General features: G+C 37.0%; 1 protein-coding gene across 1 annotated transcript; it reads left to right on the top strand.

Annotated features, from left to right (window-relative positions):
• The first annotated feature begins 1,915 nt into the window (after positions 1-1,915).
• nup210 (nucleoporin 210) lies at positions 1,916-49,843 on the top strand. The gene is made up of 40 exons (XM_084429140.1): positions 1,916-2,504; positions 4,169-4,305; positions 9,254-9,385; positions 10,802-10,898; positions 12,274-12,424; positions 12,556-12,688; positions 13,581-13,739; positions 13,864-13,932; positions 14,106-14,212; positions 15,940-16,080; positions 16,231-16,368; positions 16,510-16,665; positions 17,451-17,640; positions 19,356-19,501; positions 19,582-19,800; positions 21,767-21,940; positions 22,581-22,773; positions 23,582-23,688; positions 26,683-26,787; positions 26,875-26,976; positions 31,070-31,198; positions 31,357-31,484; positions 31,563-31,698; positions 32,258-32,320; positions 34,097-34,276; positions 34,732-34,812; positions 34,893-35,024; positions 36,104-36,262; positions 36,339-36,430; positions 38,535-38,709; positions 38,937-39,112; positions 42,377-42,597; positions 42,686-42,822; positions 42,993-43,101; positions 44,148-44,294; positions 44,393-44,640; positions 44,748-44,952; positions 45,863-45,979; positions 46,099-46,173; positions 48,711-49,843. The coding sequence occupies exons 1-40, from the start codon at positions 2,338-2,340 to the stop codon at positions 48,812-48,814; spliced, it is 5,637 nt and encodes a 1,878-aa protein (XP_084285266.1). The 5' UTR covers positions 1,916-2,337; the 3' UTR covers positions 48,815-49,843.
• Positions 49,844-144,179: the final 94,336 nt, after the last annotated feature.

Genomic DNA, 144,179 nt, shown 5'->3' on the forward strand with positions numbered 1-144,179 from the left:
AAAATTAAGGCCACCACAGTGTTTAATTAAATGATACAAATTATAATCAAGTACTTAACATGCTGGCCAACACATCAAAATAAGTGTACTTCTTTAAAGCACAACAACATATTTATTAAATATAATGATTTAAAATGTACTTTAAGGTAAAATTCTTAATTTGACGTTATTACAAAGTGTACTTTTTAAAAGTCTATTAAGAAACATGAAAGAGTTCTCTCTTCAAGTACACTTAAGTTGCCTTTAATTTCAGTAATGCAGCTTTTTTTTATATATACATTTACGGTTTGCATTATGTGCATTCAGTACAACTAGCACACTTCTTTTTCACAACACACAGTTAATCACTTGGATATCATGCTGCTGTCATCTGTTGTGTGTTAATGCAGAGCGGATTGAACTGAATGTGATGTGATTCAGACTCAAGCTGATCAGACGCCTTCAGAGGCTTCATCAGTTCCTCAGAGATGAAGAAGAATCTATGATCACTGCACTGAGAGAGGAAGAGGAGCAGAAGAATCAGATGATGAAGGACAGACTTGAGGAGATGAACAGACACATCTCAGCTCTTTCACACACAAACATCGAGACATCCAGGAAAGAATGAAAGCCAGTGACGTCTCGTTTCTAAAGTTAACACTCAAACTCTGTATCAAGGACTGCTTTGACAGCCATACACTTATTGAGATAATAATGTATTGTCCACACTGTTTCTCATCCTTCCCTCGGGTCATTTTTACATGAAACTCATTTTTAAAATAAAAATTAAATTTGAGTGTTCATCAGAGGGGTCCAAGACCCTAGGACTTTTGTCGCACTTGAACCACAAATACACACCAATTTTTTTTTTTTATGGATTCGAAGAGTTTTGTGGTTGAAATTTTTAAAAAGTAACAAATCCTTCCCTCACGGGTCAATTTGACCCCCTTAGGAATGAATGGAATGCGAGCAATGCGTCAGTTCACATAGAAAAACCTAAAAATGCTAAAGAATTACCAAAAAATATATTTCATAATGTCTGCATGTGTATCTGTATCTGAAAGCATACTGAAGATAAACTGACTTCAGGACCCAGTGGAACAGCTCATCTGCTCCATATAGAGCTATAAGGCCATCTAGTGGCAAGAGTCATGAAATATCATGATATATTATGATAGATTATTTTATTTCCACAAGAGGTCGGCAAAGACACCCAATGTAAGATATTTTGAGGTGAATTATATGGGTTATGTATGAAATGGTGAGGAAAGTGCTTAAATTACTATTTATTTATTGTTTATTGATCAAATCTAGTAATTCTATGGGAAATAGAAAAAGAAAAATAGAAAAAATATTATCAAAATGAAATAAAATTCATTTAAAAGAAAGTAAGTATAATTTTTGGACTTCGGGTCATTTTGACCCGTGAAAGAAAGAAAGAAAGAAAGAAAGAAAGAAAGAAAGAAAGAAAGAAAGAAAGAAAGAAAGAAAGAAAGAAAGAAAGAAAGAAAGAAAGAAAAACAAATACCACAATTCTGTTGGCATTCTATATGAACATATGCATATTAGGGGAATTCTGTAATAATCATGTGGTTAGTTCAAGATTGCTTTATTAATCATCTTTAGAGGTGCTGAATAAAACATGTTACGTCAGGAAATACACTTACATTACCCAACCAAAATTACATAAAATCTATAAAATCTACCCAGAAAAAAGGTACACTATACACCTTATTATATAAACATATTATGCAATGTCAAAAGTGAATGAAATGAAGCAGGAGAGTTGTGCCCCGTTCTTTAACATTTCTAATTAGCTACTCAAACTGCTGTAAAGCCACTTCACACCGGCAGAATGAAAGCATCACTACACTGTGCCTTTAAGGAAACTCGTCACTGTTTCAGAATGACGGAAGATCAAGTCCCAGCATGCATCACTCCACTTCGATAGTATAACCTGCGGCGGGTATTTCCATGCGACTATGGGTATTCAAACAGTATAATTTGTTGCATGCTTCGGTAAAGTTTTTGCCTATTTTACTGACTTATATTTTTGATATTCGCGTTTTTTGTTCTAATTTGAACACCTGAACCGCTGAGTTTAGAGAGAAGCAATAATGAAAGTAACAGCAGTGACTGTGCAGCTCGCGCGCCGTGAAGTGTGTGAAGTGGAGCGCGTGCTGTAGGATGAGACAGACACACTGACTGCACACCATCACTGCTGTCACATTAGTTCAGGGGTGTGTGTGTAAGGCATGTGGCGGGAGGCTACTGGAGAAACCGGCACACACTCACTCGGCATCTCACTACGAATAGTCTCATATAACTTGAATTATCTGTGTGAACAGAAGAGCTGTGATGATGGTGAACGCTCGTGCTCGCGCGGTGCTCGTGATCCTCACATCTGCGCTCATCTGCAGCTTCACCAACGCTGCCAAACTCAACATACCTAAAGTTTTATTACCTCTTGCCAGAAGCACAAAAATCAATTTTACACTGGAAGCAACTGAAGGATGTTATCGCTGGTAAGTTCATTAAATATAGCATTTGTAAAGTAATAAAGAAATACTGCTGCATTTCTAGTGTAACACTATTGAATACCTTGCCCGGTTGTGACATCAGACATGTTTTTGATATGTCAAATGATAAAGAACAATAGACCATATATTAGACTCTCTTTTTTTTAAAAAGAGGAACTATAACAATAAATGTACTGTGACTGTAATGAATGCAGAAAGCTCCAGCACGTGGTGCTGTTGTGATGTGTTTCTTATAGTTGCTCAAATCTCAATTTTTCAATTTGTGTACTTTGTAGATAAGAAAATATTTTAAATCAATGTGATAAATGTCACATGCTAAATACTAAGAGTTGCATTTTATTTTAACATTATTGCACTCTTTTTTTATGCACAGCTATCTCACTCACTCATTTGTATCAGTTCTTTAAATATTTCTAAGTTTTGTTTATTATTAATATCAGATTGTACGTTGCACTTTGCTTGCTAGGGAAACTCAACTACTGGTAAAATGGCGACACTTTCCAATAAGGTCAATGAGGTTTTACCTCCTCTTTAGTTTATATTCAACAAAATCATTTTCAAACAGGCGAGGAAAATGACTCTGGACCCTTTCATGCAGAATTCGAACCACTTCCATCCGGTCGACATTTCTCTACCTCAAGGTTTAGATGCAACCGCTATACAAAATCTTTTATTCCTTAGGCTACAAGACTGTTAAACTCTAGTGCGAATGACATGACTGTGTGATTGTTATTGGTGTGGCTATCTTGTTATGCAGCTTCATTTGTATTGCCCAAAACAAATTTCCCTTAAAAGGGACAAATAAAGTATTATCACGTCTCATTAGATAAGTTTAGCTAATGCATTAACTAACATTGTCTCACAATGAACAATATATTTGTTGTTACAGTATTAATTATTGTTAGTTAATAAAATTACAACTGTTCATTCAGTTCTTGTTAGCTCAGGTCCATTACATAATATTAACAGATACAACTTTTGATTTTAATAATGTATTGCTAAATGTTGAAATTAGCTAAGATAAGAAATGCTGAAGAAGTATTTTCATTGTAATTGAAACAATGTAGTAAACATGTAACCTTATTGTAAAGTGTTACCGGTGAAATGTGTGTTACATCCTGTCAAAATGCATGACAATATGCCGGTGTTAATGTGTGTGGTGTCCTCAGGTCCTCCAACCGGCCGGAGGTGGTGTATTATGCCGGTGTTAATGTGTGTTGTGTCCTCAGGTCCTCCAACCGGCCGGAGGTGGTGTATTATGCCTGTGTTAATGTGTGTTGTGTCCTCAGGTCCTCCAACCGGCCGGAGGTGGTGTATTATGCCTGTGTTAATGTGTGTTGTGTCCTCAGGTCCTCCAACCGGCCGGAGGTGGTGTATTATGCCGGTGTTAATGTGTGTTGTGTCCTCAGGTCCTCCAACCGGCCGGAGGTGGTGTATTATGCCTGTGTTAATGTGTGTTGTGTCCCCAGGTCCTCCAACCGGCCGGAGGTGGTGTATTATGCCTGTGTTAATGTGTGTTGTGTCCTCAGGTCCTCCAACCGGCCGGAGGTGGTGTATTATGCCGGTGTTAATGTGTGTGGTGTCCTCAGGTCCTCCAACCGGCCGGAGGTGGTGTATTATGCCGGTGTTAATGTGTGTTGTGTCCTCAGGTCCTCCAACCGGCCGGAGGTGGCCAGCGTGGAGGCGGTGGAGGTGGACGAGCGTCAGTGCTCTCAGAGGGCCGTCCTGCAGGCCCGCTCCACCCAGCCCTCCCGCCACACCAGCATCATCCTCGCTGAAGACGTCTGTGAGTCACACACACTGCCGTTCTTATTGTTGCTGTAGCTGTGTCATTCCTTGTAATTATCAATCATAAGATTACAAACTAACACACAATGTGCTATGCACTCTTATATCAGTTATTAACTCATCTCTCTCACACAATTACAGTGAACTGAGACTGGAGCTTTTGAGCTTCAGAAAAGATGCGTATAAGCACCGTAAATGTATAAAAGTAGTCCAAATGACCTGGGTGCTGTATTACAAGCCATCTAAAATGATGATATACACTGACCAGCCAAAAAAGTCACTGTTTGGAATGAATAGGCAAATGCTTAAGAGTCAAGGATTGGATCATTATTGCTGTGATTGTTTCTACCATGTTATACGTTTAGCAACAGTTCGTCTAACACTAATTGATTGGAGGGAGCATGAAGAATCACTTTCACACATGAATTGGATCCTCTGTAAAGATTTTCACTGAATTTAAGGTCTGGACTCAGAGTGCCGCACTCCTGCATTGTCCAAAACACAAGTTTTTGACCAAAAATGTATGTTCCTCTTGATGGCAATAATAACATCACAACGTTTTGGGTCTGGACTCGATGGGGAGCTGATTCATATGTGAAAATTATTCTTCATGCTCCTCACAATCATTCGTTCTCAACCTGAGCCTGATGAATCTTGACATTGTCATCCTGGAATATGGCCATGATGTGTTTCCTACATGGGGTTTAAGAAATGAAAAGCGACACACTCCTTCAATTAGGGTTAGAAGAACTGTTGCCAAACATGCCAGAAACATAATGAACACCGCAATAATGATAAGCTCTTGTCTATTTAAATCCAAACAGTCCGGGCAGTGTAACTTTGTGTGACGCAAATTAGAATAATTAATTATTGATAATCATCCACTGCTATTGGATCATTAGAACTGGATCATTTGTGAGCAACTCCTTCAGAGGTGCTTTTCCATCACAGGTTTGAGCAAAACTTTTGCGATATTTTCTAAATGTCGATAAAAAACTATTGCGAAATGATGGTGTTTCCATTAACCAATGTTATGCGATTAAAACATCATTTTTTTCCTCTCGCAATAAATCATCCCAAAAATCATGGAAAATTATGTTGGTATAGATATATATAGATAGAAGTGGCGCCCCCTAATTGTACAACTGACTACGCCACCCCTTGAGTTTAGCTGGTATTTAGTGTCAGAGCAAGGAGAACTCTGCCCCAATAAAAGGTACAAACACAGGTTTGTAGAAAAGTATAAAAATACAATCTTTATTAATAAATAGTTGAAGGTGTTGGTTGGCCTAAATGTAAACAAAAATAAATAAATCAAACAAAATAAATATAACTAGAAGTCAACAGATCAGCATGGGAGCCAGTAGAGTGGTTTGAGAAAGCACTAAGAGAAGGCTAAGTTCTCACTACCACCAGTGGACAGAGGCACAGAGCCTTATAAGTAGTACACACTAGAGCTCAACGTCTACACACCGCAAACTCACAGCACTAATAAGTATGGTTAAAAGACATTAAGGTTCACACTACACAGCACTGCAAATGTCTTAAAAAAAAAAAAAAAAAAAAAAGAAGAACCAAAACCCACTTTACAGTAAATAAACCCACTCTAGCCTGTGACATACAATTCATGCACTCACATACAATAACATATTGCCAAAAGGCTAGAGGAAAACAGCAAAAGAAATGTATAAGCAGCACCACACAATCAAATTACACAATATGGAGAACAGCAGCCAGCAACTCAGGTGTAGCTGTACAGGTCTGTCGTAGCATTAACAGTGAAATAGAAAGCACTAAATTGGATGTAAACATCCCACTGCAATCGTGGTATCCAGTCGACACTTGTTAAACACGGAAGTCGTTTGGCATTACTTTGCCATAGTTCGCTCGCCCATTCACGGTCTCACAGGGAAACAATGTTGCACCGTAGCTCAGTCAGCGTCGGCTCATCCGCTCACTGAACACTCAAACACAGCCCTTGAATCACTGGTTCACCACACCAGAGCCAGCAGTAAATTGACACGGTTCCAGTCTAAGGACCCCAGGTGTCTATATACAGGTGCTGGTCATAAAATTAGAATATCTTCAAAAAGTTGATTTATTTCAAGAATTCAACTTAACAGGTGAAACTAATATATTATATAGACTCATTACATGCAAACTGAGATATTTCAAGCCTTTATTTGTTATAATTTTGATGATTATGGCTTACAGCTTATGAAACCACGAAATCAAAATCTCAGAAAATTAGAATATTACTTAAGACCAATACAAAAAAAGGAGTTTTAGAAATGCTGGCCAACTGAAAAGTATGAACATGAAACGTATGAGCATGTACAGCACTCAATACTTAGTTGGGGCTCCTTTTGCCTGAATTACTGCAGAAATGCGGCGTGGCATGGAGTCGATCAGTCTGTGGCACTGCTCAGGTGTTATGAGAGCCCAGGTTGCTCTGATAGTGGCCTTCAGCTCTTCTGCATTGTTGGGTCTGGCGTATTGCATCTTCTTCTTCACAATACCCCATAGATTTGCTATACGGTTAAGGTCAGGCGAGTTTTCTGGCCAATTTAGAACAGGGATACCATGGTCCTTAAACCAGGTACTGGTAGCTTTGGCACTGTGTGCAGGTGCCAAGTCCTGTTGGAAAATGAAATCTGCATCTCCATAAAGTTGGTCAGCAGCAGGAAGCATGAAGAGCTCTAAAACTTCCTGGTATACGGCTGTGTTGACCTTGGACCTCAGAAAACACAGTGGACCATCACCAGCCGATGACACGGCTCCCCAAACCAACACTGACTGTGGAAACTTCACACTGGACTTCAAGCATCTTGGATTGTGTGCCTCCCCATTCTTCCTCCAGACTCTGGGACCTTGGTTTCCAAATGAGATGCAAAATTTGCTCTCATCAGAAAAGAGGACTTTGGTCCACTGTGCTTTATTCAATCCAGTCAACGCAGCCGTCTACCAGGACATGTTCAGAGCACTTCATGCTGACTTCATTTTGGAGCAGGATTTGCACCTGCCCACACTGCCAAAAGAACCAAAACCTGGTACAATAACCATGATATTATTGTGTAATTACTGTGTGATTTCATGTAATATTCTAATTTTCTGGGATTTTGATTTTGTGGTTTTCATAAGCTGTAAGCCATAATCATCAAAATTATAACAAATAAAGGCTTGAAATATCTCAGTTTGCATGTAATGAGTCTATATAATATATTAATTTCACCTGTTAAGTTGAATTCTTGAAATAAATCAACTTTTTGATGATATTCTAATTTTATGACCAGCACCTGTATAAGCCTGCTTCAATCACATTAAGTGGTTTACTAAATACCTACTCCACCCCCAAATTAGTGATGTAATTAAACATGAAAGTAAAGAGTCAGGGAAAGAGAGTGAACTAAAGGATCCCAATCCTAACCCAGCCCACAGGCTATATATATATATATATATATATATATATATCTATCTCAGCCACCGCACTAGCCATTATTATAATGGAAGGAGACGTAGGCGTGTTATCCAAGCATTAATGGCAAGGAAAGCCCCTTATACTGTGAGCGGCTCATTTGAGGCTCAGATCTGCTTTAAGCTCTTGATAAATTGTGGCATTTCTTTGTTGTTTAGAATCCAGTTTTCCCGTAATTCTTTTGTCTTTTATGAGTTTAATAAAGAACTCTGTCTCGTCTTCTGTCCAACACACCGCGCCTTCTACGTCAGGTGACCTGAGTTTTTGCCAAATTGACGTGTTTTCATAGTGCGTATTCAATTCGCAATTTCAATTTGCGCAATTTGAAGGGTATTGGAAACGTGGCCTAGTGTAACTTACTGATTAACTCTCATATACGACGCATCATTGGATAAAGTAACCAACAAGTCACGACTGTCTCCTGATAACTGTAGTAACATGGTCACACCTCACCAAATTAATGTGTGTGTGTGTGTATATGTATATATATATATATATATATATATATATATATATATATATATGTATGTATGTATGTGTATATATATATATATATATATATATATATATATATATATAATATTTAAATATAATGAGAGATATAGAGTGTACTGAATGTTAGCTGGATTATTGTGCCCAAGAGCATGACCTATTTAAGTCCTCATGTTATTGAACAAGAAACTATTCTTCTAAGCACAGCCTGAGAGCTGTAGTTCCAGCCATTAGTTTGCCTTGCTGTTTGCATTGGGACTATGGTTTTGGGAAAAGCCAAATAATTGAAATGTTGGTAACGACGGAACTTTCAACCATAATTGGTTAACAAATAAACGAGACGCTTATCTCATGAGAACGAGACGAGATGAGATTTTTGCACAATATTTTATAGAAATCCTCAATGACAAAATTCATGACTGGAAAAATAATCTGCAGGTGCATTTTGAAATGTTTTACCTTATAATCTTGTAATTAATGTAATTTGTGGCGGGAGGAGCAAACGACAGATGCAGTGGGTGTGGCGTCAGGCCTTGAGAGGGTTTATTAACATAAAAAAAACCATTAAATGTTCAATAAAGTGTCCAGATAAATGGGGAATCTGGTGTCCTCGCTGTGCTGGGGCGCGTGAAGGAAAGGGAGTATTAAGACGGGATGGTCCAGGTAAAGGGTCCTGGCAGCCGCACGCGTTCGCCTCTCCCGCCCGAGTGGAGTGCAAACAATAAGTGCACCATAATCAAAGTAGTCTCTATATATTAAAAAAGTACAAACAGAGACCAAAACAACAAACAAAAACTCCTCCGATCGGGTTACTCTGAATGGAAATGAGCTGATATCATTTATAGTGCCTAAATAAGAGTTTGTTTCCCTATTACATATTTCTGTTGTTTGACCATATTATTAGCGACTGTAGTTTCAGGGTGATTGTCCTCATGTGTAGAATGGCTGAGGCTCAGTTCTCCTGTTGATCTGTGTTCAGTGACAGGACAGGTGCTGCGCTGTGATGCTATAGTGGATGTGATCAGTGAGATCCAGATCGAGTCCACCACGCGAGAGCTTCACCTGGAGGATTCTCCACTGGAGCTGAAGATCCATGCGCTCGATTCAGAGGGTGAGTCTTCATGCACACCGGCTCACTGCTGTTCTTCTTTAGCTTGTATCGCCAAGCAAAAACAACACTGTCTGTTTTATAATAAGGTAATTGAAACTTAACTTTATAAGGATTTAATTTTGTTGCGCTATACCATTCCTGTTTCACTTTCGAATGAAAGATAAGATATATGTAAAGTTATCATAAAATGAAACCTTCTATTAAAGTCCCCCTGTAGTCAAAAATGTTTTTTAAATGTCATTTTGGTGATCAAAGATGAGTTTAAGGATTCATGCCTTAAAATATCTTGAATGTAACTCGACACCCTTGCCTCATTTAGTATTCGTGGTTCTTTGAATATGCAAATGAGCCCCGCCTCCACTCACTCACTCACTCAGCTCAGAGATCCACTGGTTGACGATCACACGTTGATCTGATTGGTTACAAGGTAGTTTGTGACGTCAGAAACACCAGCGATTTCAAAGCGTGTTTTTGAGACTGTCTTTGGTTCACTGCAGTTTTAAGGAGAAAATACTCAGCAATGGTGTCGACTTATGAATTTGCACATGGTTTGCCTTAAAGCATATTAAAAACACCACATAGACACAAAAACAACATTTAAAAGCTTGATTTTCACCACAGGGGGACTTTAAAATCAAGTGTGCATTGTAATAATACATCTGTCTGGATCTGATGAATGATTTTGTTGCTTTCAAATTGTTGGAGGATTTAAGATTTCACAGACCAAACCTTTTTCCAAACCGACCCAGGTCAAACCTCAAGCTTTCCAAGCTGTACATTTACTTATCATTTGTATTCATCCAATTTAAGCTAAAGATGTGAACAAGTTGATTACAAAACGAACAAGCCATTCAAGATGTGTTTTTTTTTCTGTATGTAAATTAAGGTGCAATCTACAGTAGCTGAAACAAGATGATTAAGTCTAACATACGAATTATATAAATATTTAAGACTAATTGTGATACACTTACAGTATCATAATGTTTTTGGCATGACTCGTTTATTTAAAAATACTTGTATATGTAATTTATACATATAATGATTGGAATATACCTATTCTATGGCTAGCATGCTTAATATTTCTTAAATTAAAATTCATTTTGATGTAATTTTTTGGACAGGGTGATGCACCTGTTTTGATATCATAATGGAAAAGAGCTTTATTATAAGAATAAAATATCTGAAAACAAAATCTTACATAGTTTGGTATAATATGTGGTTAGTATTTCATGGAAATCATAATAGCACTCTAATTCGTCATTGACCACTGTACTACACTTACCTCATGCATCGTCGTTAACTACCGCAAACATAAAAAACTATTTGAAGCTTCCAGGATGACTCGTGACAGTGAAGGAGTGTCCTCGTGTCATTCATGTGCAGTCTGGGTAAAAGTGTTCCTCGTTCTGTCTTCAGGAAACACCTTCAGTACTCTAGCCAGCCTGTTGTTCGACTGGACTATCGTGAAGGACGCTGAAATGGCAGGTTTCCCTGATTCCTACAACACCCTACAGTAAGAGCTCACGTCTTTACTTCGCAGTGCTGTTTTATCCCATTTCCTCATGTTGGAATATTTAAAATTGAATTTTCTTAAGCATAACAAAACAAAAACATGAATTTCATTATAAGCTCTGAAGAGTGTTTTAATCCCTTAGCACAAGTAGTCTAGATGGAAATAGGGGTCCACGCGCACCCCCCGGCTTTTTTTATGCCACCTGATTTTTTAAAATCTTTAAAGTGTCTATTTTCAGAATCTGCCAGGTGCCAAGCTGAAATAATGTCCCAAAGGCTTCATTTTTAACCCTTTGCTGCACCCGACCGGAACCCAAAAAAGCTAAAAATTATATAGAAAGTGGCATAACATTTGAAGTAAACAACATACAGAGACAAATTAACATATTTTCCCATACAATTCTGACCCCAGGAATTGAATGGAATGGTTATTTTTGACATTTGAAAACATATTGACCCTATTTCTGGACAAAAATAGCAAAAAATGGCCAAAAATGTGTAGAGGATCAACTATATTTTCATTTTCTCAAGCGCATAGGGTGATTTTTTTTTTTCACAAACTGTTATTTCTTTATCATTCAGGTGTCTATTTTAAAATTAAATTGGGTACCAAGCTGAAATAATGTCCAAAATGCTTTATTTTTAAACCTTTGCACCAAACCCGAAAAATCTAATGTGATATAAAGTGCCATAACTTTTGATGTAAACAACTCACAGAGACAATTGGACATTATTTCAGCTTGGCACCTGGCAGATTCTGAAAATAGACACTTTAAAGATTTTAAAAAATCAGGTGGCATAAAAAAAGCCGGGGGGTGCGCGTGGACCCCTATTTCCATCTAGACTAAAGGGTAAACGCAATATTTATATGGGTAGTTCACCCAAAAATAAAAAAATTTAATTTACTCACCCTCAACCGAAGCACACAAGAAGATATTTTAAAGAGTGTGTGAACTGTTTTTGGAATTTATTGGGGACTTCATTAACACTGTATTGTATAGACAAAAAAACACCAAAATATATGTTTTTTTTTTTTTCTTTTCTTTTATGGAACAAAGAAGGTCATAAAGGTTTGGTACGACACGAGGGTGGGGAAATTATGAATGATCAATTCTTGGTGAACTATCCTTTTAATTATATGTGAATGAAAACAGCCAGTTCTGTCTGGATTGTAATCTTCTTACAGATATATCTTTAAAAAAAACATTCCTTGTGACAAATCATCAGACAACCCTAAGATAGCACCATTTATTGAAGTGAAGGATCTATCCTTCACATCCTCATTTTACATTCATTAAAATGTTATATGTCATCTTCCACGATTGCGCTCTGTTCAAGCTTGCCTGCGCGTGTCATGTTGCCGTGTGTGTGTGCAGGGTCCTGAGGTTCGCGGAGTCAGCGTACACTCCTCCAGCGTACATCTCTGAGATGGAGCGAGTGGGACATCAGGGCGATATCATCCTCGTTTCAGGAATCAAAACCGGCCACGCCAAACTCAAAGCCAAAATACAAGAGACAATCTATAAGGTCCATGTCATTTTATACTTCATATGAATAGATTTGGGAATAAAGATGTTACGGCATAGATATGAATAGTCCTGTTGTCCGCATGAGTGTGTTCTTCTGATGGTGGCACACTTCTGGCTGACTGTTCTCAGGATGTTGGTGCTGCCGAGGTCAGATTGCTGATTCTGGAAAACATTCTCTTGAGTCCTGCGTATGATGTTTATCTGCTGGCTGGCACCTCCATCACATACAAAGTCCAGAAAATCCGTCAAGGAAAGATTACAGGTAAGCTTTTATTACTTTATCAATAAATTATTTTGTCTTTGGTAGGGATGAAACACTGGCCTCATGTCACGATTCGATACATATCACGATATTGAACTCACAGTACAATATTATTGCGATACTCCATGACACATGATAAAAGGTAAACAAAAAATGGACTGTTGATTAAAATGCTAAATATGGTATTACATTGAGTGTGTAAATGAACAGGCTTGGACTTGATGCTGGAAACCCAAAGCACAGGACAATAGAGACGCCAGAATTACAATATTCATGATTCTGAAGCTGAAAATACAGGATTATTGTAGATGAATATGCTTTACTCTGTCACTGACTAGATATATTAAAAATAATGTAGGCACTTTTTACTGGTAACATTCAGATATTTGACATTATCAGGACCCACAAATATTCCCCCATTGCATTATTATACATTATATTCAACATTATATATAGCAGTTTAATGTAGTGCTGACACTAAAACAAAGTAACTTTATTTTGGGGGGACTATACACAATACATGGTCACTATCCACGAATTGTTGCATTTTTGTATTACGATATATTGTGACATGTTATATTGTTACACCCCTACTCTTTGGTTATTACAGTGTGTTTGCGATTTTTGGCCAAAAATAAACTAATCAGGCTATAATCAATTACCAATGTCTAATAATGTAAGTTAAAGCTGCACTAGGCCTCTGTATTGCCATCTAAACCCTGTAGGAAGGCATTACACAGGCTCTCTCTCTAATTATCAGTACATTGATAATCACTATAGTTTTACCTTAAATATTGGGAAAGAATCTAATGGACCCAAAATGTCCATATGGGTTGTCCATGTTGGGTTTTACACCAGTGTGTGTGGCTGAGTGTGTCCTCCTCCCTTCCAGAGCTGTCCATGCCCTGTGATCAGTATGAGCTTCAGCTCCAGAACGGTGTGGTCACCCCTAATGGAAACCCTGAGGCTCCTGTCGCATACCTGGACCAGAGCAGCTCCACAGTCTTCGCCCTTCAGCACGGACACACCAACATCGTGCTGGACCACAAGAGTATCCTTCACACTGACCAGAACACAGGAATCTGATGCATGTCATGTTTAGAGATGATGCATTGTGTTTGCAGCAGTTGATTTGATCAGTTTACTCTGAGGTTTCCTTGATTCTGGACGCCAAGGTCTCGGGATGCAGGGCGTTTCCCGACTTCCCAACAGCACCATCTATGTTGTGGAGCCTGGATACTTGGGTTTGTCCCTTCATTAGCTTTGCATGGAGAAAAATGTCAGGAATTTTGACTACTTGTAATCTCATTAGGTTGATAAATTGATAAGTAATATAATGTTTTAGTATAGTTGATTGACTATGATTGACTATAATTGATTGAAACTTTTTTTTTTTTTTTATCGTCTTCTCTGCTAGCATTCAAGATTCATCCTGATGATCGCTGGGTCCTTGAGACAGGGAGGCAATATGAGATCTTCATTGAAGTGTTCGATAAGTCAGGCCACAAGATTTATCTGTCTGACGTAAGTTGAGTTTGGACTTTTTAAAATATGTCTTGTTTTTAATTCTTTTCAATATCAGTAAATGCATCTTCTGCTCATTATGAGGAGAGGGATATCTGAAAAGTTCATAAACAATTACTAAATTACTACACTCGCTAAAAGGGTTAGTTACCCAGAAATAAAAGCATGGTTCTCACCTGACACATAAGCACGTTCGAGCTTCTGTTTGCCGTATTTGATGTGCTCTAAGTACATTTGCTTATCAGTGTTTATATGATAATAAAAGCCTGAATTACATCTCTTCATCATATGAAGTTATCAGAAGACTTTTCAATGTTTTTTTGTACTTTTTAATGCATGAAAGTTTTGGTTGCGTTGATTTGTGGGTTTGGAACGACTTTAGGGTGAATGACAGAATACAAATTTAGGTAAACTACTCCTTTAAGGCGAGACACGGCAGGCAAAAACATCGTTTTTTTTTTTTTTTTTACTGGTCAATTTTGAGATTTGTCTTCAATAACATGTCTTCTTTCAGACTTGTGGTGAAAAAAAGTCCGAAATACACATTTAGGTCTTTATTTTACTACACTTTGTCTGTTTGCGTCTGTAGATTTCTCATTTATCACTGTCTGCTCCCTATCATCACACGCACCGCTGAAAAGCTCTCTCTCTCCTGTACAATGCTGTCGGATCCAAATATGGTCATTTCCTTTTTACCAGCAACCAATCGTGAAAGTAAAAGGGCTGAATGCGCAATCTCATTGGCTGATGATAAATCTTTAAAGCCTGTTTTCTCAAAATGACTTTTCTCTCATACTCCAAGTCCGAAATCTCCACTTCAGTAGCACCTCTATATACACCAAACTTTCCAGTCTTATACCTAGTTATATTATGAAGACATTAACAGAGGGATTTGTAAATATATTATTCCTAGCCTGATTTATATAACATTTTATTCCAAAAAACATGGCAAATAATTTTTTTTAAGGCTATTGACAGTATATTCTGATTTACAGGATCACAAAAGTAGATATCCATAAATCCCTCTGTAATTTTTAATCTAATCTAATATGTGAACACAATGAAAAAATAGTTTTTAACCTGGCTTTATCCAATACTCAGATTTAGTTTTTTAAAATATATGCAAATTAGCACATATTTAATTAGATATTGCCTAATTTGCATATTTAAACATTAAATTACAGAAAACTTGTAATACATTTTTTTTTCTCATCTTAATGTAGGTAATCAACTGGGAAAGTTTCATGGTGATATCTGCTAGTTAAAAATTTTACCCTATTCACCTGTAGTGTCTCGCCTTAAGGTGGATCAATGTTTTATTTATTATTAAAAGATGCACATAAACTTTGAAAACACAACTACAGAATAAAGTACTTGCTGCGCATTAAAAAGCTCATTTGACTTTGACTCAAGTCAGTGGACTAATTAACTCAGATGATTGGCTGCTATGATCTACTAGTGAAGTCATGGTTTATGGTGTACTCAGTGGTTTTTGAATGTGCAATCTAAACCACATAAGTAATTTATGAAATTTAATAAAATAAAAAAACAACAACAGTGGTTTCCTCAAAGGCTATAAATGTGAAGTGATGCTTCTGTTCTTTTGAACATATGAGATGGAAATGTTTCTTTATTAACCAATTGGTTTTACAATATTTTTCTATCATAAATTAAATTCGAAATATTTTATAAAAAAAATTTTTTTATGAAAACTCCTATTTTCACAGAATATCCGTATAGAAACCACATTCCCTAGCGAGTACTTTGTGGTTCTGGAATCGTCTGTGAATGGATCTTACCACCACGTGAAAGCTTTGAAACGAGGTCAGACCGGCATCGACGGCACACTGAAAGCAGTCGTTGATCAAGTAGGTTTTTGTCTTGTCACAAGGTGAACATTTGTTTTTTTAAGCATTTAAAATTTGTATAATTTAGCCCAGTTACAAGGATCTTCCCAGTGTTCTGTGTTGGTTTGTCGACGCTATTCTCGTTTGTTGTACCCTCGTGTGTGTCTTCAGGCAGGAAGTGTCCGCGCTCTCTCTGTTCCTGTGCGTAATGAGCAGGACGTGGAGATCTACGACCCCATCGTCCTCAATCCCGCCATCCTCACATTCCCATGGCAGCCTAAAGAGGGAGCGTACCAGTATACCATCCAGGTGTCTCATGACTCTCTTTTCTTTTGTCAGACATTAATCATTTAGCATTGTAAACTTCAAAAACGCATAAGAGGAAATACAGTTTGAATCTATTCTTGTGTGTGTGGTCTGTGCATTAATGTGATGTTGTGTCTGTTTCAGGCGACTGGAGGGAGTGGGAACTTCAGCTGGTCGTCCACTAACTCGGCGGTCGCCACGGTTACAGTGAAAGGAGTGATGACCACGGTCAGGGACGTCGGGGTCAGTGCGATTTACGCCCATGACGTGAGAAATCCTCTGCACTACGGAGACATGAAGGTGAGGCCAACGCTCATGCTCGTACAAATCAAGATGTGTTTTAATCTCTCTTCTAGATTTATCATTCTTGGATTTTTTTTTTTTTTTTTTTATTCTTTTTAAAGCATGAGCATAGAAATTTTGAGCTTTTCTCTTAGAAAATCTGCTTTATGTAAATTAAATGATTGTAAACAATGTATCAAAGTAATATTGTAATCATAATTATTTGTAAAAATTGAAATACTGTTGATTGCCATGATATAGCCTTCGCTGCTGATATGGCATTAAATCATTAATTAGTGACAACGATTAATCGCATCCAAAATAAAAGTTTGTTTACGTAACGTGTGTACTGGGTATAATTATTTTGTATATATAAATACACACACACATGCATGTATATATTTAAGAAAAATGTTTTATTTACATATAAAATATTTATATTTATTTATAATATAAATTGTTTAAATGTATAAACAGCATATACATGCAAATATATCTTAAATAAATACATGCATGTGTGTGTATTTATTTATTTATTTATTTATTTATTTATATTTATATATACAAAATAATTATACACAGCACACACACATATATATTAAGTCATCAGGTCATCTTCATTTATATAGCTCTTTTAACAATGTAGATTGTTCCAACAGTGTAGATTATATAAACACAAACTTTACATAATTATAACACAAACTTTACATATTATGTAAACACAAACTTTTATTTTGGATGCGATTAATCGTTGCCCAGCCCTGTAATAAATGAATAATGGATCTGCTGTGTTGTTCCTGCAGGTGTACGTGATCGAGCCGGTGGGCATGGAGTTCAGCCCGTGTGCAGTGGAGGCCCGTGTGGGCTTAAACCTGGACCTGCCGCTGCGAATCTTCGGTCAGCTGGCCGAAGAGAGAGTGACGCTCAGTGACTGCTCACACTTCGACATGCAGGTGGACATGGAGAGTCACGGCGTCTTTCAGCTGCTGGAGGGTGAGTTGAGTTCATGCTAAAAGAACCGGATCGTTAACTTCACCCACAAATGAATCTATTACTCTCCCAAACCTGTATGAATTTCTTTCTTCTTCTGAACACAAAAGTTGAAGAATATGGGTAACCAAACAGCCACTGTTTACTTTCACTTATGACATATACAACTGTTTACGAGGATATTTTGACATAATTTTGTGTATCTGTCCATTCAAGCGCAAGAAGACATGAAAGAGAATCTATAAAACATAGATTTCTCGATTTTAATCGATTCTCATTTTTACGAACCGATATCGATTCTTAAATCCCAAGAATCGATTAGTCATCCTGTTTGCAGTTGATGAATGAATGGAACATTGTTTCGAGCATCCCATCCAATAAATCGCAATAATCTTTGTGCTTTGTTATTATTGATATAAAACAAAGTCTCAGATTTCAAGTTACGTCCATTTTCTTACGAAATTCAAAACCATAAATACCGTTTTGTCGCTGTGGCGTGAGATCGCTCTGGCTCAGCTCTAGAGAAGCACATGATCTTCTCTTCCGCCTTTATAACACCAGTTACAGCGCGAAATAAACATGAATGAGCATCTGAAAGTGTGTTAAAAGGTAGAGTACAACTTATCGAAGTCCGTATCATGTCACATGGAATCGCTCAGTGTTTCAACTGTGGAAAGAGGTCAGTAAATCAGCTTGTAAACAATGTCATGTAACGTCACATTTACCTCAGAAAAACCACATCCAGTACCATAAACTCGTTAGTCAGCTAGAAAAATTAACTCTAGAGAGGAGCAGTTTGCTAAATATATGCACCATATTACATAATCACTATCATTTTTAATGTTCTTCAATCTTTAATGCATGTTTGAATAAATCTGGCAGGTTTTTATGACAGCCACCATTTAAATGTTATTTATTTTTATAATAATAAAGTTATATAAAATATAAAGTAAATTTTAAGTGTTTGTATACAAATCAGTTAATTTTTACCTTCAATATTATAGTGGGCTAATGAAGCCTATAGGCTACAACTGACTCCCATAGTTTACAGCATTAGTGAAGAGATTTGTTTTCCTTGAGAAAATTTGCCATGTATTGTACCTGATATCCAAAATAATCAATATTGAATCGAAATCGAATCGAATCGAATTGCAAGCTTGTGAATCGAAATCGAATCGTGAAATTTGTGCCAATACCCAGCCCTACTAGTATCTGCTTCCTGACCATAAGGATCTGATTCCGGCTTATTGCACTTAATTACTTGTTTTAATCATGTACATCCCGCTCTTTATTTTCTCATTCTTGCATTTTTTTCGATTTATCACACTGAAGTGTCAATGATACTGTGCCTATGTGGCTATATTTGCATACCACGGTATAATATATATATCATCATAACTCCCAGCTCTACCTGAAATACAAAGGTACATTTTTTTTAAACAAAAAAAGACACACAATTTATGCATACTAATGAGAACATTTTTCACAGCAGGTGATTTGAAGTCCTGCATTAATGGTCTTCAAATGCAAAAATTTCAAATAATGTCTTGATACTCCGTTTCTGTTATTTAAGAGATACAAATAAGATTTCGTTGTATTAATACTGGCAGATTTAACAGAAGCAAGCAAAGTGTTATGCAAGTAATCCAAGTGTGTGTACAGTTGTACTCTTGCAGTATTTTTTGAGTGTGTGTGTGTATGTGTGTGTGTGTCTTCAGGTAGACTTGCTCCAGGTCAGGGCCACTGCAGCGGGGTTCGCGTTAAAGCCTTGGCCCCTGGTTACACCAACCTGTTGGTCAGCTATACCCATAGTAATGTTCATCTCAGTGCAAAGATCACCATCGCTGCCTACCCGCCTCTCAAGGTAAGATGTGTGAATATGCTTTTAAAGATGGAGGAGTGAGCAGTGAACTGTAGATGACCGTGCCTCGTCGTGTTCGGCAGCCGGTCGACCCTGTGGCTGTGGCTGTGGTGACGCTGGGCTCCTCTAAAGACATGTTGTTTGAAGGAGGCCCGAGGCCCTGGGTGCTAGAGCCATCCAAGTTCTTCCGAAACCTGACGGCTGAGGACCACAGCAGCGTTGCGCTGTCTCTGCAGGGCCCCGCCTCGCGATCCTACTCCAGACATCTGGTCAGAGCCACATGCAGAGCTCTGGGAGAACAGGTACAGGTCCCTATAATCTCATGTCCTGCAGGGGTATTCAAATACAGGTCCAAGGGCTCCGGTCTCTATATCTCCTTCACAGCGGAGGTGAAAACCTTAACACTCAAAATAGTCATCGAAGATGAGAGTCTTGGGCCCAGAGAGACAAAAGAGTGACTTTCTTTTTACCAAAGATTTACCCAAAAAAGTAAATGTATTTCTCCCAACTGGATATGAATATAAAAAGGTTAGCTCAGATGTATGCTATTTTCATTTATTTATTTATTTATTTTACATTTAGACACCTACACTACCGTTCAAAAGTTTGGGGTCAGTAAGATTTTTTTAATGTTTTTAAAAGAAGTATCTTCTGCTCACCAAGGCTTCATTTATTTGATAAAAAAAAAAACTGTAATATTGTGAAATATTAATTTAAAATGACTATTTTCTATTTTAATTTATTTTAAAGTGTAATTTATTCCTGTGATCAAAGCTGAATTTTCAGCATCATTACTCCAGTCTTCAGTGTCACATGATCCTTCAGAAATCATTCTAATATGATGATTTGATGCTCAAGAAACATTCATTATTATTATTAATGTTGAAAACAGTTGTGTACAAATTTTTTTCAAAATTCTTTGATGAATAGAGAGTTTAAAAGAACAGCATTTATTTAAAATAGAATATTATATTATATTATAAATGTCTTTACTGTCACTTTTGATCAGTTTAACTCATCCTTGATGAATAAAAGTATTGATTTATTTTATTTCTTTCACCAAAAAATAAAATCAAAACTCTTACTGACCCCAGACTTTTGAACGGTCGTGTTTAATGTTACAAAAGCTGTAGATTTCAGATAAATGCTGTTCTTTTAACTTTCTATTCATCATAGCATCATGAAATAAAAATGTAAATAACTGTTTTCAACATTGATAATAATCATAAATGAGCATTCTTGAGCATCAAATCATCATATTAGAATGATTTCTGAAGGATCATGTGACACTGAAGTAATGATGCTGAAAATTCAGCTTTGATCACAGGAATAAATTACACGCAACTGTATATTCACATAGAAAACAGCTGATTTAAATTGGAATAATATTTCACAATATTACTGTTTTTGTTTGTATTTTTAATCAAATAAATGAAGCCTTGGTGAGCAGAAGAGACTTCTTTTAAAAACATTAAAAATCTTACTGACCCCAAACTTTTGAACGGTAGTGTAGGTGTATGGCACACAGAGAAAACATATTGGGGGTGCAGGGTTTACCTCTTAAGAAAAGAATGGGCCATTTTTATATGTTATTCAAAGCAATAAACTATTAGATTACGTACATTGTTTGTTTTTAGTAATCAAAACTCTTATCATGAGGACAAAACAAAGTTAACTAGTAATTTATAAGTTTTTTTTGTAAATAAATTTAAAATAGAAAAAAAAATCTCTAAATCATTTTCCAAATTCTAACATTGTTTATTATGAAATGCTGATTAATAATGATAAATGTATTTAAAAAAAAATTTAAAGACGCCACATCAACTTGTTAAACCTTGTTTAGTTGAATGGTCAGAGTAATCTGTGTGACAGATAAAGTTTTCTGCAGTGTTTTAGAGAAAGTCTCTATTTTGCTGCTCGCCGTGTTTCTGCTACTGTTGTTAAAATAACCGTGTCGCTGCAGCTCTTAATGTGGCGCTTTGTTTTAAGCGAGGGAAAGAGAGAAGCAATGTGCACAGAGCGGAGAGGGCTTGAATCAAGCACTTTTGGCTCTAGATAAAAATATTATAGATAAAGCTCCGAAAGATCATGACCATAAACAACCGAGTGATTGTGGTGTGAACCGCTCCAATGTTTTGACGCGCTGCTCACTTTAATCTGTAGAAACAGTAAAATGGCGCAATTATGTCCCGCAGTCCGTCATTTTGAACAACACTGGTCTAGACTTTCCACTAGGAATGTGGATTGATATGTTTGAAATGTTCGCAGATCTTAGCAGTGACTGTTGGAAACCAGCCCACCATGACGAACCCCTTCCCTGCTGTGGAACCAGCTGTTGTGAAGTTCGTGTGTGCTCCTCCATCACGCCTCACACTGACCCCCATTTACATGAGCCCACAGCTGGACGTGTCCTGTCCTCTGCTGCAGCAGAACAAACAAGTGGTGAGCAGTCCAGCGCTCAAGTGTGTATAGTCTTAAAGGGCTCCTATAATGCCCTTTTCACAAGATGTCAAATAAGCCTCTGAAGTCCCCAGAGTGTGTATGTGAAGTTTTAGCTCAAAATACCCCACAGATATTTCTATAGCATGTGAAAATTGGGTTAGGGTTAAAAAATTGTTGAAAATTTCTAATATTTTAGCCTTTTATGTTCAAACCAGAGTCGGACAATGATGGAGAGAATTTAAAACGCAACAGGACATTTCTGAATTGTTAGTTGATGAATTTATGTATCTGATGTGGAGTTAACTATCTTCTAGTCATTGATTAGCATATTCTGTCATGATAATCTATAAATCGTGTTCTGGGGTTTATGTAAATTATAGGGTTTGTGATGTCACTAACTCGTGAAGAAGCTCATTGTAGTCCCGACCAGCCGTTTGTTGTAGTCCTTAAAAAACTATTTCTGTAAAAGAAAATACTCCCTTTGCTTTGAACGTTGAGCGTCGTGACTTTGCCGATGTTGTTTATGTTCAAACAGCAACATTACACACTAACTAAAGTTAGAAAAGTGAAATCATAATCAAGCTCCCCTTTAACATGACAGGAAGTTCAGTTGTGTGTGTGCTTGTTCTGCAATCTGCAGGTGCCAGTTTCAAACTATCACAACCCGGAGCTGGACGTGTCAGCGTTCGACCAGCAGGGCCGGAGGTTTGATAACTTCAGCTCTTTGAGTATGATCTGGGAGTCCTCCAGAGTTTCCCTGGCCAGCATCGAACCGACCATGCCCATGAAACTACACGTGCACGAGGACGACAGCAAGCAGAAAAAACTTCACGGTACCTTATAACGAATGCTGAGATCATTGATGATTATGAGGTACAAATATGTATTAGGGAAGGATGGTATGGCAAAAATCCACACTGAGTAATTTTATAAATGCATATATTATATAGCATATATCACAATGAATCAATTTAAACATTAAAACATGAGCATAAGATTACAGCTGAAACAAATAGTTGATAATATTAAAAAAATAGCCAGAAAGCCCAAAATGTCAAGTCGCCTTTATTTATATAGCACTTTTTACAGTACAGATTGTTTCAAAGCAGCTTTACAGAGATAACAGGAAAAGTGTGTTTCAGCAGAGCTAGAAGGAAATGCAGTCCTTGCAATGCAGAATTGGTCAGTGATGGTTCATTTTTGTTGTAAAAAAGTTATTAATTATATATATATATATAATTGAGTTAATTTCTATATATATATATATATAGCCGCTCTGGAGAAAACCGTGATGCCATCGTTCAGTTCAGTTCTCATATAATGGTGTCAATGCAGGCAGAGCAATATTATTGTTGAGTATTAAGTGTCACCAACTAAGCAAGACAAAAGCCAATGGTGACATGATAGCAGTACAAGTATCAAAGTATGAGAAAAAGCATAATTGCGTACATAAAGTATACATTTTGACATGCCTATATAGCACATAACCATTATAAAAACAGTGGTACTGAATTCTATTTTTCTACATATTTAATCTACTGGTTCACACACTTCTACTGTCACTATACCGTATACCGCTCAGCCCTAATGTGTATGCTGCATATATGTAATGTACATGTGTGTGTGGTGTGTTTCCCGCAGGTCATCAGACGGTGCTGGTGCATCATGAGTCGGGTGTGGCGGCGATCACTGTGAGCGCGGTCGGCTATCAGACGCCTCACCTGGAGCACGCCGCGGTTCCCAGTGGAGTGAGTTCCTCTGTGCTCTTCTTTCATATGAGCCTCAACCAAATCCACAATAAATCGACTCCATTTACTTCAGATCAAAGCATGGTCAGGAATACAATACAAGATTGCAGTCGATTTGCACGGTTATTCTTTTATCTTTGTTTTTGTTCACACAGAACGCTTTTTTTGTGGAATGACTCGTTTTTAAAAAGTTGAACTTCTTTTTACTTGAGCGCCAGGTTTTTAAAATGCTGTGTCATGGCGTAGACGTGAACGCAGCGGTCAAACATCCGTCTGGCTGATGTAACGAGAAAAGCTAACAACTTCTTTAATGAATTTATCTAATTGTAACTGTCAGATTCAGGGCACTGAGCGCCCATCGTCATCTCTTGTATTAGTATTAACTAATACACACAATGATGCTGGCTTGTGTTTATTCTTGTTGCCAAGTTTTTTTTTTTTTTTTTTTAGGATAACTATTGCTAACCAAATTAATATTTATTGTATTAATATTACATGGATTAAATTGCAAAGCTGGCACAGAGGTGTATAATTACAATGTAAAGTTACTAGGGCTGCAAAAGCAACGCAGCTTAACCCAAAACACAAGCTCAGGCATGCACTTCTGTCCACACACACTCCGCTGTTCTGCGCTCGAGCCAGAGAATACTCCTGTTGCAGGAACACTTAAGTAGGCCAAGAAGCAGCAAATATATATTAAGTATAACGAGGTTGGGTTCCTTCAACTGTCCATCCTATTAAAAATGGCTATAGGCTATATAAGATCATTGTAAAAAAGAGTATTGTATTTCGTCAGATTTTATAGTGTTGAACATATTCAGGCGCGAATGAGAACCATTTCGAGGGGGATGCCAGGTGTGTAAAAAAAATAAAAATCAAATGTTCTAATCGAATACCAACCCACCAAAACCGAATATTCGGGTCCAGCCCTAAAAGTTACTGTGGCTGTCTTGCTTTTTTAGTTTGTTTTAAGTAAGCATGAAAGTAGGATAAAAGTATGTGACTGCGATGTTATTTCTGCTCCAGATCTCTGATGCACAGTAATATGTCAGTGTCATTTCGTTCACTTCTGGTGGATATAGTCAGCAACGAGAGTCCATTCCTGAGCTAGAGCCGACCCTGAGCTGCCAGCGCCGTGTGGCGGCAGGGGGACGTGGGTTTGGTGGATCTCTGGTTTATATTGAGCGATCAGGATCAGAGACAATACAATACAATTCAATTTTATTTGTATAGCGCGTTTAAAAACAACTGGTGTTGACCAAAGTGCTTTACAAGGCCAAGAAGACAAACATTAAGATAGACAACATATAAAGCAGTAAAAAAAAAAAATCCAGTTATATTAAAAGCTATTGAAAAAAATGCGTTGATTTTAAAAGTTGATTTAAAAATTGACAAAGTTTGTGCGGATCTGATGTAAGCCGGTGGGCTATTCCATAGCTTAGGGCCGATGACTGCAAATCACCCCTGTTATTAAGTCTAGTTCTAGGGACAGATCGTAAATTAGAGTCCCCCGATCTGAGTGATCTTGACAGTGTGGATGTAGTAGTTCAGATAGGTACTGTTGAGCCTGGCTCTGCAAAGACTTAAAAACAAATAACAAAACTTTAAAATCAATTCTATATTTAACCGGTAGCCAATGAAGCGAGATCAAAACCGGTGTAATGTGTTCACATTTACGCTTCCCTTTGAGAAGCCGTGCAGCAGCATTTTGAACTAATAAAGAGTTACAATAGTCTAATCGGGAAGTTACAAAAGCATGCATAGCAATCTCAAAGTGCTTTGCAGACAAGAATGGCTTAACCTTGGCTAAAAGATAGCACTTATCTGTTTATCATTTCATATATCATATCATATCATATCATATCAAACCAAACCCCCAGATTACGAACACAGGTGGTACTGTAAGGTAACAACGTTTGGAGATCAAAATCATGAGTACTGCACTTCTGGAGATCATGAGCCGCCTCGTTTCCTCAGCAGGAAATGACCAGCTCTCTCTAACCACACGCATCACCCAACAGCATCACCACAGTTACCGTTGCCAACAACAGAGCTAACAGCACAGGAAGCTGAAACTGCACACGCTAGCTCTGTGCTAACGCCTAGCCAGCAGTTTACAGCGACTGGCAGATGCTTGCTAACTGAAGAGGAGCTTCAGCTTCATTTCAAAGGCTCTTAGCAATAGTCACACATTAACGCCACACATAGTGTTGATTCTATTCCTATCACGATTCTCCTAGCATGTTGCTAAGATAACGATAAGGAAAAGTCCTCTTACTGGTGGTCCACCAAAATATCACCAAGACGATATATCGGCTCATTTTTGGTTTTGGCAAGTTTTTCTGTTTGGGCGATTAAATGTTGTGAGCTGGACTTTTATTTTGACAGTATTGAGAACCAAGACACCAATTCTGTCTTCATTAGTTTGCCATCTTTGTTTAACAGATTTGGCTAATAATAGATAAGCAAACTTTTTATATATACCGTAGCCATTCAGAAAATCAGCATTTATATAATTTAAAGAAGTTTAAATACCTGTTAAACATGTAATTTCACAGAGAGCTCATTGTAACCCGTTTACAAACGCATGTTCCCTGTCCGTGTGATTGGCTGAACCTGTGTGAATCAGATGTGCACAGGAGAGACCGGCTCGCACTGGACACGCACTTCTTCATTTTTAAAAATGCCATAGTAAGATTACAGAATCAAGTAGTTGCTATCTAAAGTATAAATCAGAAATCTCAGATTGATACATTTTCAAATTCACATTAAGTAGAATAAATCTAAACATAATTGCAATGCTTATTTACTATTGTTAAAATCAAGCTTTTAATGTTGTTTAAGTGTCTATGTGGTGTTTTTTAGATGCTTTAATTGACATCAGCCAGCAAAAAAATCCATATCTGTGGACGACTGCCTTTTTACTTCTGTTTTGAACTTCCGTGTAAATTGGAGCTCTGATTCATGTGTGTTTTGTTTGCATGTGTGTGTTAGTTTGATCCTCTGAGCCCCGTCTCGGCCACGCTTGACCTTCTGTTGGTAGAGGACGTGAGGGTGACCCCTGACACCATCACCATATACAACCATCCCGATGTGACGGTGAGATCTCTCACACACACACACACACGCACGCTCTGCTGTGCCTGAATGAGCTTGTCCAGTGTGCTGACACACCCCTCTCTGCAGGCGGATCTGACTCTTCAGCAGGGCTCCGGGTATTTCTACATCAATGCGAGCGTCGGTGGGATCGCAGAGGTCACGTTTCAGGAGTCCCAGGGAATTGCTCAGGTAACATTTTACAGGACCGTTCCAGAGGGTTGTTCCATAAAACAAGATTAGAAAACAAGCCAGGCTTATTTTGGTTAGTCAGACTTATTGTCGGTGGATTCTGTTTCATAAAGCAAACTTAAAATAGTTCAAACTCAGTTACCCTGGCAACTTATGCTGGGAAACTAGCCTGGTCCAGGGCAGGCTAACTGTCAGGCTAAGCCTCAGCTGTTACACAGATCCTCTAACACTGACCTACAAGAACACAATGATATTACCACTGACACTCTAGCATACCATTATTGGACTTTATTAACCACTATTAGTCCAAAAATAAATACACAGTATACAGAAAATCAACTTAAATAAGGCTACAATGATAAATTAGACTATATATATAGTATATGTATATATGTATATATATATGTATATATATGTATGTATGTATACTGTATATATATATATGTATGTATATACTGTATATATATATATGTACTGTATATATATATGTACTGTATATATATGTACTGGAGAGAGAGATAGATAGGCCTAAATACAATATATATACTACAGGTTTTCTTTTTTTACTGGCTGAAAGTTTTGTGCCCAAGATTTAATTAGATTGTTTTAAAGATTTATGAATACATTTCTCTCTGGTTTTGTTTGGCAGCTGTAGTACATGTTTATGATTATTAGAAGAACATTAGAACACAATCTAATAAAAAGCTTTGTAAAGCAGAAGTTAAAATCACAAAATTAAAAATAAATAATTACAAAAGCACAGTACAAATTTTAACTGGTAAGATGAATCTGAGCTTAGTAATTGACAGTATATTAGCCTACATTTGATTTACCCCATTACAATAGTCCCTTTACAGTTATTGCTATCATAAAAATACACTTGTAGGTTTAAAAATCTAATGTCCAAATAACAAATATTTTAGCATATATATATATATATATATATAATGTACTTTATTATGTCTTTCAATTCAAACACATTTAACACAATTATACAAATTGACAGTTTTCCACCAATAAATATTCCTTATTTTTCCTTCTACTTTTTTTCTTTTGTGATAATACCCACCAACACACATGATTAGAACAATAACCAAAAAGTACATAGTTAGACACTTTTAGATATGATTTAAGGGGGAAAAGACAAAAAACAATAAATAAATATTTATCAAAATTTAACATTCACATATTTATATCAAACTCTTATATTGACACATAATTCCTAATAGTTATTCAAGTAACATTATTTGAATATCAAATATTCAATATTAAATAAGTAAATAAATAAAATAACAAATAACTAGGCTAGAAATAAAAGGGAGGGAGGGTTATATAAAAATGTAATTAATGTAGGCTATATATTCCTTTATTTTATGGAATATTCTTTGATTTTAGAGTTGCACATATCTTTTCAAAATGTATACATTTGCTCTTAATTTCATGTTATCCTCTCCATAATGTACTTTAGAAACTAAATCTAACCACTCATTTAAAACTGGGGATTCTTGCTTTCTCCAAAAAATGATTGCATTAAAAGCTGTAATTCTCAGCATTCTAAATAAGTATACATCATCTTTATTAAATAGCATAGGTCCTGTACCCAAAACTATATTTTGTATCTTAATATATTTAGTTTCTTAAAACAAATCTTCCCTGAATTAGGCTACTTCTGTTCACTGAAGTACTTCTGTCGCTAGAAGTTCACTGCAACTTATCCAACATCCTAAAGATAAATTATTATAATTAGAAGATATTTCTAGTGTTATAAAATATTGCATATTAATTTTCCAAGCAAAATGTATATTTTAGTCAGAATTATTGCGCTCCTATATAGCGCGCAGCAGCTCTCGTTCAATATGAAGATTAGCAGCAAAATGGATACATTTGCATGACTTTCTAACATTTACAGATGGAGAATATAACTGTAAAATGTACGTTTTGCACTGAGGGGGAAAAAAAAAACATGTCACAAACGCATAAAACAGCACAAAATATACGCTGTTTGATGGTGGATCGATTTGATCCAAGATCGACCTCTAGGGCTGCTTCAGAAACGCGTGCACACGCAATTATCTAGACTTGATAAACCTGGATCAAATTAGTGAGATTGCGTGAACTTCAATTACTTTTTATGGAACCACTTTAGCCCCAACTTATTTGTTAGGCTCATTCAAGTCCGGTTTTGGAGTTTAATCCCCGCTTTTCTAAGCGTCTTTTATGGAACAACCCTCAGGTTCAGCAGAAGATGAGCTCTGTTGGCTATTGGTGGTATTTTGTATTGCAAAAAAAACTATTTCAGCTGAACATTAGGGTTGGGTATCGATTGAATTCTAGCGATCCCGATTCTGCTTATCGATTCCCAGTTTTGATTCCAATATGGTAGAAAGTAATGAAGTCAAACATTTAGATATCAGACATATTTATTGTCTTTTTGCAAAACATTCTGTTGCAGCTGAATATCATGAACACAAATCAGCAGCCTAAAGAACAACTAACCAATAAACTAGACTCAATTTCAAACATTGTTGAAGACAAGTATACAGTCAGTAATACAATATGAACAAATAAGCAAATTAGCAATAGCGGGATCCAGGATCCAATACACTGTCACATATTGTTTACATTCACTTAAGACATAACTTGCTGTGTTTACGAGGACATTTTGACATAATTTTGTGTTTTAAATTTTTACATTTGTGTGTTTGTGTCATAGTTTTATATTTGTCCGTCCAAGCGCAAGAAGACGCAAAAGAGAACTCAATTCAGTAGTGATGCACTATATTACAAATCACCCTAAGAAAAAGAGGAATTCATATTTGATCACATGGGTTTAAGATATCATTGACCTGTAACTGTTCCATTCCAATTAAACAAGTGTGTTCTTATAAGTGTTATTGACCGTGTCTTAACCAGGAGAGCCTATACTGAACATCTGTGCTCTGGACGACAGCAAAGGTGACTTATTCAGTAGACTCAGGCCTGGTTTCACAGACGGGCCAGGATAAGGCCTTAGACACATTGATAAAAGCTACTTAAATACTCTAATTTAACTTAGCTAAAAACTTTACCTGTGTGAATCTTGAGACAAAACAATGACACTGATATATTTGAAGATAGTAATTGTAAAGATAGTAGTTGCTTTCAGTTAAAACAGCTCAAACTGTTCCCATACCAGGTTAAAGATTAAATTTCAGCTTGAGAGTTTTCAAGTTAAAATTGTGGAAGTGTATAAAATAGCAGATGTTAAGATTGATCAGTCACGTTTTTAAGGTGAAACTGATTGGAGGGAAGGGTTCGTTTATATGATTGGATTTTTCTTTATGTAAACAGTCGCTTTCTGGTCTCCTACACTTGTGAAAAATAAGTGTGTTTTATTGTAATTAATGTGCACTTCAGTCTAGTGTACTGCAAATCTTCAAAGAATATATTTTTTAACTACTTGCAGATACTATAAAGTTAATTAAATAAAAACAACCGCTTAAGTACACTTTGCAATGTCAAATTAAAACTTTTACCTTAAAGTTCATATTAATTCATTGTTTTATTAATATTTTGAAGTATACTTATTTTGATGTTGACTAACATACTAAAGCACATGTTAAGTACTTGATTATACTGTGTTGTTGTTTGATATTACATTTAAAGTTGATATATTTTAAATGCACTAAATTGCAACTAAATTGTAACATAATACCAAAAACATTACGTTAAGTTTGTAATTAAGTATATTCTTTAAAAGTATATTTTTATAATAAGTGCTACTGAAAGTATGCTAAACACATGTTATGTACACACACAGTATTCACTTGTATGATGTGGCTTTACATGGTCATAACAGAAGTTGTAACTTTACACAGACAATATATTAATGTGTTTCTGTTACACCTATTTTACTTTTGTAAACTGTGGAATGAGTTAATCTTCTGTGAAATGCCCATTAAAGCTTAACTTGTGTTGAACGAGGAACATTAAAGTATTTCACAAACTCTGTTAGAGAGCTGACTGCACAATATAAACTGGTAATAACTTGTTTCTTCTGCACACTGTAAAATCAATGTGGTTTTGAATCTAATCTCATGTCATTGTGACTCAGGTTGTCCCAGCTCAGGCGGGGGTCTTGCAGGTGATGGTTCATGACCTTTGTTTGACCTTTCCTTCCCCCGCTACGGCTACAGTTCACATCTCTGATATTCTGGAGGTGTATGTGCGTGTGGTCGACAAGGTTGGTGACATCCACTTGAATGTGTTTAAAATAGATTAAGGAATTTCACTAACAAATCCGTTTTGAAATTATAAAAGCCTCATGCATGTGCTCTTTATGATCTTTTATGAAGTGGTTTTGAAATCAGAGGTTAAATTCAGATTACACAATCATTTTAGGTTGAGATCGGCAAGTCCGTCAAAGCATACGTTCGTGTTTTGGATGGCAACAAGAAGCCTTTCCTGTCCAAGTATTTCTCTGTGATGAACCTGAAGCTGAGGGCCGCGTCGTCCATCATCTCTCTGCAGTGAGTAACCAATGCCAGATCTTCTGTATTCGATGTGCTGGCGTCTGTGAAAGCTAAGAAACCTCTGTTGTTTGTCAGAACTCTGCCCGATTCATCAGAAGAAGATACGGCCACATTTCTGGTCAAAGGTCTGGTGATCGGACAAACCAGTGTGTCTGCTTTCGTCATTGACAAAAACGGCAGGAAGATCACCTCTGCACCCCAACAAATTGAAGTAAGCTTCTTCTGTGCCGTCATTTACAGCTTTTTGAAAGGATTGCTTCAAACTACAGGGTGTTGAATGCTTGATTCTGATTGGTTACTGAACGTTATTTTCCAGTAAACGCACAACTATTGTTGTTCCAGGCCGGTCGCATTACAACATTAGTTGACCGCATTACAGTTTTATATCACTTCCCTAAATTATTCCATTTATTTATAAATGTCTTTACAGCCTACAACAGCAAATGAACCAAGATCGACAAAGATATACACACTGGGATAAAAATGACAAACTATATCCATGTTTTCCCCACAAAATCACATTTCAATTAAAAATAGTAAGTAATATAAAATATAAAAAAACACGATTAAATGATATGGATGATAAATGGTAAAAATTATTGAATAATTGAATATAAATGATTAGTTAAAGCTAATGGGAAAAAAAACACAAATGTATGCTTGCCCTCTTGACGCTGCACCCACTCAGGTTACTTCTGGAAACTCTCATCCTTCATGGTGATGATAATTCCTGAAGATTTCTTTCTTGAATGTGTTGTTATGATCTGCAGGTGTTTCCGCCCTTCAGACTGCTGCCCAGGAAAGTCACTATAATAGTTGGAGCAATGATGCAGGTACGTAATTATTTGTATTTATTCCAGTACATTTCAGTTACTTTCCTCTTGTGTAAATGAGCTGTTGAACACACAACACACAAGCCAATGCTGCACTCTAGAAGCTGCTGCGTTTACATGGACACCTTCTTCTTTTTTTAGTTCAGAATTAATACATTCTGGTTGATGAAACTGTTTACATGAATACAAAATAATCAGATTTATGATTGAGTTATTTTTTTTTTCAAATCTGAATTAATCTTTTGATTTGCATTGTGTCTCACACACTAACTGTGCATGTGTGAAATTTGTGTACGTCTTCACGAACAAATCATATTCATGATTTATAACGTTTGTACTAAAATGTATTCTAAATGTGCAATAATGTTTAATGTAAAATACTAACCTCAAGCATGCAGTCGCTAGGGGTGGAACGGTACACAGAAGTCACGGTTCGGTTCATACCTCGGTTCAGACATCACGGTTCGGTACGAGTTCGGTACAATGGAGGGAAAAGCAAAACAAAAATGCAGAAGGCTTGTGCATGTCTCAGGCTGAACCACCAAAGGAAAATAAATTATTTAAGCCTTGTATTTTTTAAATAAGTTTTATTAATAAAGTAAAGGCATAGAACCAGTTTATTTGTAGTGCACTGACAATAGTTTTATATAATTAGTTTATTAATTAAATTAATAAAATGATAAAAAGACCTTGAGATATGTTTGGTAATTGTACCTGAATGAATTCAATTAATTTGCTACATTTCAGATTAATATATTTGTTTTCCTTAATTTTAATTAACAGTAACTTAAATGCTTTGCAGTTTGAATGAAGTCCTGTATAAACAAAATGACGGAGTATGTTTTTATGTTTCCACTGTTCGATCGCGCCCGCACCTCACACACACACACACTCACACACACACATACACCATACACATACACACACACACACACATGCACAAATATAAGTAAACACTTTGCGCCCCTCTCTCTCTCTCTCTCTCTCTCGCTCTCTCTCTCTTTTTTTCTCTCACACACACTCACACACTCACACACACACACACACACAACATATTCCAGCATTGCAATCTTTACATCGCAGCCTGCTTCAGAGTTAAAGCGGGCTACAGATTAAAGAACCCGCGTATCTAACAGTAGTTCCACATTACATTAATTAATTTGCACGCAAGTTTTATTTATTTTTATACCGTGTATTATCTGTGTATATTTATGCACCGAACCATGCCGTTTCGGTTCAATACGACTGCATGTACCGTTCCACCCCTAGCAGTCACTCATGTAGAATATACTGCAAATTCATTAAGAACAAATTGTGAATGCGCATGTGTTCTCACATTAAATTTTCCATGAGAAGTTCTCCTGTGCGTATAAAAGTGAACGGTCCACACAATAATCAGTGAATGAGACTGTCTTGTGCTGGATGACTGGATGATGGCCGAAAAGAATAACACAATGTTGCCAGAAGCACTGCACTCAAGCACATCAGCCTGAAAGCCAACATTGATGACATGATTTGCGATGTTTGTCAGTGGTCCTCCAACCATTTTTTTAATCTCTTAATGTTATAGAGCTACATCTGTGCATGCAACATCATGACACCATCACTGCATCAGTGTTGAACATCCCCGTTTCAAGAACCGCTATCAGTCTCCTCATTTCAACTTTTCCATTCGCTTCGATGTGTTTCTCTAACACTTGTTTTCATGTGCCGCCTCAAACAGTGCACATCTGTCTGTCCATACATGTCTATGATCGGTCTTCTGCTCATTTATAGATCACATCAGAGGGAGGCCCGCAGCCCCAGTCCAACATCCTCTTCTCTCTGTCCCGTGACCACATCGCCTCTGTCAACAGCCTGGGTCACGTGCAGGGCCTGGCGGTGGGCAACATGAGCGTGACCGGCGTGGTTCAGGCGGTCGACACGGAAACAGGCAAACTAGTGGTGGTGTCAAAGGTGAAGCTTCTCCACAAACACGTGTGGGGATTGTTGAAACCATATTGGTCTGTGTGGTGAATGAGTTAAAGGGATAGTTCATCAGTTGTTCTCCCTCATGTCGTTCCACACCCAGAAGACTTTCTTTCAGCTCCAAAACACCAATGAAGATTTACTGTAATCTGGACATTTCTGTCCCTCTATTCACCCAAAACTCTGACGGTTCAAAAAGTTCATAAAGAGATTGTAAAATGAATCCAAAAGAAATGAGCGGTTTAATCCAAGTCTTCTGAAGAGACGCGATCGCTTTATATGATGAACAGAGTTTTGGGTGGACAGACTTTCAAAGGAGGGACAGAAATCTCCTTAAAAATATCTTCATTTGTGTTTCGAAGAGGAACGACATGAGAGTGCATGCTTGAATGACGGATGTTCAGTTTTGTGTGAACTAAGCCTTTAGATGTTGTTATTGACAGGATCAAGTGGACATTGAGGTGGTGCAGCTGAAGGCCATAAGGATCCGAGCTCCCATCACCAGGATGAAGACGGGGACGTTGGTAAACACACATCATGACTTGCGCAGTGTTTGTCTACAGAGTATTTGGTCTTGTTACTCAGCTTTGGTGTCTTGCTGTAGATGCCGGTGTATGTGATGGGCCTGAGCAGCAGTCAGACGCCCTTCTCTTTCGGGAACGCTCTTCCCGGTCTCACCTTCCACTGGTCTGTGACGAAGAGAGACGTTCTGGACGTCCACACACGCCACGCAGAGGTCAGAACAAAACCCTGCCTCTGATGCACACTGCTGGTGTTCACTACTCGTGTGTTGATTTGAACCTCACCACAGTTAGAGCTGGTGTCTCAGTATTCTTTTCAAGTATTGACGATGCGTGATATCTCAATATTTTTGCATTTGCTCTAGATAAGTGAAAGGAAAGGAAAAAGACGGTAACACTTTATTTTACAGTGTCCTTGTTACATATGTTACATGTACTTACCGTAGTAATAAGAGTAAATTATACATAATTACATGCGATTAACCCTAAACTAAAACCTAATCCTACCCTAACCCTATAGTAAGTACATGTTGTTAATTATTATTACTCAGTACTTTAATATATAATTACACTGTAACAATGACACCTTAAAATAAAGGGTTACCAAGTGTAACCAAAAAGACATGAACAACTGTTGTTACGATGTACATACAAATTGTTTACTGCAAAACTCTAGTTAAAAAGGAATAGTCTAGACCTTTAAAAAAAAAAAATGAACACTGTACCAATATAAAAAATATACGGTTGCACTTCATTTTAAGGTTTCTTTGTTACATTGTAATTATAGAAAGCAAAGTAAACTTTTAGTAAAATTAATAATCTAGAACTTTTTTTTTAAATAAATGAATAAAAAATTAACACTGTACCACTTATACTTTATTTTAATGTGTCTGTTACACTATTATACATTAAAGTACTGAGTAATATAATAATAAGTTCATGTACCTACTATATGGTTAGGGTTTGGTTTAGGGTTAATTGCCTGTAATTATGCTTTAATTTATTGTATTTATGCATAACATTATTACTATAGTAACTACATGTAACAAATGTAACAATGACTAAAATAAAGTGTTACCAAATATAAAAATTTAAAAATGTGAAAATTATACAAAAATTTGTGGTTGTTGCAAGTCATTTGAAGAACAAAACACATGACCTGGTCCAAGTGGCAGGTCTGTTAGTTTGCGTTTACACATTTCTGTGGTGACCCTTGACTTCATTGTCTGCTGGTGTTGTGCTTCAGTGTAAGCAGTATGTGTGTGTGTGTATGTGTGTGTGATCTCCCCTGCAGGCGTCTGTGCAGCTCAGCGCTGAGCACAACTTTGCCATGAGTGTGTTTGGCAGGAGTAAAGGCCGCACTGGACTGAGGGTGGTGGTGAAGGCCACTGTTCCTCTGGCGGGACATCTGGAGGACAATGCCCTTGAACTCCAAGATGAGATACAGATTCAGGTAGACAGAAACTCATTCTGTCGTTCGTTTGCTAAACAGAAAGCAAAGACTGACTCTACCATTCATTGAATTTCAGGTCTATGAGAAACTGCAGCTTTTGAACCCAGAAGTTCAAGCGGAGGAGATACTGATGTCACCAAACTCCCTGCTGAAGCTCCAAACTAACAGGTACTTCAGTTCAGATCAACACGTATAGACACAGATCAGCACGTATAGATACAGATCAACACGTATAGACACAGATCAACACATATAGACAGATCAACACGTATAGATACAGATCAACACAGATAGATACAGATCAACACGTATAGATACAGATCAACACGTATAGACACATATCAACACATATAGACAGATCAACACGTATAGATACAGATCAACACGTATAGACACAGATCAACACGTATAGACACAGATCAACACGTATAGATACAGCTCAACACGTATAGATACAGATCAACACGTATAGATACAGATCAACACGTATAGATACAGATCAACACGTATAGACACAGATCAACACATATAGACACAGATCAACACGTATAGATACAGCTCTACACGTATAGATACAGCTCTACACGTATAGATACAGCTCAACACGTATAGATACAGCTCTACACGTATAGATACAGCTCTACACGTATAGATTCAGATCAACACGTATAGATACAGTAATATTTATTACTGTAAATATTGTATTTATATTGTATTTATATATTGTATACTGTAGATACTGTATTTATACATGTAACACATACACGTATAAATACAGCTCTACACATACAAATACAGCTCTAGTACACATATAGATACAGCTCTACACATAGATACAGATCAACACATGTAGATACAGATCAACACATGTACGTAGATACAGCTCAACACATATAGATACAGCTCAACACGTATATGTGCAGCTCAACACATATAGATATAGCTCAACACATATAGATACAGCTCAACGCATATAGATACAGATTAACACGTAGAAAGAGATCAACACATAGATATAGCTCAACACGTATAGGAAAAGCTCAACATGTATAGATACAGCTCAACACGTATAGATACAGAAACATATATAGATACAGCAACACGTATAGATACAGCTCAACACGTATATACAACACATATAGTACAGCTCTATAGATATAGACACAGAGCAACACGTATAGTAAAAGCTCAACACATATAGTACAGATCTATAGATATAGATACAGATCAACACATATAGAAATAGCCCTACACGTATAGATACAGCTCTACACGTATAGATACAGCTCAACACATAGATATAGCTCAACACATAGAGATATAGCTCAACAGATATAGATACAGCTCAACACATAAAGATACAGCTTACTTGGGCTGTGTTTGGACTGGACAACATCACACATCCATGTTGCTTTGTCATGAATGTGAGCTGTTCTACCCTACAAAAACAAAATACAGTAAACACATTATGACCAGCATATCAGTAATAACCTAGTGTGAAATACAATACAGGCCACACTTTATGTGTTTAATTAAAAGTGTCCTCAATTCAAATTCATTATGGATTCACAGTTAAATACTGTTTTTTAACATAAATGTGTGTGTGTAAAAACTGCGGAAACAGACAACACAGGTTTCCTGGGTAATAGTCAGTTACACAGAGTTGCCCTGGACAACAGGCATTATTTAGAAATGTTTGACCTAAATACATTCCATGCAAATCTATTTAATTCTGATTAATATGTTTAATTGTAAGCTTGTTTCTGCCACAGAATAAAAATTTTTTAAAGATAATTGTGAGTTTACTCAGAATACTCAGAATTGTGTGATATGAAGTCAGAATTGTGTGATTTTAAAGTCAGAATTGTGTTATGTAAAGTCGCAATTACGAGACATAAACTCACAATTGCAAGAAATAAACTCGCAATTCAGACTTTATAACTCCCAATTGTGTTATAATGTCAGGATTGCAATAAATATGCAAGTTTATTTCTCGCAATTGCGACTTTATATCATGCAATTCTGACAGGATTGTGAGATGTAACCTTTCAATTGTGAGAAAAAAAGTCAGAATTGTGAGATTAAAAAGCCGCAATTACCTTTTTTATTGTTTATTCTGTGGCGGAAACAAGCTTCCATAGATTTAAGTATTCCAGAGATCCATTGAATAATATTGAGTAACTTAATTGACAAAATTGGTTCAGTTTGTGTATTTTTTTTGTTGTCTCTCTTTGTATTTGTTTGCGTGTCAACTGTGTGTTATTTCCTGTAGAGATGGACAGGGGTCCCTGTCGTACCGCGTGCTGGATTGTCCGGACAGAGCTGCTCTCATTCAGGTGGATGATAAAGGTCTTCTGACATCTGGATCTCTGACAGGAACAGCATCCCTACAGATTAGCTCGCAGGAAACATTCGGCGTCAATCAAACCATCATCATCGCTGTGAAGGTAACACTACCACATGCATGATGCAATACAGTCTTCAAACAGATGATCTTTTTAGCTAATTTTAAGTGCATTTTACAGAACCTAATAAACGTGTCCTTAATGGAGAACAAAATAGAGGATAAGCACATTATCACTCGCATATTTATATTTGGTAATTCACAGTAGATCTTAACTGAATGTTTTGGTAATTGTTCTGAATCAGCAGTGTTTGTGTTGTGTTGTTTAAGGTGGTGACCGTATCATACCTGCGTCTGAGCACGAGTCCAGTGATGCACACGTCCAACAGAGAGACTGTGTCCGCCATCCCGCTGGGAGCCGTTCTGACCTTCACCGTTCACTTCCACGACAGCACAGGAGAAACCTTACACAGCCACAACTCACTGCTCAGCTTCTCCACCAACAGGTGCCGCACCGTCAGCAAATCAAGCCTGCAAGCTTACATGACATGCAAACACTCACAGTCCCTACCAGAGCATGTGAGCGGAGTGGAGCGGTGAGAATCTCCGCTCATCGCTCACTGAACTGTTCACCCCTCCGCTCCCCCGCTCAAAGCTACATCAGGCCGCTCCGCTCATTTTCGCTCAGCGCTCAACGCAGTTTGCTTCGCGCTCCACTCAAATCACCCCCCGCTCGCTCCAAAAAAGGAAAAAAAATCTACATGTATATCACTTGTAGCGGTCCCCAACCTTTTTTGCGCCACGGACCGGTTTAAAATCAGACAATATCAGACACGGACCGGCCTTCAAGGTGTGTGGCGGATAAATACAACAAAAATGATTAAAATGATACGACTGGCATAAAAACTGGGGTATTTTTTTAAATAGCCTATAATAATAAACGTGAATCCAATGTGTAGGCCTACTCGCAACTTTATTAACAGCGTCCTCTAACATCGCGCAGGCAAATGAGAAAGTCTGAAAACAAACAAAATGCCCCCAAAAGAAAAAAAATCTCTATGTTTTCAGTGCTGATGCGTTCACGTAACATGTAAGGGCACCTAAAAGCTGTCACAACGAACCGGCAAAATGATTATGAATATGTAAAATATAGCAGAAGACATTTTAATTTTTTTTATGTCTGTCGGCTGGAAAGATGCTGACTCGTGATCTTCGCAGTAGTGAACGCGCCTGAGAGAAATGCACATTTCATACGGGAGAGCAGTCTGTTTTCTTTCGTTTTGAATTGTTCTGTTTAAAAGTAGACATTTCAAGCTTTATATATATGTCTCAGGTGTGTGAGGCAAGTAGGCTATACGCTGAGTTTCGGTTCATTCATGAGACAAACTCCAGATTCACGCCGGCGCCTTCGTATCGTGGTTATCTATTTTCTAATATATTTACTTCTTATTAAATCCAGACAATGGTTGATGAAACCTTGATTAAAATTAAGATACAATTAATACAAAACGAAATTAAATTTAAAGACAGGCTTTGTGCTTTCTGTTTGAGGTCTGAGTGAAAGTTTTAAAGCAGTCTTAGTGCCGCTTTCAGAGCGCTCACGTCCGTAATGGAGAACTGTCCCGTCCATAACAAATTTTTTTTTTTTTTTTTTTTTTTGTATAAATTTCTAAATAAATGTGACTTATAGTCCAGTGCGAGGCTAGGCCTATGTTTTTTCTTCTTCATGGCGCATTTTTTGACTGATGCGCCTTATAGGCTACTCCGGAGCGACTTATATTGATAGGCTACACCTGTATGAATTCTCATTTTACTTTTTGAACTCCATTATTGAGCTGAGTTTTGCCTGAAAATAGTCTACTGTTGATGACTGTGCAAGACAAATGGATTCAGGGTCAGGCTTGACTGAGCATGCTTCAGACTCGTGGTGTGAGCGGAGCGGAGCGAAATTGGAGCGGGAAATGCGACGCTCCGTCCTTTTGAAATTGCCGCTCTGCGCTCTGTCCAAGATCCGCCCGCTCGCGCTCCCCGCTCGCTCCCGCTCCACTCCGCTCACATGCTCTGGTCCCTACACTGCAAGATCAGTGCTGCCCCCCCTCGTCTGCCACGGACATTTAATGTAGGCCGATTTAATATATTAATGCAAGACTGTGTCAATGAATTTACACAGGAATTACAATCACAGGAAACTGTTCATGTTTTTGCAGTTCGTGCTATAAAAAGTTTTTTTCACATTACCTAAATAATGTGCTTTATGTGAGAACATCTAAATTATCTGTTTAATGCACGTCTAAAATGTCATTTAATCTGATTATTACCCTGACAAAGTGCATCAAAGGAAGTCATTTTTATGGGCTAGGTCAGTGGTTCCCAAACTGGGGTAAGTGAGGTGACAGAAGGGGGTGCACATACAAAATGCTGAGTCTTGCTGTTCATTTAATTCTACCCTACCTTAAAATAATATAAAAACTGAGCATGTATTTCAAACTGGCAAAATACTGTAAATGCATAACATCCAATCAAATTATCTCATCCTTTGCAGTGAAAACTGACTGCATCCAAACAAGCATGTTATAGGCTGTGTGCAGAGTATTGCTTCCCTAGCAAATCTCACTACATTACTGCCGTTCTAGACAATGTACCTTTGTAGAAGTGGGGATTTAGTATGAAAATTTCGCATGAAGAACAAATATAGACACAGTGGATTGAGATCGATTTATATGATTCTGGTAACGAGCAAGAATGCAATTGTTCCCAAATATCCACACGATTCACACTATTGCAAATGTGATATTTTTACAACAGGTCAACAAACAAAACATACACTTTAAACACAGTACTGTCAGTATTTACTCTATTTTGTAATGAAATAATAGTTCCAACGAAAGCCACTGCAGAACTACAGCACACATCTGTGTTCGTGAACAATTCTGCAGCTTTGAACGAATCGTGAGAGTCAATTATTCAATGATTCATTCATAAATACAGCCAGTTGCTTCATTACTGAATGAATGAATTATTTGCTCATTAAGACAGTGACTTACTGCCACCTACTGGCGGTTTTAGTTTAATATTCAAAAGTACCACTTCATTTTTACCATCATTGCATATTTCTCTATTGAACATTTTTTTTATTCATAAAGGTAAAAAAAGTGCACTGGAAAATCAATTTAGGGTGCAAATACTGTCTCTTACTGGGAAAGGTATGACTGCAGTGAGGTATGACTAAGTGGAAGAGAGGGGTACGCAGAAGGATCATGAACCTCCCAGGACGTACGCCACTCTAAAAAGTTTGGGAACCACTGGGTTAGATCAAGTCAAGTCACATTTAGCGCTTTTTACAATACAGATAGTTTCAAAGCAGCTTCACAGAGGAAAATAATGCAAAAAAGTTTGATCAAGTACAAATAGATCCTTGAAATAAGTTGCAGTTACCACTTTTTCAGTGGATTTTGACTTTTGCCACCAGAAAGACAACCGTGTCGACAGTGACGACGCTAGCAGTGTAGACGATTGCTTGAATTTAATAGTAATCTAAACAGATATGCATTATATAAATGAATGTTTATTTGCAAATGCATCTGAACATTTTAATATACTATATTAAAGGTGGTAATTGCAGACAATTAAAATGTATATTTATGCAAAAGAATATGAAGAAAAATATTTGATCCATGAATTATTTCATTTTTTTATTAATTTTAAATTGTAATAAAGTATTTTTGTATGAATGATTTTAATTCATAACGATTTCTGTATCGTGTGTGCAGGGATGATTTGGTGCAGGTCGGTAAGGGTTCGAGTAACGGCACGCTGACGGTGCGCACGGTCAATGTGGGTCTGACTCTGCTGGGAGTTTGGGACTCGGAGCAAGCGGGACTCGCTGACTTCATTGCTCTACCCGTCCAACATGCCATTCATCCCGCCGAAGCCCAGCGGCTGCTCGTGGGAGATGTTGTGTGTTTTTCTGCACAGATTATTAATCAGGAGGGTAAGAGAGGACACAGACACTACTTTATTTCAGCCTGTCTCTCTGTGAGTGTTTGAGTGTCGTGTTGTGTTGTGTTTGTCATGGTCAGGTGCGTCAGGTGTGTGGAGCTCCTCATCCAGTGCTGTGCTGGAGGTCGATCCCAGGACCGGAGCCGCAGTGGCCAGAGACAAGGGCACCGTCACCGTCTACTACGACATACCAGGACAACTCCGCACTTACAGAGAGGTGAGCGCTTATGGGACATCCAAGCTCATCGCAATCAGTTCCTTCCGTTTGGAGATATTCGAAGAAGATGTTTAGGAAAAATCATGAAAAGACAGTGGTCTAAATGGTGATTCCTGTTAAACTGTCTTGGTCATTATTGTAATTGCATTGAAACATTGTGTTTTCTTTAGGTTTTTATTGAAGGTGCGACTCGGACATCTGTCATGTCTCCCTCGGTGAAGAAGGACAGAGACTCTAAAGTCCTGATGTCAACCAGGGACACAGGGAGCAACCTCATTGGTACAGATCACTGCTTGAATCGCTGTAGTCCTCACACTGACTTCATGCTCATGGAGGGTCATGCTTATGTGCTGTGTTTGCGAGACGTTGTGTGTCCTGCCTTAATGCACTGACCTTCTGATGTGTATGATCAAATCTGTTTTCACGTATAACACAACTGATCAGTGTTTGTTGCAATAAAAACAATAAATATCATCAACTTAGTGCAGAATAGGGCAGGCCGATACATTGATTGCAATATTATCTCGATAATGTTAAAAGTTTAGCTTGGGTTTCTAAAGACAGTAAGCCAGTTTCACTCCCCTTTTTTAATCTCACAAGTAAATAGTTTTGACTACTTGTGTTCTCAAAGCGCCGTGAAGTGTGGATCCATATTTGTGTAAGAGATTTTGTTCTAATTAAAACGTGTTTTTGATGCCATGTAGTTTTAGGCATTGTAGTTATTCCAGCCATTCACATGTCTGTTGAAGCTGATTTGTGTTCATTTAGCTAAGCTCATTTTATTTCATATTCATTCGAAAATAACTGTCACTTTAAAGGTGTCCTATTATGGCCTTTTATGTGAAGTCATAAATGTGTTTTTTGAACAATCAAGTATGAAAACATATTATAGTACACCCTAAAAACAAAATAATTATTTTTCATATATTTTACATTATTACAGCTCCTCTCTGCCCAGTCTGTCTAGAACGCTTCGTTTTCGATGAAGCCACTACTTCCGAAATACGAAATGTGCTGTGATTGGCAGCGCTTAGGGAAATGTCCCGCCCCTTTATATCCTCTCTAATGCTGCTCAACCAGGCCTTGTTTAAGTTTTATTAATTCAATTGATTAGATGCAAACATTATAGTGATAAAACGGGGAAAATGGAAATGGGACTAGCAACACATGGATTTGCTTCGTAAGAATCACAAATGCTGAATACTTGTTTTCTGTGAATGAACTGAAAGTGTCTGCTAAATGAACATGCAAATGTAAAAGATTGTTAAACATGTGTTGTGTTGTATTTGATCATCATAGCATTGATTGTTGTGTTGTGTCCTCAGGAACCTGCTCCTCGTCCCAGGCGGACAGCATCGCTCTGCTCCACCCGGAGTCCTCCATCAGCTGTCACCTGCGCTTCACCAGCAGCGCCGTGGATTTCTCTGCTCATGACGTCTACCACACTCGCACCGCGTTTGACCCCAGCACAGGTCTCTCCACCGTTGACCTCTGGCTGCCCTGGACCTCAGCCATTTCAGTGAATAAATCAACGTTTTAATGATGCATCTTTCTCTCCTGTGAACGTCAGGTTTCTACAGCTGTGCGCTGAGCTTCAAGCCCATGAATGAGCAGCAGGTGAAGGTGTTGAGCATGTCCATGACTGACGTGGACGTCACGGCCGGTGTGCAGGGTCACTTCACCGGTCAGCAGATCAGCGCTCGACTGCCCGTCAATCCAGGCATCTACGCGGATCAGACGGACATCATCCTGAGTAACCAGCACACGTCTGCTGATCTGACCATCTACGGGACGCCGACCGCTCTGCAGCAGCTGGACGTAATGCTTGCACCTTCCTCTCGCTCTGCTGTTGCTGTCTGGACAATCATTGTGTCTGAGATTGCTCAAATAACGTGTGCATGTGGATCTGGCTCTGTGACGTTTAGGTGAAGAGCAGTTCTCCTGCAGTTGTGTTGGAGCAGAAGGAGGTTTCCCAGAGCTTCCCGAGCTTTATCAGATACACGGTCAGTGTGGTGAAGCCGCAGGGAGCTCTGACGGCATCGGTGTCCGTGAGCAGCGGGTCCAGTGATCAGGTGCTGATCATCCCAGTGTCCGTCATGCATCTGGCAGCCAGCGGCACTTCTGTGCAAGGTTTGTTACTCCACACCAGTCTGACAGCATAGGAAGAAGTGTTTTTAAGGTTAAGACTACATTAACAAATAGTCTTTAATTGTAGTATCTTATTGGGCACCCAATTGAATGGCCAAAAATAGCTGTTTAAGAAGATATAATTATGTAGTAGCCATGTAGTTAGAGGGGTCATGACATGAGAAATATGATTATCCTTTAACATTTGCAGGATTTTTTAATAGTGCAAAGACCTTTGCATGTTTCTTAGCTTAAGCTCATCCTCCTCAGAAAACAGCATTTATTTAAAGGAACACTCCACCGTTTTTTCATATTAAACTGTTATTCCCTTAACTAAGACGAGTTGATACATATCTCTCTCGTCTCAATCGCTCTGGCGCGCAGCGACACTTTGATAGCACTTAGCTTAGCCCAGTTCATTCATTAGGGACCAAACAGAGATGAAGCTAGAAGCGACCAAACACATTAAATAGGGAAAACGTGGAGGTGTTTGGTCGCTTCTAACTTCATCTCTGTTTGGTCCCTAATGAATGAACTGGGCTAAGCTAAGTGCTATCAAAGTGTCGCCGCGCGCCAGAGCGATTGAGTGCACGCACTGAGACGAGAGAGGTATGTTTCAACTCGTCTTAGTTAAGGGAATAACATAGTTTAATATGAAAAAACGGTGGAGTGTTCCTTTAACCAAGCTCCAAAAAATGGCTTGTTAGGATTTTGTGGGATTTGTGATGTCACACAAGCAAATTAATTTGCTTATGACTGACAGTTAGAGCAGTTATTTATAATGTATAACTATTGATAATATATAAATGGTTATACATCATTGCACCGTCCACTGGCATTCAGTCTCATAATGGCTGTCACCGGTTTACACCAGACTGCTCATAAACGCATGCTTCTTCACCTTTTCTCGTAGCACAAATGGTAGATGGAGCAGACGGGCCCAGTATTCTTCAGCAGTTTATCGACTCCTATCAAGTGATGTTCTTCACTTTATTCGCTCTTTTGGCTGCCACTGCTGTTGTCATCATCGGTAAATGCTTCCATATATCCTGCAACACTTTCTAATATCACGGATGATGGGTTTTAGGACAGTGATTATTCCTTTTTCCTTCTTTTTCATTTTAACAATTATCTATCTTTATTCTATAGTGTGCCATTTGCTGTTTTCTCCAAGAGATCCTGTCAATCATCCTGCATTCATCCAGAAGACTCCGCCTCCCACAGGTACATGCATCTGGAGAATACCCCTGCAAGACTGTAACCTAGTATAACCCCAATAAATGCTGCCCGATTAACACCTGACCTCTTTATGCAGTATAACATGTGCAACACAATTCTGTGTGTGCTAAAGAAAGTTAAAGGTGCATTGTGTAATATTTAGGAGGATCTGTGACAGAAATGCAATATCATATTCATAACTATGTTTTCAGTGGCGTATAAAGACCTTACTTAATGAACCGTTGTTTTATTACCTTAGAATGAGCATTTCTCTCTACACACACCGCGGGTCGCCTTACATCCACATGTTTCTACAGTGGCCCTAAACGGACAAACGCATTTCGACACTGTTGTTCTTCATGCAAAGAAGCTAGCTAAAGTCAGCGAATAAAACACTGACACAATGATGAAGAAGTAACAATTAATATTCGCAACAACATATCGTTAAGCAAAGAAACCTCATTGCTTAACTGGCTACTCTCGCTGTCTCAGACGACGACATCACTTCCTGTCGGTTGCAATTCGCAACCTCCCCACTAGATGCCGCTAGAAATTACACATTTAAGGGATGTTTATTATTTCAATCACAACATTCATATCATTTATTATACATTTTTCCACCGTCTACTTAGAGTCATGAAATTCAGAATTTTATATTACGTTTTTCATGGTTAGTTTATAATGTTTAAAAAAATTACACCAAAATGTAAAATGTATGGCTTCTCTGCGTCCATCCATCAGGCTTCTTACAGTTAGCAGTTAGAGTTAGCCTTCACAGTTAGCAGTTAGAGTTAGCTTTCACAGTTAGCAGTTAGAGTTAGCTTTCACAGTTAGCCTTCAGAGTTAGCCCTTCACAGTTAGCAGTTAGAGTTAGCCTTCACAGTTAGCAGTTAGAGTTAGCTTTCACAGTTAGCAGTTAGAGTTAGCCTTCACAGTTAGCAGTTAGAGTTAGCCTTCACAGTTAGCAGTTAGTTAGCCTTCACAGTTAGCAGTTAGAGTTAGCCTTCACAGTTAGCCTTCACAGTTAGCAGATAGAGTTAGCTTTCACAGTTAGCAGTTAGAGTTAGCCTTCACAGTTAGCAGTTAGAGTTAGCTTTCACAGTTAGCAGTTAGAGTTAGCCTTCACAGTTAACAGTTAGAGTTAGCCTTCAGTTAGCAGTTAGAATTAGCCTTCACAGTTAGCTTTCACAGTTTAGCAGTTAGAGTTAGCCTTCACGTTAGCAGTTAGAGTTAGCCTTCACAGTTAGCAGTTAGAGTTAGCCCTTCACAGTTAACAGTTAGAGTTAGCCTTCACAGAAGAGTTAGCCTTCACAGTTAACAGTTTGAGTTAGCCTTCACAGTTAGCAGTTAGAGTTAGCCTTCACAGTTAGTCTTCAGAGTTAGCCTTCACAGTTATCAGTTAGAGTTAGCCTTCACAGTTAGCAGTTAGAGTTAGCCTTCACAGTTAGCAGTTAGAGTTAGCCCTTCACAGTTAACAGTTAGAGTTAGCCTTCACAGAAGAGTTAGCCTTCACAGTTAACAGTTTGAGTTAGCCTTCACAGTTAGCCTTCAGAGTTAGCCTTCAGAGTTAGCCTTCAGAGTTAGCCTTCAGAGTTAGCCTTCAGAGTTAGCCTTCAGAGTTAGCCTTCAGAGTTAGCCTTCACAGTTAGCAGTTAGAGTTAGCCTTCACAGTTAGCAGTTAGAGTTAGCCTTCACAGTTAGTTTTCACAGTTAGCAGTTAGAGTTAGCCTTCACAGTTAGTCTTCAGAGTTAGCCTTCACAGTTAACAGAGTTAGCCTTCACAGTTAGCAGTTAGAGTTAACCTTCACAGTTAGCAGTTAGAGTTAGCCTTCACAGTTTGCAGTTAGAGTTAACCTTCACAGTTAGAGTTAACCTTCACAGTTAGCAGTTAGAGTTAGCCTTCACAGTTAGTAGTTAGAGTTAACCTTCACAGTTAGCCTTCAGAGTTATCCTTCAGAGCCCTGAACATCTCCCTGCTCTCGGCTTCACTCTGATACTGATACTGTTCCTCATCGGTCATTGAGCACACACTCCTGCCTGTCAAAGCCAGACTGGTGAAGCTGGTGTGTGGTGGGCGTTCTGGGGCAATATGGCTGCCGTCGCATCATCTCATGATGCTGCACATTAGTGGTGGTTGAGGAGATTCCCCACTCTATGCAAAGCACTTTGAGTGCAGAGAAAAGCAATATATATAAATGTAACGAATGAATTAATTGGATGCTTCTCCAGAGGTCAGGTACGGATGCCCTTTCTATAGGTGGATCTCTCCACACGATGATTCAGAGAGACAGAGTTACGAACAGTAACCTTTCGTTTCTTTACATCCACTGACAGAGCAACATCTGAGTTTGACTGTCTGTATCCGGCAGCAGAATCTATACTCTTGTTGTTCAGAACACAACCTGCACACAGACACAAGTGGCAACTGATCTGATGGACTTTACCACATTTTACTTGTATTATTATTATTATTATTTCTTCTGGTTTAGGAATATTTGTAACCTTGATTACTCACTGAATTGTAAATGCTTGTGTTTTTTCAGGCGTAGCTAAGCTGACTGAGAGCCCCTTCAGCAACAGCATGTCTTCAGACATGAAGGGAAGCCCAAGATTACGCTTGTATTCTCCAGACTACAACTCCAGATAAACCTCCTCCACCTGAAGACCGAAGAAAGTGCCTTACCACTGAATACAGGAGCATAAGCGTGCTGGATACGTGCGCAAGAGTATTGCTTACATGCTTAAAACAATAGCTTTCTCATTTCAATCCCAGTTTGTTGAAATGCTGCATCATATCTGATTGAATATGCCAGGGCTGCATGGTTTTGTCTGCCTTTTGTTTGATTATTTAAATGTTTGATGTGTGCACTCATTTATTATTATTGCCATTATTATTTTCAGTAGTTTTCATAGCTTGAGAGTCTAAGTTTTAGTGAGTTGTGATGTTAAACGTGTTTGGTTTTTTTTCTTTGAAGCTCAGGACAACCTTTGGAAACTAATGTGATCAGTTTAAACATGTTATTGTGTGAAGAGTGCAACCACTGATTCCGTCCAAAGTGCTCTTACAAGTGTTTGATCTGCAAAAAACGAACGGCCAGTCGTTTCATTTCGTGGAAAATAATATGTTGAATTGTAATATTTTGAAGAATTCTTGAGTGCAGCTTCTTTCAGTTATTGATGTGAATGTTCAGATGTTTTAGGGCTTAGTTCGGTTGACTTGCTTTGGCAGATCAAGTGGTTCTGTAAGGACAAGCTTTTTCTTGAACCTACAGCAGCATTTTACATGGTCATTGATACTGATAATTCTGTTACTGTGAGTTTGAGTCTGATTCAACAGTGTGACCATTTTTGACAGAATAAATCCTCAGCCTTGTGAAGCCAGTTTAAGTGAGACAGAAATACTGTTTTAATGAATAATTTTTCTTCCTTTGTAAGCAAGAGCCATAATGTGATTCATACAACTGCTGCACTGAATAACATGAATTGTGATATCTGTCATAATCTATACACGAGTTTAATCTGTATATGAAACCACTTCTGAGCCTGTCATTGTGTTTGATCTTCTGTCCATCATACCTTCCTCAAAAATAATAATAATAATAGCTTGTGCTTTGAGAACATTGTGCTTTTTTGCAGCATGTGGATCATAAACATTAAATATGCTCTTTTTCTACTATCACCTGAGTGCATTTTTTTTTTTAGGTTCTGAAAAATCACTTATTGTCCATTTTATTGTCGTTTTATTTCATGATGGGTTAGTGTTGCATGAGCAGAGGAAATAACTTCATTACAAGGATGAAATTAAAAGTGAATTTCGAAAACACTTGTTTCTTTTCCTAACAATGCAAATAATTTCCACATTAGATGCATGTCAACCTACTATTTTCTTACAATATTACAAAAAAATATCCATGTTTTGCTTGTATATCACTATTAAGGTCTGTCTTTACTACTCTTTTTAATGTCTAATTAGTACATAATATTATGAGGGAGTTGTGCACTGACCAACAAAATATAATTAACAGTTACAGATTTATAACTCCTTCTGTACTGTACAGCCAACTTTTCTTTCTGTAGTTAATTCTTATGTTGGCCTTTAACTGTGCAGTCATTGATTGGCTAAAGCCGAGGAAGCGTTCAGGTCCTGATAACTGAGGCAGGCACACTGGCAGAAGACGTTTCCATTTTTGTACATGAGGCTAATGAGGCTAGTAAGGCTAATTTAATAGGTTTATTGAAAGGATAGCCCCTTGAGATGTAACATCTCATTTCCGAGGGGGTCCCAATAACATACAGACTACAATACAAAATACAACACATTTAAAGCAAACAAACAAAAATATCACTTAGACAACAGCTCACTCCCCTACAGTCTTCAACTGTATTAAACAAACAGAGGACATGCATTTTAGTGGAAAGATGAAATGTTTCGAAACATTCGAAATGTACCTCCACACTGAGAGTAACAGAAATACATTAAATGAACAACATAATTGATACGCGTTGGTGTAGAAGCCTTGATTTAGAAACATGAGTAGGTTGTTTCAGGTGAGGAAATAGTCCTATAAAGATGGAAAGATGTGATTGATCTGAGAAGAGGAGGGAGATTGTTCCAGTCAGATCGAGCTTTGTGACCGGCTTTTTATTTTGAGTTTGACAACCATTGTGTTTTGAACCTAAAGGGTCTATAATGGGGGTAGTGAAAATAACTGATTAACTAGCTTTCTTAGTTTATTTAATGGGAAATTATAGTTTTATAAAAACTAGTGCATATATCTTGGCATTTATGATTATAAACAATGTCTGTAATGTATTTAGGATCTGAGTAGTGACTGTGGGTCTAGCCCATAGCAACAGTGCTTGCCGGGCTTCCAGAGAATAAATATGTATATACACATAAATATGTATGAATAAATATGTACACATTTACAGATTAAACTAATGTATAAATTATGACAGATATCACAATTCATGTTATTCAGTGCAGCAGTTCTATGAATCACATTAATAATAATAAATGTTTTGTATCAGTTAGTGGATGATAATACCAAATTTGCCAAGATGAATAACAGCCGTGTAAGACATGTAAAGACAGCTATGTCCAAAGGTTCTGGAGATCAATAAGGTACAATGTGGGATATTTTGTTCATGTTAAGTCCTGGAAGGAAAAAGATGTTGTCTGTTTTATAAAAAAAATTATAATAATAAAATAAAAAAAATTAACCTGACATGGGTCAGAAACCTAACATTTTGAAGCAGCCTTCATGGAAAGACCAGATGTGGTGGTATCGGACCTCACATTGGTCTAAAACGGGGGACTGAAGGGGGTGGACTGGAATCCACTGCTGCTTCAATATGTAATGAGTGATTATAATCAATATAGAGGTATTAATCAATATTTTTCCTTCTAAATATCAAATGAGTTGAATGACTTCTCTGGAGATTTTACTTTGTTATAGAAGTTACCAGTGTGATCACTGAAATGATCTTTTCATGTTTTCTTTAATGTCTGTATTTGATATCTGAATGCAGTAACAGTGCTTGCTTATTTATCTCGGCTTCCAGAAATTAAATAGGGAAATGTTTTGTGTTTGAGAAAGGTCTTCAACGTGTTTAAACACATAGGGGTAATTGAAGTCTATAGTTTAAGGGACCATTTCTTTGTTAAAGCCTTACTTAGACTAAAGTGTCCTATCCTTGAGAAAAAGAACTTGTTATCTTGATGTTTTGAGACGAGACTCCTGTTTATAGTTAGAGCCTGGCCAAATCCAACCTTGGAAAAGCTGTGTGTCGGTGTGTGTGTTAGTCTTCTTGGTTACGGGCCAAACGGCAGTGCAGAGTACCCGGCCTTCTTGGAGTCTCTGGGAGGGGTTCTGGAAAGTGCTCCGACTGGGGACTCCGTCGTTCTACTGGAGGACTTCAACGCCCAAGTGGGCAGCGACAGTGACACCTGGAGGGGCGTGATTGGGAGGAACGGCCCCCCTGATCTGAACCCGAGTGGTGTTCTGTTATTGGACTTCTGTGCTAGTTACAGCTTGTCCATAACGAACACCATGTTCAAGCATAAGGGTGTCCATCAGTGCACATGGCACCAGGACACCCTAGGCCGGAGGTCGATGATCGACTTTGTGGTCGTTTCATCCGACCTCCGGCCGTATGTCTTGGACACTCGGGTGAAGAGAGGGGCGGAGCTGTCAACTGATCACCACCTGGTGGTGAGTTGGATCCGATGGCGGGGGAGGAAGCTGGACAGACTTGGCAGACCCAAACGTACTGTGAGGGTCTGTTGGGAACGTTTGGCCGAATCTCCTGTCAGAGAGATCTTCAACTCCCACCTCCGGCAGAGCTTCGACCAGATCCCGAGGGAGTCTGGAGATATTGAGTCCGAGTGGACCATGTTCTCCACCTCCATTGTCAACGCGGCCACTCGGAGCTGTGGCCGTAAGGTCTCCGGTGCCTGTCGAGGCGGCAATCCCCGAACCCGGTGGTGGACACCGGAAGTAAGGGATGCCGTCAAGCTGAAGAAGGAGTCCTATCGGGCCTGGCTGGCTTGTGGGACTCCTGAGGCAGCTGATGGGTACCGACGGGCCAAGCGGACTGCAGCCCGGGTGGTTGTGGAGGCAAAAACTCGGGCCTGGGAGGAGTTCGGTGAGGCCATGGAGAAGGACTATCGGTCGGCCTCGAAGAGATTCTGGCAAACCGTCCGGCGCCTCAGGAGGGGGAAGCAGTGCCCTACCAACGCTGTTTACAGTGGAGGTGGGCAGCTGTTGACCTCGACTGGGGATATCACCGGACGGTGGAAGGAATACTTCGAGGATCTCCTCAATCCCGCCGTCACGCCTTCCATTGAGGAAGCAGAGGCTGAGGGCTCGGAGGCGGACTCGTCCATCACCCAAGCTGAAGTCACCGAGGTAGTCAAGAAACTTCTCGGTGGCAAGGCACCGGGGGTGGATGAGATCCGCCCTGAGTACCTCAAGTCTCTGGATGTTGTGGGGCTGTCTTGGCTGACACGCCTCTGCAACATCGCGTGGCGGTCGGGGACAGTACCTTTGGACTGGCAGACCGGGGTGGTGGTCCCTCTTTTCAAGAAGGGGGATCGGAGGGTGTGCTCCAACTATAGGGGGATCACACTTCTCAGCCTCCCTGGGAAAGTCTATGCCAGGGTACTGGAAAGGAGAATCCGGCCGATAGTAGAACCTCAGATTCAGGAGGAACAGTGTGGTTTTCGTCCCGGTCGTGGAACACTGGACCAGCTCTATACCCTCTACAGGGTGCTGGAGGGCTCATGGGAGTTTGCCCAACCAATCCACATGTGCTTTGTGGATTTGGAGAAGGCATTCGACTGTGTCCCTCGCGGCGGCCTTGTGGAGGGTGCTCCGGGAGTATGGGGTCCGGGGCCCTTTGCTAAGGGCTGTCCCTGTACGACCGGAGCAGGAGCTTGGTTCGTATTGCCAGCAGTAAGTCAGACTTGTTCCCGGTGCGTGTTGGACTCCGGCAGGGCTGCCCTTTGTCGCCGGTTATGTTCATAATTTTTATGGACAGAATTTCTAGGCGCAGCCAGGGGCCGGGGGGGTCAGGTTTGGGGACCACACGATTTCATCTCTGCTCTTTGCGGATGATGTTGTTGTGTTGGCCTCATCAAACCAGGACCTCCAGCATGCACTGGGACGGTTTGCAGCCGAGTGTGAAGCGGCTGGGATGAAGATCAGCACCTCCAAATCCGAGGCCATGGTTCTCAGTCGGAAAAGGGTGGTTTGCCCGCTTCAGGTTGGTGGAGAGCTCCTGCCTCAAGTGGAGGAGTTCAAGTATCTTGGGGTCTTGTTCACGAGTGAGGGAAGGATGGAACGGGAGATTGACAGGCGGATCGGTGCAGCTTCTGCAGTAATGCGGTCCCTGTATCGGTCTGTCGTGGTGAAGAAGGAGCTGAGCCGCAAGGCGAAGCTCTCGATTTACCAGTCAATCTACGTTCCTACTCTCACCTATGGTCATGAGCTGTGGGTCATGACCGAAAGGACAAGATCCCGGATACAAGCGGTCGAAATGAGCTTTCTCCGCAGGGTGGCTGGGCGATCCCTTAGAGATAGGGTGAGAAGCTCGGTCACTCGGGAGGAGCTCAGAGTAGAGCTGCTGCTCCTCCACATCGAGAGGGGTCAGTTGAGGTGGCTCGGGCATCTTTTCCGGATGCCTCCTGGACGCCTTCCCGGGAAGGCGTTCCGGGCATGTCCCACCGGGAGGAGACCCCGGGGAAGACCTAGGACACGCTGGAGAGACTATGTCTCCCGGCTGGCCTGGGAACGCCTCGGTGTCCCCCCGGAAGAGCTGGAGGAAGTGTCTAGGGAGAGGGAAGTCTGGGCATCCCTGCTTAGACTGCTGCCCCCGCGACCCGGCCCCGGATAAGCGGTAGAAGATGGATGGATGGATGGATAGTTATAATGGTCTTGTGAAACTACATCATGCTATCCAGTAGAGCCCGACCGATATGGATTTTTGGGGGCCGATGCCGATGCCGATATTAACTCGAAAAGAGCCGATTTATAAGCCGATATTTAGATTTTGAAAATAAACTGGATATTAGACCCATTTCCTATAAACTGCACTTACACAACATTCAAAATATCTGCCTGTTCTATGTATGTGGGCTGTATAAATACAAACTTAAGATATGAAACGTAAAGTCCTTTGCACAAAAAAACAACAACAACAACCAAATCAAAGTTACCAGTTTTAAAAGACTTGGTTCATAAATATAACTTTGAATAGGACTGGAGACAAATTCTGTTAAGTTCTGATAAATAACAACAACAATCTCTCTCTCTCTCTCTCTCTCTCTCTCTCTCTCTCTCTCTCTCTCTCTCTCTCTCTCTCTCTCTCTGCGTCTCGCGCGTGCACCCCTCTCTCTCTCGCTCGTTCTGCGTCTCGCGCGCACCCCCCTCTCTCTCTCTCTCTCTCTCTCTCTCTCTCTCTCTCTCTCTCTCTCTCTCTCTCTCTCTCTCTCTCTCTCTGCATCTCGCGCGCGCACCTCTCTCTCTCTCTCTTTCTCTCTCTCTCTGCGTCTGAAATTGTAAAAAAAAAAAAAAAAATCACTGTTGTTACAGTGCGTAAATCAGACCTTTCAGGCTATAGCGAACGCAAATAAGCCTTATGCCAACATTATTATTAGCCTACAACTAAATTGTCGTCATTAAATAAGAAAACTAAATAATTGTGTAGATGATTTGCTTTGTGTAACCCGACATCAGACATTAGGCCGAAGTATTTTTTGAACACAGTGCCGCGACCAATTCTGTTTCCTCACTCCTTTATGACTGCCTGCACATTCACTGTCCTCGCGGCGGCTGCAACTTGCGCTCTCTAAAATTAGCTTATCTAAATTCGCGCCTTTCTGTATCTTTGAAAAAAGAAACAAAAAAGATGCCGCAGCCAATGAGCAGCCGGCGGGGGCTGGCTGCAGGGCGACTCAATCTCCACGGACAGTTTTTAATATTTTATCAGACAATATCTACTCAATATTTTGCTTAAGTGTAATTTTCGGGACAATTAAGGCCGGATTCGTGACAACAGCTCAGATTGTGGGACTGTCCTGAATTTTTCGGGACTTCTGGTCACCCTACCATGAACTCACTTAACCGTTGTTCTCTCTGCATGACTTTGGCTGGATCAGTAGACTGCAGGATATGTGGCGAGTTATACATGAGTGTTGTCAACTAGGACGTTGTAGAACGCCCTCTGGTCGACAAACTATATAACGCAATCACTCATGACATGGTTGAATGCGTTTCGTCCGTTTTTTTTTATTTATTTATTTATTTATTTTTAAATCGGCCGTTATAAATGCCGATACCGATAGATTGGAAAATGCCTAATATCGGCCGATAATATCGGCCTGCCGATATATCGGTCGGGCTCTACTATCCAGCAGTGTAGAATGATTTCTTTAAAGGTCCCATTGAGTTTTTTTAACCTTAATATGAGTTCCCCTAGCCTGCCTATGGTCCCCCAGAGGCTAAACGTTTCGCTGGGTATTTTTGAGAAAATGAAAGCCAGACGGGCGAATCTAGAATCTTCCCTTTATGTCGTCATATGGGTAAAGGTCACCTCCCCTTTCTCTGCTTTGCCCGCAAAAAGAATTTGGCCCGCCCATGAGAAAATGAGCTGCGCGAGCGTGATACTGTTTTTTCCTCGAGAGACATCATGGCTTGCAAACGAGCGAAGCATGGCAGTTGCTCAGTGTTTGGATGTACAAATGAACACAAAAGTATTTTTTTAGTTCCTTCATCCGAGCCTCTGAAGAACCAGTGGGTTATGTCAATTTCTGGTGTGTAATTGTTCAAGTTCAGATAGATAATCTTTCTCTCGTCAAAGATCGTTCAATACTGTTTATGCATCAGTAAATCAAGCCAGTGACTAAACGATCAACTTCACGTCGTTTCTCTTAGTAGGATGAAAATAATCGTACTTAAACTGTGATTAATATATATACAGAAAGCAATCAAAGAACAATCCCTTTCCAATCGCCCAAGCTGTCAATCACACAGCGCAAGTTTATCTGGACACTTGCCAAAACTCGTTATGAAATCAATGACGCTGTTACACTGCACAACAAAGCTCTTACTGTACTTACCTCATGTTTGCATTGGTGAAATCATTAGTGAGAGTGCAGAAACTGCGTTGCAATGATAAGATCTTCATTCACGCGATCAACAGGCTGTCATCTGCTCAGTGCTCATCACTGCAACCTTTTATGTGATGGTAATAGATCTAAATACTTAAAAAACTTCTCACGATTCGTTAATCCCGATAGCTGTAATAATAAAAACGTACAATAGCTGTAATAGTAAAAGTTTCCGAGAGAGTTCCACATGTAATGCTAGATATTTCATATGCAAGCATGTCAGCCAATCACAGCAGTGGGCGTTTACACTGAAGTCTTACAGCCAATCACAGCAGTGGGTATTTACACTGAAGTCTCACAGCAGACACACCCCTTCAAATCAGAGGCTAAAATCAGGCTAGGAAATATGACTTTTATTTCTAAATTATAACAACTTTTTTTAAAAACGTTCTAAAAAACATACCAACATTATAAGGGCACCCCAGGAAACATTCTAAAACAATAAAATAAACCATGCAATGGGACATTTAAAAGAAAAAAAATGTTTTCAGAAATTTTTGAGCTGCAGCAGAAACTAGTCAAACACAGACATCAAGAATCAGCACATGAATTCAACAATGGTGACAAACGAAAAGCTTCATGCCGCAATGCATGCTGGGAGTGATGGATGATGTACTATGGTGGCCCCCAGCATGCATTGCAGCATGAAGCATTTAGTTTGTCACCATTGTTGTGATTCATGTGCTGTTCTTGACTGTAAGATCCTGTACTCACTTTGTATTTAAAAACAAATTTTAAGATAATTGCAACATGCTAATCCTTTCTAAAAGTTATCTTTCAGATATTTAACTCTTGCTGAGCTAAACAAAACTACATGATGATAATATTATCATCTGGTCATGCTTTTCACGTGGTTAATTCTGCTGTTTTAAATGTGCAAAATAAATACACAGTTATAGCAAACAGAGAAAAACTAATGTTAAAGAGTCAAGGGTCAAGAGCCCAAATAAAAGTACCACTAATCACAATTCTGGTGACTTCAAATGAAACATTCAATGAATCATCAACACCAAAACCTGTTAATTCTCAATAAGAGCTTCTGTAGACATCTGACATAAATAAAGTCAATCTGATTTCTATTCAGAGTTACATTTTAACACACATTGTGTGTTAAAAATCTACACAACGTGTCAAAATACCATCAACACATGCTGTGTGTTGTTTTTTAACACATCTCTTGTAGTGTGTATGGCTAAAGTAGCATCAGAAGGAGTCCATTAGTATGTTTAGTAAGTTATTCTTCAGGGACTCTTTGGCCAGAAATATGTTCAATGGGTCAGTAATGGACTACTGGCTTAACATCAGAAAGAGTAGGCCCTATATGTGAAAATATAGTGTTGCCTTCTTTGGCCAGAAATATGTTCAGTAGCTCAAATATGGACTTGGCTGATTTAATATCAGAAGGAGTAAAAAAGTATGTTATGTAAAGAGTAAAATTCAAGATCAAATATTCTTTGACCAGAAATATGTTCAGTTTGTCATATTGGACTAATGTCTGGCTGATATTACATCAGAAGAAGTGAATTTGTATGTATAGAAAGTTCATGATCACTGCCCACTGCTCCGGGTGTGGGTATACCGTGTGTGAATGTGCACTTCAATGAGTGAAATAAATAGCACAAATTCCCAGTATGGGGACACCATAATTGGCTACACGTCACATCACACAATTGTAGCTTTAAAAAAAAGCCAATATTGGTACAAAATCAAACAAACCATCTAATAGTTTTACCTGCAGCCGCATTTATCCTGTTATGTCAAGTCTGAGGGTCTTTCCCTTGATGTTCTCCAGTGACTGCTGGATGGCCCGGGGCCAGTGTGAACGACACCCGGGTCAGCTGATGGGGAACTGTCACTTGCCGATCGTTCCAGTAGGGGTGACCATATGCAATATATATCGTCTATGATATCGTAATTGTTGATTTAACGATCTGACAATATCAAGTATGTCCCTCACTTTACAAAAAAAAAAAAAAAAAAAAAAAAAACACACAGCGGATAGGTAGCGCGCGTGCACATTTATAGTGTAATTTATGCTTTTACTTATTTTACGCTTTAGAATGACCCCAGATTCAAGATAAGGGGCAAAATGCCCCTGTATGTCTTTTATATTAAATTATTTAATATGGTTAACCAATATTACACGAAGAGCGCCGTTTTTTCTCCAAATATCAGCATGATTACAAATCTGACATTGATTTTATACAAAGTAGGCTACAGTTTAATAAACAAGTTAATATTAAGTGACTTACATTTTAGACATCAAATCGCCTGTTTCGCGCTATTCAGCCAACAAAAATAGTTTTATAGTTTTACGTCTCTGAACAACACAACGGTGTATCTTTACTGAATGAATCAGCTTTTTGAACGAATCAGCTGAATCAATGATTCAATGACTCACTCGTTAACAGTAAAATGCTTCCTTCCTGAATGGATCTCAGCCGTTTGAATGAATCGGTTGAATCGCGATGACTCACTCGTTAACAGTGACTTGCTGCCACCTCCTGGCGCGTTTAATTTAACATTTAAAGTAGCCTATCTTTTCATTTTTTTAATAATTTCAAATAACAGTATTTAATGTTTTATATTTTCAACTTTCCAAACATTATTTATGCATCGTTAACTGCTCTTCACTGATTAACTTTAATAAAGGTTGACGTTGACCTATAGTTATATAGTTATAGGCTACATTACACTGTAAAATCCAACAGTAGGCCTATTAACTGAAGTGTATTAACTAACACTTTTTAGTTAACTTTACTTAATGTCTTAACTTAATTGTAAAAATCTAGTAATCTGTAGGCCTACTATTCACATACTATGCTTTGTTTACTAAGAAAACCCAAGTTAAGATTAATTGATTGGTTTGAGTGTGGTTTTTGAGGCGGGGAAATCTTAATGGATCACTCATTTCCTCCACTTCTGCAGTTATTTTTCTCTGTTTGCATTCACTCATTTCCCAAAGTCATCTTGAATGTTGAAATCAAATACAGCCAACAAATAAAACTAAACAAACACAAAATGTAACATTGATTTATGTTTTTTTAAAACGTTGTCAATTGTTTAGCATTAAACGTTATATCAACATTGTGTCAACGTTGAAACAACAACGGACCATAATTCAACTTTGAACTTCTCAATCAAACCATATTTCAACTTTGAAGGTCAACCATGTGCCGACTAGGACTGAAAAGAAAAGTCTGTACTGTTGGCCTCAAAAGAAAACTGGACACAATATGCTAAATGAATGAAACAGCACTTTATTCTGTACTCCTGTATCAAATGCTGCAAATATGAATTTACATTGGATTTTCCTTTCATAAACATGAATTTCCATTCTATCTTTCTTTACTTGGGCTATTTCATCATCTGAACTCATGTGCCCCTTTCAATATTCAAAAGAATATACCTCATCTCTTGTCTCTAACCGACATTTATATGTAAAATACATGTTCATAATGTCTGTCTCATATTCTTTTGTATTATGTAAAATAATTATACAATTTAATTATATTTTGTGGGCTACACTGTTAAATCTTACCAGGCTTTTTTACGGTAAAATACTGGCAACACTGTTGCCAGCTGGTTACTGTAATGAATCTTTAACAGTGAATAAATGGCAACACTGTTGTCAGTATTTTACTTTAAGTTAACTGAGCCATTATGGCGACAAACTGCACTGTAAAACATTGTCCCACAAATTAATGGTGCAATACTGTAACACTGTTGCCAGTAATTTACTGTTAATTGTAATCTTAAAGAATCTTGAATACTTTTATTTTTACAGGGAACACTTCACATATTATTGTAGAAGTAAAAAAAAAAAGCTGGAAAAGCAAAGTTGGAAAAAGTTTATGAAAATGTAAAATATATCAAATATATGTTTTTATATAGCGTACTTTATATAAAATTAAGCAATAAGCCCCGCGAAGCCGGGTTTTACAGTGGATTTAGAACAGCTTAGGGGCGTTGTTAGGCACGACGCGAAGCAGAGTTTTAAAAAAAGCTTACTCCATAAAAATATTCATTTTAATATTTATTTAATTCATAAAATAAACACCAGCAACAAAAAACATATTACGATATAACACATTTATTCCTCCGCCAAGCAATGTAGTTCCCATAGATATAAACACTAGATGTCGCCTTGGGGTTCTAAACATGCGTCAAAACCGCCGCCATCTTTGAACAGGGGTCTTGCCATAGGAAGTAGCTAGGTAACGCTGCTATCTCCGCCTATACTTCAATTTTATGGATGATACCGGACTTTTGTGCTGCGTATGGATGTTCACACGAACGAAATCTAAACCAGACAGCATGGGATTAGATTTACTCTGTGGATGGTAGTAGTCAAGTTGTTTTTTTTATAAGTTCAGTGTACATTTCTCTGCTTGGAGGAAGAAAATGAACTGTGATTCTCGCACAGCTAATGAACTGTGAATATTCTTTAGATATTATTTGAAATAACTCTTGTGTTTAAAATGTACAATATGCAGGAGTTGATCCTCAATACCCACTTTTGGCTGTGATGTGCTGTGTTGTTCCTAACTTTTGATTTTTTACCGATTGTACTTTTACCTTTTAATGAAAAAAAAAAAAAAAAAAAAACCCTGTAAGTACAGTCCTAATAGTATGCTGGTCCTCTCCCTGTCAATCTTCAAACAGTACATCCATGATTATTATACATAGAATTCCGCAAATCTTATGTATGTGTGCGTTTTGCACAAGGACAGTGGGCTCAAGGGCTTGTTTCTTTTCCTTGCAAACTGGGGATGGAGGTGTGGAAGGACACTGAAATTTGTGAAAATGTCAACTGTTTAAATCCTTTCTTTAAAGTGAATTTCGTTTTGTATAAATTGTATCTTAATTTTAATAAATTTTATTCATCAACAAATTGCTTGTTGATATAATCATGGAGGCGTCCGCGCGGTCACTTGCTTATTGCACGTTAACTGGAGCGCATCTCATCCTAACTTAACGAAACTCAGCCTATGCCTCACACAGACAAGAGAAATACATCAAATACACAAAGCTTTAATAGTCTTTAAACGAAATAATTTAAAACGAAAGAAAAAAGCTAGGCTACTCTCTGATTATGTAATCCATTATGTGCATTTCTCTCTCTAGGCGCGTTCACTACGGAGATGGCGATCGTCAACTTCATCTCTGCAGCCGAGTCGACACTGTCAGAAGTTTATTAATAAAAATCAATGCACGCGTCACCGGATTTACAAATGCACTTCTTGCTTGTTGCACGCACACATATTATGTCGAAATAACGAGATATTATGTTGAAATAACATTATTCTTAATAAAACATCTTTTAGAATATTTGATTGAATGCTGAATGTTGCGCTTGTTCAATTTAATACAATTAAAAATTTAATTGTGATCATTAAAATAATTGAATATTAAATATTTAGTGGCCAAGTTTTGCTCATTTATATATGTATTATATAGCAATAGTTTAGTCCTACTATGATATTAGACATAAAATGAATTTTCAAACCTGAACCAAACATATTTTTATTCAAAGATCAACAGTCTGTCATTCATCTTTAGTCTGCCACAAAAAAACAAACAACAACATTAAAATCATGAACTCAAATTTCATTGTGACCAAAAAAAAAAAAAAAAGACTGTTGTAACAGTGCGTAAATCAGACATTTCAGGCTATATAGCCTAACACTAATAAGCCTTATGCCAAAATTATTATTATGACGAAATTGTCGGTCATTAAATAAGAAAACTAAATAATTGTGTAGATGATTTGCTTTGTGTAACCCAACATCAGACATTAGGCCGAAGTATTTTTTTGCACACAGTGCCGCGACCAATCAATCACTCTACGACTGGCTGCCTGCACATTCACTGTACTCGCGGCTGCGGCAACTCGCGCTCGCTTATCAATGCATTTAAATTCGCGCCTACGGTATCTTTGTAGAACTTAAAAAAAAGAAAGAAAGAAAAGATGCTGCAGCCAATGAGCAGCCGGCGGGGGCTGGCTGCAGGACGACTCAACCTCCACGGACAGTTTTTAATGTTTTATCAGACAATAACTACAAGAATTTGCTTTCGTATAATTTTCGGGACAATTAGGGCCGGATTCGGGATTCGGGACAACAGCTTCGATTTCGGGACTGTCCCGAATTTTTCGGGACGTCTGGTCACCCTAGGCTCAACCAATCAGAATCAAGGACTGGAACTATCCGTTTTATAATATGTATTTTACAAAATATGTCTGTGCTAAATTTCAGGTTGATATCTCAAAAAAATTACTTTATTATAAGTTTTTATTTACTTTAAGATTTATTTTGTGCGCAGTACCAAACTTTTCCACTAGATGGCATCCAGACTCCACAGGTGACCATATGAGGACTCTTCGATTTCCATATATGGTTTGAGTGAATTGAACCATTTACTTCCATGCTTTGCAAGTATAGTTTGTGCAGTAATGTTAATATTTGGCTTTTATACATCACAAATAAAGAATCTATCTCTATTTATCTATTGCTCTATCATTTCTTTTGAAAATCAATCACCAAATATGAAATTTAGAGTCTGAAAGCTTACAAATGCTACAAGACTACTTTAGATTTAGACTAAGATATTACTGATATAAATGTATAATGGAAAGTGTCCCACAGGTGTCAGGGAGGGGCAGTCTTAAAAATATTTGTATTAATCATAAATTCAGATATTTATTCTTTGTAATGTGTGAAAAGTATTGATATTAAATACTGATGAATACTGGTCACTGATCACTACAGTAACATACAGTAACATATAAAAAGTCATCATATAAATCATTTTAATATATGTATATATAATAATTCTTATATGGGTATTTCATACATCAGGAGTCAGTGCGTAGAAAGTTAAAGATCAAGGAATCTTTGGCCAGAAAAGTGTTCACTTGGTCAAATAAGGACTGTGGCTGATGTGACATCAAAAGCAGGCAAAGAGTATGAAAGAAAGTCCATGACCTGTGCCCTGTGCCTGTGGACTTCTGTCTGGCTGATTTCATCAGAATAAGTTTATGACTATGTATAGTAAAATAATATTTGAGGACTCTTTGGTCAATATGTTCAATGGGTCAGTAATGGACTACTGTCTGACTCATGTAACATCAGAAGGAGAAAATATGTATAGAAAGTTCAAGATCGAGGACTCTTTGGCTAGAAATGTGCACAGTTGGTCAAATATGGACTACTCTCTGGCTGATGTAAAATCAGGAGTCTCTGAGTATGCATAGTAAGTTATTGTTCAGGGACTCTTTGGCCAAAAATATATTCAGTAGGGCAAATATGGACTCTGTATGGCTGAAGTAACATCAGAAGTATGAGTACTGACCATGACTACGTATACTAAGTTAATGTTCAGGGAATATTTAGCCAGGAATATGTTCAGTTGGTCAAATATGGACTTCTGTATGGATGATATTAACATCAGAAGGAGTCTTTAAGTGTATATACAGTAAGTTAAAGTTTGAGGAGTCTTCGGGCAATGCAATGCAATGCAATGCAACAACACACGTTATGTCTTTAATGAACATGGGAATGATTTAGTTCTGGTATGCAATGCAATGCAACAACACACGTTATGTCTTTAATGAACATGGGAATGATTTAGTTCTGGTATGCAATGCAATGCAATGCGAAAAGTGCATAACCTATATGTTATTCATCAGTGCACAACGTTAGATCGTTAGTGCAATGAAATGCAGTGCAAAGTAATGCAAAGCAATGCAAATCAATGCAATGCAATACAATGCAATGCAACAACACGTTATGTCTTTAATGAACATGGGAATGATTTAGTTCTGGTGTGCAATGCAATGCGAAAAGTGCATAACCTATATGTTATTCTTCAGTGCACAACGTTAGATATTTAGTGCAATGCAATGCAGTGCAAAGCAACGCAAAACATTGCATTGCAATACATTGCAATGCAATGCAATGCAATGCAATGCAATGCAATGCAACAACACACGTTATGTCTTTAATGAACATGGGAATGATTTAGTTCTGGTGTGCAATGCAATGCAAAAAGTGCATAACATATATGTTACTCTTCAGTGCACAACGTTAGAGCGTTAGTGTAATGCAATGCAATGCAATGCAGTGCAAAGCAAAGCAATGCAAATCAATATAGTGCAATACAATGCAATGAAAAACACTCGTTATGTCTTTAATCAACATGGGAATGAGGTAGTTCTGGTGTGCAATGCAATGCGAAAAGTGCATAACCTATATGTTATTCTTCAGTGCACAACGTTAGATTGTTAGTGCAATGCAATACAATGCAATGTAATGCAATGCAGTGCAAAGCAATGCAAAGCAATGCAATGCAATGCAATGCAATGCAATGCAATGCAACACACGTTATGTTTTTAATCAACATGGGAATGAGGTAGTTCTGGTGTGCAATGCAATGCAAAAAGTGCATAACGTATGTTATTCTTACGTTAGATCGTTAGCAAAAAGTGCACCAACAAACGTTGTCTCTTTAATGAACATGGGAATGATTTAGGTCTGGTGTGCAATGCAATGAAATGCAATGCAATACAATGCAATGCAACAACACACGTTATGTCTTTAATGAATATTGGAATGATTTAGTTCTGGTATGCAATGCAATGCAATGCAAAAAGTGCATGACCTATATGTTATTCTTCAGTGCACAACGTTAGATCGTTAGTGCAATGCAATGCAAAGCAATGCAATGCAGTGCAAAGCAATGCAAATCAATGCAATGCAACAACACGTGTTATGTCTTTAATGAACATGGGAATGATTTAGTTCTGGTGTGCAGTGCAATGCAATGCAAAAAGTGCATAACCTATGCATAACATAACCTATTCTTCAGTGCACCACGTTAGATCGTTAGCAAAAAGTGCACCAACAAACGTTGTCTCTTTAATGAACATGGGAATGATTTAGGTCTGGTGTGCAATGCAATGAAATGCAAAAAGTGCATAACCTATATGTTATTCTTTAGTGCACAAAGTTAGATCGTTAGTGCAATGCAATGCAATGCAATTCAATTCAATGCAATGCAATGCAATGCAATGCAATGCAACAATACACATATCATCTCTATAATGAACTTGGGAATGATTTTGTTCTGGTGTGCAATGCAATGCGCAAAGAGAAGCCTATATGTTATTCTTCAGTGCACAACGTTAGTGCAATGCAATGCAGTGCAAAGCAATGCAAATCAATATAGTGCAATACAATGCAATGCAACAACACACGTTATGTCTTTAATGAACATTGGAATGATTTAGTTCTGGTATGCAATGCAATGCAATGCAAAAAGTGCATGACCTATATGTTATTCTTCGGTGCACAACGTTAGATCGTTAGTGCAATGCAATGCAAAGCAATGCAATGCAGTGCAAAGCAATGCAGTGCAAAGCAATGCAGTGCAAAGCAATGCAAATCAATGCAATGCAACAACACGTGTTATGTCTTTAATGAACATGGGAATGATTTAGTTCTGGTGTGCAGTGCAATGCAATGCAAAAAGTGCATAACCTATATGTTATTCTTCAGTGCACAACGTTAGATTGTTTTTGCAATGCAATGCACCAACAAACGTTATCTCTTTTATGAATATGGGAATGATTTAGTTCTGGTGTGCATACCTATATGTTATTCTTCAGTGCACAACGTTAGATCGTTAGTGCAATGCAATGTAATGCAACAACAAACGTTATGTCTTTAATCAACATGGGAATGAGGTAGTTCAGTTGTACAATGCAATGCAAAAAGTGCATAACCTATATGTTATTCTTCAGTGCATAACGTTAGATCGTTTGTGCAATGCAATGCAATACAATGCAATGCAATGTAATGCAATGCAGTGCAAAGCAAAGCAAAGCAATGCAAAGCAATGCAAAGCAATGCAAAGCAATGCAAAGCAATGCAAAGCAATGCAAAGCAATGCAAATAAATGCAATGCAATGCAACAACACACGTTATGTTTTTAATCAACATGGGAATGAGGTAGTTCTGGTGTGCAATGCAATGCAAAAAGTGCATAACGTATGTTATTCTTCAGTTGCACAACGTTAGATCGTTAGCAAAAAGTGCACCAAACAAACATTGTCTCTTTAATGAACATGGGAATGATTTAGGTCTGGTGTGCAATGCAATGAAATGCAAAAAGTGCATAACCTATATGTTATTCTTTAGTGCACAAAGTTAGATCGTTAGTGCAATGCAATGCAATGCAATGCAATTCAATGCAATGCAATGCAATGTAGTGCAATGCAACAACACACATATCATCGCTATAATGAACTTGGGAATGATTTTGTTCTGGTTTGCAATGCAATGCGCAAAGAGAAGCCTATATGATATTCTTCAGTGCACAACGTTAGTGCAATGCAATGCAGTGCAAAGTAATGCAAATCAATATAGTGCAATACAATGCAATGCAACAACACACATATCATCTCTATAATGAACTTGGGAATGATTTTGTTCTGGTGTGCAATGCAATGCAAAAAGTGCATAACCTGTAAATGCAAATAAATGCAATGCAATGCAATGCAATGCAACAACACGTTATGTTTTTAATCAACATGGGAATGAGGTAGTTCTGGTGTGCAATGCAATGCAAAAAGTGCATAACGTATGTTATTCTTCAGTGCACAACGTTAGATCGTTAGCAAAAAGTGCACCAACAAACATTGTCTCTTTAATGAACATGGGAATTATTTAGGTCTGGTGTGCAATGCAATGAAATGCAAAAAGTGCTTAAGCTATATGTTATTCTTTAGTGCACAAAGTTAGATCGTTAGTGCAATGCAATGCAGTGCAATGCAACAACACACATATCATCTCTATAATGAACTTGGGAATGATTTTGTTCTGGTTTGCAATGCGCAAAGAGAAGCCTAAATGTTATTCTTCAGTGCACAACGTTAGTGCAATGCAATGCAGTGCAAAGCAATGCAAATCAATATAGTGCAATACAATGCAATGCAACAACACACATATCATCTCTATAATGAACTTGGGAATGATTTTGTTCTGGTGTGCAATGCAATGCAAAAAGTGCATAACCTATATGTTATTCTTCAGTGCACAAAGTTAGAGCGTTAGTTTAATGCAATGCAGTGCAAAGCAATGCAACTGAATGTAATGCAACGCAAAACATTGCATTGCAATACATTGCAATGCAATGCAATGCAATACAATGCAATGCAACAACACACGTTATGTCTTTAATGAACATTGGAATGATTTAGTTCTGGTATGCAATGCAATGCAATGCAAAAAGTGCATGACCTATATGTTATTCTTCAGTGCACAACGTTAGATCGTTAGTGCAATGCAATGCAAAGCAAAGCAATGCAATGCAGTGCAAAGCAATGCAGTGCAAAGCAATGCAAATCAATGCAATGCAACAACACGTGTTATGTCTTTAATGAACATGGAAATGATTTAGTTCTGGTGTGCAGTGCAATGCAATGCAAAAAGTGCATAACCTATGTTATTCTTCAGTGCACAACGTTAGATCGTTTGTGCAATGCAATGCAATGCACCAACAAACGTTATCTCTTTTATGAATATGGGAATTATTTAGTTCTAGTGTGCAATGCAATGCAGTGCAAAAAGTGCATACCTATATGTTATTCTTCAGTGCACAACGTTAGATCAATGCAATGCAATGCAATGCAATGCAATGCAATGCAATGCAATGCAATGCAATGCAATACAATGTAATGCAGTGCAAAGCAATGCAAAGCAATGCAAAGCAATGCAAATAAATGCAATGCAATGCAATGCAATGCAATACAATGCAACAACACACGTTATGTTTTTAATCAACATGGGAATGAGGTAGTTCTGGTGTGCAATGCAATGCAAAAAGTGCATAACGTATGTTATTCTTCAGTGCACAACGTTAGATCGTTAGCAAAAAGTGCACCAACAAACATTGTCTCTTTAATGAACATGGGAATGATTTAGGTCTGGTGTGCAATGCAATGAAATGCAAAAAGTGCATAACCTATATGTTATTCTTTAGTGCACAAAGTTAGATCGTTAGTGCAATGCAATGCAATGCAATGCAGTGCAATGCAACAACACACATATCATCTCTATAATGAACTTGGGAATGATTTTGTTCTGGTGTGCAATGCAATGCGCAAAGAGCATAACCTATATGTTATTCTTCAGTGCACAACGTTAGTGCAATGCAGTGCAAAGCAATGCAAATCAATGCAATGCAATACAATGCAATGCAACAACACACGTTATGTCTTTAATGAACATGGGAATGATTTAGTTCTGGTGTGCAATATAATGCAAAAAGTGCATAACCTATATGTTATTCTTCAGTGCACAACGTTAGAGCGTTAGTGTAATGCAATGCAGTGCAAAGCAATGCAAATGAATGTAATGCAATGCAAAACATTGCATTGCAATACATTGCAATGCAATGCAATGCAATGCAATGCAATGCAATGCAATACAATGCAATGCAACAACACGTGTTATGTCTTTAATGAACATGGGAATGATTTAGTTCTGGTGTGCAGTGCAATGCAATGCAAAAAGTGCACAACCTATGTTATTCTTCAGTGCACAAAGTTAGATCGTTTTTGCAATACAATGCAATGCAACAACACACGTTATGTCTTTAATGAACATTGGAATGATTTAGTTCTGGTATGCAATGCAATGCAAAAAGTGCATAACCTATAATGTTATTCTTCAGTGCACAACGTTAGAGCGTTAGTGTAATGCAATGCAGTGCAAAGCAATGCAACTGAATGTAATGCAACGCAAAACATTGCATTGCAATACATTGCAATGCAATGCAATACAATGCAATGCAACAACACACGTTATGTCTTTAATGAACATTGGAATGATTTAGTTCTGGTATGCAACGCAATGCAAAAAGTGCATGACCTATATGTTATTCTTCAGTGAACAACGTTAGAGCGTTAGTGTAATGCAATGCAGTGCAAAGCAATGCAACTGAATGTAATGCAACGCAAAACATTGCATTGCAATACATTTCAATGCAATGCAATACAATGCAATGCAACAACACACGTTATGTCTTTAATGAACATTGGAATGATTTAGTTCTGGTAAGCAAAGCAATGCAATGCAGTGCAAATCAATGCTATGCAACGCAATGCAACGCAACAACACGTGTTATGTCTTTAATGAACATGGGAATGATTTAGTTCTGGTGTGCAGTGCAATGCAATGCAAAAAGTGCATAACCTATATGTTATTCTTCAGTGCACAACGTTAGAGCGTTAGTGTAATGCAATGCAATGCAGTGCAATGCAACAACACACATATCATCTCTATAATGAACTTGGGAATGATTTTGTTCTGGTGTGCAATGCAATGCAAAAAGTGCATAACCTATATGTTATTCTTCAGTGCACAACGTTAGAGCGTTAGTTTAATGCAATGCAGTGCAAAGCAATGCAACTGAATGTAATGCAACGCAAAACATTGCATTGCACTGCATTGCAATGCAATGCAATGCAATGCAATGCAATGCAATGCAATGCAATGCAATGCAATGCAATGCAATGCAATACAATGCAATGCAACGCAACAACACACGTTATGTCTTTAATGAACATTGGAATGATTTAGTTCTGGTATGCAATGCAATGCAATGCAAAAAGTGCATGACCTATATGTTATTCTTCAGTGCACAACGTTAGATCGTTAGTGCAATGCAATGCAATGCAATGCAATGCAATGCAATGCAATGCAATGCAATGCAAAGCAAAGCAATGCAATGCAATGCAGTGCAAAGCAATGCAGTGCAAAGCAATGCAAATCAATGCAATGCAACAACACGTGTTATGTCTTTAATGAACATGGAAATGATTTAGTTCTGGTGTGCAGTGCAATGCAATGCAAAAAGTGCATAACCTATGTTATTCTTCAGTGCACAACGTTAGATCGTTTGTGCAATGCAATGCACCAACAAACGTTATCTCTTTTATGAATATGGGAATTATTTAGTTCTAGTGTGCAATGCAATGCAGTGCAAAAAGTGCATACCTATATGTTATTCTTCAGTGCACAACGTTAGATCGTTAGTGCAATGCAATGCAATGCAATGCAATGCAATACAATGTAATACAATGTAATGCAATGCAGTGCAAAGCAATGCAAAGCAATGCAAAGCAATGCAAAGCAATGCAAAGCAATGCAAAGCAATGCAAAGCAATGCAAAGCAGTGCAAAGCAATGCAAAGCAATGCAAATAAATGCAATGCAATGCAATGCAATGCAATACAATGCAACAACACACGTTATGTTTTTAATCAACATGGGAATGAGGTAGTTCTGGTGTGCAATGCAATGCAAAAAGTGCATAACGTATGTTATTCTTCAGTGCACAACGTTAGATCGTTAGCAAAAAGTGCACCAACAAACATTGTCTCTTTAATGAACATGGGAATGATTTAGGTCTGGTGTGCAATGCAATGAAATGCAAAAAGTGCATAACCTATATGTTATTCTTTAGTGCACAAAGTTAGATCGTTAGTGCAATGCAATGCAGTGCAAAGCAATGCAAATCAATGCAATGCAATACAATGCAATGCAACAACACACGTTATGTCTTTAATGAACATGGGAATGATTTAGTTCTGGTGTGCAATATAATGCAAAAACTGCATAACCTATATGTTATTCTTCAGTGCACAACGTTAGAGCGTTAGTGTAATGCAATGCAGTGCAAAGCAATGCAAATGAATGTAATGCAATGCAAAACAATGCAATGCAATGCAATGCAATACAATGCAATGCAACAACACGTGTTATGTCTTTAATGAACATGGGAATGATTTAGTTCTGGTGTGCAGTGCAATGCAATGCAAAAAGTGCACAACCTATGTTATTCTTCAGTGCACAAAGTTAGATCGTTTTTGCAATACAATGCAATGCAACAACACACGTTATGTCTTTAATGAATATGGGAATTATTTAGTTCTGGTGTGCAATGCAATGCAATGCAAAAAGTGCATAACCTATATGTTATTCTTCAGTGCACAACTTTAGATCGTTAGTGCAATGCAATGCAATGCAATGCAATGTAATGCAATGCAATGCAATGCAATGCAATGCATCAACACCAGATTCAGTTCTGGTGTGCAATGCAATGCGAAATATGCATAACCTATAAGTTATTATTCAGTGCACAACGTTAGATCGTTTTTTTTCTGTCCAAGGAGTACTCGAAACTTGACCTTACCATTTATACTTGTTGACTCTTTCTGATGTTACGTCAGACATACAGAATTCCATATTTGACCCAAGGAACATATTTCTGGCCAATGAGACCTCTATCTTGGGCTTTCTATACATACTCATAGACTCCTTCTGATGCTTCATAAGCCATATAGATATCCATATCTATCCTTTTGAACTTATTTCTTGTCAAAGTGTCCTAAAAAAAATTAAAACTATATAAAGTTATAGACTCCTTTTGATGATAAATCAGCTATACAGAGGGCCCCTTTTGACCTCCTGAACATATTTCTGGCCAAATAGTCCTCGATCTTGGGCTTTCTATACATGCTCATAGACTCCTTCTGATGCTTCATAAGCCATATAGATGTCCATATCTGACCTTTTGAACTTACTTGTGGTCAAATTGTCCTAACATTTTTTCAAACTATAGAAAGTTATAGACTCCTTTTGATGATAAATCAGCTATACAGAGGTCCCCTTTTGACCTCTTGAACATATTTCTGGCCAAAGAGTCCTCGATCTTGGGCTTTCTATGCATACTTATAGACTCCTTCTGATGCTTCATAAGCCATATAGAGTTCCATATCTGACCTTTTGAACTTATTTGTGGTCAAAGTGTCCTCAAAATTTTTCAGACTATATAAAGTTATAGACTCCTTTTGATGATAAATCAGCTATACAGAGGTCCCCTTTTGACCTCCTGAACATATTTCTGGCCAAAGAGTCCTTGATCTTGGGCTTTCTATACATACTCATAGACTCCTTCTGATGCTTCATAAGCCATATAGATGTCTATATCTGTGCTTTTGAACTTATTTGTGGTCAAAGTGTCCTAAAAAAAATTCAAACTATATAAAGTTATAGACTCCTTTTGATGATAAATCAGCTATACAAAGGTCCCCTTTTGACCTCCTGAGCATATTTCTGGCCAAAGAGTCCTTGATCTTGGGCTTTCTATACATGCTCATAGACTCCTTCTGGTGCTTCATAAGCCATATAGATTTCTATATCTGACCTTTTGAACTTATTTGTGGTCAAAGTGTCCTCAAAATTTTTCAAACTATATAAAGTTATAGACTCCTTTTGATGATAAGTCAGCTATACAGAGGTCCCCTTTTGACCTCTTGAACATATTTCTGGCCAAAGAGTCCTCGATCTTGGGCTTTCTATGCATACTTATAGACTCCTTCTGATGCTTCATAAGCCATATAGATGTCCATATCTGACCTTTTGAACTTATTTGTGGTCAAAGTGTCCTCAAAATTTTTCAGACTATATAAAGTTATAGACTCCTTTTGATGATAAGTCAGCTATACAGAGGTCCCCTTCTGACCTACTGAACATATTTCTGGCCAAAGAGTCCTTGATCTTGGGCTTTCTATACATACTCATAGACTCCTTCTGATGCTTCATAAGCCATATAGATGTCCATATCTGACCTTTTGAACTTACTTGTGGTCAAAGTGTCTTAACATTTTTTCAAACTATAGAAAGTTATAGACTCCTTTTGATGATAAATCAGCTATACAGAGGTCCCCTTTTGACCTACTGAACATATTTCTGGCCAAATAGTCCTCGATCTTCGGCTTTCTATACATACTCATAGACTCCTTCTGATGCTTCATAAGCCATCTGACCTTTTGAACTTATTTGTGGTCAAAGTGTCCTAAAAAAAATTCAAATTATATAAACTTATAGACTCCTTTTGATGATAAGTCAGCTATACAGAGGGCCCCTTTTCACCTCCTGAACATATTTCTGGCCAAAGAGTCCTTGATCTTGGGCTTTCTATACATGCTCATAGACTCCTTCTGGTGCTTCATAAGCCATATAGATGTCCATAGTGATCATTTGACCTTTTGAACTTATTTGTGGTCAAAGTTTCCTAAAAAAAATTTAAACTATAGAAAGTTATAGACTCCTTTTGATGATAAATCAGCTATGCAAAGGTCCTCTTTTGACCTCCTAAGCATATTTCTGGCCAAAGAGTCCTTGATCTTGGGCTTTCTATACATGCTCATAGACTCCTTCTGGTGCTTCATAAGCCATATACATGTCCATATCTGACCTTTTGAACTTATTTGTGGTCAAAGTGTCCTCAAAATTTTTCAGACTATATAAAGTTATAGACTCCTTTTGATGATAAGTCAGCTATACAGAGGGCCCCTTTTCACCTCCTGAACATATTTCTGGCCAAAGAGTCCTCGATCTTGGGCTTTCTATACATACTCATAGACTCCTTCTGATGCTTCATAAGCCATATAGATGTCCATATCTGTGCTTTTGAACTTATTTGTGGTCAAAGTGTCCTAAAAAAAATTCAAACTATATAAAGTTATAGACTCCTTTTGATGATAAATCAGCTATACAAAGGTCCCCATTTGACCTCCTGAACATATTTCTGGCCAAAGAGTCCTTGATCTTGGGCTTTCTATACATACTCATAGACTCCTTCTGATGCTTCATAAGCCATATAGATTTCTATATCTGACCTTTTGAACTTATTTGTGGTCAAAGTGTCCTCAAAATTTTTCAAACTATAGAAAGTTATAGATGATAAATCAGCTATACAGAGGTCCCCTTTTGACCTCTTGAACATATTTCTGGCCAAAGAGTCCTCGATCTTGGGCTTTCTATGCATACTTATAGACTCCTTCTGATGCTTCATAAGCCATATAGATGTCCATATCTGACCTTTTGAACTTATTTGTGGTCAAAGTGTCCTCAAAATTTTTCAAACTATAGAAAGTTATAGACTCCTTTTGATGATAAATCAGCTATACAGAGGTCCCCTTTTGACCTCTTGAACATATTTCTGGCCAAAGAGCCCTCGATCTTGGGCTTTCTATGCATACTTATAGACTCCTTCTGATGCTTCATTAGCCATATAGATGTCCATATCTGACCTTTTGAACTTATTTGTGGTCAAAGTGTCCTCAAAATGTTTCAGACTATATAAAGTTATAGACTCCTTTTGATGATAAGTCAGCTATACAGAGGTCCCCTTTTGACCTCCTGAACATATTTCTGGCCAAAGAGTCCTTGATCTTGGGCTTTCTATACATACTCATAGACTCCCTCTGATGCTTCATAAGCCATATAGATGTCCATATCTGACCTTTTGAACTTATTTGTGGTCAAAGTGTTATAACATTTTTTTCAGACTATATTAAGTTATAGACTTCTTTTGATGATAAGTCAGCTATACAGAGGTCCCCTTTTGACCTCTTGAACATATTTCTGGCCAAATAGTCCTCGATCTTGGGCTTTCTATACATACTCATAGACTCCTTCTGATGCTTCATAAGCCATATAGATTTCCATATCTGACATTTTGAAATTATTTGTGGTCAAAGTGTCCTGAAAAAAATTCAAACTATATAAAGTTATAGACTCCTTTTGATGATAAATCAGCTATACAGAGGTCCCCTTTTGACCTCCTGAATATAATTCTGGCCAAAGAGTCCTCGATCTTGGGCTTTCTATGCATACTCATAGACTCCTTCTGATGCTTCATAAGCCATATAGATGTCCATAGTGTCCATTTGACCTTTCGAACTTATTTGTGGTCAAAGTGTCCTAAAAAAAATTAAAACTATAGAAAGTTATAGACTCCTTTTGATGATAAATCAGCTATACAGAGGTCCCCTTTTGACCTCCTAAACATATTTCTGACCAAACAGTCCTTGATCTTGGGCTTTCTATACATACTCATAGACTCCTTCTGATGCTTCATAAGCCATATAGATTTCCATATCTGACATTTTGAACTTATTTGTGGTCAAAGTGTCCTGAAAAAAATTCAAACTATATAAAGTTATAGACTCCTTTTGATGATAAATCAGCTATACAGAGGTCAACTTTTGACCTCCTAAACATATTTCTGACCAAATAGTCCTCGATCTTGGGCTTTCTATACATACTCATAGACTCCTTCTGATGCTTCATAAGCCATATAGATTTCCATATCTGACATTTTGAACTTATTTGTGGTCAAAGTGTCCTGAAAAAAATTCAAACTATATAAAGTTATAGACTCCTTTTGATGATAAATCAGCTATACAGAGGTCAACTTTTGACCTCCTAAACATATTTCTGACCAAATAGTCCTCGATCTTGGGCTTTCTATACATACTCATAGACTCCTTCTGATGCTTCATAAGCCATATAGATTTCCATATCTGACATTTTGAACTTATTTGTGGTCAAAGTGTCCTGAAAAAAATTCAAACTATATAAAGTTATAGACTCCTTTTGATGATAAATCAGCTATACAGAGGTCCCCTTTTGACCTCTTGAACATATTTCTGGCCAAAGAGTCCTCGATCTTGGGCTTTCTATGCATACTTATAGACTCCTTCTGATGCTTCATAAGCCATATAGAGTTCCATATCTGACCTTTTGAACTTATTTGTGGTCAAAGTGTCCTAAAAAAAATTAAAACTATAGAAAGTTATAGACTCCTTTTGATGATAAATCAGCTATACAGAGGTCCCCTTTTGACCTCCTGAACATATTTCTGGCCAAAGAGTCCTTGATCTTGGGCTTTCTATACATACTCATAGACTCCTTCTGATGCTTCATAAGCCATATAGATGTCTATATCTGTGCTTTTGAACTTATTTGTGGTCAAAGTGTCCTAAAAAAAATTCAAACTATATAAAGTTATAGACTCCTTTTGATGATAAATCAGCTATACAAAGGTCCCCTTTTGACCTCCTGAGCATATTTCTGGCCAAAGAGTCCTTGATCTTGGGCTTTCTATACATGCTCATAGACTCCTTCTGGTGCTTCATAAGCCATATAGATTTCTATATCTGACCTTTTGAACTTATTTGTGGTCAAAGTGTCCTCAAAATTTTTCAAACTATATAAAGTTATAGACTCCTTTTGATGATAAGTCAGCTATACAGAGGTCCCCTTTTGACCTCTTGAACATATTTCTGGCCAAAGAGTCCTCGATCTTGGGCTTTCTATGCATACTTATAGACTCCTTCTGATGCTTCATAAGCCATATAGATGTCCATATCTGACCTTTTGAACTTATTTGTGGTCAAAGTGTCCTCAAAATTTTTCAGACTATATAAAGTTATAGACTCCTTTTGATGATAAGTCAGCTATACAGAGGTCCCCTTTCTGACCTACTGAATATATATTTCTGGCCAAAGAGTCCTTGATCTTGGGCTTTCTATACATACTCATAGACTCCTTCTGATGCTTCATAAGCCATATAGATGTCCATATCTGTGCTTTTGAACTTATTTGTGGTCAAAGTGTCCTAAAAAAACTTCAAACTATATAAAGTTATAGACTCCTTTTGATGATAAATCAGCTATACAAAGGTCCCCATTTGACCTCCTGAACATATTTCTGGCCAAAGAGTCCTTGATCTTGGGCTTTCTATACATACTCATAGACTCCTTCTGATGCTTCATAAGCCATATAGATTTCTATATCTGACCTTTTGAACTTATTTGTGGTCAAAGTGTCCTCAAAATTTTTCAAACTATAGAAAGTTATAGATGATAAATCAGCTATACAGAGGTCCCCTTTTGACCTCTTGAACATATTTCTGGCCAAAGAGTCCTCGATCTTGGGCTTTCTATGCATACTTATAGACTTCTTCTGATGCTTCATAAGCCATATAGATGTCCATATCTGACCTTTTGAACTTATTTGTGGTCAAAGTGTCCTCAAAATTTTTCAAACTATAGAAAGTTATAGACTCCTTTTGATGATAAATCAGCTATACAGAGGTCCCCTTTTGACCTCTTGAACATATTTCTGGCCAAAGAGCCCTCGATCTTGGGCTTTCTATGCATACTTATAGACTCCTTCTGATGCTTCATTAGCCATATAGATGTCCATATCTGACCTTTTGAACTTATTTGTGGTCAAAGTGTCCTCAAAATGTTTCAGACTATATAAAGTTATAGACTCCTTTTGATGATAAGTCAGCTATACAGAGGTCCCCTTTTGACCTCTTGAACATATTTCTGGCCAAAGAGTCCTTGATCTTGGGCTTTCTATACATACTCATAGACTCCCTCTGATGCTTCATAAGCCATATAGATGTCCATATCTGACCTTTTGAACTTATTTGTGGTCAAAGTGTTATAACATTTTTTTCAGACTATATAAAGTTATAGACTTCTTTTGATGATAAGTCAGCTATACAGAGGTCCCCTTTTGACCTCTTGAACATATTTCTGGCCAAATAGTCCTCGATCTTGGGCTTTCTATACATACTCATAGACTCCTTCTGATGCTTCATAAGCCATATAGATTTCCATATCTGACATTTTGAAATTTTTGTGGTCAAAGTGTCCTGAAAAAAATTCAAACTATATAAAGTTATAGACTCCTTTTGATGATAAATCAGCTATACAGAGGTCCCCTTTTGACCTCCTGAATATAATTCTGGCCAAAGAGTCCTCGATCTTGGGCTTTCTATGCATACTCATAGACTCCTTCTGATGCTTCATAAGCCATATAGATGTCCATAGTGTCCATTTGACCTTTCGAACTTATTTGTGGTCAAAGTGTCCTAAAAAAAATTAAAACTATAGAAAGTTATAGACTCCTTTTGATGATAAATCAGCTATACAGAGGTCCCCTTTTGACCTCCTAAACATATTTCTGACCAAACAGTCCTTGATCTTGGGCTTTCTATACATACTCATAGACTCCTTCTGATGCTTCATAAGCCATATAGATTTCCATATCTGACATTTTGAACTTATTTGTGGTCAAAGTGTCCTGAAAAAAATTCAAACTATATAAAGTTATAGACTCCTTTTGATGATAAATCAGCTATACAGAGGTCCCCTTTTGACCTCCTAAACATATTTCTGACCAAATAGTCCTCGATCTTGGGCTTTCTATACATACTCATAGACTCCTTCTGATGCTTCATAAGCCATATAGATTTCCATATCTGACATTTTGAACTTATTTGTGGTCAAAGTGTCCTGAAAAAAATTCAAACTATATAAAGTTATAGACTCCTTTTGATGATAAATCAACTATACAGAGGTCAACTTTTGACCTCCTAAACATATTTCTGACCAAATAGTCCTCGATCTTGGGCTTTCTATACATACTCATAGACTCCTTCTGATGCTTCATAAGCCATATAGATTTCCATATCTGACATTTTGAACTTATTTGTGGTCAAAGTGTCCTGAAAAAAATTCAAACTATATAAAGTTATAGACTCCTTTTGATGATAAATCAGCTATACAGAGGTCAACTTTTGACCTCCTAAACATATTTCTGACCAAATAGTCCTCGATCTTGGGCTTTCTATACATACTCATAGACTCCTTCTGATGCTTCATAAGCCATATAGATTTCCATATCTGACATTTTGAACTTATTTGTGGTCAAAGTGTCCTGAAAAAAATTCAAACTATATAAAGTTATAGACTCCTTTTGATGATAAATCAGCTATACAGAGGTCCCCTTTTGACCTCTTGAACATATTTCTGGCCAAAGAGTCCTCGATCTTGGGCTTTCTATGCATACTTATAGACTCCTTCTGATGCTTCATAAGCCATATAGAGTTCCATATCTGACCTTTTGAACTTATTTGTGGTCAAAGTGTCCTCAAAATTTTTCAGACTATATAAAGTTATAGACTCCTTTTGATGATAAATCAGCTATACAGAGGGCCCCTTTTGACCTCCTGAACATATTTCTGGCCAAAGAGTCCTTGATCTTGGGCTTTCTATACATACTCATAGACTCCTTCTGATGCTTCATAAGCCATATAGATGTCTATATCTGTGCTTTTGAACTTATTTGTGGTCAAAGTGTCCTGAAAAAAATTCAAACTATATAAAGTTATAGACTCCTTTTGATGATAAATCAGCTATACAGAGGTCAACTTTTGACCTCCTAAACATATTTCTGACCAAATAGTCCTCGATCTTGGGCTTTCTATACATACTCATAGACTCCTTCTGATGCTTCATAAGCCATATAGATTTCCATATCTGACATTTTGAACTTATTTGTGGTCAAAGTGTCCTGAAAAAAATTCAAACTATATAAAGTTATAGACTCCTTTTGATGATAAATCAGCTATACAGAGGTCAACTTTTGACCTCCTAAACATATTTCTGACCAAATAGTCCTCGATCTTGGGCTTTCTATACATACTCATAGACTCCTTCTGATGCTTCATAAGCCATATAGATTTCCATATCTGACATTTTGAACTTATTTGTGGTCAAAGTGTCCTGAAAAAAATTCAAACTATATAAAGTTATAGACTCCTTTTGATGATAAATCAGCTATACAGAGGTCCCCTTTTGACCTCTTGAACATATTTCTGGCCAAAGAGTCCTCGATCTTGGGCTTTCTATGCATACTTATAGACTCCTTCTGATGCTTCATAAGCCATATAGAGTTCCATATCTGACCTTTTGAACTTATTTGTGGTCAAAGTGTCCTCAAAATTTTTCAGACTATATAAAGTTATAGACTCCTTTTGATGATAAATCAGCTATACAGAGGGCCCCTTTTGACCTCCTGAACATATTTCTGGCCAAAGAGTCCTTGATCTTGGGCTTTCTATACATACTCATAGACTCCTTCTGATGCTTCATAAGCCATATAGATGTCTATATCTGTGCTTTTGAACTTATTTGTGGTCAAAGTGTCCTAAAAAAAATTCAAACTATATAAAGTTATAGACTCCTTTTGATGATAAATCAGCTATACAAAGGTCCCCTTTTGACCTCCTGAACATATTTCTGGCCAAAGAGTCCTTGATCTTGGGCTTTCTATACATGCTCATAGACTCCTTCTGGTGCTTCATAAGCCATATAGATTTCTATATCTGACCTTTTGAACTTATTTGTGGTCAAAGTGTCCTCAAAATTTTTCAAACTATATAAAGTTATAGACTCCTTTTGATGATAAGTCAGCTATACAGAGGTCCCCTTTTGACCTCTTGAACATATTTCTGGCCAAAGAGTCCTCGATCTTGGGCTTTCTATGCATACTTATAGACTCCTTCTGATGCTTCATAAGCCATATAGATGTCCATATCTGACCTTTTGAACTTATTTGTGGTCAAAGTGTCCTCAAAATTTTTCAGACTATATAAAGTTATAGACTCCTTTTGATGATAAGTCAGCTATACAGAGGTCCCCTTCTGACCTACTGAACATATTTCTGGCCAAAGAGTCCTTGATCTTGGGCTTTCTATACATACTCATAGACTCCTTCTGATGCTTCATAAGCCATATAGATGTCCATATCTGACCTTTTGAACTTACTTGTGGTCAAAGTGTCTTAACATTTTTTCAAACTATAGAAAGTTATAGACTCCTTTTGATGATAAATCAGCTATACAGAGGTCCCCTTTTGACCTACTGAACATATTTCTGGCCAAATAGTCCTCGATCTTCGGCTTTCTATACATACTCATAGACTCCTTCTGATGCTTCATAAGCCATCTGACCTTTTGAACTTATTTGTGGTCAAAGTGTCCTAAAAAAAATTCAAATTATATAAACTTATAGACTCCTTTTGATGATAAGTCAGCTATACAGAGGGCCCCTTTTCACCTCCTGAACATATTTCTGGCCAAAGAGTCCTTGATCTTGGGCTTTCTATGCATACTCATAGACTCCTTCTGATGCTTCATAAGCCATATAGATGTCCATATCTGACCTTTTGAACTTATTTGTGGTCAAAGTGTCCTCAAAATTTTTCAAACTATATAAAGTTATAGACTCCTTTTGATGATAAGTCAGCTATACAGAGGTCCCCTTCTGACCTACTGAACATATTTCTGGCCAAAGAGTCCTTGATCTTGGGCTTTCTATACATACTCATAGACTCCTTCTGATGCTTCATAAGCCATATAGATTTCCATATCTGACATTTTGAAATTATTTGTGGTCAAAGTGTCCTGAAAAAAATTCAAACTATATAAAGTTATAGACTCCTTTTGATGATAAATCAGCTATACAGAGGTCCCCTTTTGACCTCCTGAATATAATTCTGGCCAAAGAGTCCTCGATCTTGGGCTTTCTATACATACTCATAGACTCCTTCTGATGCTTCATAAGCCATATAGATGTCCATAGTGTCCATTTGACCTTTTGAACTTATTTGTGGTCAAAGTGTCCTAAAAAAAATTAAAACTATAGAAAGTTATAGACTCCTTTTGATGATAAATCAGCTATACAGAGGGCCCCTTCTGACCTCCTGAACATATTTCTGGCCAAAGAGTCCTTGATCTTGGGCTTTCTATACATACTCATAGACTCCTTCTGATGCTTCATAAGCCATATAGATGTCCATATCTGACCTTTTGAACTTATTTGTGGTCAAAGTGTATAGTTCAAATTTGACCTATTGAACATTTCTATAACCAAAGTGTCCTCGATCTTGATCGTTCTATACATAATCATAGGCTTGTTCTGATGTTTCATCATTGAGACAGAAGTCAGTTATTGACCTACTGAACATATTTCTGGCAAAAAAATCATCAAAGTTTAACTTACTGTTCCTATTCCTAGACTATTTTTGATTTTACATCCACCATACAGTAGTCCATATTTGACCAAGAGAACATATTTCTGGCCAAAAGAGTCGTCAAAAGGTATGTTTATATGCATTCTCATCGACTACTTTTGATGTTAAATCAACCATATTGTTAGTCCAAATTTGACCCATTGAACATATATCTGGCCAAAGAGACCTAGAACTTTAATTATCTATACATAATTACTATCTCCTTCTGATTTTTCATCACCCAGGCTATTATCCATATTTGACAATTTCTGGCTGGAAGAGTCCTTGATCTTTCTATACGTACTCATAGACGCTTTCAGATAGTACTTCAGCCAAAAAATGATCCATAATTGACTACTAAACTCATTTCTGAGCGATGGGTTTATAATCTTGATTTCTCTATACATTGACTCCTTCTGATGTTACAATAGCAAAACATTATTGTATTGTATTGTATCAATATGACCTATTAAACCTATTTCTGACCAATGAGTCTATGAACATTTTTCAATACATACTCAATGACTCCTGATTTTACAACAGCAATACAGTATTTCAAAATTTGATCAATTGAACATATTTCTGGCCAAAGAGACCTTGATCTTGATATTTTCTTTCTATACATACTCCTTCTGATGTTTCATCAGCCAGATAATTGTCCACAATTGACCTACTGAACATTTTTCTGCCCGAAGAGTCTATGAACTTTCTATACATAATCATTTACTTCTGATGTTTCTTCAGCCATACAGTAGTCCAGATTTGACATGTTGAACATATTTCTGACCAAAGAGATTTTGATCTTGAACTTTCTATTCATAATTATAGACTCTTTCAGAAAGTTACATCGGACAGACAATTGTCCATATTAATTATTAAACATATTTCTGGCCAACAAGTCCATGAACTTGAACATTCTGTACATGCTAATTGACTCCTTTTAGTGTTTCATCAGCCAGACATTAGTCCATAATTGACCTACTGAACATATTGCTGCCCGAATAGTCTTGAACTTGAACTTTCTATATAGGCTCATTGACTCCTTCTGATGTTTCACAAGCAGACAATAGTCCATAATTGACCCTCTGAACATATTTATAGTAAAAGAGTCCTCTGTCTTGAACTTTCTATAGATTCTCAGTGACTCCATATAGATAATTGACCCACTGAACATATTTCTACCTGAAGAGTCTTTGAACTTGAACTTTCTATTCATAATCATCTTCTTCAATCTTCATTGACTTCTGATTCATCAGCCAGACAGCAGTCCATATTTGGCCCACTAAACATATTTCTGGCAAAAGAGTCCTCGATCTTGAACCTTTTAAACATACTGATAGACTCTTTCTGGTGTTTCATCAGCCATGCAGTAGTTCTGATTTGACATAATGAACAAATTTCTGACCGAAGAGTCTTCGATCTTGAACTTTCTATTCATACTTATAGACTCTTTCAGATAGTACATCGGCCAGACAATTGTAGATATTGACTATTGAAGTAAAAGAGTTCTCGATCTTGAACTTTCTATACATTCTCAGTGATGCCTTATTTTGTTTCTTTAGCCATACAGAAGTCCAGATTTGACATGTTGAACATATTTCTGACTTGAAAATTTTGTACATGCTAATTGACTCCTTTTAGTGTTTCATCAGCCAGACAGTAGTCAATAATGGACCTACTGAAAATATTTCTGGTAAAAGAGTCCTCGATTTTGAACTTTCTATACATTCTCAGTGACGCCTTATTTTGTTTCTTTAGCCATAAAGTAGTTCAGATTTAACATGTTTAACATATTTCTGACTGTAGAGTCCTTGATCTTGAACTTTCTATTCACACTTATAGACTCCTTCAGATAGTACATCGGCCAGACAACTGTCCATAATGATTTTTTTTTTTTTTTTTCTCTGGCCAACGAGTCTATGTACTTGAACTTTCTATACATGCTCATTGACTCCTTTTAGTGCTTCATCAGCCAGAGAGTACTCCATAATTTACCTACTGAACATATTTCTAGTAAAAGAGTCCTCGATCTTGAACATTCTATACATGCTCATTGACTCCTTATGCTGTTTCTTTCTACACATAGTCGTTTACTCCATCTGATGTTACATCAGCCATAAAGAAGTCCATAATTGACCCAAGGGACATATTTGTCAATCTTGAACTTTCTATACATACTCATAGTCTCATTCTGATTCTTCATAAGCCTTCATATTTATGTCCATATTTATGACTTATTATTATTTCTGGTCAAAGGTTCCTCAAAAGTTTTTAGACTATGTAAAATTATAGACTCCATCTGATGATAAATCAGACCAAAAGAGGTCAAATTTTGACTCTTGAGTCAATATGTATAGAGAGTTAATGTTCAATGATTCTTTGGCCAAAAATATATTCAGAGGGTCACATACCTGTTAAAGTGATGTATCATCAGAAAAAGTCTATGAGTATTTAGTAAGTTAACTTGTGAGGACCTTTTTGCCAAAAATATTTTCAATTCGCCAGATATGGACATCTATATAGCTAATGAAGAATCAGAAAGAGTCAATGAGTATATATAGAATGGTCAAGTTGAGACTCTTTGACCAGAAAAAATTTCAGTATGTCAAATATGGACTTTTGTCATGATGATATAACATCCGAAGATATCAATCTGAATGTATAGTGTTAATCTTTAAGGACTCTTTGGCCAGTAATATTTTCGGACATCAGAAGGAGTCTATAGATTATGACAGACAAAATCCTTTTGAGAACTCTTTGGTCAAATTTTTTTTTCAATCGGTCAAATATGGACTACTGCCTGCCTGGTTTGGCATTGCAAGAAGTCAGTCTATATTGTATAGTGAGTTAATGTTCACGGACTCTGGCCAGAAATATTTTCAGTAGGTCAAAAATAGACTACTGGCTGGTTAATATAACATCACAACAAGTCAATCTGTAGTCAAAAGTCAAAAGTTCAAGCAAGATAATGTTCAAGGACTCTTTGGCCAGAAATATGTTCAAAAGGTCAAAAGGTGACCTTTGTATAGCTGATTTATCATCAGAAAGAGTCTATAACTTTATATAGTTTAAAAACTTTTGATGACCAGAAATAAGTTCAAAAGGTCAGATATGGATATCTATATGGCTTATGTAACATTAGAAGGAGTCTATGAGTATGTATAGAAAGGTCAAGATCGAGAACTCTATGGCCATAAATATATTCCTTGGGTCAAATATGGACTTCTGTATGGCCGATTTAACATCAGAAGGAGTCTATGAGTTTGTATAGAAAGCCCAAGATCGAGGACTCTTTGGCAAGAAATATGTTCCTTGGGTCAAATATGGACTTCTGTATGGCTGACGTAACATCAGAAAAAGTCAATGAGTATATCTGGAAAGGTCAAGTTTCGAGTACTCACTCCTTGGCCAAAAAAAAAATTCAGTATGTCAAATATGGACTTTTGTCAGGATGATATAACATCCGAAGATATCAGTCTGAATGTATAGTGTTAATCATTTAGGACTCTTTGGCCAAAAATATGTTCAGTAGGTCAAAAGGGGACCTCTGAATAGCTGATTTATCATCAGAAAGAGTCTATAACTTTATATAGTTTAAAAAATTTGATGACCAGAAATAAGTTCAAAAATGGCTTATGAAGCTTCAGAAGGAGTCTATGAGTATGAATAGAAAGCCCCAAGATCAAGGACTTTTGGCCAGAAATATGTACAGGAGGTCAAAAGGGGACCTCTGTATAGCTGAATTATCATCAAAAGGAGTCTATAACTTTATATAGTTTGAATTTTTTTTAGGACACTTTGACCACAAATAAGTTCAAAAGGTCAGATATGGACATCTATATGGCTTATGAAGCATCAGAAGGAATCTATGAGTATGTATTGAAAGCATAAGATCAAGGACTCTTTGGCCAGAAACATGTTCAGGAGGTCAAAAGGGGACCTCTGTATAGCTGACTTATCATCAAAAGGAGTCTATAACTTTATATAGTTTGAATTTTTTTAGGACACTTTGACCACAAATAAGTTCAAAAGGTCAGATATGGACATCTATATGGCTTATGAAGCATCAGAAGGAGTCTATGAGTATGTATAGAAAGCCCCAAGATCAAGGACACTTTGGCCAGAAATATGTTCAGTAGGTCAAAAGGGGACCTCTGTATAGCTGATTTATCATCAAAAGGAGTCTATAACTTTATATAGTTTGAATTTTTTTATGACACTTTGACCACAAATATTTTCAAAAGGTCAGATATGGACATCTATATGGCTTATGAAGCATCAGAAGGAGTCTATGAGTATGTATAAAAAGCCCCAAGATCAAGGACTCTTTGGCCAGAAATATGTTCAGTAGGTCAAAAGGGGACCTCTGTATAGCTGATTTATCATCAAAAGGAGTCTATAACTTTATATAGTTTGAATTTTTTTTAGGACACTTTGACCACAAATAAGTTCAAAAGGTCAGATATGGACATCTATATGGCTTATGAAGCACCAGAAGGAGTCTATGAGTATGTATAGAAATCCCAAGATCGAGGACTCTTTGGCCAGAATATGGCCAGGTCATAGGAGTCTATGAGTATGTATAGTATGTATAGAAGGCTTATGAAGGCTTATGAAGCATCAGAAGGAGTTGGACTATGAGTATGTATAGAAAGCCCAAGATCGAGGAATCTTTGGCCAACAATATGTTCTTAAGGTCAAATATGGACTTCTGTATGGCTGACGTAACATCAGAAAAAGTCAATGAGTATATATGGAAAGGTCAAGTTTCGAGTACTCACTCCTTGGCCAAAAAAAAATTTAGTATGTCAAATATGGACTTTTGTCAGGATGATTTAACATCCGAAGATATCAGTCTGAATGTATAGTGTTAATCATTTAGGACTCTTTGGCCAGAAATATGTTCAGTAGGTCAAAAGGGGACCTCTGAATAGCTGATTTATCATCAGAAAGAGTCTATAACTTTATATAGTTTAAAAAATTTGATGACCAGAAATAAGTTCAAAAGGTCAGATATGGAAATCTATATGGCTTATGAAGCACCAGAAGGAGTCTATGAGTATGTATAGAAATCCCAAGATCGAGGACTCTTTGACCAGAAACATGTTCAGGAGGTCAAAAGGGGACCTCTGTATAGCTGACTTATCATCAAAAGGAGTCTATAACTTTATATAGTTAGAATTTTCTTAGGACACTTTGACCACAAATATTTTCAAAAGGTCAGATATGGACATCTATATGGCTTATGAAGCATCAGAAGGAGTCTATGAGTATGTATAGAAAGCCCCAAGATCAAGGGCTCTTTGGCCAGAAATATGTTCAGTAGGTCAAAAGGGGACCTCTGTATAGCTGATTTATCATCAAAAGGAGTCTATAACTTTATATAGTTTTAATTTTTTTCAGGAAACTTTGACCACAAATAAGTTCAAAAGGTCAGATATGGACATCTATATGGCTTATGAAGCACCAGAAGGAGTCTATGAGTATGTATAGAAATCCCAAGATCGAGGACTCTTTGGCCAGAAACATGTTCAGGAGGTCAAAAGGGGACCTCTGTATAGCTGACTTATCATCAAAAGGAGTCTATAACTTTATATAGTTTGAATTTTTTTTAGGACACTTTGACCACAAATAAGTTCAAAAGGTCAGATATGGACATCTATATGGCTTATGAAGCATCAGAAGGAATCTATGAGTATGTATAGAAAGCATAATATCAAGGACTCTTTGGCCAGAAACATGTTCAGGAGGTCAAAAGGGGACCTCTGTATAGCTGACATCATCAAAAGGAGTCTATAACTTTATATAGTTTGAATTGTTTTTAGGACACTTTGACCACAAATAAGTTCAAAAGGTCAGATATGGACATCTATATGGCTTATGAAGCACCAGAAGGAGTCTATGAGTATGTATAGAAATCCCAAGATCGAGGACTCTTTGGCCAGAAACATGTTCAGGAGGTCAAAAGGGGACCTCTGTATAGCTGACTTATCATCAAAAGGAGTCTATAAATTTATATAGTTTGAATTTTTTATGACACTTTGACCACAAATATTTTCAAAAGGTCAGATATGGACATCTATATGGCTTATGAGGCATCAGAAGGAGTCTATGAGTATGTATAGAAAGCATAAGATCGAGGACTCTTTGGCCAGAAATATGTTCAGTAGTTCAAAAGGGGCCCTCTGTATAGCTGATTTATCATCAAAAGGAGTCTATAACTTTCTATAGTTTGAAAAAATGTTAGGACACTTTTACCACAAATAAGTTCAAAAGGTCAGATATGGATATCTATATGGCTTATGAAGCATCAGAAGGAGTCTATGAGTATGTATAGAAAGCCCCAAGATCAAGGACTCTTTGGTAAGAAATATATTCAGTAGGTCAAAAGGGGATCTCTGTATAGCTGATTTATCATCAAAAGGAGTCTATAACTTTATATAGTTTGAATTTTTTTAGGACCCTTTGACCACAAATAAGTTCAATAGGCCAGATATGGACATCTATATGGCTTATGAGGCATCAGAAGGAGTCTATGAGTATGTATAGAAAGCACAAGATCGAGGACTCTTTGGCCAGAATTATATTCAGGAGGTCAAAAGGGGACCTCTGTATAGCTGATTTATCATCAAAAGGAGTCTATAACTTTCTATAGTTTAAAAACTTTTGATGACCAGAAATAAGTTCAAAAGGTCAGATATGGATATCTATATGGCTTATGTAACATAGAAGGAGTCTATGAGTATGTATAGAAAGGTCAAGATCGAGAACTCTACGGCCAAAAATATATTCCTTGGGTCAAATATGGACTTCTGTATGGCTGATTTAACATCAGAAGGAGTCTATGAGTTTCTAAGAGTAAAAAACATTTTGAGGATTCTTTGGCCAAAAACATGTTAAATCAGTCAAATATGGCTACAGTCTGGCTGACATAACATCACGAGAAGTCTTTATGGTAGGAGAAATATAAATAGTAAGGTAAATGTTCAAGTTCTCTGGCCAGAAATATGTTCAGAAGGTCAAATATGGACTTCTGTATGGCTGATTTAACATCAGAAGGAGTTTATACATTTAGACAAAATCCTTTTGAGAACTCTTTGGTCAAATATGGACTACTGTCTGCCTGATTTTACATTACGAGAAGTCAGTCTATATGTATAGTGAGTTGATGTTCACGGACTCTGGCCATAAATATGTACAGTAGGTCAAAAATAGACCACTGGCTGGTTAATATAACATCACAAGAAGTCAATCTGTAGTCTAGCAAGACAATGTTCAAGAACTCTTTGGCCTGAAATATGTTCAGAAGGTCAATAGGTGACCTTTGTATAGCTGATTTATTATCAGAAGGAGTCTATAACATTATATAGCTTAAGTATTATATATTAGAAATATGTTCCTTGGGTCACATATGGACTGATGGACATGGCTGATTTAACATCAGAATTAGTCTATAAGATTATATAGCTTAAGCATTAAATATTATATAAGATTATATATATTTAAAACCTTTTAAGGACCCATTGACCAGAAATAAGTTTAACAGGTCAGATATGGACTTCTAAATGGCTTATGAAGCATCAGAAGATGTCTAGAGTATGTACAGAAAGTTCAAGATCGCGTACTCTTTTTCCCAGTAGTTGAAATATGGCTGATTTAACATCAGAAGGAGTCTATAAATTTATGAGTAAAAAAATAAACATTTCGAGGCCTCTTTGGCCAAAAATGTGTTCAATCGGTCAAATATCGACTACTCCTTGCCTGAGTTAACATCACGAGAAGTCAATATGTACGTATAGTAAGTTAAGTTTCATGGTCTCTTGGCAGAAATATGTTTAGTAGATCAAAAATGTACTTTTTTTATGGGTGATGTAACATCAGAAGGAGTCTATAAATTTGTTTAAAAACCTTTGAGGACCCTTTGACCAGAAATAAGTTCAACAGGTCAAATATGCACCTCTATATGGCTGATTTAACATCAGAAGGAGTCTATAAGTTTATAATATACACAAAATACCTTTTGAGGCCTCTTTTGCCAAAAATATGTTCGATCAGTCAAATATGGACTACTGTCTGGCTTACTAAACATACAAGACTGACTTCTTGTGATGTTATATAAGACAAGAGGGACCTCCGTAGGCCTGATTTGACACATGACATATGTGCATTGGCATTGCACAATAACTAACTTATTCATTTATTCTTTTAAGGGAAATTATTGCATTTACCTCTTCCATTACAATGCATAGAATAAACTACTTCATACCTCATGTGCAATGAAAACATAACATGAGTGTTGCATTGCACAAACGATCTAAGAATTAGCGTTGAATAATAATGTATTATTATTATATCTAACTATATCAGTTAGATATTTTATGCAGTGGAATGTAGATAGTTGAGATAGTTATTGTGTTTGTGATGCACTCATAGCTTATATGTTATTCTTCAATGCACAAAGTTTGATCTTGTGTGAAATGCAATGCAATAGCACATATTGTATTTCCTCAAAGCAAAACGCAATGTAGTTTGGGAATGAGTTACTTCTGGTGTGTAATGCAATGCAAGAAGTGCATAGCCTATATGTTATTCTTCAGTGCACAACGTTAGATCGTTTGTGCAATGCAATGCAACAACACATATGTTATCTCTTTAATGAACATGGGAATGGTTAAGTTCTAGTGTGCAATGCAATGCAAAAAGTGTATAACCTATATGTTATTCTTCAGTGCACAACGTTAGATCGTTTGTGCAATGCAATGCAACAACACATATGTTATCTCTTTAATGAACATGGGAATGGTTAAGGTATAGTGTGCAATGCAATGCAAAAAGTGTATAACCTATATGTTATTCTTCAGTGCACAACGTTAGATCGTTAGTGGAATGCAATGCAACAACACACATACCATCTCTTTAATGAACATGGGAATGGTTAAGTTCTAGTGTGCAATGCAATGCAATGCAAAAAGTGCATAACCTATATGTTATTCTTCAGTGCACAAAGTTAGATCGTTAGTGCAATGCAGTGCAATGCAATGCAGTACAAGGCATTGCAAATCAATGCAATGCAATGCAACAACACACGTTATGTCTTTAATCAACATGGGAATGAGGTAGTTCTAGTGTGCAATGCAATGCAATGCAAAAAGTGCATAACCTATATGTTATTCTTCAGTGCACAAAGTTAGATCGTTAGTGCAATGCAATGCAATGCAATGCAGTACAAGGCATTGCAAATCAATGCAATGCAATGCAACAACACACGTTATGTCTTTAATCAACATGGGAATGAGGTAGTTCTGGTTTGCAATGCAATGAAATGCAAAAAGTGCATAACCTATATGTTATTCTTGAGTAAACAACGTTAGATCGTTAGTGCAAAGCAATGCAAATGCAATGCAATGCAATGCAACAACACACGTTATGTTTTTAATCAACATGGGAATGAGGTAGTTCTGGTGTGCAATGCAATGTAAAATGTGCATAACATATATTATTCTTCAGTGCACAACGTTAGATCGTTAGTGCAATGCAATGCAATGCAATGCAGTGCAAAGCAATGCAAATCAATGCAATGCAATACAATGCAATGCAAGAACACAAGTTATGTCTTTAATGAACATGGGAATGATTTAGTTCTGGTGTGCAATGCAATGCAATGCGAAAAGTGCATAACCTATATGTTATTCTTCAGTGCACAACGTTAGATCTTTAGTGCAATGCAATGCAATACAATGCAATGCAACAACACACGTTATGTCTTTAATGAACATGGGAATGATTTAGTTCTGGTATGCAATGCAATGCAATGCAAAAAGTGCATAACCTATATGTTATTCTTCAGTGCACAAAGATAGATCGTTAGAGCAAGGCAATGCAATGCAGTACAAGGCATTCCAAATCAATGCAATGCAATGCAACAACCCACGTTATGGGTAAACAACGTTAGATTGTTTATTCTATCTTGAGTAAACAACGTTAGATCGTTATTCTTGAGTAAACAACGTTAGATCGTTAGTGCAATGCAATGCAATGCAGTGCAATGCAATGCAATGCAATGCAATGCAATGCAGTGCAATGCAGTGCAATGCAGTGCAAAGCAATGCAAATAAATGCAATGCAATGCAATGCAATGCAACAACACACGTTATGTTTTTAATCAACATGGGAATGAGGTAGTTCTGGTGTGCAATGCAATGTAAAATGTGCATAACATATGTTATTTTTCAGTGCACAACGTTAGATCGTTAGTGCAATGCAATGCAATGCAATGCAATGCAATGCAATGCAATGCAATGCAGTGCAAAGCAATGCAAATCAATGCAATGCAATACAATGCAATGCAAGAACACACGTTATGTCTTTAATGAACATGGGAATGATTTAGTTCTGGTGTGCAATGCAATGCAATGCGAAAGGTGCATAACCTATATGTTATTCTTCAGTGCACAACGTTAGATCTTTAGTGCAAGGCAATGCAATGCAATGCAGTACAAGGCATTCCAAATCAATGCAATGCAATGCAACAACCCACGTTATGTCTTTAATCAACATGGGAATGAGGTAGTTCTGGTGTGCAATGCAATGAAATGCAAAAAGTGCATAACCTATATGTTATTCTTGAGTGCACAACGTTAGATCGTTAGTGCAATGCAATGCAATGCAGTGCAATGCAATGCAATGCAATGCAATGCAATGCAATGCAATGCAATGCAAAGCAACAACACACATATCATCTCTATAATGAACTTGGGAATGATTCTATTCTGGTGTGCAATGCGAAAAGAGCATAACCTATATGTTATTCTTCAGTGCACAACGTTAGATCGTTAGTGCAATGCAATGCAATGCAGTGCAAAGCAATGCAAATAAATGCAATGCAATGCAATGCAATGCAATGCAATGCAATGCAATGCAATAACACGTTATGTTTTTAATCAACATGGGAATGAGTAGTTCTGGTGTGCAATGCAATGTAAAAAGTGCATAACATATGTTATTCTTCAGTGCACAACGTTAGATCGTTAGTGCAATTGCAATGCAATGCAGTGCAAAGCAATGGAAAGCAATGCAATGCAATACAATGCAATGCAACAACACACGTTATGTTTTTAATCAACATTGGAATGAGGTAGTTCTGGTGTGCAATGCAATGTAAAATGTGCATAACATATGTTATTCTTCAGTGCACAAAGTTAGATCGTTAGTGCAATGCAATGCAATGCAATGCAGTACAAGGCATTGCAAATCAATGCAATGCAATGCAACAACACACGTTATGTTTTTAATCAACATGGGAATGAGGTAGTTCTGGTGTGCAATGCAATGTAAAATGTGCATAACATATGTTATTCTTCAGTGCACAACGTTAGATCTTTAGTGCAATGCAATGCAGTGCAAAGCAACGCAAAACATTGCATTGCAATACATTGCATTGCAATACATTGCAATGCAATGCAATGCAATACAATGCAATGCAACAACACACGTTATGTCTTTAATGAACATGGGAATGATTTAGTTCTGGTATGCAAGGCAATGCAATGCAAAAAGTGCATAACCTATATGTTATTCTTCAGTGCACAAAGTTAGATCGTTAGTGCAATGCAATGCAATGCAATGCAGTACAAGGCATTGCAAATCAATGCAATGCAATGCAACAACACACGTTATGTTTTTAATCAACATGGGAATGAGGTAGTTCTGGTGTGCAATGCAATGTAAAATGTGCATAACATATGTTATTCTTCAGTGCACAACGTTAGATCGTTAGTGCAATGCAATGCAATGCAATGCAGTGCAAAGCAATGCAAAGCAATGCAAATCAATGCAATGCAAAACAATGCAATACAACAACACACGTAATGTCTTTAATGAACATGGGAATGATTTAGTTTTGGTGTGCAATGCAATGCAATGTAAAAAGTGCATAACATATGTTATTCTTCAGTGCACAACGTTAGATTGTTAGTGCAATGCAATGCAGTGCAAAGCAATGCAAATCAATGCAATGCAACAACACACGTTATGTCTTTAATGAACATGGGAATGATTTAGTTCTGGTATGCAATGCAATGCAATGCAAAAAGTGCATAACCTATATGTTATTCTTCTTCAGTGCACAAAGTTAGATCGTTAGTGCAATGCAATGCAGTGCAAAGCAATGCAAATAAATGCAATGCAATGCAATGCAATGCAATGCAATGCAATGCAGTGCAATGCAATGCAAATAAATGCAATGCAATGCAATGCAATGCAACAACACACGTTATGTTTTTAATCAACATGGGAATGAGGTAGTTCTTGTGTGCAATGCAATGTAAAAAGTGCATAACATGTTATTCTTCAGTGCACAACGTTAGATCGTTAGTGCAATGCAATGCAATGCAATGCAGTGCAATGCAGTGCAAAGCAATGCAAATCAATGCAAATCAATGCAATGCAATACAATGCAATGCAACAACACAAATTATGTCTTTAATGAACATGGGAATGATTTAGTTCTGGTGTGCAATGCAATGCAATGCGAAAAGTGCATAACCTATATGTTATTCTTCAGTGCACAACGTTAGATCTTTAGTTCAATGCATTGCAGTGCAAAGTAAATGCAAAGCAATGCAAATCAATGCAAATCAATGCAATGCAATACAATGCAATGCAACAACACGTTATGTCTTTAATGAACATGGGAATGATTTAGTTCTGGTGTGCAATGCAATGCAAAAAGTGCATAACATATATGTTATTCTTCAGTGCACAACGTTATAGCGTTAGTGTAATGCAATGCAATGCAGTGCAAAGCAAAGCAAAGCAATGCAAATCAATACAGTGCAATACAATGCAAAGAAAAACACTCGTTATGTCTTTAATCAACATGGGAATGAGGTAGTTCTGGTGTGCAATGCAATGCGAAAAGTGCTTAACCTATATGTTATTCTTCAATGCACAACGTTAGATCGTTAGTGCAATGCAATGCAATGCAATGCAGTGCAAAGCAATGCAAATAAATGCAATGCAATGCAATGCAATGCAACAACACACGTTATGTTTTTAATCAAAATGGGAATGAGGTAGTTCTGGTGTGCAATGCAATGCAAAAAGTGCATAACGTATGTTATTCTTCAGTGCACAACGTTAGATCGTTAGCAAAAAGTGCACCAACAAACGTTGTCTTTTTAAAGAACATGAGAATGATTTAGGTCTGGTGTGCAATGCAATGAAATGCAAAAAGTGCATAACCTATATGTTATTCTTTAGTGCACAAAGTTAGATCGTTAGTGCAATGCAATGCAATGCAATGCAATGCAATGCAATGCAATGCAATGCAATTCAATTCAATTCAATGCAATGCAATGCAATGCAATGCAATGCAATGCAATGCAATGCAATTCAATGCAATGCAATGCAACAACACACATATCAACTCTATAATGAACTTGGGAATGATTTTGTTCTGGTGTGCAATGCAATGCGCAAAGAGCATAACCTATATGTTATTCTTCAGTGCACAACGTTAGTGCAATGCAATGCAGTGCAAAGCAATGCAAATCAATGCAATGCAATGCAATACAATGCAATGCAACAACACACGTTATGTATTTAATGAACATGGGAATGATTTAGTTCTGGTGTGCAATGCCATGCAAAAAGTGCATAACCTATATGTTATTCTTCAGTGCACAACGTTAGAGCGTTAGTGTAATGCAATGCAATGCAGTGCAAAGCAATGCAAATCAATATAGTGCAATACAATGCAATGCAACAAACCACGTTATGTCTTTAATGAACATTGGAATGATTTAGTTCTGGTATGCAATGCAATGCAATGCAAAAAGTGCATGACCTATATGTTATTCTTCAGTGCACAACGTTAGATCGTTAGTGCAATGCACTATTTCTGGCCAAAGAGTCCTTGATCTTGGGCTTTCTATACATGCTCATAGACTCCTTCTGATGCTTCATAAGCCATATAGATTTCCATATCTGACATTTTGAAATTATTTGTGGTCAAAGTGTCCTGAAAAAAATTCAAACTATATAAAGTTATAGACTCCCTTTGATGATAAATCAGTTATACAGAGGTCCCCTTTTGACCTCCTGAATATAATTCTGGCCAAAGAGTCCTCGATCTTGGGCTTTCTATACATACTCATAGACTCCTTCTGATGCTTCATAAGCCATATAGATGTCCATAGTGTCCATTTGACCTTTTGAACTTATTTGTGGTCAAAGTGTCCTGAAAAAAATTCAAACTATATAAAGTTATAGACTCCTTTTGATGATAAATCAGCTATACAGAGGTCAACTTTTGACCTCCTGAGCATATTTCTGGCCAAAGAGTCCTCGATCTTGGGCTTTCTATACATACTCATAGACTCCTTCTGATGCTTCATAAGCCATATAGATTTCCATATCTGACATTTTGAACTTATTTGTGGTCAAAGTGTCCTGAAAAAAATTCAAACTATATAAAGTTATAGACTCCTTTTGATGATAAATCAGCTATACAGAGGTCAACTTTTGACCTCCTAAACATATTTCTGACCAAATAGTCCTCGATCTTGGGCTTTCTATACATGCTCATAGACTCCTTCTGATGCTTCATAAGCCATATAGATGTCCATATCTGACCTTTTGAACTTATTTGTGGTCAAAGTGTCCTGAAAAAAATTAAAACTATAGAAAGTTATAGACTCCTTTTGATGATAAATCAGCTATACAGAGGTCAACTTTTGACCTCCTAAACATATTTCTGACCAAATAGTCCTCGATCTTGGGCTTTCTATACATACTCATAGACTCCTTCTGATGCTTCATAAGCCATATAGATTTCCATATCTGACATTTTGAACTTATTTGTGGTCAAAGTGTCCTGAAAAAAATTCAAACTATATAAAGTTATAGACTCCTTTTGATGATAAATCAGCTATACAGAGGTCCCCTTTTGACCTCCTGAGCATATTTCTGGCCAAAGAGTCCTTGATCTTGGGCTTTCTATACATACTCATAGACTCCTTCTGATGCTTCATAAGCCATATAGATGTCCATAGTGATCATTTGACCTTTTGAACTTATTTGTGGTCAAAGTGTCCTAAAAAAAATTAAAACTATAGAAAGTTATAGACTCCTTTTGATGATAAATCAGCTATACAGAGGTCAACTTTTGACCTCCTAAACATATTTCTGACCAAACAGTCCTTGATCTTGGGCTTTCTATACATACTCATAGACTCCTTCTGATGCCTTATAAGCCATGTAGATGTCCATATCTGACCTTTTGAACTTATTTGTGGTCAAAGTGTCCTAAAAAAAATTCAAACTATATAAAGTTATAGACTCCTTTTGATGATAAATCAGCTATACAGAGGTCAACTTTTGACCTCCTAAACATATTTCTGACCAAACAGTCCTTGATCTTGGGCTTTCTATACATACTCATAGACTCCTTCTGATGCCTTATAAGCCATGTAGATGTCCATATCTGACCTTTTGAACTTATTTGTGGTCAAAGTGTCCTAAAAAAAATTCAAACTATATAAAGTTATAGACTCCTTTTGATGATAAATCAGCTATACAAAGGTCCTCTTTTGACCTCCTAAGCATATTTCTGGCCAAAGAGTCCTTGATCTTGGGCTTTCTATACATACTCATAGACTCCTTCTGATGCTTCATAAGCCATATAGATGTCCATAGTGATCATTTGACCTTTTGAACTCTTTTGTGGTCAAAAGTCTCCTAAAAAAAATTAAAACTATAGAAAGTTATAGACTCCTTTTGATGATAAATCAGCTATACAAAGGTCCTCTTTTGACCTCCTAAGCATATTTCTGGCCAAAGAGTCCTTGATCTTGGGCTTTCTATACATGCTCATAGACTCCTTCTGGTGCTTCATAAGCCATATAGATTTCTATATCTGACCTTTTGAACTTATTTGTGGTCAAAGTGTCCTCAAAATTTTTCAAACTATAGAAAGTTATAGACTCCTTTTGATGATAAATCAGGTATACAGAGGTCCCCTTTTGACCTCTTGAACATATTTCTGGCCAAAGAGTCCTCGATCTTGGGCTTTCTATGCATACTTATAGACTCCTTCTGATGCTTCATAAGCCATATAGATGTCCATATCTGACCTTTTGAACTTATTTGTGGTCAAAGTGTCCTCAACATTCTTCAGACTATATAAAGTTATAGACTCCTTTTGATGATAAGTCAGCTATACAGAGGGCCCCTTTTGACCTCCTGAACATATTTCTGGCCAAAGAGTCCTCGATCTTGGGCTTTCTATACATACTCATAGACTCCTTCTGATGCTTCATAAGCCATATAGATGTCTATATCTGTGCTTTCGAACTTATTTGTGGTCAAAGTGTCCTAAAAAAAATTCAAACTATATAAAGTTATAGACTCCTTTTGATGATAAATCAGCTATACAAAGGTCCCCTTTTGATCTCCTGAGCATATTTCTGGCCAAAGAGTCCTTGATCTTGGGCTTTCTATACATGCTCATAGACTCCTTCTGGTGCTTCACAAGCCATATAGATTTCTATATCTGACCTTTTGAACTCATTTGTGGTCAAAGTGTCCTCAAAATTTTTCAAACTATATAAAGTTATAGACTCCTTTTGATGATAAATCAGCTATACAGAGGTCCCCTTTTGACCTCTTGAACATATTTCTGGCCAAAGAGTCCTCGATCTTGGGCTTTCTATGCATACTTATAGACTCCTTCTGATGCTTCATAAGCCATATAGATGTCCATATCTGACCTTTTGAACTTATTTGTGGTCAAAGTGTCCTAAAAAAAATTCAAACTATATAAAGTTATAGACTCCTTTTGATGATAAATCAGCTATACAAAGGTCCCCTTTTGATCTCCTGAGCATATTTCTGGCCAAAGAGTCCTTGATCTTGGGCTTTCTATACATGCTCATAGACTCCTTCTGGTGCTTCACAAGCCATATAGATTTCTATATCTGACCTTTTGAACTTATTTGTGGTCAAAGTGTCCTCAAAATTTTTCAAACTATATAAAGTTATAGACTCCTTTTGATGATAAATCAGCTATACAGAGGTCCCCTTTTGACCTCTTGAACATATTTCTGGCCAAAGAGTCCTCGATCTTGGGTTTTCTATGCATACTTATAGACTCCTTCTGATGCTTCATAAGCCATATAGATGTCCATATCTGACCTTTTGAACTTATTTGTGGTCAAAGTGTCCTCAAAATTTTTCAGACTATATAAAGTTATAGACTCCTTTTGATGATAAGTCAGCTATACGGGCCCCTTTTGACCTCCTGAACATATTTCTGGCCAAAGAGTCCTCGATTTGGGCTTTCTATACATGCTCATAGACTCCTTCTGGTGCTTCAAAATCCATATAGATTTCTATATCTGACCTTTTGAACTTATTTGTGGTCAAAGTGTCCTCAAAATTTTTCAAACTATATAAAGTTATAGACTCCTTTTGATGATAAATCAGCTATGCAGAGGTCCCCTTTTGACCTCTTGAACATATTTCTGGCCAAAGAGTCCTCGATCTTGGGCTTTCTATACATACTCATAGACTCCTTCTGATGCTTCATAAGCCATATAGATGTCTATATCTGTGCTTTCGAACTTATTTGTGGTCAAAGTGTCCTAAAAAAAATTCAAACTATATAAAGTTAAAGACTCCTTTTGATGATAAATCAGCTATACAAAGGTCCCCTTTTGACCTCCTGAGCATATTTCTGGCCAAAGAGTCCTTGATCTTGGGCTTTCTATACATACTCATAGACTCCTTCTGATGCTTCATAAGCCATATAGATGTCCATATCTGACCTTTTGAACTTATTTGTGGTCAAAGTGTTATAACATTTTTTCAGACTATATAAAGTTATAGACTTCTTTTGATGATAAGTCAGCTATACAGAGGTCCCCTTTTGACCTCTTGAACATATTTCTGGCCAAAGAGTCCTCGATCTTGGGCTTTCTATGCATACTCATAGACTCCTTCTGATGCTTCATAAGCCATATAGATGTCCATATCTGACCTTTTGAACTTATTTGTGGTCAAAGTGTCCTCAAAATTTTTCAAACTATATAAAGTTATAGATTCCTTTTGATGATAAGTCAGCTATACAGAGGTCCCCTTTTTGACCTCCTGAACATATTTCTGGCCAAAGAGTCCTTTATCTTGGGCTTTCTATACATGCTCATAGACTCCTTCTGGTGCTTCAAAAGCCATATAGATTTCTATATCTGACCTTTTGAACTTATTTGTGGTCAAAGTGTCCTCAAAATTTTTCAAACTATATAAAGTTATAGACTCCTTTTGATGATAAATCAGCTATACAGAGGTCCCCTTTTGACCTCTTGAACATATTTCTGGCCAAAGAGTCCTCGATCTTGGGCTTTCTATGCATACTTATAGACTCCTTCTGATGCTTCATAAGCCATATAGATGTCCATATCTGACCTTTTGAACTTATCTGTGGTCAAAGTGTCCTCAAAATTTTTCAAACTATATAAAGTTATAGACTCCTTTTGATGATAAGTCAGCTATACAGAGGTCCTCTTTTGACCTCCTGAACATATTTCTGGCCAAAGAGTCCTTGATCTTGGGCTTTCTATACATACTCATAGACTCCTTCTGATGCTTCATAAGCCATATAGATGTCCATATCTGACCTTTTGAACTTATTTGTGGTCAAAGTGTTATAACATTTTTTCAGACTATATAAAGTTATAGACTTCTTTTGATGATAAGTCAGCTATACAGAGGTCCCCTTTTGACCTCTTGAACATATTTCTGGCCAAAGAGTCCTCGATCTTGGGCTTTCTATGCGTACTCATAGACTCCTTCTGATGCTTCATAAGCCATATAGATGTCCATATCTGACCTTTTGAACTTATTTGTGGTCAAAGTGTCCTCAAAAATTTTCAGACTATATAAAGTTATAGACTCCTTTTGATGATAAGTCAGCTATACAGAGGTCCCCTTTTGACCTCCTGAACATATTTCTGGCCAAAGAGTCCTTTATCTTGGGCTTTCTATACATACTCATAGACTCCTTCTGGTGCTTCATAAGCCATATAGATGTCCATATCTGACCTTTTGAACTTACTTGTGGTCAAAGTGTCCTAACATTTTTTCAAACTATAGAAAGTTATAGACTCCTTTTGATGATAAATCAGCTATACAGAGGTCCCCTTTTGACCTACTGAACATATGTCTGGCCAAAGAGTCCTCGATCTTGGGCTTTCTATGCATACTTATAGACTCCTTCTGATGCTTCATAAGCCATATAGATGTCCATATCTGACCTTTTGAACTTATTTGTGGTCAAAGTGTCCTTAAAATTTTTCAGACTATATAAAGTTATAGACTCCTTTTGATGATAAATCAGCTATACAGAGGGCCCCTTTTCACCTCCTGAACATATTTCTGGCCAAAGAGTCCTCGATCTTGGGCTTTCTATACATACTCATAGACTCCTTCTGATGCTTCATAAGCCATATAGATGTCTATATCTGTGCTTTTGAACTTATTTGTGGTCAAAGTGTCCTAAAAAAAATTCAAACTATATAAAGTTATAGACTCCTTTTGATGATAAATCAGCTATACAAAGGTCCCCTTTTGACCTCCTGAGCATATTTATGGCCAAAGAGTCCTTGATCTTGGGCTTTCTATACATGCTCATAGACTCCTTCTGGTGCTTCATAAGCCATATAGATTTCTATATCTGACCTTTTGAACTTATTTGTGGTCAAAGTGTCCTCAAAATTTTTCAAACTATATAAAGTTATAGACTCCTTTTGATGATAAATCAGCTATACAGAGGTCCCCTTTTGACCTCTTGAACATATTTCTGGCCAAAGAGTCCTCGATCTTGGGCTTTCTATGCATACTCATAGACTCCTTCTGATGCTTCATAAGCCATATAGATTTCCATATCTGACATTTTGAACTTATTTGTGGTCAAAGTGTCCTGAAAAAAATTCAAACTATAGAAAGTTATAGACTCCTTTTGATGATAAATCAGCTATACAGAGGTCAACTTTTGACCTCCTAAACATATTTCTGACCAAATAGTCCTCGATCTTGGGCTTTCTATACATACTCATAGACTCCTTCTGATGCTTCATAAGCCATATAGATGTCCATATCTGACCTTTTGAACTTATTTGTGGTCAAAGTGTCCTCAAAATTTTTCAAACTATATAAAGTTATAGATTCCTTTTGATGATAAGTCAGCTATACAGAGGTCCCCTTTTGACCTCCTGAACATATTTCTGGCCAAAGAGTCCTTTATCTTGGGCTTTCTATACATACTCATAGACTCCTTCTGATGCTTCATAAGCCATATAGATGTCCATATCTGACCTTTTGAACTTACTAGTGGTCAAAGTGTCCTAACATTTTTTCAAACTATAGAAAGTTATAGACTCCTTTTGATGATAAATCAGCTATACAGAGGTCCCCTTTTGACCTACTGAACATATTTCTGGCCAAAGAGTCCTCGATCTTGGGCTTTCTATACATACTCATAGACTCCTTCTGATGCTTCATAAGCCATATAGATTTCCATATCTGACATTTTGAAATTATTTGTGGTCAAAGTGTCCTGAAAAAAATTCAAACTATATAAAGTTATAGACTCCTTTTGATGATAAATCAGCTATACAGAGGTCCCCTTTTGACCTCCTGAATATAATTCTGGCCAAAGAGTCCTCGATCTTGGGCTTTCTATACATACTCATAGACTCCTTCTGATGCTTCATAAGCCATATAGATGTCCATAGTGATCATTTGACCTTTTGAACTTATTTGTGGTCAAAGTGTCCTAAAAAAAATTAAAACTATAGAAAGTTATAGACTCCTTTTGATGATAAATCAGCTATACAGAGGGCCCCTTTTGACCTCTTGAACATATTTCTGACCAAACAGTCCTTGATCTTGGGCTTTCTATACATACTCATAGACTCCTTCTGATGCCTCATAAGCCATGTAGATGTCCATATCTGACCTTTTGAACTTATTTGTGGTCAAAGTGTCCTGAAAAAAATTCAAACTATATAAAGTTATAGACTCCTTTTGATGATAAATCAGCTATACAGAGGTCAACTTTTGACCTCCTAAACATATTTCTGACCAAATAGTCCTCGATCTTGGGCTTTCTATACATGCTCATAGACTCCTTCTGATGCTTCATAAGCCATATAGATGTCCACAGTGATCATTTGACCTTTTGAACTTATTTGTGGTCAAAGTGTCCTAAAAAAAATTAAAACTATAGAAAGTTAGACTCCTTTTGATGATAAATCAGCTATACAGAGGGCCCCTTTTGACCTCTTGAACATATTTCTGACCAAACAGTCCTTGATCTTGGGCTTTTGTATACATACTCATAGACTCCTTCTGATGCCTCATAAGCCATGTAGATGTCCATATCTGACCTTTTGAACTTACTTTTGGTCAAAGTGTCCTAACATTTTTTCAAACTATAGAAAGTTATAGACTCCTTTTGATGATAAATCAGCTATACAGAGGTCCCCTTTTGACCTACTGAACATATTTCTGGCCAAATAGTCCTCGATCTTGGGCTTTCTATACATACTCATAGACTCCTTCTGATGCTTCATAAGCCATATAGATGTCCATAGTGTCCATTTGACCTTTTGAACTTATTTGTGGTCAAAGTGTCCTAAAAAAAATTAAAACTATAGAAAGTTATAGACCCCTTTTGATGATAAATCAGCTATACAGAGGTCAACTTTTGACCTCCTGAGCATATTTCTGGCCAAAGAGTCCTTGATCTTGGGCTTTCTATACATGCTCACAGACTCCTTCTGATGCTTCATAAGCCATATAGATGTCCATAGTGATCATTTGACCTTTTGAACTTATTTGTGGTCAAAGTGTCCTAAAAAAAATTAAAACTATAGAAAGTTATAGACTCCTTTTGATGATAAATCAGCTATACAGAGGGCCCCTTTTGACCTCTTGAACATATTTCTGACCAAACAGTCCTTGATCTTGGGCTTTCTATACATACTCATAGACTCCTTCTGATGCCTCATAAGCCATATAGATGTCCATATCTGACCTTTTGAACTTATTTGTGGTCAAAGTGTCCTGAAAAAAATTCAAACTATATAAAGTTATAGACTCCTTTTGATGATAAATCAGCTATGCAGAGGTCAACTTTTGACCTCCTAAACATATTTCTGACCAAATAGTCCTCGATCTTGGGCTTTCTATACATACTCATAGACTCCTTCTGATGCTTCATAAGCCATATAGATGTCCATAGTGATCATTTGACCTTTTGAACTTATTTGTGGTCAAAGTGTCCTAAAAAAATTAAAACTATAGAAAGTTATAGACTCCTTTTGATGATAAATCAGCTATACAGAGGTCAACTTTTGACCTCCTGAGCATATTTCTGGCCAAAGAGTCCTTGATCTTGGGCTTTCTATACATGCTCACAGACTCCTTCTGATGCTTCATAAGCCATATAGATGTCCATAGTGATCATTTGACCTTTTGAACTTATTTGTGGTCAAAGTGTCCTAAAAAAAATTAAAACTATAGAAAGTTATAGACTCCTTTTGATGATAAATCAGCTATACAGAGGGCCCCTTTTGACCTCTTGAACATATTTCTGACCAAACAGTCCTTGATCTTGGGCTTTCTATACATACTCATAGACTCCTTCTGATGCCTCATAAGCCATGTAGATGTCCATATCTGACCTTTTGAACTTATTTGTGGTCAAAGTGTCCTGAAAAAAATTCAAACTATATAAAGTTATAGACTCCTTTTGATGATAAATCAGCTATACAGAGGTCCCCTTTTGACCTCCTAAACATATTTCTGACCAAATAGTCCTCGATCTTGGGCTTTCTATACATACTCATAGACTCCTTCTGATGCTTCATAAGCCATATAGATTTCCATATCTGACATTTTGAACTTATTTGTGGTCAAAGTGTCCTGAAAAAAATTCAAACTATATAAAGTTATAGACTCCTTTTGATGATAAATCAGCTATACAGAGGTCAACTTTTGACCTCCTAAACATATTTCTGACCAAATAGTCCTCGATCTTGGGCTTTCTATACATACTCATAGACTCCTTCTGATGCCTCATAAGCCATGTAGATGTCCATATCTGACCTTCTGAACTTATTTGTGGTCAAAGTGTCCTGAAAAAAATTAAAACTATAGAAAGTTATAGACTCCTTTTGATGATAAATCAGCTATACAGAGGTCAACTTTTGACCTCCTAAACATATTTCTGGCCAAATAGTCCTCGATCTTGGGCTTTCTATACATACTCATAGACTCCTTCTGATGCTTCATAAGCCATATAGATTTCCATATCTGACATTTTGAACTTATTTGTGGTCAAAGTGTCCTGAAAAAAATTCTAACTATATAAAGTTATAGACTCCTTTTGATGATAAATCAGCTATACAGAGGTCCCCTTTTGACCTCCTGAGCATATTTCTGGCCAAAGAGTCCTTGATCTTGGGCTTTCTATACATGCTCATAGACTCCTTCTGATGCTTCATAAGCCATATAGATGTCCATAGTGATCATTTGACCTTTTGAACTTATTTGTGGTCAAAGTGTCCTAAAAAAAATTAAAACTATAGAAAGTTATAGACTCCTTTTGATGATAAATCAGCTATACAGAGGTCAACTTTTGACCTCCTAAACATATTTCTGACCAAACAGTCCTTGATCTTGGGCTTTCTATACATACTCATAGACTCCTTTTGATGCCTCATAAGCCATGTAGATGTCCATATCTGACCTTTTGAACTTATTTGTGGTCAAAGTGTCCTAAAAAAAATTCTAACTATATAAAGTTATAGACTCCTTTTGATGATAAATCAGCTATGCAAAGGTCCTCTTTTGACCTCCTAAGCATATTTCTGGCCAAAGAGTCCTTGATCTTGGGCTTTCTATACATGCTCATAGACTCCTTCTGGTGCTTCATAAGCCATATAGATTTCTATATCTGACCTTTTGAACTTATTTGTGGTCAAAGTGTCCTCAAAATTTTTCAAACTATAGAAAGTTATAGATGATAAATCAGCTATACAGAGGTCCCCTTTTGACCTCTTGAACATATTTCTGGCCAAAGAGTCCTCGATCTTGGGCTTTCTATGCATACTTATAGACTCCTTCTGATGCTTCATAAGCCATATAGATGTCCATATCTGACCTTTTGAACTTATTTGTGGTCAAAGTGTCCTAAAAAAAATTCAAACTATATAAAGTTATAGACTCCTTTTGATGATAAATCAGCTATACAAAGGTCCCCATTTGACCTCCTGAGCATATTTCTGGCCAAAGAGTCCTTGATCTTGGGCTTTCTATACATGCTCATAGACTCCTTCTGATGCTTCATAAGCCATATAGATGTCCATATCTGACCTTTTGAACTTATTTGTGGTCAAAGTGTCCTAACATTTTTTCAAACTATAGAAAGTTATAGACTCCTTTTGATGATAAATCAGCTATACAGAGGTCCCCTTTTGACCTACTGAACATATGTCTGGCCAAAGAGTCCTCGATCTTGGGCTTTCTATGCATACTTATAGACTCCTTCTGATGCTTCATAAGCCATATAGATGTCCATATCTGACCTTTTGAACTTATTTGTGGTCAAAGTGTCCTTAAAATTTTTCAGACTATATAAAGTTATAGACTCCTTTTGATGATAAATCAGCTATACAGAGGTCCCCTTTTGACCTCCTGAGCATATTTCTGGCCAAAGAGTCCTTGATCTTGGGCTTTCTATACATGCTCATAGACTCCTTCTGATGCTTCATAAGCCATATAGATGTCCATAGTGATCATTTGACCTTTTGAACTTATTTGTGGTCAAAGTGTCCTAAAAAAAATTAAAACTATAGAAAGTTATAGACTCCTTTTGATGATAAATCAGCTATACAGAGGTCAACTTTTGACCTCCTAAACATATTTCTGACCAAACAGTCCTTGATCTTGGGCTTTCTATACATACTCATAGACTCCTTTTGATGCCTCATAAGCCATGTAGATGTCCATATCTGACCTTTTGAACTTATTTGTGGTCAAAGTGTCCTAAAAAAAATTCTAACTATATAAAGTTATAGACTCCTTTTGATGATAAATCAGCTATGCAAAGGTCCTCTTTTGACCTCCTAAGCATATTTCTGGCCAAAGAGTCCTTGATCTTGGGCTTTCTATACATGCTCATAGACTCCTTCTGGTGCTTCATAAGCCATATAGATTTCTATATCTGACCTTTTGAACTTATTTGTGGTCAAAGTGTCCTCAAAATTTTTCAAACTATAGAAAGTTATAGATGATAAATCAGCTATACAGAGGTCCCCTTTTGACCTCTTGAACATATTTCTGGCCAAAGAGTCCTCGATCTTGGGCTTTCTATGCATACTTATAGACTCCTTCTGATGCTTCATAAGCCATATAGATGTCCATATCTGACCTTTTGAACTTATTTGTGGTCAAAGTGTCCTAAAAAAAATTCAAACTATATAAAGTTATAGACTCCTTTTGATGATAAATCAGCTATACAAAGGTCCCCATTTGACCTCCTGAGCATATTTCTGGCCAAAGAGTCCTTGATCTTGGGCTTTCTATACATGCTCATAGACTCCTTCTGATGCTTCATAAGCCATATAGATGTCCATATCTGACCTTTTGAACTTATTTGTGGTCAAAGTGTCCTAAAAAAAATTCAAACTATATAAAGTTATAGACTCCTTTTGATGATAAATCAGCTATACAGAGGTCCCCTTTTGACCTCTTGAACATATTTCTGGCCAAAGAGCCCTCGATCTTGGGCTTTCTATGCATACTTATAGACTCCTTCTGATGCTTCATAAGCCATATAGATGTCCATATCTGACCTTTTGAACTTATTTGTGGTCAAAGTGTCCTCAAAATTTTTCAGACTATATAAAGTTATAGACTCCTTTTGATGATAAGTCAGCTATACAGAGGTCCCCTTTTGACCTCCTGAACATATTTCTGGCCAAAGAGTCCTTGATCTTGGGCTTTCTATACATACTCATAGACTCCTTCTGATGCTTCATAAGCCATATAGATGTCCATATCTGACCTTTTGAACTTATTTGTGGTCAAAGTGTTATAACATTTTTTTCAGACTATATAAAGTTATAGACTCCTTTTGATGATAAATCAGCTATACAGAGGTCCCCTTTTGACCTCCTAAACATATTTCTGACCAAATAGTCCTCGATCTTGGGCTTTCTATACATACTCATAGACTCCTTCTGATGCTTCATAAGCCATATAGATGTCCATATCTGACCTTTTGAACTTATTTGTGGTCAAAGTGTTATAACATTTTTTTCAAACTATAGAAAGTTATAGACTCCTTTTGATGATAAATCAGCTATACAGAGGTCAACTTTTGACCTCCTAAACATATTTCTGACCAAATAGTCCTCGATCTTGGGCTTTCTATACATACTCATAGACTCCTTCTGATGCTTCATAAGCCATATAGATTTCCATATCTGACATTTTGAACTTATTTGTGGTCAAAGTGTCCTGAAAAAAATTCAAACTATATAAAATTATAGACTCCTTTTGATGATAAATCAGCTATACAGAGGTCAACTTTTGACCTCCTAAACATATTTCTGACCAAATAGTCCTCGATCTTGGGCTTTCTATACATACTCATAGTCTCCTTCTGATGCTTCATAAGCCATAAAGATGTCCATATCTGACCTTTTGAACTTACTTGTGGTCAAAGTGTCCTAACATTTTTTCAAACTATAGAAAGTTATAGACTCCTTTTGATGATAAATCAGCTATACAGAGGTCCCCTTTTGACCTACTGAACATATTTCTGGCCAAATAGTCCTCGATCTTGGGCTTTCTATACATACTCATAGACTCCTTCTGATGCCTCATAAGCCATGTAGATGTCCATATCTGACCTTTTGAACTTATTTGTGGTCAAAGTGTCCTCAAAATTTTTCAAACTATAGAAAGTTATAGATGATAAATCAGCTATACAGAGGTCCCCTTTTGACCTCTTGAACATATTTCTGGCCAAAGAGTCCTCGATCTTGGGCTTTCTATGCATACTTATAGACTCCTTCTGATGCTTCATAAGCCATATAGATGTCCATATCTGACCTTTTGAACTTATTTGTGGTCAAAGTGTCCTCAAAATTTTTCAGACTATATAAAGTTATAGACTCCTTTTGATGATAAGTCAGCTATACAGAGGTCCCCTTTTGACCTCCTGAACATATTTCTGGCCAAAGAGTCCTTGATCTTGGGCTTTCTATACATACTCATAGACTCCTTCTGATGCTTCATAAGCCATATAGATGTCCATATCTGACCTTTTGAACTTATTTGTGGTCAAAGTGTTATAACATTTTTTCAGACTATATAAAGTTATAGACTTCTTTTGATGATAAGTCAGCTATACAGAGGTCCCCTTTTGACCTCTTGAACATATTTCTGGCCAAAGAGTCCTCGATCTTGGGCTTTCTATGCATACTCATAGACTCCTTCTGATGCTTCATAAGCCATATAGATGTCCATATCTGACCTTTTGAACTTATTTGTGGTCAAAGTGTCCTCAAAATTTTTCAAACTATATAAAGTTATAGATTCCTTTTGATGATAAGTCAGCTATACAGAGGTCCTCTTTTGACCTCCTGAACATATTTCTGGCCAAAGAGTCCTTTATCTTGGGCTTTCTATACATACTCATAGACTCCTTCTGATGCTTCATAAGCCGTATAGATGTCCATATCTGACCTTTTGAACTTATTTGTGGTCAAAGTGTCCTCAAAATTTTTCAAACTATATAAAGTTATAGATTCCTTTTGATGATAAGTCAGCTATACAGAGGTCCTCTTTTGACCTACTGAACATATTTCTGGCCAAATAGTCCTCGATCTTGGGCTTTCTATACATACTCATAGACTCCTTCTGATGCTTCATAAGCCATATAGATGTCCATATCTGACCTTTTGAACTTACTTGTGGTCAAAGTGTCCTCAAAATTTTTCAAACTATATAAAGTTATAGACTCCTTTTGATGATAAGTCAGCTATAAAGAGGTCCCCTTTTGACCTCCTGAACATATTTCTGGCCAAAGAGTCCTTGATCTTGGGCTTTCTATACATACTCATAGACTCCTTCTGATGATTCATAAGCCATATAGATGTCCATATCTGACCTTTTGAACTTATTTGTGGTCAAAGTGTCCTCAAAAGTTTTTAAACTATAGAAAGTTATAGACTCCTTTTGATGATAAATCAACTATACAGAGGGCCCCTTCTGACCTCCTGAACATATTTCTGGCCAAAGAGTCCTTGATCTTGGGCTTTCTATACATACTCATAGACTCCGTCTGATGCTTCATAAGCCATATAGATGTCCATATCTGACATTTTGAACTTATTTGGGGTCAAAGTGTCCTCAAAATTTTTCGAACTATATAAAGTTATAGACTCCTTTTGATGATAAGTCAGCTATACAGAGGTCCCCTTTTGACCTCCTGAACATATTTCTGGCCAAAGAGTCCTTGATCTTGGGCTTTCTATACATACTCATAGACTCCTTCTGATGATTCATAAGCCATATAGATGTCCATATCTGACCTTTTGAACTTATTTGTGGTCAAAGTGTCCTCAAAAGTTTTTAAACTATAGAAAGTTATAGACTCCTTTTGATGATAAATCAACTATACAGAGGGCCCCTTCTGACCTCCTGAACATATTTCTGGCCAAAGAGTCCTCGATCTTGGGCTTTCTATGCATACTTATAGACTCCTTCTGATGCTTCATAAGCCATATAGATGTCCATATCTGACCTTTTGAACTTATTTGTGGTCAAAGTGTCCTCAAAATTTTTCAGACTATATAAAGTTATAGACTCCTTTTGATGATAAGTCAGCTATACAGAGGTCCCCTTTTGACCTCCTGAACATATTTCTGGCCAAAGAGTCCTTGATCTTGGGCTTTCTATACATACTCATAGACTCCTTCTGATGCTTCATAAGCCATATAGATGTCCATATCTGACCTTTTGAACTTATTTGTGGTCAAAGTGTTATAACATTTTTTCAGACTATATAAAGTTATAGACTTCTTTTGATGATAAGTCAGCTATACAGAGGTCCTCTTTTGACCTCCTGAACATATTTCTGGCCAAAGAGTCCTTTATCTTGGGCTTTCTATACATACTCATAGACTCCTTCTGATGCTTCATAAGCCATATAGATGTCCATATCTGACCTTTTTGAGGTACATATTGACTTCTCGTGATGTTAACTCAGGCAAGGAGTAGTCCTTAAGTTTCATGGTCTCTTGGCAGAAATATGTTTAGTAGGTCAAAAATGTACTTTTTTTATGGGTGATGTAACATCAGAAGGAGTCTATAAATTTGTTTAAAAACCTTTGAGGACCCTTTGACCAGAAATAAGTTCAACAGGTCAAATATGCACCTCTATATGGCTGATTTAACATCAGAAGGAGTCTATAAGTTTATAATATACACAAAATACCTTTTGAGGACTCTTTTGCCAAAAATATGTTCGATCAGTCAAATATGGACTACTGTCTGGCTTACTAAACATACAAGACTGACTTCTTGTGATGTTATATAAGACAAGAGGGACCTCTGTAGGCCTGATTTGACACATGACATATGTGCATTGGCATTGCACAATAACTAACTTATTAATTTATTATTTTAAGGGAAATTATTGCATTTACCTCTTCCATTACAATGCATAGAATAAACTACTTCATACCTCATGTGCAATGAAAACATAACATGAGTGTTGCATTGCACAAACGATCTAAGAATTAGCGTTGAATAATAATGTATTATTATTATATCTAACTATATCAGTTAGATATTTTATGCAGTGGAATGTAGATAGTTGAGATAGTTATTGTGTTTGTGATGCACTCATAGCTTATATGTTATTCTTCAATGCACAAAGTTTGATCTTGTGTGAAATGCAATGCAATAGCACATATTGTATTTCCTCAAAGCAAAACGCAATGTAGTTTGGGAATGAGTTACTTCTGGTGTGTAATGCAATGCAAGAAGTGCATAGCCTATATGTTATTCTTCAGTGCACAACGTTAGATCGTTTGTGCAATGCAATGCAACAACACATATGTTATCTCTTTAATGAACATGGGAATGGTTAAGTTCTAGTGTGCAATGCAATGCAAAAAGTGTATAATGTTATACTTCAGTGCACAACGTTAGATCGTTAGTGCAATGCAATGCAACAACACACATACCATCTCTTTAATGAACATGGGAATGGTTAAGTTCTAGTGTGCAATGCAATGCAAAAAGTGTATAACCTATATGTTATTCTTCAGTGCACAACGTTAGATCGTTTGTGCAATGCAATGCAACAACACATATGTTATCTCTTTAATGAACATGGGAATGGTTAAGTTCTAGTGTGCAATGCAATGCAAAAAGTGTATTACCTATATGTTATTCTTCAGTGCACAACGTTAGATCGTTAGTGCAATGCAATGCAACAACACACATACCATCTCTTTAATGAACATGGGAATGGTTAAGTTCTAGTGTGCAATGCAATCCAATGCAAAAAGTGCATAACCTATATGTTATTCTTCAGTGCACAAAGTTAGATCGTTAGTGCAATGCAATGCAATGCAGTACAAGGCATTGCAAATCAATGCAATGCAATGCAACAACACACGTTATGTCTTTAATCAACATGGGAATGAGGTAGTTCTGGTTTGCAATGCAATGAAATGCAGAAAGTGCATAACCTATATGTTATTCTTGAGTAAACAACGTTAGATCGTTAGTGCAAAGCAATGCAAATAAATGCAATGCAATGCAATGCAATGCAACAACACACGTTATGTTTTTAATCAACATGGGAATGAGGTAGTTCTGGTGTGCAATGCAATGTAAAATGTGCATAACATATGTTATTCTTCAGTGCACAACGTTAGATCGTTAGTGCAATGCAATGCAATGCAATGCAATGCAATGCAGTGCAAAGCAATGCAAATCAATGCAATGCAATACAATGCAATGCAAGAACACACGTTATGTCTTTAATGAACATGGGAATGATTTAGTTCTGGTGTGCAATGCAATGCAATGCGAAAAGTGCATAACCTATATGTTATTCTTCAGTGCACAACGTTAGATCTTTAGTGCAATGCAATGCAGTGCAAAGCAACGAAAACATTGCATTGCAATACATTGCAATGCAATGCAATGCAACAACACACGTTATGTCTTTAATGAACATGGGAATGATTTAGTTCTGGTATGCAATGCAATGCAATGCAAAAAGTGCATAACCTATATGTTATTCTTCAGTGCACAAAGTTAGATCGTTAGTGCAAGGCAATGCAATGCAATGCAGTACAAGGCATTCCAAATCAATGCAATGAAATGCAACAACCCACGTTATGTCTTTAATCAACATGGGAATGAGTTAGTTCTGGTGTGCAATGCAATGAAATGCAAAAAGTGCATAACCTATAGGTTATTCTTGAGTAAACAACGTTAGATCGTTAGTGCAATGCAATGCAATGCAGTGCAATGCAATGCAATGCAGTGCAATGCAGTGCAATGCAGTGCAATGCAGTGCAATGCAGTGCAATGCAGTGCAAAGCAATGCAAATAAATGCAATGCAATGCAATGCAATGCAATGCAATGCAACAACACACGTTATGTTTTTAATCAACATAGGAATGAGGTAGTTCTGGTGTGCAATGCAAGGCAATGCGAAAAGTGCATAACCTATATGTTATTCTTCAGTGCACAACGTTAGATCTTTAGTGCAATGCAATGCAGTGCAAAGCAACGCAAAACATTGCATTGCAATACATTGCAATGCAATGCAATGCAATACAATGCAATGCAACAACACACATTATGTCTTTAATGAACATGGGAATGATTTAGTTCTGGTATGCAATGCAATGCAATGCAAAAAGTGCATAACCTATATGTTATTCTTCAGTGCACAAAGTTAGATCGTTAGTGCAATGCAATGCAATGCAATGCAGTACAAGGCATTGCAAATCAATGCAATGCAATGCAACAACACACGTTATGTTTTTAATCAACATGGGAATGAGGTAGTTCTGGTGTGCAATGCAATGTAAAATGTGCATAACATATGTTATTCTTCAGTGCACAACACACGTTATGTCTTTAATGAACATGGGAATGATTTAGTTTTGGTGTGCAATGCAATGCAATCTAAAAAGTGCATAACATATGTTATTCTTCAGTGCACAACGTTAGATCGTTAGTGCAATGCAATGCAATGCAGTGCAAAGCAGTGCAAAGCAGTGCAAATCAATGCAATGCTATACAATGCAATGCAAAAACACACGTTATGTCTTTAATGAACATGGGAATGATTTAGTTCTGGTATGCAATGCAATGCAAAAAGTGCATAACCTATATGTTATTCTTCAGTGCACAAAGTTAGATCGTTAGTGCAATGCAATGCAGTGCAAAGCAATGCAAATAAATGCAATGCAGTGCAATGCAGTGCAATGCAGTGCAATGCAGTGCAATGCAGTGCAATGCAGTGCAAAGCAATGCAAATAAATGCAATGCAATGCAATGCAATGCAATGCAATGCAAGAACACACGTCATGTTTTTAATCAACATGGGAATGAGGTAGTTCTGGTGTGCAATGCAATGTAAAAAGTGCATAACATATGTTATTCTTCAGTGCACAACGTTAGATCGTTAGTGCAATGCAATGCAATGCAATGCAATGCAGTGCAATGCAGTGCAATGCAGTGCAATGCAGTGCAATGCAATGCAAATCAATGCAAATCAATGCAATGCAATACAATGCAATGCAACAACACACGTTATGTCTTTAATGAACATGGGAATGATTTAGTCTCTAGTGTGCAATGCAATGCAATGCGAAAAGTGCATAACCTATATGTTATTCTTCAGTGCACAACGTTAGATCTTTAGTTCAATGCATTGCAGTGCAAAGTAAATGCAAAGCAATGCAAATCAATGCAATGCAATACAATGCAATGCAACAACACGTTATGTCTTTAATGAACATGGGAATGATTTAGTTCTGGTGTGCAATGCAATGCAAAAAGTGCATAACATATATGTTATTCTTCAGTGCACAACGTTATAGCGTTAGTGTAATGCAATGCAATGCAGTGCAAAGCAAAGCAATGCAAATCAATAAAGTGCAATACAATGCAATGAAAAACACTCGTTATGTCTTTAATCAACATGGGAATGAGGTAGTTCTGGTGTGCAATGCAATGCGAAAAGTGCTTAACCTATATGTTATTCTTCAGTGCACAACGTTAGATCGTTAGTGCAATGCAATGCAATGCAATGCAATGCAATGCAATGCAATGCAATGCAGTGCAAAGCAATGCAAAGCAATGCAAAGCAATGCAAATAAATGCAATGCAATGCAACAACACACGTTATGTTTTTAATCAACATGGGAATGAGGTAGTTCTGGTGTGCAATGCAATGCAAAAAGTGCATAACGTATGTTATTCTTCAGTGCACAAAGTTAGATCGTTAGTGCAATGCAATGCAATGAAATTCAATTCAATTCAATGCAATGCAATGCAATGCAATGCAATGCAATGCAATGCAATGCAATGCAATGCAACAACACACATATCATCTCTATAATGAACTTGGGAATGATTTTGTTCTGGTGTGCAATGCAATGCGCAAAGAGCATAACCTATATGTTATTCTTCAGTGCACAACGTTAGTGCAATGCAATGCAAAGCAATGCAAATCAATGCAATGCAATACAATGCAATGCAACAACACACTTTATGTCTTTAATGAACATGGGAATGATTTAGTTCTGGGATGCAATGCAATGCAATGCGAAAAGTGCATAACCTATATGTTATTCTTCAGTGCACAACGTTAGATCGTTAGTGCAATGCAATGCAGTGCAAAGTAATGCAAAGCAATGCAAATAAATGCAATGCAATGCAATGCAATGCAATGCAATGCAATGCAACAACACACGTTATGTTTTTAATCAAAATGGGAATGAGGTAGTTCTGGTGTGTAATGCAATGCAATGCAGTGCAAAGCAAAGCAATGCAAATCAGTACAGTGCAATACAATGCAATGAAAAACACTCATTGTGTCTTTAATCAACATGGGAATGAGGTAGTTCTGGTGTGCAATGCAATGCGAAAACTGCTTAACCTATATGTTATTCTTCAGTGCACAACGTTAGATCGTTAGTGCAATGCAATGCAATGCAGTGCAAAGCAATGCAAATAAATGCAATGCAATGCAATGCAACAACACACGTTATGTTTTTAATCAAAATGGGAATGAGGTAGTTCTGGTGTGCAATGCAATGCAAAAAGTGCATAACGTATGTTATTCTTCAGTGCACAACTTTAGATCGTTAGCAAAAAGTGCACCAACAAACGTTGTCTCTTTAAAGAACATGGGAATGATTTAGGTCTGGTGTGCAGTGCAATGAAATGCAAAAAGTGCATAACCTATATGTTATTCTTTAGTGCACAAAGTTAGATCGTTAGTGCAATGCAATGCAATGCAATTCAATGCAATGCAATGCAATTCAATGCAATGCAATGCAATGCAATGCAATGCAATGCAATGCAATGCAATGCAATGCAATGCAACAACACACATATCATCTCTATAATGAACTTGGGAATGATTTTGTTCTGGTGTGCAATGCGCATTGCAAAGAGCATAACCTATATGTTATTCTTCAGTGCACAACGTTAGTGCAATGCAATGCAGTGCAAAGCAATGCAAATCAATGCAATGCAATACAATGCAATGCAACAACACACGTTATGTATTTAATGAACATGGGAATGATTTAGTTCTGGTGTGCAATGCCATGCAAAAAGTGCATAACCTATATGTTATTCTTCAGTGCACAACGTTAGAGCGTTAGTGTAATGCAATGCAATGCAGTGCAAAGCAATGCAAATCAATATAGTGCAATACAATGCAATGCAACAACACACGTATCATCTCTATAATGAACTTGGGAATGATTTTGTTCTGGTGTGCAATGCAATGCGAAAAGAGCATAACCTATATGTTATTCTTCAGTGCACAACGTTTGATCTTTAGTGCAATGCAATGCAGTACAAAGCAATGCAAATGAATGTAATGCAACGCAAAACATTGCATTGCAATACATTGCAATGCAATGCAATGCAATACAATGCAATGCAACAAACCACGTTATGTCTTTAATGAACATTGGAATGATTTAGTTCTGGTATGCAATGCAATGCAATGCAAAAAGTGCATGACCTATATGTTATTCTTCAGTGCACAACGTTAGATCGTTAGTGCAATGCACTATTTCTGGCCAAAGAGTCCTTGATCTTGGGGTTTCTATACATGCTCATAGACTCCTTCTGGTGCTTCATAAGCCATATAGATTTCTATATCTGACCTTTTGAACTTATTTGTGGTCAAAGTGTCCTCAAAATTTTTCAAACTATAGAAAGTTATGGACTCCTTTTGATGATAAATCAGCTATACAGAGGTCCCCTTTTGACCTCTTGAACATATTTCTGGCCAAAGAGTCCTCGATCTTGGGGTTTCTATGCATACTTATAGACTCCTTCTGATGCTTCATAAGCCATATAGATGTCCATATCTGACCTTTTGAACTTATTTGTGGTCAAAGTGTCCTCAAAATTTTTCAGACTATATAAAGTTATAGACTCCTTTTGATGATAAGTCAGCTATACAGAGGTCCCCTTTTGACCTCCTGAACATATTTCTGGCCAAAGAGTCCTTGATCTTGGGCTTTCTATACATACTCATAGACTCCTTCTGATGCTTCATAAGCCATATAGATGTCCATATCTGACCTTTTGAACTTATTTGTGGTCAAAGTGTTATAACATTTTTTCAGACTATATAAAGTTATAGACTTCTTTTGATGATAAGTCAGCTATACAGAGGTCCCCTTTTGACCTCTTGAACATATTTCTGACCAAACAGTCCTTGATCTTGGGCTTTCTATACATACTCATAGACTCCTTCTGATGCCTCATAAGCCATATAGATGTCCATATCTGACCTTTTGAACTTATTTGTGGTCAAAGTGTCCTGAAAAAAATTCAAACTATATAAAGTTATAGACTCCTTTTGATGATAAATCAGCTATACAGAGGTCAACTTTTGACCTCCTAAACATATTTCTGACCAAATAGTCCTCGATCTTGGGCTTTCTATACATACTCATAGACTCCTTCTGATGCTTCATAAGCCATATAGATTTCCATATCTGACATCTTGAACTTATTTGTGGTCAAAGTGTCCTGAAAAAAATTCAAACTATAGAAAGTTATAGACTCCTTTTGATGATAAATCAGCTATACAGAGGTCAACTTTTGACCTCCTAAACATATTTCTGACCAAATAGTCCTCGATCTTGGGCTTTCTATACATGCTCATAGACTCCTTCTGATGCTTCATAAGCCATATAGATGTCCATATCTGACCTTTTGAACTTATTTGTGGTCAAAGTGTCCTGAAAAAAATTAAAACTATAGAAAGTTATAGACTCCTTTTGATGATAAATCAGCTATACAGAGGTCAACTTTTGACCTCCTAAACATATTTCTGACCAAATAGTCCTCGATCTTGGGCTTTCTATACATACTCATAGACTCCTTCTGATGCTTCATAAGCCATATAGATTTCCATATCTGACATTTTGAACTTATTTGTGGTCAAAGTGTCCTGAAAAAAATTCAAACTAGATAAAGTTATAGACTCCTTTTGATGATAAATCAGCTATACAGAGGTCCCCTTTTGACCTCCTGAGCATATTTCTGGCCAAAGAGTCCTTGATCTTGGGCTTTCTATACATACTCATAGACTCCTTCTGATGCTTCATAAGCCATATAAATGTCCATAGTGATCATTTGACCTTTTGAACTTATTTGTGGTCAAAGTGTCCTAAAAAAAATTAAAACTATAGAAAGTTATAGACTCCTTTTGATGATAAATCAGTTATACAGAGGTCAACTTTTGACCTCCTAAACATATTTCTGACCAAACAGTCCTTGATCTTGGGCTTTCTATACATACTCATAGACTCCTTCTGATGCTTCATAAGCCATATACATGTCCATATCTGACCTTTTGAACTTATTTGTGGTCAAAGTGTCCTAAAAAAAATTCAAACTATATAAAGTTATAGACTCCTTTTGATGATAAATCAGCTATACAAAGGTCCTCTTTTGACCTCCTAAGCATATTTCTGGCCAAAGAGTCCTTGATCTTGGGCTTTCTATAAATACTCATAGACTCCTTCTGATGCTTCATAAGCCATATAGATGTCCATAGTGATCATTTGACCTTTTGAACTTATTTGTGGTCAAAAGTCTCCTAAAAAAAATTAAAACTATAGAAAGTTATAGACTCCTTTTGATGATAAATCAGCTATACAAAGGTCCTCTTTTGACCTCCTAAGCATATTTCTGGCCAAAGAGTCCTTGATCTTGGGCTTTCTATACATGCTCATAGACTCCTTCTGGTGCTTCATAAGCCATATAGATTTCTATATCTGACCTTTTGAACTTATTTGTGGTCAAAGTGTCCTCAAAATTTTTCAAACTATAGAAAGTTATAGACTCCTTTTGATGATAAATCAGCTATACAGAGGTCCCCTTTTGACCTCTTGAACATATTTCTGGCCAAAGAGTCCTCGATCTTGGGCTTTCTATGCATACTTATAGACTCCTTCTGATGCTTCATAAGCCATATAGATGTCCATATCTGACCTTTTGAACTTATTTGTGGTCAAAGTGTCCTCAACATTTTTCAGACTATATAAAGTTATAGACTCCTTTTGATGATAAGTCAGCTATACAGAGGGCCCCTTTTGACCTCCTGAACATATTTCTGGCCAAAGAGTCCTCGATCTTGGGCTTTCTATACATACTCATAGACTCCTTCTGATGCTTCATAAGCCATATAGATGTCTATATCTGTGCTTTCGAACTTATTTGTGGTCAAAGTGTCCTAAAAAAAATTCTAACTATATAAAGTTATAGACTCCTTTTGATGATAAATCAGCTATACAAAGGTCCCCTTTTGATCTCCTGAGCATATTTCTGGCCAAAGAGTCCTTGATCTTGGGCTTTCTATACATGCTCATAGACTCCTTCTGGTGCTTCACAAGCCATATAGATTTCTATATCTGACCTTTTGAACTTATTTGTGGTCAAAGTGTCCTCAAAATTTTTCAAACTATATAAAGTTATAGACTCCTTTTGATGATAAATCAGCAATACAGAGGTCCCCTTTTGACCTCTTGAACATATTTCTGGCCAAAGAGTCCTCGATCTTGGGCTTTCTATGCATACTTATAGACTCCTTCTGATGCTTCATAAGCCATATAGATGTCCATATCTGACCTTTTGAACTTATTTGTGGTCAAAGTGTCCTCAAAATTTTTCAGACTATATAAAGTTATAGACTCCTTTTGATGATAAGTCAGCTATACAGAGGTCCCCTTTTGACCTCCTGAACATATTTCTGGCCAAAGAGTCCTCGATTTGGGCTTTCTATACATGCTCATAGACTCCTTCTGGTGCTTCAAAATCCATATAGATTTCTATATCTGACCTTTTGAACTTATTTGTGGTCAAAGTGTCCTCAAAAATTTTCAAACTATATAAAGTTATAGACTCCTTTTGATGATAAATCAGCTATGCAGAGGTCCCCTTTTGACCTCTTGAACATATTTCTGGCCAAAGAGTCCTCGATCTTGGGCTTTCTATACATACTCATAGACTCCTTCTGATGCTTCATAAGCCATATAGATGTCTATATCTGTGCTTTCGAACTTATTTGTGGTCAAAGTGTCCTAAAAAAAATTCAAACTATATAAAGTTAAAGACTCCTTTTGATGATAAATCAGCTATACAAAGGTCCCCTTTTGACCTCCTGAGCATATTTCTGGCCAAAGAGTCCTTGATCTTGGGCTTTCTATACATGCTCATTGACTCCTTCTGGTGCTTCAAAAGCCATATAGATTTCTATATCTGACCTTTTGAACTTATTTGTGGTCAAAGTGTCCTCAAAATTTTTCAAACTATATAAAGTTATAGACTCCTTTTGATGATAAGTCAGCTATACAGAGGTCCCCTTTTGACCTCCTGAACATATTTCTGGCCAAAGAGTCCTTGATCTTGGGCTTTCTATACATACTCATAGACTCCTTCTGATGCTTCATAAGCCATATAGATGTCCATATCTGACCTTTTGAACTTATTTGTGGTCAAAGTGTTATAACATTTTTTCAGACTATATAAAGTTATAGACTTCTTTTGATGATAAGTCAGCTATACAGAGGTCCCCTTTTGACCTCTTGAACATATTTCTGGCCAAAGAGTCCTCGATCTTGGGCTTTCTATGCATACTTATAGACTCCTTCTGATGCTTCATAAGCCATATAGATGTCCATATCTGACCTTTTGAACTTATTTGTGGTCAAAGTGTCCTCAAAATTTTTCAAACTATATAAAGTTATAGATTCCTTTTGATGATAAGTCAGCTATACAGAGGTCCCCTTTTTGACCTCCTGAACATATTTCTGGCCAAAGAGTCCTTTATCTTGGGCTTTCTATACATACTCATAGACTCCTTCTGGTGCTTCATAAGCCATATAGATGTCCATATCTGACCTTTTGCACTTACTTGTGGTCAAAGTGTCCTAACATTTTTTCAAACTATAGAAAGTTATAGACTCCTTTTGATGATAAATCAGCTATACAGAGGTCCCCTTTTGACCTACTGAACATATTTCTGGCCAAAGAGTCCTCGATCTTGGGCTTTCTATGCATACTTATAGACTCCTTCTGATGCTTCATAAGCCATATAGATGTCCATATCTGACCTTTTGAACTTATTTGTGGTCAAAGTGTCCTTAAAATTTTTCAGACTATATAAAGTTATAGACTCCTTTTGATGATAAATCAGCTATACAGAGGGCCCCTTTTCACCTCCTGAACATATTTCTGGCCAAAGAGTCCTCGATCTTGGGCTTTCTATACATACTCATAGACTCCTTCTGATGCTTCATAAGCCATATAGATGTCTATATCTGTGCTTTTGAACTTATTTGTGGTCAAAGTGTCCTAAAAAAAATTCAAACTATATAAAGTTATAGACTCCTTTTGATGATAAATCAGCTATACAGAGGTCCCCTTTTGACCTCTTGAACATATTTCTGGCCAAAGAGTCCTCGATCTTGGGCTTTCAATGCATACTTATAGACTCCTTCTGATGCTTCATAAGCCATATAGATGTCCATATCTGACCTTTTGAACTTATCTGTGGTCAAAGTGTCCTCAAAATTTTTCAAACTATATAAAGTTATAGACTCCTTTTGATGATAAGTCAGCTATACAGAGGTCCCCTTTTGACCTCCTGAACATATTTCTGGCCAAAGAGTCCTTGATCTTGGGCTTTCTATACATACTCATAGACTCCTTCTGATGCTTCATAAGCCATATAGATGTCCATATCTGACCTTTTGAACTTATTTGTGGTCAAAGTGTTATAACATTTTTTCAGACTATATAAAGTTATAGACTTCTTTTGATGATAAGTCAGCTATACAGAGGTCCCCTATTGACCTCTTGAACATATTTCTGGCCAAAGAGTCCTCGATCTTGGGCTTTCTATGCATACTCATAGACTCCTTCTGATGCTTCATAAGCCATATAGATGTCCATATCTGACCTTTTGAACTTATTTGTGGTCAAAATGTCCTCAAAATTTTTCAAACTATATAAAGTTATAGATTCCTTTTGATTATAAGTCAGCTATACAGAGGTCCCCTTTTTGACCTCCTGAACATATTTCTGGCCAAAGAGTCCTTTATCTTGGACTTTCTATACATACTCATAGACTCCTTCTGGTGCTTCATAAGCCATATAGATGTCCATATCTGACCTTTTGAACTTACTTGTGGTCAAAGTGTCCTAACATTTTTTCAAACTATAGAAAGTTATAGACTCCTTTTGATGATAAATCAGCTATACAGAGGTCCCCTTTTGACCTACTGAACATATTTCTGGCCAAAGAGTCCTCGATCTTGGGCTTTCTATGCATACTTATAGACTCCTTCTGATGCTTCATAAGCCATATAGATGTCCATATCTGACCTTTTGAACTTATTTGTGGTCAAAGTGTCCTTAAAATTTTTCAGACTATATAAAGTTATAGACTCCTTTTGATGATAAATCAGCTATACAGAGGGCCCCTTTTCACCTCCTGAACATATTTCTGGCCAAAGAGTCCTCGATCTTGGGCTTTCTATACATACTCATAGACTCCTTCTGATGCTTCATAAGCCATATAGATGTCTATATCTGTGCTTTTGAACTTATTTGTGGTCAAAGTGTCCTAAAAAAAATTCAAACTATATAAAGTTATAGACTCCTTTTGATGATAAATCAGCTATACAGAGGTCCCCTTTTGACCTCTTGAACATATTTCTGGCCAAAGAGTCCTCGATCTTGGGCTTTCAATGCATACTTATAGACTCCTTCTGATGCTTCATAAGCCATATAGATGTCCATATCTGACCTTTTGAACTTATCTGTGGTCAAAGTGTCCTCAAAATTTTTCAAACTATATAAAGTTATAGACTCCTTTTGATGATAAGTCAGCTATACAGAGGTCCCCTTTTGACCTCCTGAACATATTTCTGGCCAAAGAGTCCTTGATCTTGGGCTTTCTATACATACTCATAGACTCCTTCTGATGCTTCATAAGCCATATAGATGTCCATATCTGACCTTTTGAACTTATTTGTGGTCAAAGTGTTATAACATTTTTTCAGACTATATAAAGTTATAGACTTCTTTTGATGATAAGTCAGCTATACAGAGGTCCCCTATTGACCTCTTGAACATATTTCTGGCCAAAGAGTCCTCGATCTTGGGCTTTCTATGCATACTCATAGACTCCTTCTGATGCTTCATAAGCCATATAGATGTCCATATCTGACCTTTTGAACTTATTTGTGGTCAAAATGTCCTCAAAATTTTTCAAACTATATAAAGTTATAGATTCCTTTTGATTATAAGTCAGCTATACAGAGGTCCCCTTTTTGACCTCCTGAACATATTTCTGGCCAAAGAGTCCTTTATCTTGGACTTTCTATACATACTCATAGACTCCTTCTGGTGCTTCATAAGCCATATAGATGTCCATATCTGACCTTTTGAACTTACTTGTGGTCAAAGTGTCCTAACATTTTTTCAAACTATAGAAAGTTATAGACTCCTTTTGATGATAAATCAGCTATACAGAGGTCCCCTTTTGACCTACTGAACATATTTCTGGCCAAAGAGTCCTCGATCTTGGGCTTTCTATGCATACTTATAGACTCCTTCTGATGCTTCATAAGCCATATAGATGTCCATATCTGACCTTTTGAACTTATTTGTGGTCAAAGTGTCCTTAAAATTTTTCAGACTATATAAAGTTATAGACTCCTTTTGATGATAAATCAGCTATACAGAGGGCCCCTTTTCACCTCCTGAACATATTTCTGGCCAAAGAGTCCTCGATCTTGGGCTTTCTATACATACTCATAGATTCCTTCTGATGCTTCATAAGCCATATAGATGTCTATATCTGTGCTTTTGAACTTATTTGTGGTCAAAGTGTCCTAAAAAAAATTCAAACTATATAAAGTTATAGACTCCTTTTGATGATAAATCAGCTATACAAAGGTCCCCTTTTGACCTCCTGAGCATATTTATGGCCAAAGAGTCCTTGATCTTGGGCTTTCTATACATGCTCATAGACTCCTTCTGGTGCTTCATAAGCCATATAGATTTCTATATCTGACCTTTTGAACTTATTTGTGGTCAAAGTGTCCTCAAAATTTTTCAAACTATATAAAGTTATAGACTCCTTTTGATGATAAATCAGCTATACAGAGGTCCCCTTTTGACCTCTTGAACATATTTCTGGCCAAAGAGTCCTCGATCTTGGGCTTTCTATGCATACTCATAGACTCCTTCTGATGCTTCATAAGCCATATAGATGTCCATATCTGACCTTTTGAACTTATTTGTGGTCAAAGTGTTATAACATTTTTTCAGACTATATAAAGTTATAGACTTCTTTTGATGATAAGTCAGCTATACAGAGGTCCCCTTTTGACCTCTTGAACATATTTCTGGCCAAAGAGTCCTCGATCTTGGGCTTTCTATGCATACTCATAGACTCCTTCTGATTCTTCATAAGCCATATAGATGTCCATATCTGACCTTTTGAACTTATTTGTGGTCAAAGTGTCCTCAAAATTTTTCAAACTATATAAAGTTATAGATTCCTTTTGATGATAAATCAGCTATACAGAGGTCCCCTTTTGACCTCCTGAACATATTTCTGGCCAAAGAGTCCTTTATCTTGGGCTTTCTATACATACTCATAGACTCCTTCTGATGCTTCATAAGCCATATAGATGTCCATATCTGACCTTTTGAACTTATTTGTGGTCAAAGTGTCCTAAAAAAATTCAAATTATATAAAGTTATAGACTCCTTTTGATGATGTCAGCTATACAGAGGGCCCCTTTTCACCTCCTGAACATATTTCTGGCCAAAGAGTCCTTGATCTTGGGCTTTCTATACATGCTCATAGACTCCTTCTGGTGCTTCATAAGCCATATAGATTTCCATATCTGACCTTTTGAACTTATTAGTGGTCAAAGTGTCCTCAAAATTTTTCAAACTATAGAAAGTTATAGACTCCTTTTGATGATAAATCAGCTATAGAGAGGTCCCCTTCTGACCTACTGAACATATTTCTGGCCAAAGAGTCCTTGATCTTGGGCTTTCTACACATACTCATAGACTCCTTCTGATGCTTCATAAGCCATATAGATGTCCATATCTGACCTTTTGAACTTACTTGTGGTCAAAGTGTCCTAACATTTTTTCAAACTATAGAAAGTTATAGACTCCTTTTGATGATAAATCAGCTATACAGAGGTCCCCTTTTGACCTACTGAACATATTTCTGGCCAAATAGTCCTCGATGTTGGGCTTTCTATACATACTCATAGACTCCTTCTGATGCTTCATAAGCCATATAGATTTCCATATCTGACATTTTGAAATTATTTGTGGTCAAAGTGTCCTGAAAAATATTCAAACTATATAAAGTTATAGACTCCTTTTGATGATAAATCAGCTATACAGAGGTCCCCTTTTGACCTCCTGAATATAATTCTGGCCAAAGAGTCCTCGATCTTGGGCTTTCTATACATACTCATAGACTCCTTCTGATGCTTCATAAGCCATATAGATGTCCATAGTGTCCATTTGACCTTTTGAACTTATTTGTGGTCAAAGTGTCCTAAAAAAAATTAAAACTATAGAAAGTTATAGACTCCTTTTGATGATAAATCAGCTATACAGAGGTCAACTTTTGACCTCTTAAACATATTTCTGGCCAAACAGTCCTTGATCTTGGGCTTTCTATACATACTCATAGACTCCTTCTGATGCCTCATAAGCCATGTAGATGTCCATATCTGACCTTTTGAACTTATTTGTGGTCAAAGTGTCCTAAAAAAAATTCAAATTATATAAAGTTATAGACTCCTTTTGATGATAAGTCAGCTATACAGAGGTCCCCTTCTGACCTACTGAATATATTTCTGGCCAAAGAGTCCTCGATCTTGGGCTTTCTATACATACTCATAGACTCCTTCTGATGCTTCATAAGCCATATAGATGTCCACATCTGACCTTTTGAACTTATTTGTGGTCAAAGTGTCCTCAAAAGTTTTTAAACTATAGAAAGTTATAGACTCCTTTTGATGATAAGTCAGCTATACAGAGGGCCCCTTTTCACCTCCTGAACATATTTCTGGCCAAAGAGTCCTTGATCTTGGGCTTTCTATACATGCTCATAGACTCCTTCTGGTGCTTCATAAGCCATATAGATTTCCATATCTGACCTTTTGAACTTATTAGAGGTCAAAGTGTCCTCAAAATTTTTCAAACTATAGAAAGTTATAGACTCCTTTTGATGATAAATCAGCTATACAGAGGTCCCCTTTTGACCTCTTGAACATATTTCTGGCCAAAGAGTCCTCGATCTTGGGCTTTCTATGCATACTTATAGACTCCTTCTGATGCTTCATAAGCCATATAGATGTCCATATCTGACCTTTTGAACTTATTTGTGGTCAAAGTGTCCTCAAAATTTTTCAAACTATATAAAGTTATAGACTCCTTTTGATGATAAGTCAGCTATACAGAGGTCCCCTTCTGACCTACTGAACATATTTCTGGCCAAAGAGTCCTTGATCTTGGGCTTTCTATACATACTCATAGACTCCTTCTGATGCTTCATAAGCCATATAGATGTCCATATCTGACCTTTTGAACTTACTTGTGGTCAAAGTGTCCTAACATTTTTTCAAACTATAGAAAGTTATAGACTCCTTTTGATGATAAATCAGCTATACAGAGGTCCCCTTTTGACCTACTGAACATATTTCTGGCCAAATAGTCCTCGATGTTGGGCTTTCTATACATACTCATAGACTCCTTCTGATGCTTCATAAGCCATATAGATTTCCATATCTGACATTTTGAAATTATTTGTGGTCAAAGTGTCCTGAAAAAAATTCAAACTATATAAAGTTATAGACTCCTTTTGATGATAAATCAGCTATACAGAGGTCCCCTTTTGACCTCCTGAATATAATTCTGGCCAAAGAGTCCTCGATCTTGGGCTTTCTATACATACTCATAGACTCCTTCTGATGCTTCATAAGCCATATAGATGTCCATAGTGTCCATTTGACCTTTTGAACTTATTTGTGGTCAAAGTGTCCTAAAAAAAATTAAAACTATAGAAAGTTATAGACTCCTTTTGATGATAAATCAGCTATACAGAGGTCAACTTTTGACCTCTTAAACATATTTCTGGCCAAACAGTCCTTGATCTTGGGCTTTCTATACATACTCATAGACTCCTTCTGATGCCTCATAAGCCATGTAGATGTCCATATCTGACCTTTTGAACTTATTTGTGGTCAAAGTGTCCTCAAAAATTTTCAAACTATATAAAGTTACAGACTCCTTTTGATGATAAATCAGCTATACAGAGGTCCCCTTTTGACCTCTTGAACATATTTCTGGCCAAAGAGTCCTCGATCTTGGGCTTTCTATGCATACTCATAGACTCCTTCTGATGCTTCATAAGCCATATAGATGTCCATATCTGACCTTTTGAACTTATTTGTGGTCAAAGTGTTATAACATTTTTTCAGACTATATAAAGTTATAGACTTCTTTTGATGATAAGTCAGCTATACAGAGGTCCCCTTTTGACCTCTTGAACATATTTCTGGCCAAAGAGTCCTCGATCTTGGGCTTTCTATGCATACTCATAGACTCCTTCTGATTCTTCATAAGCCATATAGATGTCCATATCTGACCTTTTGAACTTATTTGTGGTCAAAGTGTCCTCAAAATTTTTCAAACTATATAAAGTTATAGATTCCTTTTGATGATAAGTCAGCTATACAGAGGTCCCCTTTTGACCTCCTGAACATATTTCTGGCCAAAGAATCCTTTATCTTGGGCTTTCTATACATACTCATAGACTCCTTCTGATGCTTCATAAGCCATATAGATGTCCATATCTGACCTTTTGAACTTACTTGTGGTCAAAGTGTCCTAACATTTTTTCAAACTATAGAAAGTTATAGACTCCTTTTGATGATAAATCAGCTATACAGAGGTCCCCTTTTGACCTACTGAACATATTTCTGGCCAAATAGTCCTCGATGTTGGGCTTTCTATACATACTCATAGACTCCTTCTGATGCTTCATAAGCCATATAGATTTCCATATCTGACATTTTGAAATTATTTGTGGTCAAAGTGTCCTGAAAAAAATTCAAACTATATAAAGTTATAGACTCCTTTTGATGATAAATCAGCTATACAGAGGTCCCCTTTTGACCTCCTGAATATAATTCTGGCCAAAGAGTCCTCGATCTTGGGCTTTCTATACATACTCATAGACTCCTTCTGATGCTTCATAAGCCATATAGATGTCCATAGTGTCCATTTGACCTTTTGAACTTATTTGTGGTCAAAGTGTCCTAAAAAAAATTAAAACTATAGAAAGTTATAGACTCCTTTTGATGATAAATCAGCTATACAGAGGTCAACTTTTGACCTCTTAAACATATTTCTGGCCAAACAGTCCTTGATCTTGGGCTTTCTATACATACTCATAGACTCCTTCTGATGCCTCATAAGCCATGTAGATGTCCATATCTGACCTTTTGAACTTATTTGTGGTCAAAGTGTCCTAAAAAAAATTCAAATTATATAAAGTTATAGACTCCTTTTGATGATAAGTCAGCTATACAGAGGTCCCCTTCTGACCTACTGAATATATTTCTGGCCAAAGAGTCCTCGATCTTGGGCTTTCTATACATACTCATAGACTCCTTCTGATGCTTCATAAGCCATATAGATGTCCATAGTGTCCATTTGACCTTTTGAACTTATTTGTGGTCAAAGTGTCCTAAAAAAAATTAAAACTATAGAAAGTTATAGACTCCTTTTGATGATAAATCAGCTATACAGAGGTCAACTTTTGACCTCTTAAACATATTTCTGGCCAAACAGTCCTTGATCTTGGGCTTTCTATACATACTCATAGACTCCTTCTGATGCCTCATAAGCCATGTAGATGTCCATATCTGACCTTTTGAACTTATTTGTGGTCAAAGTGTCCTAAAAAAAATTCAAATTATATAAAGTTATAGACTCCTTTTGATGATAAGTCAGCTATACAGAGGTCCCCTTCTGACCTACTGAATATATTTCTGGCCAAAGAGTCCTCGATCTTGGGCTTTCTATACATACTCATAGACTCCTTCTGATGCTTCATAAGCCATATAGATGTCCACATCTGACCTTTTGAACTTATTTGTGGTCAAAGTGTCCTCAAAAGTTTTTAAACTATAGAAAGTTATAGACTCCTTTTGATGATAAGTCAGCTATACAGAGGGCCCCTTTTCACCTCCTGAACATATTTCTGGCCAAAGAGTCCTTGATCTTGGGCTTTCTATACATGCTCATAGACTCCTTCTGATGCTTCATAAGCCATATAGATGTCCATATCTGACCTTTTGAACTTATTTGTGGTCAAAGTGTCCTCAAAATTTTTCAAACTATATAAAGTTATAGACTCCTTTTGATGATAAGTCAGCTATACAGAGGTCCCCTTCTGACCTACTGAACATATTTCTGGCCAAAGAGTCCTTGATCTTGGGCTTTCTATACATACTCATAGACTCCTTCTGATGCTTCATAAGCCATATAGATGTCCATATCTGACCTTTTGAACTTACTTGTGGTCAAAGTGTCCTAACATTTTTTCAAACTATAGAAAGTTATAGACTCCTTTTGATGATAAATCAGCTATACAGAGGTCCCCTTTTGACCTACTGAACATATTTCTGGCCAAATAGTCCTCGATGTTGGGCTTTCTATACATACTCATAGACTCCTTCTGATGCTTCATAAGCCATATAGATTTCCATATCTGACATTTTGAACTTATTTGTGGTCAAAGTGTCCTGAAAAAAATTCAAACTATATAAAGTTATAGACTCCTTTTGATGATAAATCAGCTATACAGAGGTCCCCTTTTGACCTCCTGAATATAATTCTGGCCAAAGAGTCCTCGATCTTGGGCTTTCTATACATACTCATAGACTCCTTCTGATGCTTCATAAGCCATATAGATGTCCATAGTGTCCATTTGACCTTTTGAACTTATTTGTGGTCAAAGTGTCCTAAAAAAAATTAAAACTATAGAAAGTTATAGACTCCTTTTGATGATAAATCAGCTATACAGAGGTCAACTTTTGACCTCTTAAACATATTTCTGGCCAAACAGTCCTAGAACTTTAATTATCTATACATAATTACTATCTCCTTCTGATTTTTCATCACCCAGGCTATTATCCATATTTGACAATTTCTGGCTGGAAGAGTCCTTGATCTTTCTATACGTACTCATAGACGCTTTCAGATAGTACTTCAGCCAAAAAATGATCCATAATTGACTACTAAACTCATTTTTGAGCGATGGGTTTATAATCTTGATTTCTCTATACATTGACTCCTTCTGATGTTACAATAGCAAAACATTATTGTATTGTCAATACAATACAATAATGTTTTGCTATTGTAACATCAGAAGGAGTCAATGTATAGAGAAATCAAGATTATAAACCCATCGCTCAAAAATGAGTTTAGTAGTCAATTATGGATCATTTTTTGGCTGAAGTCAGGAGTCATTGAGTATGTATTGAAAAATGTTCATAGACTCATTGGTCAGAAATAGGTTTAATAGGTCATATTGATACAATTATCAATATGACCTATTAAACCTATTTCTGACCAATGAGTCTATGAACATTTTTCAATACATACTCAATGACTCCTGATTTTACAACAGCAATACAGTATTTCAAAATTTGATCAATTGAACATATTTCTGGCCAAAGAGACCTTGATCTTGATATTTTCTTTCTATACATACTCCTTCTGATGTTTCATCAGCCAGATAATTGTCCACAATTGACCTACTGAACATTTTTCTGCCCGAAGAGTCTATGAACTTTCTATACATAATCATTTACTTCTGATGTTTCTTCAGCCATACAGTAGTCCAGATTTGACATGTTGAACATATTTCTGACCAAAGAGATTTTGATCTTGAACTTTCTATTCATAATTATAGACTCTTTCAGAAAGTTACATCGGACAGACAATTGTCCATATTAATTATTAAACATATTTCTGGCCAACAAGTCCATGAACTTGAACATTCTGTACATGCTAATTGACTCCTTTTAGTGTTTCATCAGCCAGACATTAGTCCATAATTGACCTACTGAACATATTGCTGCCCGAATAGTCTTGAACTTGAACTTTCTATATAGGCTCATTGACTCCTTCTGATGTTTCACAAGCAGACAATAGTCCATAATTGACCCTCTGAACATATTTATAGTAAAAGAGTCCTCTGTCTTGAACTTTCTATAGATTCTCAGTGACTCCATATAGATAATTGACCCACTGAACATATTTCTACCTGAAGAGTCTTTGAACTTGAACTTTCTATTCATAATCATCTTCTTCAATCTTCATTGACTTCTGATTCATCAGCCAGACAGCAGTCCATATTTGGCCCACTAAACATATTTCTGGCAAAAGAGTCCTCGATCTTGAACCTTTTAAACATACTGATAGACTCTTTCTGGTGTTTCATCAGCCATGCAGTAGTTCTGATTTGACATAATGAACAAATTTCTGACCGAAGAGTCTTCGATCTTGAACTTTCTATTCATACTTATAGACTCTTTCAGATAGTACATCGGCCAGACAATTGTAGATATTGACTATTGAAGTAAAAGAGTTCTCGATCTTGAACTTTCTATACATTCTCAGTGATGCCTTATTTTGTTTCTTTAGCCATACAGAAGTCCAGATTTGACATGTTGAACATATTTCTGACTTGAAAATTTTGTACATGCTAATTGACTCCTTTTAGTGTTTCATCAGCCAGACAGTAGTCAATAATGGACCTACTGAAAATATTTCTGGTAAAAGAGTCCTCGATTTTGAACTTTCTATACATTCTCAGTGACGCCTTATTTTGTTTCTTTAGCCATAAAGTAGTTCAGATTTAACATGTTTAACATATTTCTGACTGTAGAGTCCTTGATCTTGAACTTTCTATTCACACTTATAGACTCCTTCAGATAGTACATCGGCCAGACAACTGTCCATAATGATTTCTTTTTTTTTTTTTCTCTGGCCAACGAGTCTATGTACTTGAACTTTCTATACATGCTCATTGACTCCTTTTAGTGCTTCATCAGCCAGAGAGTACTCCATAATTTACCTACTGAACATATTTCTAGTAAAAGAGTCCTCGATCTTGAACATTCTATACATGCTCATTGACTCCTTATGCTGTTTCTTTCTACACATAGTCGTTTACTCCATCTGATGTTACATCAGCCATAAAGAAGTCCATAATTGACCCAAGGGACATATTTGTCAATCTTGAACTTTCTATACATACTCATAGTCTCATTCTGATTCTTCATAAGCCTTCATATTTATGTCCATATTTATGACTTATTATTATTTCTGGTCAAAGGTTCCTCAAAAGTTTTTAGACTATGTAAAATTATAGACTCCATCTGATGATAAATCAGACCAAAAGAGGTCAAATTTTGACTCTTGAGTCAATATGTATAGAGAGTTAATGTTCAATGATTCTTTGGCCAAAAATATATTCAGAGGGTCACATACCTGTTAAAGTGATGTATCATCAGAAAAAGTCTATGAGTATTTAGTAAGTTAACTTGTGAGGACCTTTTTGCCAAAAATATTTTCAATTCGCCAGATATGGACATCTATATAGCTAATGAAGAATCAGAAAGAGTCAATGAGTATATATAGAATGGTCAAGTTGAGACTCTTTGACCAGAAAAAATTTCAGTATGTCAAATATGGACTTTTGTCATGATGATATAACATCCGAAGATATCAATCTGAATGTATAGTGTTAATCTTTAAGGACTCTTTGGCCAGTAATATTTTCGGACATCAGAAGGAGTCTATAGATTATGACAGACAAAATCCTTTTGAGAACTCTTTGGTCAAATTTTTTTTTCAATCGGTCAAATATGGACTACTGCCTGCCTGGTTTGGCATTGCAAGAAGTCAGTCTATATTGTATAGTGAGTTAATGTTCACGGACTCTGGCCAGAAATATTTTCAGTAGGTCAAAAATAGACTACTGGCTGGTTAATATAACATCACAACAAGTCAATCTGTAGTCAAAAGTCAAAAGTTCAAGCAAGATAATGTTCAAGGACTCTTTGGCCAGAAATATGTTCAAAAGGTCAAAAGGTGACCTTTGTATAGCTGATTTATCATCAGAAAGAGTCTATAACTTTATATAGTTTAAAAACTTTTGATGACCAGAAATAAGTTCAAAAGGTCAGATATGGATATCTATATGGCTTATGTAACATTAGAAGGAGTCTATGAGTATGTATAGAAAGGTCAAGATCGAGAACTCTATGGCCATAAATATATTCCTTGGGTCAAATATGGACTTCTGTATGGCCGATTTAACATCAGAAGGAGTCTATGAGTTTGTATAGAAAGCCCAAGATCGAGGACTCTTTGGCAAGAAATATGTTCCTTGGGTCAAATATGGACTTCTGTATGGCTGACGTAACATCAGAAAAAGTCAATGAGTATATCTGGAAAGGTCAAGTTTCGAGTACTCACTCCTTGGCCAAAAAAAAAATTCAGTATGTCAAATATGGACTTTTGTCAGGATGATATAACATCCGAAGATATCAGTCTGAATGTATAGTGTTAATCATTTAGGACTCTTTGGCCAAAAATATGTTCAGTAGGTCAAAAGGGGACCTCTGAATAGCTGATTTATCATCAGAAAGAGTCTATAACTTTATATAGTTTAAAAAATTTGATGACCAGAAATAAGTTCAAAAATGGCTTATGAAGCTTCAGAAGGAGTCTATGAGTATGAATAGAAAGCCCCAAGATCAAGGACTTTTGGCCAGAAATATGTACAGGAGGTCAAAAGGGGACCTCTGTATAGCTGACTTATCATCAAAAGGAGTCTATAACTTTATATAGTTTGAATTTTTTTTAGGACACTTTGACCACAAATAAGTTCAAAAGGTCAGATATGGACATCTATATGGCTTATGAAGCATCAGAAGGAATCTATGAGTATGTATTGAAAGCATAAGATCAAGGACTCTTTGGCCAGAAACATGTTCAGGAGGTCAAAAGGGGACCTCTGTATAGCTGACTTATCATCAAAAGGAGTCTATAACTTTATATAGTTTGAATTTTTTTAGGACACTTTGACCACAAATAAGTTCAAAAGGTCAGATATGGACATCTATATGGCTTATGAAGCATCAGAAGGAGTCTATGAGTATGTATAGAAAGCCCCAAGATCAAGGACACTTTGGCCAGAAATATGTTCAGTAGGTCAAAAGGGGACCTCTGTATAGCTGATTTATCATCAAAAGGAGTCTATAACTTTATATAGTTTGAATTTTTTTATGACACTTTGACCACAAATATTTTCAAAAGGTCAGATATGGACATCTATATGGCTTATGAAGCATCAGAAGGAGTCTATGAGTATGTATAAAAAGCCCCAAGATCAAGGACTCTTTGGCCAGAAATATGTTCAGTAGGTCAAAAGGGGACCTCTGTATAGCTGATTTATCATCAAAAGGAGTCTATAACTTTATATAGTTTGAATTTTTTTTAGGACACTTTGACCACAAATAAGTTCAAAAGGTCAGATATGGACATCTATATGGCTTATGAAGCACCAGAAGGAGTCTATGAGTATGTATAGAAATCCCAAGATCGAGGACTCTTTGGCCAGAATATGGCCAGGTCATAGGAGTCTATGAGTATGTATAGTATGTATAGAAGGCTTATGAAGGCTTATGAAGCATCAGAAGGAGTTGGACTATGAGTATGTATAGAAAGCCCAAGATCGAGGAATCTTTGGCCAACAATATGTTCTTAAGGTCAAATATGGACTTCTGTATGGCTGACGTAACATCAGAAAAAGTCAATGAGTATATATGGAAAGGTCAAGTTTCGAGTACTCACTCCTTGGCCAAAAAAAAATTTAGTATGTCAAATATGGACTTTTGTCAGGATGATTTAACATCCGAAGATATCAGTCTGAATGTATAGTGTTAATCATTTAGGACTCTTTGGCCAGAAATATGTTCAGTAGGTCAAAAGGGGACCTCTGAATAGCTGATTTATCATCAGAAAGAGTCTATAACTTTATATAGTTTAAAAAATTTGATGACCAGAAATAAGTTCAAAAGGTCAGATATGGAAATCTATATGGCTTATGAAGCACCAGAAGGAGTCTATGAGTATGTATAGAAATCCCAAGATCGAGGACTCTTTGACCAGAAACATGTTCAGGAGGTCAAAAGGGGACCTCTGTATAGCTGACTTATCATCAAAAGGAGTCTATAACTTTATATAGTTAGAATTTTCTTAGGACACTTTGACCACAAATATTTTCAAAAGGTCAGATATGGACATCTATATGGCTTATGAAGCATCAGAAGGAGTCTATGAGTATGTATAGAAAGCCCCAAGATCAAGGGCTCTTTGGCCAGAAATATGTTCAGTAGGTCAAAAGGGGACCTCTGTATAGCTGATTTATCATCAAAAGGAGTCTATAACTTTATATAGTTTTAATTTTTTTCAGGAAACTTTGACCACAAATAAGTTCAAAAGGTCAGATATGGACATCTATATGGCTTATGAAGCACCAGAAGGAGTCTATGAGTATGTATAGAAATCCCAAGATCGAGGACTCTTTGGCCAGAAACATGTTCAGGAGGTCAAAAGGGGACCTCTGTATAGCTGACTTATCATCAAAAGGAGTCTATAACTTTATATAGTTTGAATTTTTTTTAGGACACTTTGACCACAAATAAGTTCAAAAGGTCAGATATGGACATCTATATGGCTTATGAAGCATCAGAAGGAATCTATGAGTATGTATAGAAAGCATAATATCAAGGACTCTTTGGCCAGAAACATGTTCAGGAGGTCAAAAGGGGACCTCTGTATAGCTGACATCATCAAAAGGAGTCTATAACTTTATATAGTTTGAATTGTTTTTAGGACACTTTGACCACAAATAAGTTCAAAAGGTCAGATATGGACATCTATATGGCTTATGAAGCACCAGAAGGAGTCTATGAGTATGTATAGAAATCCCAAGATCGAGGACTCTTTGGCCAGAAACATGTTCAGGAGGTCAAAAGGGGACCTCTGTATAGCTGACTTATCATCAAAAGGAGTCTATAAATTTATATAGTTTGAATTTTTTTATGACACTTTGACCACAAATATTTTCAAAAGGTCAGATATGGACATCTATATGGCTTATGAGGCATCAGAAGGAGTCTATGAGTATGTATAGAAAGCATAAGATCGAGGACTCTTTGGCCAGAAATATGTTCAGTAGTTCAAAAGGGGCCCTCTGTATAGCTGATTTATCATCAAAAGGAGTCTATAACTTTCTATAGTTTGAAAAAATGTTAGGACACTTTTACCACAAATAAGTTCAAAAGGTCAGATATGGATATCTATATGGCTTATGAAGCATCAGAAGGAGTCTATGAGTATGTATAGAAAGCCCCAAGATCAAGGACTCTTTGGTAAGAAATATATTCAGTAGGTCAAAAGGGGATCTCTGTATAGCTGATTTATCATCAAAAGGAGTCTATAACTTTATATAGTTTGAATTTTTTTAGGACCCTTTGACCACAAATAAGTTCAATAGGCCAGATATGGACATCTATATGGCTTATGAGGCATCAGAAGGAGTCTATGAGTATGTATAGAAAGCACAAGATCGAGGACTCTTTGGCCAGAATTATATTCAGGAGGTCAAAAGGGGACCTCTGTATAGCTGATTTATCATCAAAAGGAGTCTATAACTTTCTATAGTTTAAAAACTTTTGATGACCAGAAATAAGTTCAAAAGGTCAGATATGGATATCTATATGGCTTATGTAACATAGAAGGAGTCTATGAGTATGTATAGAAAGGTCAAGATCGAGAACTCTACGGCCAAAAATATATTCCTTGGGTCAAATATGGACTTCTGTATGGCTGATTTAACATCAGAAGGAGTCTATGAGTTTCTAAGAGTAAAAAACATTTTGAGGATTCTTTGGCCAAAAACATGTTAAATCAGTCAAATATGGCTACAGTCTGGCTGACATAACATCACGAGAAGTCTTTATGGTAGGAGAAATATAAATAGTAAGGTAAATGTTCAAGTTCTCTGGCCAGAAATATGTTCAGAAGGTCAAATATGGACTTCTGTATGGCTGATTTAACATCAGAAGGAGTTTATACATTTAGACAAAATCCTTTTGAGAACTCTTTGGTCAAATATGGACTACTGTCTGCCTGATTTTACATTACGAGAAGTCAGTCTATATGTATAGTGAGTTGATGTTCACGGACTCTGGCCATAAATATGTACAGTAGGTCAAAAATAGACCACTGGCTGGTTAATATAACATCACAAGAAGTCAATCTGTAGTCTAGCAAGACAATGTTCAAGAACTCTTTGGCCTGAAATATGTTCAGAAGGTCAATAGGTGACCTTTGTATAGCTGATTTATTATCAGAAGGAGTCTATAACATTATATAGCTTAAGTATTATATATTAGAAATATGTTCCTTGGGTCACATATGGACTGATGGACATGGCTGATTTAACATCAGAATTAGTCTATAAGATTATATAGCTTAAGCATTAAATATTATATAAGATTATATATATTTAAAACCTTTTAAGGACCCATTGACCAGAAATAAGTTTAACAGGTCAGATATGGACTTCTAAATGGCTTATGAAGCATCAGAAGATGTCTAGAGTATGTACAGAAAGTTCAAGATCGCGTACTCTTTTTCCCAGTAGTTGAAATATGGCTGATTTAACATCAGAAGGAGTCTATAAATTTATGAGTAAAAAAATAAACATTTCGAGGCCTCTTTGGCCAAAAATGTGTTCAATCGGTCAAATATCGACTACTCCTTGCCTGAGTTAACATCACGAGAAGTCAATATGTACGTATAGTAAGTTAAGTTTCATGGTCTCTTGGCAGAAATATGTTTAGTAGATCAAAAATGTACTTTTTTTATGGGTGATGTAACATCAGAAGGAGTCTATAAATTTGTTTAAAAACCTTTGAGGACCCTTTGACCAGAAATAAGTTCAACAGGTCAAATATGCACCTCTATATGGCTGATTTAACATCAGAAGGAGTCTATAAGTTTATAATATACACAAAATACCTTTTGAGGCCTCTTTTGCCAAAAATATGTTCGATCAGTCAAATATGGACTACTGTCTGGCTTACTAAACATACAAGACTGACTTCTTGTGATGTTATATAAGACAAGAGGGACCTCCGTAGGCCTGATTTGACACATGACATATGTGCATTGGCATTGCACAATAACTAACTTATTCATTTATTCTTTTAAGGGAAATTATTGCATTTACCTCTTCCATTACAATGCATAGAATAAACTACTTCATACCTCATGTGCAATGAAAACATAACATGAGTGTTGCATTGCACAAACGATCTAAGAATTAGCGTTGAATAATAATGTATTATTATTATATCTAACTATATCAGTTAGATATTTTATGCAGTGGAATGTAGATAGTTGAGATAGTTATTGTGTTTGTGATGCACTCATAGCTTATATGTTATTCTTCAATGCACAAAGTTTGATCTTGTGTGAAATGCAATGCAATAGCACATATTGTATTTCCTCAAAGCAAAACGCAATGTAGTTTGGGAATGAGTTACTTCTGGTGTGTAATGCAATGCAAGAAGTGCATAGCCTATATGTTATTCTTCAGTGCACAACGTTAGATCGTTTGTGCAATGCAATGCAACAACACATATGTTATCTCTTTAATGAACATGGGAATGGTTAAGTTCTAGTGTGCAATGCAATGCAAAAAGTGTATAACCTATATGTTATTCTTCAGTGCACAACGTTAGATCGTTTGTGCAATGCAATGCAACAACACATATGTTATCTCTTTAATGAACATGGGAATGGTTAAGGTATAGTGTGCAATGCAATGCAAAAAGTGTATAACCTATATGTTATTCTTCAGTGCACAACGTTAGATCGTTAGTGGAATGCAATGCAACAACACACATACCATCTCTTTAATGAACATGGGAATGGTTAAGTTCTAGTGTGCAATGCAATGCAATGCAAAAAGTGCATAACCTATATGTTATTCTTCAGTGCACAAAGTTAGATCGTTAGTGCAATGCAGTGCAATGCAATGCAGTACAAGGCATTGCAAATCAATGCAATGCAATGCAACAACACACGTTATGTCTTTAATCAACATGGGAATGAGGTAGTTCTAGTGTGCAATGCAATGCAATGCAAAAAGTGCATAACCTATATGTTATTCTTCAGTGCACAAAGTTAGATCGTTAGTGCAATGCAATGCAATGCAATGCAGTACAAGGCATTGCAAATCAATGCAATGCAATGCAACAACACACGTTATGTCTTTAATCAACATGGGAATGAGGTAGTTCTGGTTTGCAATGCAATGAAATGCAAAAAGTGCATAACCTATATGTTATTCTTGAGTAAACAACGTTAGATCGTTAGTGCAAAGCAATGCAAATGCAATGCAATGCAATGCAACAACACACGTTATGTTTTTAATCAACATGGGAATGAGGTAGTTCTGGTGTGCAATGCAATGTAAAATGTGCATAACATATATTATTCTTCAGTGCACAACGTTAGATCGTTAGTGCAATGCAATGCAATGCAATGCAGTGCAAAGCAATGCAAATCAATGCAATGCAATACAATGCAATGCAAGAACACAAGTTATGTCTTTAATGAACATGGGAATGATTTAGTTCTGGTGTGCAATGCAATGCAATGCGAAAAGTGCATAACCTATATGTTATTCTTCAGTGCACAACGTTAGATCTTTAGTGCAATGCAATGCAATACAATGCAATGCAACAACACACGTTATGTCTTTAATGAACATGGGAATGATTTAGTTCTGGTATGCAATGCAATGCAATGCAAAAAGTGCATAACCTATATGTTATTCTTCAGTGCACAAAGATAGATCGTTAGAGCAAGGCAATGCAATGCAGTACAAGGCATTCCAAATCAATGCAATGCAATGCAACAACCCACGTTATGGGTAAACAACGTTAGATTGTTTATTCTATCTTGAGTAAACAACGTTAGATCGTTATTCTTGAGTAAACAACGTTAGATCGTTAGTGCAATGCAATGCAATGCAGTGCAATGCAATGCAATGCAATGCAATGCAATGCAGTGCAATGCAGTGCAATGCAGTGCAATGCAGTGCAAAGCAATGCAAATAAATGCAATGCAATGCAATGCAATGCAACAACACACGTTATGTTTTTAATCAACATGGGAATGAGGTAGTTCTGGTGTGCAATGCAATGTAAAATGTGCATAACATATGTTATTTTTCAGTGCACAACGTTAGATCGTTAGTGCAATGCAATGCAATGCAATGCAATGCAATGCAATGCAATGCAATGCAATGCAATGCAATGCAGTGCAAAGCAATGCAAATCAATGCAATGCAATACAATGCAATGCAAGAACACACGTTATGTCTTTAATGAACATGGGAATGATTTAGTTCTGGTGTGCAATGCAATGCAATGCGAAAGGTGCATAACCTATATGTTATTCTTCAGTGCACAACGTTAGATCTTTAGTGCAAGGCAATGCAATGCAATGCAGTACAAGGCATTCCAAATCAATGCAATGCAATGCAACAACCCACGTTATGTCTTTAATCAACATGGGAATGAGGTAGTTCTGGTGTGCAATGCAATGAAATGCAAAAAGTGCATAACCTATATGTTATTCTTGAGTGCACAACGTTAGATCGTTAGTGCAATGCAATGCAATGCAGTGCAATGCAATGCAATGCAATGCAATGCAATGCAATGCAATGCAAAGCAACAACACACATATCATCTCTATAATGAACTTGGGAATGATTCTATTCTGGTGTGCAATGCGAAAAGAGCATAACCTATATGTTATTCTTCAGTGCACAACGTTAGATCGTTAGTGCAATGCAATGCAATGCAGTGCAAAGCAATGCAAATAAATGCAATGCAATGCAATGCAATGCAATGCAATGCAATGCAATGCAATAACACGTTATGTTTTTAATCAACATGGGAATGAGTAGTTCTGGTGTGCAATGCAATGTAAAAAGTGCATAACATATGTTATTCTTCAGTGCACAACGTTAGATCGTTAGTGCAATTGCAATGCAATGCAGTGCAAAGCAATGGAAAGCAATGCAATGCAATACAATGCAATGCAACAACACACGTTATGTTTTTAATCAACATTGGAATGAGGTAGTTCTGGTGTGCAATGCAATGTAAAATGTGCATAACATATGTTATTCTTCAGTGCACAAAGTTAGATCGTTAGTGCAATGCAATGCAATGCAATGCAGTACAAGGCATTGCAAATCAATGCAATGCAATGCAACAACACACGTTATGTTTTTAATCAACATGGGAATGAGGTAGTTCTGGTGTGCAATGCAATGTAAAATGTGCATAACATATGTTATTCTTCAGTGCACAACGTTAGATCTTTAGTGCAATGCAATGCAGTGCAAAGCAACGCAAAACATTGCATTGCAATACATTGCATTGCAATACATTGCAATGCAATGCAATGCAATACAATGCAATGCAACAACACACGTTATGTCTTTAATGAACATGGGAATGATTTAGTTCTGGTATGCAAGGCAATGCAATGCAAAAAGTGCATAACCTATATGTTATTCTTCAGTGCACAAAGTTAGATCGTTAGTGCAATGCAATGCAATGCAATGCAGTACAAGGCATTGCAAATCAATGCAATGCAATGCAACAACACACGTTATGTTTTTAATCAACATGGGAATGAGGTAGTTCTGGTGTGCAATGCAATGTAAAATGTGCATAACATATGTTATTCTTCAGTGCACAACGTTAGATCGTTAGTGCAATGCAATGCAATGCAATGCAGTGCAAAGCAATGCAAAGCAATGCAAATCAATGCAATGCAAAACAATGCAATACAACAACACACGTAATGTCTTTAATGAACATGGGAATGATTTAGTTTTGGTGTGCAATGCAATGCAATGTAAAAAGTGCATAACATATGTTATTCTTCAGTGCACAACGTTAGATTGTTAGTGCAATGCAATGCAGTGCAAAGCAATGCAAATCAATGCAATGCAACAACACACGTTATGTCTTTAATGAACATGGGAATGATTTAGTTCTGGTATGCAATGCAATGCAATGCAATGCAAAAAGTGCATAACCTATATGTTATTCTTCTTCAGTGCACAAAGTTAGATCGTTAGTGCAATGCAATGCAGTGCAAAGCAATGCAATGCAATGCAATGCAATGCAATGCAGTGCAATGCAATGCAAATAAATGCAATGCAATGCAATGCAATGCAACAACACACGTTATGTTTTTAATCAACATGGGAATGAGGTAGTTCTTGTGTGCAATGCAATGTAAAAAGTGCATAACATGTTATTCTTCAGTGCACAACGTTAGATCGTTAGTGCAATGCAATGCAATGCAGTGCAATGCAGTGCAAAGCAATGCAAATCAATGCAAATCAATGCAAATCAATGCAATGCAATACAATGCAATGCAAC

Source organism: Rutilus rutilus (genome assembly GCF_951802725.1).
Source record: "Rutilus rutilus genome assembly, chromosome: 13".
NCBI classification, from domain to species: domain Eukaryota; kingdom Metazoa; phylum Chordata; class Actinopteri; order Cypriniformes; family Leuciscidae; genus Rutilus; species Rutilus rutilus.

Excerpts from the sequence above, each read along its gene's own strand:
- nup210 (XM_084429140.1), top strand. The coding sequence starts at position 2,338 with ATGATGGTGAACGCTCGTGCTCGCGCGGTGCTCGTGATCCTCACATCT. Across the intron at positions 44,295-44,392 it reads CGCGTTTGACCCCAGCACAG|GTTTCTACAGCTGTGCGCTG; the intron begins GTCTCTCCACCG and ends TGTGAACGTCAG. Across the intron at positions 44,953-45,862 it reads CAGCGGCACTTCTGTGCAAG|CACAAATGGTAGATGGAGCA; the intron begins GTTTGTTACTCC and ends CTTTTCTCGTAG.